Source organism: Protomyctophum bolini (genome assembly GCF_963924005.1).
Source record: "Protomyctophum bolini genome assembly, chromosome: 22".
NCBI classification, from domain to species: domain Eukaryota; kingdom Metazoa; phylum Chordata; class Actinopteri; order Myctophiformes; family Myctophidae; genus Protomyctophum; species Protomyctophum bolini.
Genome location: NC_137883.1, coordinates 35,240,926 through 35,355,546, shown reverse-complemented (window position 1 = coordinate 35,355,546; position 114,621 = coordinate 35,240,926). Strand labels below are relative to the sequence as shown.

Genomic DNA, 114,621 nt, shown 5'->3' with positions numbered 1-114,621 from the left:
TGTCAAATTTTATTTGATTAATGAATTGTTGAACCGTATTTAGGAACACTCCAAAAGTAAGTGTATTTGTGGGTTTTTAGGTGTCAATGCGTGCACTGGGCTTTGAAGTGAAGAAAGTGGATGTTTTGAAGATACTGAAGGACTATGATAGAGAAGGAAATGGAAAAATATCATTTGAAGACTTCAGTGAAGTTGGTAAGTGAAGTTCTGCGTCGATTAATTTAGTTTGTATTACTACTAACTAGGCTATCTGGGCTACCCAGCGTTGTCTGGTTTGTTGCGTGTGGACTGGAGGGGAGGCAGACTTTTACACTTGCAAAAAAGAAAATGACAACTATCGCCCACTCGTATACTGTCACAATTGGCCTGTCTATTCATTTGGACAGTTTTTACATAATATGCAATTGTGTGTGACTGTGAGTTTGGGTCTGCAATAAAGACATTCATCCAATATCACCATATCATCCAACCTTAATTTCCTTAAATGGGCATATTGGTCCACAGTACAGACACACAATGACACAAGACAGACCCACAGAAAGGCAACCTCAGCTTTGTTATTACTTGCGCAGTGTAATCGGCTGTGTTGTGAGCGGCTGGTATGTTGTATGTATGTCGGGGTAAGAATGGTGGTCCCTTATTGGCTATTGATGGTGACGTAACTAAGGTATTGGTATGAGGTCAGCAGTTGTAATAGACATTAATTAGTAGCAGTACTTGCGCGCTCTGCTTGCTGTATGGCCTACTTATGCGCAAGTTGGCACCTCGACAAAGTGCATTTCTAGTTATTAATTTTGTATGTTTTACAAAACTTTACGCGCTGGTTTGGGGTCACACAGTCACAGATCGCATCCTGGAGCGGGACCCCAAGGAGGAGGTGCTGAAGGCCTTCAAGCTGTTTGACGACGACGAGTCTGGGAAGATCAGCGTCAGGAACCTGAGACGGGTGGCCCGGGAGCTGGGAGAGAACATCACGGACGAGGAGCTGCGCAGCATGATAGACGAGTTCGACACGGACGGAGACGGAGAGAGTAGGTTCACCACCACTGTGTCACGCTGTTCACGTCCAGTTCAATACCTGACGGAGAGAGTAGGTTCACCACCACTGTGTCACGCTGTTCACGTCCAGTTCAATACCTGACGGAGAGAGTAGGTTCACCACCACTGTGTCACGCTGTTCACGTCCAGTTCAATACCTGACGGAGAGAGTAGGTTCACCACCACTGTGTCACGCTGTTCACGTCCAGTTCAATACCTGACGGAGAGAGTAGGTTCACCACCACTGTGTCACGCTGTTCACGTCCAGTTCAATACCTGACGGAGAGAGTAGGTTCACCACCACTGTGTCACGCTGTTCACGTCCAGTTCAATACCTGACGGAGAGAGTAGGTTCACCACCACTGTGTCACGCTGTTCACATCCAGTTCAATACCGACGGAGAGAGTAGGTTCACCACCACTGTGTCACGCTGTTCACATCCAGTTCAATACCGACGGAGAGAGTAGGTTCACCACCACTGTGTCACGCTGTTCACATCCAGTTCAATACCGACGGAGAGAGTAGGTTCACCACCACTGTGTCACGCTGTTCACGTCCAGTTCAATACCTGACGGAGAGAGTAGGTTCACCACCACTGTGTCACGCTGTTCACATCCAGTTCAATACCGACGGAGAGAGTAGGTTCACCACCACTGTGTCACGCTGTTCACATCCAGTTCAATACCGACGGAGAGAGTAGGTTCACCACCACTGTGTCACGCTGTTCACATCCAGTTCAATACCGACGGAGAGAGTAGGTTCACCACCACTGTGTCACGCTGTTCACGTCCAGTTCAATACCTGACGGAGAGAGTAGGTTCACCACCACTGTGTCACGCTGTTCACATCCAGTTCAATACCTGACGGAGAGAGTAGGTTCACCACCACTGTGTCACGCTGTTCACGTCCAGTTCAATACCTGACGGAGAGAGTAGGTTCACCACCACTGTGTCACGCTGTTCACGTCCAGTTCAATACCGACGGAGAGAGTAGGTTCACCACCACTGTGTCACGCTGTTCACGTCCAGTTCAATACCGACGGAGAGAGTAGGTTCACCACCACTGTGTCACGCTGTTCACGTCCAGTTCAATACCTGACGGAGAGAGTAGGTTCACCACCACTGTGTCACGCTGTTCACGTCCAGTTCAATACCGACGGAGAGAGTAGGTTCACCACCACTGTGTCACGCTGTTCACGTCCAGTTCAATACCTGACGGAGAGAGTAGGTTCACCACCACTGTGTCACGCTGTTCACGTCCAGTTCAATACCGACGGAGAGAGTAGGTTCACCACCACTGTGTCACGCTGTTCACGTCCAGTTCAATACCTGACGGAGAGAGTAGGTTCACCACCACTGTGTCACGCTGTTCACGTCCAGTTCAATACCGACGGAGAGAGTAGGTTCACCACCACTGTGTCACGCTGTTCACGTCCAGTTCAATACCTGACGGAGAGAGTAGGTTCACCACCACTGTGTCACGCTGTTCACGTCCAGTTCAATACCTGACGGAGAGAGTAGGTTCACCACCACTGTGTCACGCTGTTCACGTCCAGTTCAATACCTGACGGAGAGAGTAGGTTCACCACCACTGTGTCACGCTGTTCACGTCCAGTTCAATACCTGACGGAGAGAGTAGGTTCACCACCACTGTGTCACGCTGTTCACGTCCAGCCATTGCCGACCTTTATGACAGAGTACCGAAGTCCTGACTGATGTACTGTAAGGTCGTCGAGGCTAGGGCAAGTGCTACGGCTACTGTTAAAAGGCAAACACACGCACGCAGGCATGCACGTGCACACGAGTGAGAGGGAGGAATGCTGCCGCACACATAGCAGTCTTATCCCCCATTTGACTATTTCATGCGGAAAAACTGTGGGAAAATTATGGGCAAAAATTACGAAACTCGCAATTATGGCCAAGTAATTGCGAGTTTGAAGTGGATGGGTTGCACGCTTCTTGAGATATACAAGTCGTACGCACTCAGAGATTTGTGGAATTTATAGATGGATTAGAGTCTTGTGATTGTGAAATCCTAGAGGCGCTCTCACTGTTGCATTCTCACATAGCAGAAAACCACCATGGTCTATTAATACACACACACACACACACACGCACACACACACGCACACACGCACACACACGCAGGCAGCTAGCTTGCTGCTGAAACATTAGTTATACTGCACTTTTGTATTAAATAATGGCATTAACCCATTCTGACCTGAGATCAGATTCTAAAAATGTCTTCTACATCCTGACAGTTTTCATTCTGACCTGAGATCAGATTAAAAAAATGTCAGTCGCTCTTCAATTTTTCAAAAATAGCAGACCTACAAGCTCGTAGCGCGCCACTCGGTGGCGCGCTATGAGCTTGTAGGTCTGCTATTTTTCAATAGCTAAAGCATAACATGATGCTAACACCAAAATGGGTGCCCGGTCAGAATGGGTTAATGTGGCGCAAAATTTCAAAAGTGTGTGTGTGTGTGTGTGTGTGTGTGTGTGTGTGTGTGTGTGTGTGTGTGTGTGTGTGTGTGTGTGTGTGTGTGTGTGTGTGTGTGTCAGCATCCTTTGTATATTTCATGGATTGAACTGAACCTTTTTCACAATGTGAATTAAATGTTAAATCCTCGTTTCTACTCGGTCATCATGAAGTGTTGGATCATGACCGCAAGTGGCCGAAATGAGTTGTCTCAGACGGGTGGCTGGCCTCTCCTCTCCCATGGAGATAAACTGTGAAATCTTTGAATTTGTAAATAATTCTATTTCCCAAAAAAAAAACAGCTGATCTATAGTCTCTCACACATTTCGCACATTTGACTGGCACTGGCCTCACGATCCCGCCTAGTGTAACGAGAGGGACTGGGTTATGATTTGGGGGGGGGGGGGACCTTGACCTTGACGGTGACATGAGAACATAATTATGTGAGAGACACAACATTAACTCACATGTGTGTTGCTTGCTGTGTGTGTTGCAGTAAACCAGGAGGAGTTTCTGTCCATCATGACCGGAGACTCTTGATGGCGCTGAGACTGGACCGCTGTGAGACTGGACTGGACCGCTGTGAGACTGGACTGGACTGGACTGCTGTGAGACTGGACTGGACCGCTGCGCTGGAGTGGAGTCTGTCCACGTGTGGGAGATCCTTTAGGGTCATTTGACGATGGAGGGCTCGTCTCAGGACGACCTAGAGAGAGAACCATTCCAGTCACTCAGCGATTCCCAGTCTAAACGGTCCAATTCCTTTAGCGCTTACGTTTTAACTTATTTCCTAGAGGGGAGTTCTGAACGGACCATTACAGGCCTGTAACTCTGAGACTGTACAAATGTACATTTGTACACTGTAAAGGTGGTTGCACACTGGATTCGTTTTTCGGGTTTTTAGCTGTGTTTTTTTCGTCATTTTTTCCGAAAAACCCCTCCAGTGTGCAACCACCTTTTACGATGGTCTTTGAAATGTAAAAGTTTATTGTATTTGTATATCGCGACGCGAAGTCCACAACACATACAGTACATACTAGCTCTGACAGTCAGTGTGACAAAACCAGGTTCCTGGTTCGTCCTCGACGTTGGATCGGGTTTCCAACTTTGTCCTCAGTGGTAAAACATTTTCCATGGACAGAAATTACCTGGAGGTTGGATTTACAGTATTTGCCTGATTTTATACATAACACGTACGTGGATTTTCTTTAAAAAAGAAAAAGGCAGACCTAGAAAGGTCCCAGTTTTCAGGGTTAAAGGGGTTGGGTGCTATAAAGTGATAGGTTTTCATGTTTTAAACAGCACATGTTTTGTTATAAAGTTAAAGGTTCAGTAACGGGGATTTGTCTCTCCAGCTCTTTTAATACAAAATAAAATCAATATTCAGGACCGGATACCAATTTTATCAGGTCAGGAGAGAGAACGCCACAAAGATCATTTCATCAGCTTCACTTTTATATTTTCCGTTTCCAATAGAGCGTCGCAGTCGCGCCCCCTTTCATGACAACGCCAGGCCCAGGAAATAATTCCCAATGCATTTTTCCCATAGACATTTCAAAAAGTATTTATTTAAAGATCTTTTTAAAGCGTCGTACAAAGCCAACTGGAGTTGTGACAAATCATGACGACAAACAATATTTGGGACCGAACAAATAATGACTGTTTTTTTTCCTTCTTTCTAATTATTTGTTCGGCCCAAAAAATTGTGTTTGTTGTCATGATTTGTCACAACTAGAGTTGGCTTTGTACGAGGCTTAAAAGGTCTTTAAATAAATACTTTCTGAAAAGTCTATGAGGAAAATGAACAGGGAGTTATTTTCCGGGTCTCTCGAGGGGGCGGGACTGCGACGCTCTATTGTGACTGGTCTTTTTACTTTTATGCTCGGCCTAACCTGATTGGATCAAATGTATATTTTATATATTTTTTAAAATATACATTATTTTCTGGTTAATACAGAGCTGGAGAGACGGGAAGACCCGTGTTACTGAACAACCACTATAACGATGATTATTACTCTTTATACTGATTTATATTTGCACTCGTACTTGAACAAAAGAGATATCAAAGAGATATCACCCACAGCCCCACCCCTCCTTTAAGAGAGAACAATACTTGAGAACTTCAGTGGAAGATCAAATGTGTCTGTAGAGGGGGTAGTATTTCTTATGTGGTTGTTGAAGTTGTCTATAGAGTATTATATTTTAACAGAGAGTTGCATTGTGCTCATTGTTGTGTTCATGTTTATTTTTCACTATAGATTAAAATGTGTTTTATATTGATGCTCTACAAGTTCAACTACATTGTTGGTGTAACATTTAACGTGATCCGTTTGTCAAATTGAAACAATTTATTTAATTACATTGTTGTGTGGGTGATTCTGCTTTGCATAATATTAAAGTTATATATTAAGAAAATAAATACAATGGTTTGCCATGGGATAAACCACATCTGTCATTAATTATACATTGTTTTTGTACTTTTCCAACTGATTAGCTATTAATAATTGTGTTCACAGACTTCACACCAGTGTTGATTTAGTTGACTGACAAAAACTAAATAAAAACTAGGCCATTATGACTAAAACTATGTCATAATCATGGTCACGCTGCAACGCGTTGTGGACTTCGGCTAATTTCAGAGTGCAAGCAAGTGTAAAATGTGCTATTAAAAATTCAATTTTGTCGACAAAAAAACAACTAGATTTAGTCAACTAAACAGTAAACAGTAAAACATTTCAGATGACAAAAATGTGACAATGTAAAAATAAATAAATTAAGTTTTATTCCAAAGGCTATGACTAAACTTAAAATCTAAATTTGCTGTTAAAAGCAACACTCATTCACACCCTTTGGTCCACCTGTTGATTTGTGCTGCACCTCATTTAGCCACTAGAGGGGGACATTGCCATTGCTATTATATTCAAAATCAGACACGCTGATATCCTGCTAACACTAAAACATTCCAGCCTTCCAGGTGATTAAAATGTGACCAAGACTGAATGAAAACTATTCAATAGACTATGACTAAAACTTAAATAACAAGTTTAAGCCTGCCTGAGACCTGCCCAGGCAGGCAGGGAGTCAGTGGAACCACTAGACTACACCATACATGGGCAACTGGCAGCCCCCACCTACATGTCCAAACATGCAAACATTTAATTAAAGCCTCTTTAATTACTTCAGTCTATATTTTGCTAGCTTTTTATAGTATTACAATGACTGTTAGCTTTTTTATGTCCAATGTATTTGTATTTAGTTCATAAAGTTAACATAACTTTTCAGCATTCCAATTCAAACATAGCTGATCTACAAAAGCTCAAAATGCATCTGCGCCAGTAATATGCAAATATGTGGCCCTCTGCCTCTGGTTGAGTGTGGAACTATAGTGGCCCTCATGGTGTGAGTGGAAATACAGTGGCCCTCTGGAGTGAGTGTGTGGAACTATAGTGGCCCTCTGGAGTGAGTATGGAACTATAGTGGCCCTCTGGAGTGAGTGTGGAACTATAGTGGCCCTCTGGAGTGAGTATGGAACTATAGTGGCCCTCATGGTGTGAGTGGAAATACAGTGGCCCTCCGGAGTGAGTATGGAACTATAGTGGCCCTCTGGAGTGAGTGTGGAACTATAGTGGCCCTCATGGTGTGAGTGGAAATACAGTGGCCCTCTGGAGTGAGTGTGTGGAACTATAGTGGCCCTCTGGAGTGAGTGTGTGGAACTATAGTGGCCCTCCGGAGTGAGTGTGGAACTATAGTGGCCCTCATGGTGTGAGTGTGGAAATATAGTGGCCCTCCGGAGTGAGTATGGAACTATAGTGGCCCTCTGGAGTGAGTGTGGAACTATAGTGGCCCTCTGGAGTGAGTGTGGAACTATAGTGGCCCTCTGGAGTGAGTGTGGAACTATAGTGGCCCTCTGGAGTGAGTGTGGAACTATAGTGGCCCTCTGGAGTGAGTGTGGAACTATAGTGGCCCTCTGGAGTGAGTGTGTGGAACTATAGTGGCCCTCCGGAGTGAGTGTGGAACTATAGTGGCCCTCTGGAGTGAGTGTGGAACTATAGTGGCCCTCATGGTGTGAGTGTGGAAATATAGTGGCCCTCCGGAGTGAGTATGGAACTATAGTGGCCCTCTGGAGTGAGTGTGGAACTATAGTGGCCCTCTGGAGTGAGTGTGGAACTATAGTGGCCCTCATGGTGTGAGTGTGGAAATATAGTGGCCCTCCGGAGTGAGTATGGAACTATAGTGGCCCTCTGGAGTGAGTATGGAACTATAGTGGCCCTCTGGAGTGAGTACTGGAACTATAGTGGCCCTCTGGAGTGAGTGTGGAACTATAGTGGCCCTCTGGAGTGAGTGTGGAACTATAGTGGCCCTCATAGTGTGAGTGTGGAAATATAGTGGCCCTCCGGAGTGAGTATGGAACTATAGTGGCCCTCTGGAGTGAGTGTGGAACTATAGTGGCCCTCTGGAGTGAGTATGGAACTATAGTGGCTCTCTGGAGTGAGTGTGGAACTATAGTGGCCCTCTGGAGTGAGTATGGAACTATAGTTGCCCTCTGGAGTGAGTATGGAACTATAGTGGCTCTCTGGAGTGAGTGTGGAACTATAGTGGCCCTCTGGAGTGAGTGTGGAACTATAGTGGCCCTCTGGAGTGAGTGTGGAACTATAGTGGCCCTCTGGAGTGAGTGTGGAACTATAGTGGCCCTCTGGAGTGAGTGTGGAACTATAGTGGCCCTCTGGAGTGAGTGTGGAACTATAGTGGCCCTCTGGAGTGAGTGTGGAACTATAGTGGCCCTCTGGAGTGAGTATGGAACTATAGTGGCCCTCTGGAGTGAGTGTGGAACTATAGTGGCCCTCTGGAGTGAGTGTGGAACTATAGTGGCCCTCTGGAGTGAGTATGGAACTATAGTGGCTCTCTGGAGTGAGTGTGGAACTATAGTGGCCCTCTGGAGTGAGTATGGAACTATAGTTGCCCTCTGGAGTGAGTATGGAACTATAGTGGCTCTCTGGAGTGAGTGTGGAACTATAGTGGCCCTCTGGAGTGAGTGTGGAACTATAGTGGCCCTCTGGAGTGAGTGTGGAACTATAGTGGCCCTCTGGAGTGAGTGTGGAACTATAGTGGCCCTCTGGAGTGAGTGTGGAACTATAGTGGCCCTCTGGAGTGAGTGTGGAACTATAGTGGCCCTCTGGAGTGAGTGTGGAACTATAGTGGCCCTCTGGAGTGAGTATGGAACTATAGTGGCCCTCTGGAGTGAGTGTGGAACTATAGTGGCCCTCTGGAGTGAGTATGGAACTATAGTGGCTCTCTGGAGTGAGTGTGGAACTATAGTGGCCCTCTGGAGTGAGTGTGGAACTATAGTGGCCCTCTGGAGTGAGTGTGGAACTATAGTGGCCCTCTGGAGTGAGTGTGGAACTATAGTGGCCCTCTGGAGTGAGTGTGGAACTATAGTGGCCCTCTGGAGTGAGTGTGGAACTATAGTGGCCCTCTGGAGTGAGTATGGAACTATAGTGGCCCTCTGGAGTGAGTATGGAACTATAGTGGCCCTCTGGAGTGAGTGTGGAACTATAGTGGCCCTCTGGAGTGAGTGTGGAACTATAGTGGCCCTCTGGAGTGAGTATGGAACTATAGTGGCCCTCTGGAGTGAGTGTGGAACTATAGTGGCCCTCTGGAGTGAGTGTGTGGAACTATAGTGGCTCTCTGGAGTGAGTATGGAACTATAGTGGAGTGTGGCTCTCTCCATTGTCAAAGTTGCCCATCCCTGCACTAGACCACAGCTGAGAGGTGGGGGGGGGGGGGGGGGGGTCCAGTCCAGCCCAGCCCAGCATAAAGCCCAGCTGAGACTACTTTAGGGGGAACCAACTGTAGGGGTCGACCGACACCAGCAGCCAGTGAGCGAGCAGCGAGTGTTTGTTGGCCTTGCACTGGACAGGAGCAACATGCTCAGCTGTCATTCTCTAGGTCCAGCATGCAGCAGCGCATCCCCCCCCCCCCCCCCACAGTCCACAAATAAAGATGCCCTACTTCCACCCCCCCCCCGCCCCCCCCCCACACACATCCACCCGCCCGGTTACAACCTTACCGTCGCCCCCGTGCGGTACACACATACACATAATCCACCATACTCTCTCTCTCTCTCTCTCTCTCTGTAATCATCTGTGTTGATGAGAACTATAAATACATGTGTCTGGCAACTCTCCCCCCCCCCCTCCCCCCCCCACCTCAGCTCCCATTGGTTGCTGGATGTAGGTATGCTATGGCATATGTTAGAGTCTTCATTTTGGGGGGGGGGGGGGGGGATGGGAATGAAGCAAGATTTCTTACTGATGTCTTTCTTTACGGTGTGTGTGTGTGTGTGTGTGTGTGTGTGTGTGTGTGTGTGTGTGTGTGTGTGTGTGTGTGTGTGTGTGGAGTCATTTGTATAGTTTAAATAAAGCAGTGGTTTGTTTTTCAACCCTTTTTGTATCAATTAAGGCCCCATTCTTTCTTTATTGGGCATTTGAGTCACTATACTATACGGACCACCGTTTGGTGACATTTAGCCTCTCAGACCCATTTGAGTCACTATACTATACGGACCACCGTTTGATGACATTTAGCCTCTCAGACCCATTTGAGTCACTATACTATACGGACCACCGTTTGATGACATTTAGCCTCTCAGACCCATTTGAGTCACTATACTATACGGACCACCGTTTGATGACATTTAGCCTCTCAGACCCATTTGAGTCACTATACTATACGGACCACCGTTTGATGACATTTAGCCTCTCAGACCCATTTGAGTCACTATACTATACGGACCACCGTTTGATGACATTTAGCCTCTCAGACCCCAACAAACTAAAGAATGTTTTGTTGGATGTGATTTTGTCCACAATTCCTCCATGCTGTATTGATGTTGGTACGATAGGATAGATAACAATTATACTAGGCCTATACATTCTCTAATTCTGTAGACTTCTTGTAAATTAATAAGACGTTTAACAATAATTTTACTCTTGAGACCGTATGAATGAAATGTTTCATTTTTACGCTCTCAAGAGTTAAAGATCTCTAAGGGTCCATTTGGTTACCAACTCTCCATCACCACTGACTGGAACCTCCTCAAGGACCAAACCCACTGTATTTACACATTCAGGACGGGAACCCCTTTTGGTGTTTTAAGCATTATGTTATGCTTTAGCTGTTGGGGAAAATATCAGATCTACAAGCTCATAGGGCGGCACTCTGTGCCTCAAATCGTTGAATATATATATTCTTTCTTTCAGAGCGAACGTTTTTAACTCTAATCTTTGCTTCTGGGGGGGTCCCTGGAACTACATATTTTTAAATGAGGGTCGGCGGCCAATTACATATAATTTTTGGGGTCCTTGACATGAAATATTTTGAAAACCACTGACATAGAAACATGAAGTTTTTCAGAAAACTGTCAGGATTTAGAAGACATTTAGTAGAATCGTCCTCAGGTCTAAATGGGTTCGATGCGGTTGTGGGATGCTACAGATACCGATTAGTTTGGTAGTAAAACCAAACAGGGCGACGCCAATAAAATTGTCGCTATAGTACAAACGTGCAGCTTCTACTGAAGAAGAGGTGAAATTAGGTTTGCGTCGCCGTGTGCTGATGTTGTGACAATAAAAAAACTAAATCGACTATAATTCGTTGATTTTCAGAACATAATATTGAAGAGTTGAGACCATTTAAATCCATAATGTGTTCGGACCCCTCCCCCCCAAAAGTCCCAATCTGTCCTAAGAAATGATAGCTCATTTATGGTATATAATAAATGGTTCTTTCGTCTCAACTCTTCATTGATATTTTAACATCCCATCTGAGCTCAGGAATCTGAGCTCCGTTAGCTGGCCATTCAAAGTTCCACGCACGCACGCACGCACGCACGCACACACGCATGCTGGGGGGTATGTGTGAAGACATAGGGTCACAGTTCAGGCTGTTGTGTCCACCTGTCAGTCATTAGGTGAGCTATGCCGATCATGTGACAACACTTAACCTTTGACCTTCAGAGCAACAAGGCAGTTTACTACTACTGACTGCATGGGAGGGTTGAACCGCCCGGTGGATCTCAAACATGTTTCACGCCAAGGACCCCCCAAATGCGTACACCGGCCGTAGACCCCCCATCTTAGACACATTAAGAGACATTAGAGACACACGTTAGAGTGTGCAGGGCACATAGACTGACTGTACGCACGTGACAAGAAGTGGCGAGGTGCCTCTATAAGAGCAGGCGTCACTTCCTGGGTTTTAAACAGCTGCTGGTGGATGGAAACAGGAAACCCACCAGTTGCGCGTGGCTGCAACTTGCAGCGTGGCCAAAATAAAAACGTTTCCTGGTTTTTCGCCGCCCACGTGTTAAGTTGCAGCCACGCGCAACTTACAATATGAATATACTGTACTGTAGGTAATATACACACACACACACACACACACACACACACACACACACACACACACACACACACACACACACACACACACACACACCGCATTAAATCCTAGTATCTGCAGTATGAAACCGGGCGTAAGTGGTTAATGTGATGTATGAATAAAAGGGCACTATATTTCCACACTCACTCCAGAGGGCCACTATAGTTCCACACTCACTCCAGAGGGCCACTATAGTCCCACACTCACTCCAGAGGGCCACTATAGTTCCACACTCACTCCAGAGGGCCACTATAGTTCCACACTCACTCCAGAGGGCCACTACATTTCTACACTCACTCCAGAGGGCCACTATAGTTCCACACTCACTCCAGAGGGCCACTATAGTTCCACACTCACTCCAGAGGGCCACTATATTTCCACACTCACTCCAGAGGGCCACTATAGTTCCACACTCACTCCAGAGGGCCACTATATTTCCACACTCACTCCAGAGGGCCACTATATTTCCACACTCACTCCAGAGGGCCACTATATTTCCACACTCACTCCAGAGGGCCACTATAGTTCCACACTCACTCCAGAGGGCCACTATATTTCCACACTCACTCCAGAGGGCCACTATAGTTCCACACTCACTCCAGAGGGCCACTATAGTTCCACACTCACTCCAGAGGGCCACTATATTTCCACACACTCACTCCAGAGGGCCACTATATTTCCACACTCACTCCAGAGGGCCACTATATTTCCACACTCACTCCAGAGGGCCACTATATTTCCACACTCACTCCAGAGGGCCACTATATTTCCACACTCACTCCAGAGGGCCACTATATTTCCACACTCACTCCAGAGGGCCACTATATTTCCACACTCACTCCAGAGGGACACTATAGTTCCACACTCACTCCAGAGGGCCACTATATTTCCACACTCACTCCAGAGGGACACTATAGTTCCACACTCACTCCAGAGGGCCACTATATATGGCCCCCGGGCCGCCAGTTATACTTACGAAAGCACAATACAAATAAAACACAAAACAAGTTAAAAGAGGTTTCTGCCTGCCTGACGGCAACGATAATGTAAGTCTTCCTCCGTGTATAACAAGCCTGTGCCGTTCATTGCGCTTCCCATCACAGACAGAGGTACATAGTTACGTACGTACGTAGTTAGTGGGTTTGGTGTGACAGGGACGGGCATGTCCAGGTGGAGGCCATGACACATGCATGGGACAATGACCTCCATCTGCATTCCACTGTGGAGTTGAGTATGAGCACACCGACTGGAACTCAGTCCAATGATCACACAGTGACAGGTGTCACCGTTAGGGGTTCAACGTCGTCACGCAGGCCCCTCCCACACGCCCCCAAAAGCCCTGAAGGCCCCTCCCACACCCCCCCCCAAAACCCTGCTGGGTTTTGGTATTTCATTACCAAATGTCCCAAGCAGTGCCGACCGACCCTATATAGAGGCAGAGCCCATTCTATCCGGTATCTTTGAGTGGTGCAACGGAACCACTCCAAGGAACAGCAATGTCCCTTACTACTATGGGACTATGTGACCATGTCCCGATGTTTAGAGTACCAGTAGGGGCAAAATTGGCGCTGTTGTGCCGGAAACAGAGAGAGAGAGAGATAGTGTTGCACTGCTGCCTGCTAATTACAGAGAGAGAGAGAGAGAGAGAGAGAGAGAGGCAGGGGGAGAGGGGAGTTGCACCACTCAGTTCACACGGGTGTGATTTTTCATTTTCCCGTCTGGATCTGGTTGGATGCATTTGGGTTCAACCCCCAAATGCAAAGTCACAGGAAACAGAGCAGCTTTTTAAAAGTATTTAATAAAGAATAGAGTCAAATGAGTTGCAGGAATTATAATCAGGATGTCGAAAAAGACAAAGTCTAGTCTGAACAGGAGCAGCAGGTACTGTAACACACAAGACTGAAAGTCCAGTTTTATAGGAGCTGGTTGATTGTAGAAGTGTTCACAGGTGGGCTGATGATGAGGGAGTTGAAGACAGGTGTGAAAAATGAGACTGCAGGGTGGTGGGGATGAATGTGGGAGTGGCCATAGTGGGGAGTGACACACGAGACGGTCTCATGTGGAGCATGTCTTCCATAGGGAGGACTGTAGGGTCAAAGGTGAGGTTGGCACCGTGCACTCTGATGGACAAATGTCCGACTCACTGCAACACGAGCAGCGTCATACAATTGGTCATGCATGGTTGACCAGTGCAACCAATCAGGCCCTGATTTACTTCATCCACCACTTATCTCTTCCTCTTGCGGACATTATTGCCACAATGCGACAGCCAAAGTCCATATAGGTCAGTAATGGTCATCCAACCCTGCACCCTCCAGGCACCAGGAACACCTCCCCAGGCATGGCATGTCCAAATAGAGCAAATTCTGCTCTGTGGTGTGCAGTTCGATGAGGTAATCTTCATCTTGTCCGTCTCACTAGTCTCAACGCAACTCAGGAGAAGAAAGGCGACAGGAATGCCTGCTCCCGATTGTATAATTATTAGTATTAGTATTGTATATCATACTTATGGACGTCACACACCCATATATGGTAAGTACGACCCCCCCCCCCCCCCACACTGTGATGTCACCCCCCCCCCCCCCCACACACACACACTTTGACTGGCTGTTTTTGTTGTTTCCGCTTGGATGTCCACGATGCGTTAATTATGCTCCCGCCGCAGTTAGAAAAGCCCCGCTGTGATTGGCCAACTCTGTTTCCCCCATGTGAAAGTCTATTGGCTGTTGATCGTGTTCAATTTATGTAAAAAAAAAAAAGATCAAACCGTATGAAGTGAGGGGCGCTCTTTTCATTATACATCATCATACATCATCTCAAGCTAACGACCTTGTAGATCTGCTATTTCGTCAACAGCTAAAGTTTAAAACAGCGGCGGTTTCAACGCTCTAAAGCGACACTACATACACTAGTACTTGAGTCCATGTACTCAGTTACCTTCCACCACTGGAGGAGGAGGAGGAAGGGGATATAGAGAGCAACCATGCAGGCAGACACAAACACTGGATGCCTGGAGGCTTGCTGTGGCCCGCGGGCTATGCGCAGCAACGGGGCGAGGAGAGATTGGTTTACACACACTCATGGCTTTCACAGTAACTCTATCCTCCTGTATGAGAGAGGGCCGTGAAGGCCGCCTGCACCCAATACCAAACACACACACCGACCGCAACCACACTGTATAAGAGAGGGACGTGAAGGCCCCCTCACCCAATACCAAACACACACACCGACCGCAACCACACTGTATAAGAGAGGGACGTGAAGGCCCCCTCACCCAATACCAAACACACACACCGACCGCAACCACACTGTATAAGAGAGGGACGTGAAGGCCCCCTCACCCAATACCAAACACACACACCGACCGCAACCACACTGTATAAGAGAGGGACGTGAAGGCCCCCTCACCCAATACCAATCACACACACCGACCACAACCACACTGGATAAGAGAGGGACGTGAAGGCCCCCTCACCCAATACCAAACACACACACCGACCGCAACCACACTGTATAAGAGAGGGACGTGAAGGCCCCCTCACCCAATACCAATCACACACACCGACCGCAACCACACTGGATAAGAGAGGGACGTGAAGGCCCCCTCACCCAATACCAAACACACACACCGACCACAACCACACTGGATAAGAGAGGGACGTGAAGGCCCCCTCACCCAATACCAATCACACACACCGACCGCAACCACACTGGATAAGAGAGGGACGTGAAGGCCCCCTCACCCAATACCAAACACACACACCGACCGCAACCACACTGTATAAGAGAGGGACGTGAAGGCCCCCTCACCCAATACCAAACACACACACCGACCACAACCACACTGGATAAGAGAGGGACGTGAAGGCCCCCTCACCCAATACCAAACACACACACCGACCACAACCACACTGGATAAGAGAGGGACGTGAAGGCCCCCTCACCCAATACCAAACACACACACCGACCACAACCATACTGTAGAGAGGGACGTGAAGGCCCCCTCACCCAATACCAAACACACACACCGACCACAACCACACTGGATAAGAGAGGGACGTGAAGGCCCCCTCACCCAATACCAAACACACACACCGACCGCAACCACACTGTATAAGAGAGGGACGTGAAGGCCCCCTCACCCAATACCAATCACACACACCGACCGCAACCACACTGGATAAGAGAGGGACGTGAAGGCCCCCTCACCCAATACCAAACACACACACCGACCGCAACCACACTGGATAAGAGAGGGACGTGAAGGCCCCCTCACCCAATACCAAACACACACACCGACCACAACCACACTGGATAAGAGAGGGACGTGAAGGCCCCCTCACCCAATACCAAACACACACACCGACCACAACCATACTGTAGAGAGGGACGTGAAGGCCCCCTCACCCAATACCAAACACACACACCGACCACAACCACACTGGATAAGAGAGGGACGTGAAGGCCCCCTCACCCAATACCAAACACACACACCGACCACAACCATACTGTAGAGAGGGACGTGAAGGCCCCCTCACCCAATACCAAACACACACACCGACCACAACCACACTGGATAAGAGAGGGACGTGAAGGCCCCCTCACCCAATACCAAACACACACACCGACCACAACCACACTGGATAAGAGAGGGACGTGAAGGCCCCCTCACCCAATACCAAACACACACACCGACCGCAACCACACTGGATAAGAGAGGGACGTGAAGGCCCCCTCACCCAATACCAAACACACACACCGACCACAACCACACTGGATAAGAGAGGGACGTGAAGGCCCCCTCACCCAATACCAAACACACACACCGACCGCAACCACACTGTATAAGAGAGGGACGTGCATAATGTGGTTCTCAAAAAGTGCAGGGGGTCCACAGACCTATACGTCCCCCCCAGGGGGGGTCAAAGTGCAGGGGGTCCACAGACCTATACGTCCCCCCCAGGGGGGGTCCTTGGGGGCGACACTCCCCGGGCAAAATGTGGTAATATTACTATTTGGGCATTCATACCTGTTCATGCTCTTCGTCCAGAGCAACTTACAGTAGAGGGAAACACATTGGCCTACACAGTATACAAATGCAGAGAGTATAGCAAATAGCAGATCTACAAGCTCATAGCGCGGCACTCGGTGCCGCACTATGAGGTTGTAGGTCTGCTATTTTTGAAAAATCGTGAAAATGTGGCACAGATCTTCGAATTCTTTCTTCTTTCAGAGCGAACATTTTTAACAAAGATCTTTGCTTCTAGGAACAACATATTTTTATATGGCGGTCGGCGACCAATTAGTATTTACATATAGTTTTTGGGGGTCCTTGACATGAAATATTGAGCACCACTGATACAGAAACATGAGGTATTTCAGAAAACTGTCTGTCAGGATTTAGAAGATTTCTTTTTTATTTCGACGTCAGGCCTAAATGGGTTAAGAAGCTACAGTATAATATCCAAAACTGTACATTGAAACTAATACAAACTATACATGCCAGGTTAACACATTAACGTTGCTGTTGGAATAAGTTCAAGCTCTATACAGTACGACACGTTGACTATTTCAAAATAGCACATCTACAGTATGAGCTCATACTGTACATAAAGCCGTCTGCAACTCGTGTGTGAGCTTGTGATTAAAACATTTCCTGAGTTGGCGCTGTACTGTACGTTGTACTGTATTCCAAATTTGGACATAACATTTTAATAACACATGGGGAACCCCCCCCCCACACACACACACACACACACACACACACACACACCACATTTAATGTGTGTGGGGGTCCCCCTGGTACACAGACGTTTCAAATGGGGGTCTATGTGACAAGTGACATGATGACAGTATAGGTCATGATGTCACATACTAATGTGGAGGATGTGTAGAAGGAACTGTCTGGTTAGTGGTTAGGGTGACTAGTCACACACATCAGGATGTGTAGAAGGAACTGTCTGGTTAGTGGTTAGGGTGACTAGTCACACACATCAGGATGTGTAGAAGGAACTGTCTGGTTAGTGGTTAGGGTGACTAGTCACACACATCAGGATGTGTAGAAGGAACTGTCTGGTTAGTGGTTAGGGTGACTAGTCACACACATCAGGATGTGTAGAAGGAACTGTCTGGTTAGTGGTTAGGGTGACTAGTCACACACATCAGGATGTGTAGAAGGAACTGTCTGGTTAGTGGTTAGGGTGACTAGTCACACACATCAGGATGTGTAGAAGGAACTGTCTGGTTAGTGGTTAGGGTGACTAGTCACACACAGACATCAGGATGTGTAGAAGGAACTGTCTGGTTAGTGGTTAGGGTGACTAGTCACACACAGACATCAGGATGTGTAGAAGGAACTGTCTGGTTAGTGGTTAGGGTGACTAGTCACACACAGACATCAGGATGTGTAGAAGGAACTGTCTGGTTAGTGGTTAGGGTGACTAGTCACACACAGACATCAGGATGTGTAGAAGGAACTGTCTGGTTAGTGGTTAGGGTGACTAGTCACACACAGACATCAGGATGTGTAGAAGGAACTGTCTGGTTAGTGGTTAGGGTGACTAGTCACACACATCATGATGTGTAGAAGGAACTGTCTGGTTAGTGGTTAGGGTGACTAGTCACACACATCAGGATGTGTAGAAGGAACTGTCTGGTTAGTGGTTAGGGTGACTAGTCACACACATCATGATGTGTAGAAGGAACTGTCTGGTTAGTGGTTAGGGTGACTAGTCACACACATCATGATGTGTAGAAGGAACTGTCTGGTTAGTGGTTAGGGTGACTAGTCACACATATCAGGATGTGTAGAAGGAACTGGTTAGTGGTTAGGGTGACTAGTCACACACATCAGGTCACACACAATCATTGAGACACACTACCTGTCACGGTGTGAATCAAGAAGGTAGGACCCAAACGCAGGACAGGGAGGTGCAGAGAAGTCTAAATGCTAGAGGTTTTATTCACCAAAATCCAGGATACAACCAACATCACACTTAAGACTTAACATCCAACAATGAACTCTAAAAAAACAGAGCTATAAATACACACAGGGAAAACAGGGCCCAGGTGAACACAACTCAAAATCAAGACAGTGATTGGCTAAAGAGACCAACAGAACACAGGTGGAGCAAAGGAATAATCACAGGCGGCGAGACAACACAGGTAACACAAGCAACAGAGGAAACCAAGGGACCAAAAACACTACAAAATAAAAGTACAACAGAAGACGCCACGGATCGTGCCACTACCACAGGAGAGTATGATCGTGTCACACCTCACCTGTGAACAGTGAACACACAGGGGGATATACTGTATATATACACTGTATATTATATATGCAAGATCGTGGTGGTATCATTTCTTTAACCCATTTTGGACTGATGTCGATTAACCCATTCTGACCTGAGATCAGATTCATACAAGGTTTCCACCGGACACACACTGGTCTGATTAACCCATTCTGACCCGAGATCAGATTCTAAAAATGTCACAGTCGTTCTTCGATTTTTCAAAAATAGCAGACCTACAAGCTCGTATCGCGCCACTCGGTGGCGCGATATGAGCTTGTAGATCTGCTATTTTTCAATAGCTAAAGCATAACATGATGCCAACACCAAAATGGGTGCCCGGTCAGAATGGGTTAAAAAAAAGGCTTCTAAATCCTAATAGTTTTCTGAAAAACCCATGTTCCTATTATGTCAGTTGTGCTCAACCTTTTTCATGTCAAGGACCCCCATAATTATATCTATTGGGCCACGGACCCCCATCGCAAAGGGAGGTGGTTGCCGCCGGACCACTATAGGCTAGCAGTCCGGGCCATGTATGTGATTTACACAAAACTACAAGACAAATAATAATATAGAACAGCTACTGTATAGTCAGTTGATTTCAGAATGCAATGGGCGCAGGGCTCAGTCTCTGTTTTGAGGGAACACTCAGGACAGCCATGTTATCCTATCCCCACTAATGTTTATTATAACTGCATTTAATAATACACTTTATTGTCCTGAAGGATATTTGTCTTCACAGTCTGTTCAAACACCCACATCAAAAACAGCACAGAGCACATTAACACCAAGACGATACAAAAACAAAAACAAAACATGAGGTCCCCACTGTATACAGAAACCATCCTATCGGCGGGGCAGTTTGTTTAATGCCGCGATGGCTGAGGGGACAAAACTCCTGCTAAAACGGACCTTTTTCCATATGGTGAGGTTCTGTATCTTTGTCCAGATGGCATGAGGTTATGTATTAGTCCTCGTGCTCTATAGCTCTATAGCTCTATACTTTAACCTAGAAGGTGTTTTTTGGGGGGGGGGTTGGATGAGGACGAGGGGAAAGCACAGAGATGGAAGAGATGGTTCAGAGAACATCTGCACCTGATGATGATTGGCCCCCGAGCGCTCGCCAAGGTGAGTTTAACCTGAAGTCACATGGGACCGTTCTAAACCAGGTATAGAGTTGATGTGTGGTGCCTGTGTGTGTGCGTGCGCGTGCAACTGTGCGTGTGTGTGTTGTCTGTGTCCCACCACCCCCACTGTTTGTGTGTGTGTGTGTGCGTGTGTGTGTGTGTGTGTGTGTGTGTGTGTGTGTGTGCGTGTGTGTGTGTGTGTGTGTGTGTGTGTGTGTGTGTGTGTGTGTGTGTGTGTGTGTGTGTGTGTGTCCATTTATCAAATTGCCACTGGGCACTGCACGTCCCCGGGTCACATGGGACACACCACTGCACACACCATGTTCGAGGCCGTTCTGTTCGAGGGGCACCCAAAGTTATGCCCGACACACACACACACACACACACACACACACACACACACACACACACACACACACACACACACACACACACACAGACACAGACACAGACACACACACACACACACACACACACACACACACACACACACACACACACACACACAGACACAGACACACACACACACACACACACACACACACACACACACAGACACACACACACACACACACACACAGACACACACACACACACACACACAGACACACACACACACACACACAGACACACACACACACACACACACACACACACACACACACACACACACACACACACACACACACACACACACACACACACACACACACACACAGACACACACACACACACACACACACACACACACACACACACACACACAGGTTTTGTGAAATCATATAGATTGAAGATTGGTAAATGAATCCATTTATAGTGAAAACTACTGTCACACTGTATGATAATATGTGAATATATCATGCGTGGGGGTTACATACTGTAGCAATCATTGAAGAACCAAAACGATCCACAAGTTGAACTGCTCTCTCTCTCTCTCTCTCTCTCCCTCTCTCTCTGTGTCTCTGTCTCTCTCTGTCTCTCTCTCTCTCTCTGTCTCCCTATCCCTCCCTCTCCATATTACTAGTAGCTGTTGTACTGGTCTCTGCCGTTCTGACCTTGAGAGGTTGACCTCTGTGTGAGCTGGCTGAAAGTGACCGTCTCAACAGGGGCGGGGATGACGTTACAGTACTGTTAACTCTGAGAGTGTTACTGTTAACTCTGAGAGGATGACGTTACAGTACTGTTAACTCTGAGAGTGTGCAAATGGGACCAAATTCCATTTGCACACTCAGGGCTCCACCCTTATCCTTATTTGCCATTTTTTACTATTTTGAAAAACCTTTTAAGATAGTCGAACTAGCACTGTGAGCTTGTAGATCATCTATTTGAACTATTTTGAAAGGTTTTTTAAAATAGTAAAAAAAAAAAAAAGGCAAAATTAGTTTAGGGATAAGGGTTAAGGGGTGCATGGCGCAAGATATAGCCCTCAGAGTTAAACACCTTGTTTTATACCACCAAGTACCACCGCAGAAGACTTCTGTCTCTTATCTCCAAGTACCACCGCAGAAGACTTCTGTCTCTTATCTCCAAGTACCACCACAGAAGACTTCTGTCTCTGATCTCCAAGTACCACCACAGAAGACTTCTGTCTCTGATCTCCAAGTACCACCACAGAAGACTTCTGTCTCTGATCTCCAAGTACCACCACAGAAGACTTCTGTCTCTTATCTCCAAGTACCACCACAGAAGACTTCTGTCTCTTATCTCCAAGTACCACCACAGAAGACTTCTGTCTCTTATCTCCAAGTACCACCATAATAACTAATAAAAATACGGGAGACCGGTCTGCTCCATCATATTCAGCTACGTATTAACACAGCAGGGAAATGTATTCATTCTTTGAATTGTTTTGTTTGCCGCTGCTCTGACGAAACTGTCTAATCAGCACAACAGTAAACTCTGTCTAATCGGCACAACCGATAATAATATGTTGAATGTGATTCCGTCCTCAACTCTTCTATTAACGGCTATATAGGTGTGCCGTCATGCACATTTCAGCACGGCCGGAGAGGCTATTTCGACCAATTGCTTGGTCAGAAGAAATGACGCGTATAGTCTGAAGAGTTATAGTTCAGTCAGACATACTCGAGGGCCGAGGGTGCTCAAAGGCGCATACTACCATGTATATGTGGGCGTATTCAGTGTGCGCAAGACCCCACGCGTCATTCGGCATGCCTGACACAGAACTCCATATATAGGAATAAAGGGACACAGACAGACGGATACAGACATCTCCATATATGGGCATAAAAGGGACACAGACAGATGGGTGGAACGGGGTACAACTGGGTGGGGCATGGATCTCCAACTTCCATCGTTACCGACTTAATGTCAATATTTAATTCCACTTTTTTTTCTTCTTTTTTTGGGCGACTCCATGTGGGTGGGTCTGGTACCAGTGGTTGGGAACCTCTGCTTTAACCCATTCTGACCTGAGATCAGATTCTAAAAATGTCTTCTACGTCAGTCGTTCGATTTTTCAAAAATAGCAGACCTACAAGCTCATAGCGCGCCACTCGGTGGCGCGCTATGAGCTTGTAGATCTGCTATTTTTCAATAGCTAAAGCATAACGAAATGCAAAATGGGTTAAAGGAAAAACCAATAGTTGGCAAGAAAAATATTTAAATAGACAAAGGGTCAGTATATCTGTTATCTAAGAGCCTACTACTGTTTTTTTATGAAGCCGTTTTTGATAGTTTTCCTTGTGCCATATAAACATTATTGCTGTGGCTCAAACATGTTTGAACTTTTGTTTAAAAGAAATGGCAAGCACAGAGATTACACTGTTATAATTATAACGTCACTTGATTCATGTTTACATAAATGAGCTCAAACAACATTCTTTGTTCGTGCTAGCTGCAGGCTACAGAGAATTGAAACACACACACACACACACATTTCTTTAGGAAAATGGTTAAACAAACAGACATCTAATGCAGCAGGTGGCCACAGCGCAGTGGCATCTCTGCAAACAGAATATATATGTGTTTGTGTGTGTGTGTGTGTGTGTGTGTGTGTGTGTGTGTGTGTGTGTGTGTGTGTGTGCGTGTGTGTGTGTGTGTGTGTGTGTGTGTGTGTGTGTGTGTGTGTGTGTGTGCGTGTGTGCGTGTGCGGGCATGTGTGCGTGTGCGGGCATGTGTGCGTGTGCGGGCATGTGTGCGTGTGCGGGCATGTGTGCGTGTGCGGGCATGTGTGTGTGCGTGCGTGCGTGTGCGAGAGAAAGAGAGAGAGAGAGGGCGGGAGGACCTGTCGAGGACCTGAAAATGTTATATGTATGTATTTAGCCAGCCCCCATTTGAAAAATAATTGCCATTTGTCAAGATGTTTTTTGGACTATATAGACTAGGGTATGTGTGCATGCATAATGTGAGTGGCAAAGTGAGTTTAACGTCATTTAATGCGATCATAATATTGGACTATTTCTGTGTGGATGTCTGGGCTGGATGGGTTGGATGTATGGGTTGGATGTCTGGGCTGTCGAGGCCAGAACGTCATTCCTTCGCCACTCAGTATGGGCGTTCCCGTATAACTTCCTGGTTTGATGATGATGTCACGCATATACCCTCTATATAGCAGATGTACATTGTGACACCCACGTTGTGTGCTTCTAGATCTGCTCCCCCCCCCCCCCCCCCCCCCCCACACACACACACCCTGGAACCCGCCTCAAGGACCCCCGGGGGCCCTGTGGGGCGGTCCCCCCCCCCGCTGCATGGACCCCCAACGTTGAGAAGCAGAGTTCTTCTATAGATTCATTAAACCATTTTGGTCGGGAACCCATATTGGTGTTAGCACTAATATGTTATGCAGAGCAGATCTACAAGCTCGTAGCGCGCCACCGAGTGGCGCGCTACGAGCTTGTAGGTCTGCTATTTTTTTGAAAAATCGAAGAGCGACTGACATTTTTTTAGAATCTGATCTCGGGTCAGAATGGGTTATAATCAGACCCAGTGTGTGTCCTAGTAGTGGAAACCTGGTATGAATCTGATCTCAGGTCAGAATGGGTTAAAGTTGATGTAAGGCAGACTCTGGGCGCTGACGGCGGAGGACAGGTGAGGCTAATCCGACGCCCAGCAGATGCTCCTGTGAGAGCAGAGAGAGCGCTGAGATCTGGGACATGGTCACAGGTTTGATCTCTCTCTCTCCCTCTGTCTCTCTGTCTCTCTCTCTCAATCCCAAACACTCCCACTCGGGCCTGGAGTGTCAGCAACCCCCCCCCCCCCCCCCCCCCCCCCACACACACACACACACACACACACAGACCACACACGCACGCACACACACACACACACACACACACACACAGACACACACGCACGCACACACACACACACACACACACACACACACACACACACACACAGACAGACAGACGTGCGCGTGCATCATCATCATCGACACCTCCGAGCTAAATATACCGGGAGTGACAGGAACAGGTGCCCGGGACCTTTTCACAGACATGCACTCACAGCCCGCAAGCGCGCACGGACTCAGAGGGTCACAGGTTATGAAGTGTGCGTGTGTGTGTGCGTGCGTCCGTGTGTGCGTGTGCGTGCGTGTGTGTGAGAGAGAGAGAGAGAGAGAGAGAGAGAGAGAGAGAGAGAGACGCACAACACACTCACCAGCAGTTGCGAGTATACAGAGTTTAATTGGTTAAATCTAAACTCAAATTTCCCTGAGAAACATTGCAATGTGTCTTTGAGCAACTGTGTGCGTGTACATGTGTATGGGTGTGTGTGTCTGTGTGACTGTGTGTGTGCGTGCAATGCATGCCTGTGGTGGGTCGAGGGGGTGGGGTGCGGGTGCGGTGGTGGGGAGGGGTGGGGTGGGGGTGGGGGTCTGGGGTCTGTGAGGACTGAGTGAATCCCACCACCCCTCAGTGTAGCCACAGACCCCAGTGTCAAACACAGCCCAGTCTCTGGGTTCTCCCCTCCTTTAAGCCAGCTGGTCTGGCTTTATTATACCTTATTATACTTTATCTTTTCTCCTGTTTTTATTGTTATTATTACCTCCTTCTTTTCTTTTGTTTGAAACAAAAAAAAAAAGGATTTGAACTTTTTAATCAAGACGACCCACAGCTGGAGCTGCTGGGGGAAACCGAAGCGAAGCCTTCCAGGTGAAGAACAACACTTTTACAAAGCACTGGTGAGTGGATTCTGGGGGCCGGGAACCCCTTTTGGTGTTTTAAAGCATTATGTTATGGTTTAGCTTTTGAAAAATAGCAGAACTACGAGCTCGTAGCGCGGCACTCGGTGCCGCGCTACGAGCTTGTAGGTCTGCTATTTTTGAGTGAGTGGATGTTGACTAGGGTTGTCCAGAATACGATCACGTGATCAGACATCGGGGGCCCCGATCAGACATCGGGGGCCCTGATCAGACATCGGGGGCCCTGATCAGGTCATTGATCAGGTCATTTTCAAACGATCGGAATCGGATGAGGAGCAAAAAGAAGGAAAAAAAAACCCTGATCACGACTTATTATCCATATCATGATATTAGACTGGATGTTGTCTGTGATTTCTGGATACTGTATGTATACTATTGTGATATGATGACATAAAGTGTTCTATATATAAAAATATAAATATTTAATATCGGGGAACAATCGGTATATCGGCTCAGATATACTCAAAATCGAATGAACGGAATATGGGATCGGGAGCAAATAAACAACGTGATCCCTATTCTACACTGTCTGTGTGCGTTTTAACCAGGGCAGGGAGAGAGCTCAAAATGGATGCCACTGTTGCACAAGGGGTGGCACAGCCAGGGCAGAGTGGGCACCTAGTGAGAGTGGGCACCTCAATGTTAAATTGTCCTTTTTTTAATGTACAAAAATTAAGATTTACATCATTGTTGTTGTTGTTGTTGTTGTAACTATAGCCGATACATGATTTACCCTCATGGCAACTTCTTGTTTATGTCCAAAATGACTGGTTTTGTAGCAATTTGTAGGCCTATAGCAATTGTGGCCTTAATAGTAGGCCTTAATTTGTCAAATGTTCAAGCATGTTAACTTCTAATTACTTGAGAGTAATTAGAGAGACCATATTGCATTTTGGAAATATTCCCACTACACCAATCATACTATTGGATGAATTATACAACCTTTATGACAGAACAAGGTATGGATTTATAGACAGACAGACAGACAGACACACACAGAACGATTGATTAAATAAACTAATTGATCATATCATGGTACACTTTGTACAGTAAATAAACCAACTATAACCTATAAAGGAAAGTATAAATCTATAGAAGACATGATGCCAGAATACCTTGATGGTTTGGTGGGGAGAACGTCTGCTAGAGGGCAGTGTTGTGTCCTTCTCATGCACAAGTCATTATGTTCTTTGTTAACCCATTCTGACCTGAGATCAGATTCATACGAGGTTTCCACTGGACACACACAACTGGTCTGATTAACCCATTCTGACCTGAGATCAGATTCTAAAAATGTCAGTCGTTCTTCGATTATTTTCAAAAATAGCAGACCTACAAGCTCGTAGCGCGCCACTCGGTGGCGCGCTATGAGCTTGTAGGTCTGCTATTTTTCAATAGCTAAAGCATAACATGATGCTGACACCAAAACGGGTTCCCGTTCAGAATGGGTTAACTCCTCTTCATACATTCAAATGGTCACATTGACGTTGGTTACACATTAAAATCTAGTGTTGATGAAAGTCAGAGCAGTGTATAAATGGAAACTAATTAAATAGGATGGACCTGTCCTGTATACAAGACAAGTCCCTTTGGTTTCCATTTGTCATTTTGGAGGCTATCTTCAGAGTTATATAGGCCTATACTGTACTGTACTGTACTGTACTGTACTGTACTGTACTGTACTGTACTGTACTGTACATCATGAATACAGTGATAAGCTACAGCTGTATAGGAGTCAATCAGTGCACATTAAGTGAATTCTACTCAGCACAGTCAGCTCGTTAAAAAAACACAAAACAATTCAGAAAAACGCATGGCGGTTCTGTCTGTATATATGCTCAATTAAATATTGGAGTCATTCCATCGTTTTTGACTGAAAAACAACCGAACGCACTGTTTGATGTTGTCATAGTAACTTAAACTGTTTGTCATGTAAACTGTAAACTGTCACTTTCTTTCTGTTAACCTTTTGTCTAAATAGACTGCTGCTTTGTGCTTTAATGCCAAGGTCAGATTGACAGCACCGAGGTCTTAATCATAAAGAACAGGCCACCTCCATATATGGAGATCTATCAGGTGTGATCAATAATCGGCTAATTTGGGCCCTCTCCAGGGTCTGGGCAGAGAGAGGCCCTGTCCAGGAAATCACACTTGTGTGAAGAGAGGGGCTGCTGCCCCACAGGACGTCAGTGCTTAAGGCAAACATTAAAAGTCCATAGACTTTTTTTGTGTTCCATTTTTTTGAGGAGTGCATAGTGAACCCATGGTGATGAATTGATTGGCTGAGGGCTTAAAACGTGAAGATAAAAATCACACCCATGTGAAGTGAGGGGGGCGCTCTTATCATCATATACATCACCTCATTCTGGCCAATCACAATTTGCCTGCTCACCTTCGTCATCAATGTTTGTGTTACGGCAATGTTTGTGTTTACATGACGTAAAATCCCCCAACCACTGCTCTAACACGCTGGCCATGTGAACAGACAGACTACTGGCCATTCTGGAGGAGCCATGCACAACACCATATTTGGGCATGTGGAGCTGATTTGGGGGGACATGTCATATTGATGTCAGTCAGAAACTTGGACATTTGGACAGAAACACTCACCACACTCACCACACTCACCTGTAGAATGTATAGATACCATGATTAATAGGTTAGTGGTCATCGGCTTCCCTGATTGGCCAACCCAACACATCGACCACACTGATTGGCCTAGCTTCTCTTGTCATTTGTGCCACTGAATATAAGTTATAGTAGAGTATATATGTAGAGAGGGCAATAATACTCACTCGTGTACTAATGCACACTTTATTACAGAGTGAAGATATCTTGTTGCTGGATAAAATGTACCGATGGACAGTGCATTTCAAAAGAGCCCCCCAAAAAAGCCCATTTGGTGCTGAAGTGGCAGTTGGACAAGAAGTGTACTACTTTGAAGGGACCTGCAACAATATGAATGTGCATGTGTTCAACACAGTGTCTTTGCGCTGGAGGAAGTTGCACACAGGGACAACTGAAAGAGACGGTGGAGCCCTGGATTTCCCCCCCAGGCTCGCTGGCCACAAAGCTGTGCTGATAGAAGGTGTGATCTACCTCTGGGGCGGGTATCGTGAAAAGCAGCAGAAAGTTCTTTATGCGTTTGACGTTGATGCCCACAGATGGTTCAGGCCCGAGATTTCTGGCACTGTTCCAGATCCGTTGCAGAACAGCTTATAGCCTGTGTCTTGGGGAAGGTGATGTTTATCTTTGGAGGGGTCAGCCTGCACAAGTTGGACACCACCACGATGGTCTGGACTTTGATTAACACCAGAGCCACTCCGTTGTCCGTTTTCTCTTCTGCCACTATGATCGGGACAAAGATGTTTGTATTCAAGGGCCCGGACGACCTGAGCGTGTTTGACACAGAGACCAACCTCTGGCTGAGCTCTCCTTCTGGATCGCAGCCTCCAGAAGACCGCAGCAGTCGTTCGGCCTCTGTCCACAATGGAGAGCTGTTTGGTGGTGGCGAAAACTATAACTTCAATTATTATCATTATAATTATAATAATTGTGGTCTGTGGAAAATCAATCCAGAGACCTTCTCCTGGAAGAAGGTTGAGCCCAAGGGGAAAGGTCCGCCTTGGGTGTATGACCGCGGTGGTTCCGTGGCCATGCAGGTGGGAGATCGTATCGTTGTCTTTGGAGGGTACAACGGATCCTTGACAAAATGCGCTGATGGCCTGTATATCTTAGACCTAAATCCTAGTCTCAAGACGTTATGCAAGCTGGCGGTTACTAAGCAGTGAGCACCGTCTGGAGCAGTCAGAACTCCCACACGACGTCAGGTGGGAACTGGCAGCCATGACTGGTGACTATACCAACGAACTGGCAGAAATTACTAGTGACACGGAGTCACGGTGGCACAGTTGGTAGCCTGGCTCCACCCCAATGGTAGCCTGGCTCCACTCCTTGGCTCCACCCCCATTGTAGCCTGGCTCCTCCCCCATGGTGGTAGCCAGGCTCCACCACCATGGTAGCCTGGCTCCTCCCCCATGGTAGTAGCATGGCTCCACCCCCATTGTAGCCTGGCTCCACCCCCAAACACTCAAAACTGGCCATTCACTATCAATGGCATTTAATGTGTTAGGGCAACGTTTGTGTTTACAAACACACAAGCCCTGCATGGACATATGAATGAATGAATATTTTGATTTTTTTTTTTCCTTTTTCAGAGATAAATTACAAATTAAACAGTTATTTTAAGGTGATCGAAAAGGCATATAGGCGGAAGCACTAATATATAGACATAGGAGGGGCTAATATCGTCTCTTAAAAACAAGAAGGGGTCTTCTATGCCCTTTGCGGGCATTGACCCCTAAACAATAAGGGTCGTCTACATACATGTCACACAGTATATCATTTGCAGATGGGATGGGATTTGCAGGTTTTCATTCAGCATTGTTGATGGTTCAACCTGTCTGTCTGTCTGTCTGTCAGTCAGTCATACTATTACTAATGAGTCCCCTTTTTCCCCTCACTGTATACGTTTCTTTTCCCTTTTTACCTCCTTTATGATGAAATCCTGTTCTGTTCTTTATATAGAAGTGTCTATTTGTACGTCTCTAAATGTTTTCATGAATCGAACGAGGCGGACCCTCTTGTAAACTGTAAACAAGTGTAATAATGCTTAATTGGGTCGTCCACTCACTGCAGTTAACAGTCTTTGTATTGAGTTTGTGCTTGAAATGTATACTGTAATTCTGTTGTTAATAAATATTTCAATCAATCAATCAATGGATCCATATCTCCTCCAGGTGCTTCATGAAGTAACAGCTATAATCTGACAGCCTGCAGTCGGGAACTGAACCGCTGGACGGAGCTATAAGACATCAATACACGGATTACATGTGCTGCAAGACGTATATCTGACTGAGAGGTGAGTTACTGTAAGACTGGACACAATACATGTGTTTCATTTCACTGTACAAGTTACAACCATGATGACCATGACCATTATTATATAGGGAATATATATAGGGTCCATTTGGTTCCATTTTGTACCCTAGCTATTTCTCTCAGAGTTACAGAACCCAAATAATGAGTCCATTTAATATGGAGATAATATATGTCTTCTAGGCTATATAGCTTTCCATATTTCACCTTTACTCGTCTCATCATCATACAACAAGAGTGTCGCTGTCGTACAAAAGTATAGTGAGAATAGCTCCGTGGTACGAGTCGTAGGCTACGACGCATATTCTTTTAGAGCTTAATTGTATAGCCTAATATAAATGTATAGAACAGTTTTCCCCTTTTCAATAATAAAGTAACGGTTTTTATTTTACGCACAGCGCCTGTTTCCACCCGCCCTAGTCCTACCGACGGCGACCGCATTGTTTTAAAACCAATGCATGCATGAAAGTTGTCTCTCCGTGTGTGTGTGTGTGTGTGTGTGTGTGTGTGTGTGTGCGTGTGTGCGTGTGTGCGTGTGTGTGTGTGTGTGTGTGTGTGTGTGTGTGTGTGTGTGTGTGTGTGTGTGTGTGTGTGTCTGTGCGCGACGTACTTGACCAAGACAAGTTAAGAGTCGGGAGGGGAAAAGGAGGTGTGTTCTTGTGGGTGTTACGCGCACCATTCTCAGACAGTGGTGAATCGATTATACTTGATTTTAGCCCCCCCCCTCATGCCTGCCCTGCTGGGAAGGGAGATCCACCGAACTCGTGAGTCACTCAGAAATCAATTCGGATTCTTCTATATCGTCCGTCCATCTATTTCTATTCTCTATACGATCTGTGTCGAGTTAGTTTTAGTAAAGCGGAACTCTCCAGTGTTTCTTTCGGGGGCTGTGGTGTGGGCGATGGACCTGCTGCTGTTGCTGCAGACATGTGAGTGTGAACGGGCTCGCTGCGCTGCACAGGCTGCTCGTGTGGATTCATGTGGACTGATCCGCGTGCCGTGGAAACGCGTTTATTTATGATTGATTATTATTATTGATCATCAATCATCACAGACAGCCGGTCGTCTTTAATATAAGAGCCACATGTGGAGTAAACGCAGGTGCCCCGCTAGCTACTTCTTCTGAACAAGCTGGTAAGTTTAAACTAAAGAACAGTCTAATAGACTATATTTATAATATAACCGTCAATGGATTCGTTTTTTTAAACTTTGTTTTAGGGAGACTATATTCATTGTTGGCATTGTTTGGTCAGCTGGTCGACTTGTGTTATATCTTTGAGTGATGATATGCCATATCGCTGATCTTGTGGTGTGTGTGTGTGTGTGTGTGTGTGTGAGACGTGTGTGTGAGACGTGTGTGTGTGTGTGTGTGTGTGTGTGTGTGCGTGCGTGCGCGCGTCCTATACTGTTAAAAAGTTGGAAGTGATTTTTTTTCAACTATTCAATCAAAATTGCACCCAGCATTGCCAGCCAGTGTTTTATTTTATTTTCTTTTAAATATTTTTTTAACAGACAATAATGGCTACAATATGGCTATACAATATAATATACTCTTATAGTTCATATATAGACCTATTTAATTTAACATTAGGACCAACTTTACAAATAGGACTAAAACATAATGGAGATCAAGTGTATGGTCTTTACAGTCAGCATCTGTTACACTGATATGATATATGATATGATACAGTACTACTTTATTGTCAGTTTGCACTGAAATTTGTTTTGCGACCACCCAGCGGCCTTGTATGCAACACATTTGACATAACACAGGACAAAAAAAGGAAAATAAAATACAGTTTTTGATTGATTGATTGATTGAAATATGTATTAACAGTTTGCAGAATTACAGTATACATTTCAAGCACAAACTCAACACAAAGACTGTTTTAACTGTGAGTGGACCTACCCAATTAAGCATTATACACTTGTTTACAAGAGGGTCCACCATGTTCAATTCATCAAAACATTTAGAGACAGTTATAGTACTAGTACATACATATAAACATAAGGGCAGAGAGCAACAATGTCCACAGCTCTGTCTTAAAGTCCTGCACGCCAAAATCCTGATTAAGCCTCAGAGTCGACTGATGGACAAAAGACCTCTTCAGTCTGACCATATTGTATGCTGGAACACCACCATATCTCCTTCCTGAAGGCAGCTATACATATATTCTCCATACAAGACATGGCTATATATAGTATTATAGGTGATATTCCGTGCTATTACCGACCGTAGGATGCTGTTATCATGGCCTTAGCTATAGCTCTGGTCTGGTCCATATAGCGTTTATAGAGAGCCTTAATTAATGGTTAATGTGCCTACATTGATTGTGGTGCTATATTAATTAACCCTTTTTGGGTGGGAACCCGTGTTGGTGTCAGCATTATGTTGTGCTTTAGCTGTTGAAAAATAGCAGATCTACAAGCTCATAGCGCGCCACCGAGTGGCGCGCTACGAGCTTGTATAGGTCTGCTATTTTTGAAAAATCAAAGAACGACTGACATATAGAAACATAGCCTTTTCAGAAAACTGTCATTTTCAAACAGGCATTTTTAGAATCTGATCTCAGGTCAGAATGGGGCATTTTGCTGCTGACCACCCAGACGTCCTCTGCAGTCCCCCCAGACTCCACTTTGAGAACCTCTGGTGTTTGTGTCTGCATGAGTCTGACGTATATAAATAGGGCATAGAGTATCTCTATATAGGATAGTGCAGTGCATGGTTCCTGAACCTTTTCATGTCAAGGACCCCCGGCCCAAATTGACACTAATTAGCCCGCGGACCCCCCCCCCCCCCCAGTTGAAGAGATATGCCAGGAAAGAGAAGATCTTTACTGCTCTATAGCAGTGATTCTCAACCAGGACCCCCAGTTTGACACCCATTTAATGGCATTTCTATATAATACATATTGTGGAATCAATGTTAATTTAACTCAGAGCGTGTACAAGTATATACACACATTTTCAACCCTTTTCATATATCAAGGCCCATTATGTATCGGCATTTGAGCCACGGGCCTTCATGCACCATCTGATGACATTTAGCCTCTCTGACCAAAAAAACGTTTAATAGTTTCTTGTCGTTGGATTAAGATCTTGTCCACAATTCCATGCTGTATATTAATGCTGGTATACACTAGGAGAGATTAAGTAGGATTAATGCAGATGTTTGTTTAACAATCATGTAACTCTTGAAAGCGTAAACTGAAACCAAATGGACCCGTATGGGTCAATTTGGTTTCATTTTGTACGCTCTCAAGAGTTAAAGATCACATTTTGTCCATTTTGTTACCAACTCTTCATCATTATGGGGACCTCCTGGGAACCCTCTCAACGACCACTGGTGGTCCCTGGACCACTGGTTGAAAACCCACTGTATTATCATCATATTAGTCTCAACGGTCCCCGGACCACTGGTTGAAAACACACTGTATTATCATCATATTAGTCTCAACGGTCCCCGGACCACTGGTTGAAAACACACTGTATTATCATCATATTAGTCTCAACGGTCCCCGGACCACTGGTTGAAAACACACTGTATTATCATCATATTAGTCTCAACGGTCCCCGGACCACTGGTTGAAAACACACTGTATTATCATCATATTAGTCTCAACGGTCCCCGGACCACTGGTTGAAAACCCACTGTATTATCATCATATTAGTCTCAACGGTCCCCGGACCACTGGTTGAAAACCCACTGTATTATCATCATATTAGTCTCAACGGTCCCTGGACCACTGGTTGAAAACACACTGTATTATCATCATATTAGTCTCAGCGGTCCTCGGACCACTGGTTGAAAACACACTGTATTATCATCATATTAGTCTCAACGGTCCCCGGACCACTGGTTGAAAACCCACTGTATTATCATCATATTAGTCTCAACGGTCCCCGGACCACTGGTTGAAAACCCACTGTATTATCATCATATTAGTCTCAACGGTCCCTGGACCACTGGTTGAAAACCCACTGTATTATCATCATATTAGTCTCAACGGTCCCCGGACCACTGGTTGAAAACCCACTGTATTATCATCATATTAGTCTCAACGGTCCCTGGACCACTGGTTGAAAACACACTGTATTATCATCATATTAGTCTCAACGGTCCCCGGACCACTGGTTGAAAACCCACTGTATTATCATCATATTAGTCTCAACGGTCCCCGGACCACTGGTTGAAAACACACTGTATTATCATCATATTAGTCTCAACGGTCCCCGGACCACTGGTTGAAAACACACTGTATTATCATCATATTAGTCTCAACGGTCCCTGGACCACTGGTTGAAAACACACTGTATTATCATCATATTAGTCTCAACGGTCCCCGGACCACTGGTTGAAAACACACTGTATTATCATCATATTAGTCTCAACGGTCCCCGGACCACTGGTTGAAAACCCACTGTATTATCATACTAGTCTCAACGGTCCCCGGACCACTGGTTGAAAACCCACTGTATTATCATCATATTAGTCTCAACGGTCCCCGGACCACTGGTTGAAAACACACTGTATTATCATCATATTAGTCTCAACGGTCCCCGGACCACTGGTTGAAAACACACTGTATTATCATACTAGTCTCAACGGTCCCCGGACCACTGGTTGAAAACCCACTGTATTATCATCATATTAGTCTCAACGGTCCCCGGACCACTGGTTGAAAACACACTGTATTATCATCATATTAGTCTCAACGGTCCCCGGACCACTGGTTGAAAACACACTGTATTATCATCATATTAGTCTCAACGGTCCCCGGACCACTGGTTGAAAACACACTGTATTATCATCATATTAGTCTCAGCGGTCCTCGGACCACTGGTTGAAAACACACTGTATTATCATACTAGTCGTAACGGTCCCCGGACCACTGGTTGAAAACACACTGTATTATCATATTAGTCTCAACGGTCCCCGGACCACTGGTTGAAAACACACTGTATTATCATCATATTAGTCTCAGCGGTCCTCGGACCACTGGTTGAAAACACACTGTATTATCATCATATTAGTCTCAGCGGTCCTCGGACCACTGGTTGAAAACCCACTGTATTATCATCATATTAGTCTCAGCGGTCCTCGGACCACTGGTTGAAAACACACTGTATTATCATCATATTAGTCTTAACGGTCCCCGGACCACTGGTTGAAAACACACTGTATTATCATCATATTAGTCTCAACGGTCCCTGGACCACTGGTTGAAAACACACTGTATTATCATCATATTAGTCTCAACGGTCCCCGGACCACTGGTTGAAAACACACTGTATTATCATCATATTAGTCTCAACGGTCCCCGGACCACTGGTTGAAAACCCACTGTATTATCATCATATTAGTCTCAACGGTCCCTGGACCACTGGTTGAAAACACACTGTATTATCATCATATTAGTCTCAACGGTCCCCGGACCACTGGTTGAAAACACACTGTATTATCATCATATTAGTCTCAACGGTCCCCGGACCACTGGTTGAAAACACACTGTATTATCATCATATTAGTCTCAGCGGTCCTCGGACCACTGGTTGAAAACACACTGTATTATCATCATATTAGTCTCAGCGGTCCTCGGACCACTGGTTGAAAACACACTGTATTATCATCATATTAGTCTCAACGGTCCTCACACCCATGGCTGTCCATTCACACCAGTGTGATGTGCACTTTGAGAAGACCTGCAAAGTCAAAGTCGTACGATTGGTCACACACGTTACGGCAGTGACATTTGTTCTCCGCAATTGGCCCATCTCTCTTGGAGCGCTGCAGCCGCGGGGAATCATTGGTTGATTTGACCCCCCTAATCCAACCCATTGATGCAGAGTGTCAAGCAGGGAGGCATTATTATTGGGTCCCATTTTTACAGTTTACTACCATACGATACTTTGGTATGGTATATATGACCCGGCTGGGGATCGAACCCCGACCTCCCCGTTTCAGGGTCGGACACTCTAACCGCAAGGCCATACTGTCTGGTGTTCTTATAACAAGACTCCAGTGTGTAGAACTGTGCCACAATCTATCTATAAATGCAACTCTCTGTCTGTCTGTCTGTCTGTCTGTCTGTCTGTCTGTCTGTCTGTCTGTCTGTCTGTCTGTCTGTCTGTCTGTCTGTCTGTCTGTCTGTCTGTCTGTCTGTCTGTGTAATCCACGTAACTCGAGAACCGTTCGCCTCACCAACTTCAAATTCGACACACGCGTTCCACACGCCTGTTCTGACATCATTCTGACATCTGCATAGACTCCATATTTGGGCATGCCTGACAAAGAACTCCATATATGGCCGTAAAAGAGACACAGACATAATATCTGGGTGCAGGGGCATGGATAAGTCCATGAGATCCATGGGGGTCTTTATGTGTGTAATGTGTGGTTTTAGCTATTTTAGATTGTAGCAGTGAGCACAGTGTCTCTGATGTCATGGACACTGGGCTCACTTCCTTCCTGGACTACAATTCCCATAATACTTTGGTGCACTGCTCCTCCTTGTGGATAAGCTGTCTTACTGAGACAACATGTAGTCCAGGAAGGAAGTGAGCCCAGTGTCCATGACATCAGAGACACTGGGCTCACTGCTACAATCTAAAATATCTTAAACCACATATTACACACATAAAGATCCCCAGGAAAGTGTTCTAAAGCTTCTAAACTTCATTAACATATATATTTTTGCATAAAGGGTGAAGTGTCCCTTTAATATCATGTGGACCAACCATGCTGGGGGATGTCCGCAGAAGGTCACATTTATCTGCTTTTTACTGTGGGGATTTTTGGTTCCCGTGAGGATAGTAGGCTACACACGCACGCACGCACGCCACACGCTTTTCAAACTAAACTCTGTATATTGACCAGCCTACTATCGAAAAATAGTAAAAAATAAAAAAAAATTTTAGGGATAAGGGGTTTAGCGGTGACGAAAATGGAGCCCTATGTTTTTTTTCAATGGAAATATAACCTAAAAAAACGGGTCGTATTATAAACGGGGTGTCGTCTTACAGTATAATCAGATTCGTGTTATATTTGGCACAATACGGTAATTACCCGCGACCCATAAACGCAGTCTGCGTGACCCCAAAAAGAAACCAAAAATGGGACTCCCGAGACCCAGAGTGACCCATTCATTATGGGCCGGGCCGGGGGGGGGGGGGGGGGGGAACCACACCACCACTAAATGCTGTCATCTTTGTCACCGGGGTGATAAACAGGGCTGACAGGATGCCGTTGTTGTTGTATCCTGCAGTACTAGATGGAGAGGAACTCTCACACAGAGAGGGTCTTTGTGTGTGCGCGGGGTCCGTGTGTGTGCCGCGGCTAGGCTATATACTGCATGTAGCCGCTAATCAACAGAATGCCCCCATGCCACAGTCTGTATGTTAACCCTTTCTGAACGGGAACCCATTTTGGTATTAGCATCATGCTATGCTTTAGCTATTGAAAAATAGCAGACCTACAAGCTCATAGCGCGCCACCGAGTGGCGCGCTACGAGCTTGTAGGTCTGCTGTTTTTGAAAAATCGAAGAGCGACTGACATAGAAGACATTTTTTTAATCTGATCTCAGGTCAGAATGGAAAACTGTCAGGATGTAGAAGACATTTTTAGAATCTGATCTCAGGTCAGAATGGGTTAACCCCCGGCTATTTTTAGACCGTCATGTGCGCGCATATATACGCCACGCAGGGCCAGGCCCAACAGGGACTGTCCCGACTGGGCCAGGGAGGGACGACGAGGAGGGTGACCAGACCAGATCCAAACTGTTCATTTGAGGGACAGAAGTATCTCTTGTGTGTGAGACAAGTGGGACAGGGGGGGACGAGGGGGGACGGACGGACGAGACAGGGTTATCAACTTATTACTTAACCCATTCTCTAGGCGGGAACCCCTTTTGGTGTTTTATAAGCATTGTGTTATACTTTAGATATTGAAAAATAGCAGATCCATACAAGCTCGTATAGCGCGGCTGCACTCGGTGCCTGCTATTTTTTTTAAATCGTGAAAATGTGGCTCAAATCTTTGAATATATATTCTTCCAGAGTGAACTTTTTTAACTCAAATCTTTGCTTCTGGGGGGTCCCTGGGGATCGGCAGCCAATTACATATAATCTTGGGGGGGTCCTTGACATGAAACAATTTGAGAACCACTAACAGAATAGAAAAATGGGGTTTTTCAGAGAACTGTCATGGTTTATATTAGAAGACATTTGTAGAATCGTTATGGGTTAAGTTGCTAATTAATGCGTTGATGTCATATTTGACCATTATAGGCCTAATATTGCCTATCATTTTGTTATTAAAGCACTCTTCTCGCGTCTCAACATTTTTGCTTTAGAATGCAAATTTTGGTCATGGGTGTTATGGCCGACTTGGTTCTGTGTATAGCCTATAAGGGACATTTTATCATGTTATTTTAACAGGCTTAAAAACACATATTATCGCAGGAAAAACTGCGCCAACTATTTGGGAACTATACGTGCATTTGAACACTGATGCCTGTCAGTCACAATGTGGGACGACAGACAGGGTCTCAATTTGGGGGACGCCTGAAAAGTCTTGGAAAATGAGGGACTGTCCCACGCAAAGGCACGGGGACATCTGGTCACTTCGTCCCTCGTTGGTTTGGAGATGGGGCGGGGGGGATAAAAGAAAAAATAACTTAATTAATGTTTAATTCTGCACGGTGTCGGTTCATTAAGTTGAGGACACGCCACACACACACACACACACACACACACACACACACACACACACACAGGGGTATAATTACATTTTCGTTGTCATCCTTATAGTGTGTGTTGGTCCGTTGTCCGACTCTCGGATAGTTTTATAACTCACTAAGACACTATTTTAACCCATTTACACCTGAGAACTGATTCTACAATTTTTTCAGAAAAACCTATGATTCTATATTCAGTGGTTCTCAAATTATTTCATGTCAAGGACCCCCAGAATTGTAATGATTGGCCCCAGACCCCAATCTCAAAACATGTTGTTCCAGGGACCCCCCCTCCTCCCCCCCCTCCAGAAGCAAAGATTTGAGTTAAAAACTTTCGCTGTGTGTGAAAGAATATATATTCAAAGATTTGCGCACATTTTCACGAAAAAAAAAAAAGATAAATCAGATCTACAAGCTCGTAGTGCAGCACTCGGTGCCACGCTACAAGCTTGTATAGATCTGCTAAAGTTTAAAATACTGGTTAAAAGTGGTTAATTAATGCTGAAGCGACGCATGTCTGCGTTCCCGTCTAAAATGGGTTAAGCGTGTTATGGTACAATGCACGCACGTCCAGCGGGCACAGCTGTTGATTTGCCTCCTCTCTGTGAACTGTCTGACTGAGGGGGGGGGGGGGGGGTAAACCACCCGACCCGACCCTCCCCCCCCCTAAAACCCCCCTCCCCCCCCCCCTCTCTCTCCCTGTGGAGTGTCCTGCCAAGGAACACAAGGACACACACTGTGTCACATGATGCCACTACGTACGTAGTGTTGTGTTGGTCAGTGATTCTCAAACTGTATTTTAATTTCATTTCAAGGTTGCTCAGTCTCTCTCTAAACTGCCTCCCCCTGGCCAGCCGGGGGCGCCTGATGGAGGGGAAAAGAACTGGTCTCTATAAACTGCCTCCCCCTGGCCAGCCGGGGGCGCCTGATGGAGGGGAAAATAACTGGTCTCTATAAACTGCCTCCCCCTGGCCAGCCGGGGCGCCTGATGGAGGGGAAAGGAACTGGTTGGAATAACGTGTTCCTTCCACGCGCTACAACGTCCAACCAGGGAAACTCCCCCCCTGTCAGGTGTAAAGGAGCAACTTGGACACTCAGGCATGAAGGAAGCATGAGTTCAAGTCCGTTGCTCTCCCCAGGTTGGCGGAGGGTGTGTAGAGCCCAGGATCACAGTAGATAATTGACACGGGGGTGAAAAATGGGTTACAAAATCGTGGGATAAAAAGAAAAGGTGGCTCAGTTTGATATGCATTAGGCTACGGTATGGTATTGACCCCCATTTGATACTTTTACTGTATTACTTTATGTTTTGAGGGGCGCTATAGCCCCTCCCATGTCTGGCCTTCAGAAATCTACGCCATAATAATATGGCGTATAGATTATGGCAGCCGACTCTATGGACTTTTAAAGACTTTTTTAACAAAAAAACAGGACCCCAGCCAAGTCTCTAGGGCCTTTTAATGTTTGTTTAGAGTATACGTTGTGTTATGTATCTGTAAAGAAAAGTTTTTTTGAACTTGTGTGCTTGTACAAATGGAACAAAAAGTGCGTACGTGCATTAATTAAGGGTCCATAATAGTTCCCCTGCCTGGACCCCTACTCAAGGACCCCTGGGGGTCCCTCAAGGACCTCTGGGGGTCCCTGCTGGACCCCACTTTGATAACCGCTGCGCTGGTGTTGGTAACCCGGAGAGAAAACAACAATTGGGCACTTGAGAGTTGGGAGAAGTGAACTGGGCAGTGTTTGGGGGGGCAAGGGCCAAGGGGGGGGGGGGGCCCATTCTGCATTTTACATTTCAGAATCCATTTCTACTCCCTCACAATGAGGAGCAGTGTTAGAATGTGACTGAACAACATGTACATTGACGGCTATATATACAGTATGTCCTCCATAATGGTTCACAATATGCTGTGTTATAACCCGTTTGGGGCGGGAACCACCCCTACAACGTTATACTGTAGCTATTGAAAAATAGCAGATCTACAAGCTCAGGTGCCGTCATGCTACAAGCTTGTGGGTCTGCTATTTCTGAAAGAAATCGTGAAAATGTGGCGGCACAAATCTTTGAATATTAATATTCTTTCAGGGTGAACGATGGGCCCAATTAAAACGTTTTGGGTTTCCTTGACATGAAATAGTTTGAGAACCACTGACATTAGAAACATGGGGGTTTTCATAAAACTGTCAGGATGTAGAAGACATCAGTAGTGTCAGGTTGAGATGGGTCAAGACACTGAAGACAGAGATACATGTAGGAGATACGATGCCGATATACTTGCCTTGTTGTTCACTGCAAGTTGTCCATCGACAAATAAGATAACAATAACATTCACTGACGTCTATATCTTTTGTTTCGTGAATATATGAGTGAATTTGTGCTTGTTAAAAGATTCCGTGAAGAAGGGCTGAGATACTTTAAAGGCACTATATGTAACTTTGCCCTTCCTGTGTTGTTTGCATAACAAAAAAACAAGTTATCTGTTTTTTACCTATCATTTCCCTCTTGACCAGCAGTCAGTGTGTGTGTGTGTGTGTGTGTGTGTGTGTGTGTGTGTGTGTGTGTGTGTGTGTGTGTGTGTGTGTGTGTGTGTGTGTGTGTGTGTGTGTGTGTGTGTGTGTGTGTGTGTGTGTGCGTTTACTTTCAGAAACACTTTGTCCAGTAAAGTTACACAATATGTTTGAGTGGTGCAACCACTCCTACTGTATGTGTGTCTCTGGCTGGCTGGCTGTGTCCCTGGCTGTGTCCCTGGGTGTGTCCAAGCACGAAAATAGCTTTTGGTTGGTTTTCACAACCAAGTGTCACTGTTGCAGCAGCCTAAAACACACGCGCACGCACACACAGTATGATGATTTAGTACAGTACAGTACAGTACAGTACAGTACAGTACTTGTAGGTCTGCTATTTTTTTTTAATCGAAGAACTATACTGACATAGAAACATAGCTTTTTCAGAAAACTGTCAGAATGTATAAAGACATTTTTAGAATCTGATCTCAGATCTAAATGGAACAAAGAGGACAACTGGACAGAATGAATGGCTGAGGAGGAGGAGGAGGACAGAGATGGACTCCTCCCCATCATGGTCTCCAAACCGTGGCTTCTTCTCTCTCTGTTTCTCTGTTCTGTGAACCAGACACAGATACAAGCCCTCTTGTTGTTTGGGGTAAAAAGTTCACGCATTCATTTTTGGAATGCTATTGGTTTACACGGGGGGTTCTATTAATAGTAACGGGGAGGCTTGTGTACTGTACACGGGGCAACAGGGTATAATTGGGGTGGAGAATTGAGAAGATGCAGGGCTTAGACACAGATCTACAAGCTGCAGAAGATGCAGGGCTTAGACACAGATCTTCAAGCTCAGGACGTGTCGCTGTCGCGACACATCCTGAGCTTGAAGATCTGCTTTTTCTTTCTCCCCCGGGGCCCACTGACGTATGACAACGTTTAGATCAAGCGACGCTTTGTACCACACGCCACACAGAGAGAGTTTTGGCGGGTTTCGAAACGCACACACTTCCCCTCAAAGTATATAGACATCATGCCATGGCCTATAATTCTGTGTCCACAATGTTGCTGAGCTTGCTATAACCCATTCTGGGCGGGAACCCCTTTTGGGGTGTTTTATTAAGCATTATGTTGTACTTTAGCTGTTGAAAAATAAGCAGATCTACAAGCTCATAGCACGGCACCGAGTGTAGTGTAGGTGTAGGTCTGCTACAGTATTTTTGAAAGAATCGTGAAGAAATGTGGCCCCTGGAACAACATATTTTCAGATGGGGATCGGTGGTCAATTACAATTTGTTTGGGGGGGGGGGGGGGAGAAAGACTGAAGAGTTTTTCAGAAAACTGTCAATATTTTAGAAGGCATTTGTGAGCTTTACGAGCTTGTAGGTCTGCTATTTTTGAAACATCGTGATAATGTGGCCCCTGGAACAACATATTTATAATGTGGTCCCTGGAACAACATATTTTCAGGCTCGTGGGCAATTACATATTTGTTTGGGGGGGTCCTTCGTCCTTGACATCAAAATGTTTGAGAACGACTGACATACAAACATGGGTTTTTCAGAAAACTGTTAATATTTTAGAAGGCATAATTTTGTGGAATTGTCCTGAGGTCAGAATGGGATACCGCGCGAGTCCGAGCGGCTTTATGTCGAGGCGGTGCTGCTGGGTCTTTGTCCTCAGAACTAAATCACAGAGTCAGAGACTGGATATGCAGACATGAAATGTCTGTCTGTCTGCCGGGCTGGGCCGGGCTTTGGCATGTTGTTTCTTCTGGCTATAATTAGATATTCTCTTCATTATCTCATCCCCAACACGAGTCCACGAATATTTTGGGCATGTCTTCTTTACTCTAAAAGTATGGCTGATGATGTGGGCACGTTGTTGTGGTGCAAATCACCCCGTCTAAAAAAAAAAACCCCGAATCTGCCTCTGCCTTGATTCAATCATCCAACTAATGAAAAGATACGTTGGAGGAGGAGATGATGGAGGCTCTGATTGGATAGGAAAGGACTTGTGTTGGAGGAGGAGATGATGGAGGCTATGATTGGATAGGAAAGGACTTGTGTTGGAGGAGGAGATGATGGAGGCTGTGATTGGATAGGAAAGGACTTGTGTTGGAGGCTATGATTGGATAGGAAAGGCCTTGTGTTGGAGGCTATGATTGGATAGGAAAGGACTTGTGTTGGAGGAGGAGATGATGGAGGCTATGATTGGATAGGAAAGGACTTGTGTTGAGATGATGGAGGCTATGATTGGATAGGAAAGGACTTGTGTTGAGATGATGGAGGCTATGATTGGATAGGAAAGGACTTGTGTTGGAGGAGGAGATGATGGAGGCTCTGATTGGATAGGAAAGGACTTGTGTTGCTGAAACGAAGGCTATGATTGGATAGGAAAGGACTTGTGTTGAGATGATGGAGGCTATGATTGGATAGGAAAGGACTTGTGTTGGAGGAGGAGATGATGGAGGCTCTGATTGGATAGGAAAGGACTTGTGTTGCTGAAACGAAGGCTATGATTGGATAGGAAAGGACGTGTGTTGCTGAAACGAAGTGACGACAAGCAAGTAGTCACCGTGAAACAATGGAAACCTTTTCCCTTATTGTTTATAGTTTACGTCATTCTTATGATTTGTTTTGTTCTCCATTCCTCTGTGCATTGTTCGCCCATCGTTCATAGCAGTGCTGATGCAATTATGCATTGCTTTGTGGTAATAACAAGCTGCCTGCCTGTCTGTCTGTCTGTCTGTCTGTCTGTCTGTCTGTCTGTCTGTCTGTCTGTCTGTCTGTCTGTCTGTCTGTCTGTCTTGTCTGTCTGTCTGTCTTGTCTGTCTGTCTGTCTGTCTGTCTGTCTGTCTGTCTGTCTGTCTGTCTGTCTGTCTGTCTCTGTGTCAGTCAGTCAGTCAGTGTTTATGTGCTGTTTTTATACCATATTTGGGTTTGGTTTATATCAGAGGTTTATATCAGAGGTTGGTTTGGTTTATATCAGAGGTTCAGAGTCTTGCTCAAGGACACTAACTCTGGGGGCGCCCGGGTTCGAACTGGGAGCCTTGCGCTTCCCAAGTGGCCGCTATTTATTATGATTATTATTTATATGGACATCACAATCACATTTCTCATTGTAACAAGTACAATTCGTATAGGCATTACTTACAGTGAGTTAGTACAAGTGATAATTTTCCACAGGGGACTTTTCTAAAAAATACGTTGTAACACTTGTAACGAGTACAAAAAAACAAGGAATATATAGTAATAATATAACAAAATGACAATACCCCTTACATTTACATGTAAAACAAACTATACCACCCCACTACATGCACTATTGATAAAAGTAATTACTGTGAAATCACTCTGAGATCAGATTCATACGAGGTTTCCACTGGACACACACTGGTCTGATCAACCCATTCTGACCTGAGATCAGATTCTAAAAATGTCAGTCGTTCTTCGAATTTTTCAAAAATAGCAGACCTACAAGCTCGTATCGCGCCACTCGGTGGCGCGATATGAGCTTGTAGATCTGCTATTTTTCAATAGGTAAAGCATAACATTTACAGTTTGTAGCAATGCTAATGGGAACCCATGTGGTGTCACACCTAGACCAGTTCACCCATGTTATGTGTGATGTAAAAAAAAGTATTCACTGAAGTTTCACTTTAGTGGAAACTTAAGTCATAAAAGAGCAGTTGTCACTTTGTCTGGCGGCCATCTTTCGAAACGCTGTACAGTATATACAGTATTTGTGTATTGGGGATGACGGTATAAAATATATATAGCCTACAGTGTTCCAAAAGTGGTTAAATGTCTTGCTATCATACTCCCACGCACGCATGCACCAGCGATACGCACGCCCCACACACACACACACACACACACACACACACACACACACACACACACACACACACACACACACACACACACACACTAACATTATACAGAGTGCTGTGTCAGCTGATCTAAAAATGTACAGTCAAAATAATCTAGCTAGTATCTATAGTGTTGTTCTCTCTAGCATCACATACTACTACGTAGTCTATTGTAAAGGAATTCATGGCTAGTAGACTCTTTAATCACAATTAAGGTCAAATAAAGGAACGTTGTTTACTTTATTGTCTTTCGGTGTACAAAAGACCTGTCATGAGACCTGGCTCTGATAGACTTGAGACGTGAAGCTGGTCTTATTTGTTGTGATTTACTCATGAAATGTACATTAAAAAAAAATTGCAAGTACTTGAAGACAAGCTTGTGCCTGCGTGGCCCTCTGAGTCTGACATAGTATAACTAGTTAACCCATTCTGACCGGGCACCCATTTTGGTGTTAGCATCATGTTATGCTTTACCTATTGAAAAATAGCAGATCTACAAGCTCATATCGCGCCACCGAGTGGCGCGATACGAGCTTGTAGGTCTGCTATTTTTGAAAAATTCGAAGAACGACTGACATTTTTAGAATCTGATCTCAGGTCAGAATGGGTTGATCAGACCAGTGTGTGTCCCGTGGAAACCTCGTATGAATCTGATCTCAGGTCAGAATGGGTTACGTTTTTCAATATCCCTTTCATGCAGTTGAAAGCAGAGACTCAGTGGTGGAACGTTACTGCCCTGCCCATCTATGCACCACAACCACAATGGAAAGCTGGGCATTGTAATTTAGTTTGTTTGTGCGTTTTTTATTTAGCGAGTAAATAAAAACAAACAAAACGGAGGACCAGCTGGAAGTGATCCAGATGGAGGGTCTCCTCGAGGAGATTACCGGTACTTTATTCACTTCTGGGTCGAAAGGGGTCAAAGGTGAAATGTCACAATGGAGAGACAGAATGACAGGACGTCGGGCGTGGGGCGGGCTTTACGCCTCCGGGGGCTTTTCTACCATTTATCACCATTTAGACCCGAGGACGATTCTACAAAATGTCTTTTTGTTTTCTTAAAACCCCATGTTTCTAATGTCAGTGGTTCTCAAACATTTTCATGTCAAGGACCCCAAAGATATCTGTAATTGACCGCCGACCCCCCCCCCATCTGAAAATATGTTGTTCCAGGGACCTTGAAAAAGTATGAAAACCACTGATGTATCTGATTACAATCCAATCACCCAGTATGTGAGGGGGACCAATCTTGATCTACCCATTTATTTCATACTTTGTCATACAATGTGCCGCAATTTCTTTAGACCATGCTGAGCTTGTCGACCGTTTGGTTTTTTGCTATCATATACTGATACCAAGTGGGACGGTTATCGGCTGTTTGTTAACCCATTCTGACCTGAGATCAGATTCATACGAGGTTTCCACTGGACAACACACTGGTCTGATTAACCCATTCTGACCTGAGATCAGATTCTAAAAAATGTCAAGTCGTTCTTCGATTTTTCAAAAATAGCAGACCTACAAGCTCGTATCGCGCCACTCGGTGGCGCGATATGAGCTTGTAGATCTGCTATTTTTCAATACATAAAGCGTAACATGATGCTAACACCAAAATGGGTGCCCGGTCAGAATGGGTTAATGGAAACGACAGATGACAGACTGGACAGGAACGTTTTGAATGTGTTCCAGGCCTGGATAACATCATTGGAAAACTGGACAACTAAAGAAAGTACAACTGAAACAAACAAATAAATTAAACAGAGAGGCTCGAGGTGTCAACCTATTCCCATGGCATGGCAGCCCACTCTGAACTGAACCATACTGACTCCACCCCTGGCCAAGTAATGAGCGAATCACAATGTATACTAGCTATAGCAATCCACCCAAGATGCTCCCCATAATGCAACCAATCAGCTCTCCAGGCACCACACCCCACACCAGGCTTCAACCAATCAGCTCTCCAGGCACCACACCCCACACCAGGCTTCAACCAATCAGCTCTCCAGGCACCACACCCCACACCAGGCTTCAACCAATCAGCTCTCCAGGCACCACACCCCACACCAGGCTTCAACCAATCAGCTCTCCAGGCACCACACCCCACACCAGGCTTCAACCAATCAGCTCTCCAGGCACCACACCCCACACCAGGCTTCAACCAATCAGCTCTCCAGGCACCACACCCCACACCAGGCTTCAACCAATCAGCTCTCCAGGCACCACACCCCACACCAGGCTTCAACCAATCAGCTCTCCAGGCACCACACCCCACACCAGGCTTCAACCAATCAGCTCTCCAGGCACCACACCCCACACCAGGCTTCAACCAATCAGCTCTCCAGGCACCACACCCCACACCAGGCTTCAACCAATCAGCTCTCCAGGCACCACACCCCACACCAGGCTTCAACCAAGGCAGCTCCAGATAAACACAAGCATTTTATCACAACATACAATGCAGCATCAGCATGAATACCATAACTGTATTGTTGGACATGAACACAATGAATGTGTATTGTTGAACATCATAAATAAATAACGTCACCGCCGGCCGTACCCGTGTGTTCTGAATATACACGGACAACGGACACCCAGGACATCGCACTACGACACACACCCGTACCCGTGTGTTCTGAATATACACGGACAACGGACACCCAGGACATCGCACTGCGACACACACACACACGCGTGGCACGGAGAAACATCAACAACAACAAGACCGCGTGGCGTTAGGACTCCAGCACGCCAGAGGCGCACGAGATTCTAGTTTCTGTCGCCTATAATGACATAATTTAGGGATGCCCGGTTGAACGTGGTTATTGACAACAACAAAAAAGAAAAGAAAAGATTGAAACCTAAACCCTGCTAATTTAGTGTGTATACCAGTACTGTAGACATTTGCGTGCATATTCTGAAACTACTCTGGTGTCGTGTGTGTGTGTGTGTGTGTGTGTGTGTGTGTGTGTGTGTGTGTGTGTGTGTGTGTGTGTTGCTGTCAGACGCTGGGGAGAGAAAGCAGAGACTGCTGTGAGCATCTGGACGTGAATCAAAGGAAAAAGAAGGAAACAAGTTTGTGAATCAGACTGAGAGAGACGACCACCGAAGATGGGGAGGAAAAAGATACAGATAGCCAGGATCATGGACGAACGCAACAGACAGGTATAAACACACGCACGCACACACGCGCACGCACACACACACACACACACACACACACACACACACACACACACACTATGACGATTATGGATATGATTACGTGTTACTGTAACTATATACATGTCTTAATCTTTGTCGTAAAACAAACCGTGACAATCGTTTGAGAATTCAGCGAGTTATGGTGGTTTTAATTGTGGAGAGACCTGCTGCTTCGGTGTACAGTACAGTACAGTAAAGTACAGTACAGTACAGTACAGTACAGTCATTAGGGCTTACCCCAATGCCCATATTATGACCACAGCGGTCAAGGGTACAGGCTTTAGTTCTGACATACTATTGGTGGGACTGTACTTAGGCCGACGCCCTATACCCCAAAACCCTGACCTAACCCTAGCCGCAAGCACGGAGCATATTCACAGATATTAATAATAATGTGACCGTCAACGGCTCTGTCGCTTTTATTTTGTGTATTTTCTAATGTTTGAACTTTGAAGGCAGCGCAATCCGTATAATATCGGAGTCGGCAGATATATGACCCTGCAAATTATCGGAGATCGGATACCGGTCATGATTTCATAATCATAAACCCTGGCCAGCCGGAGCGCCTGATGGAGGGGAAAGGAACTGGTTGGAATAACGTGTTCCTTCCATCCACGCGCTACAACGTCCAACCAGGGAAACTCCCCCCTGTCAGGTGTAAAGGAGCAACTTGGACACTCAGGCATGAAGGAAGCATGAGTTCAAGTCTGTTGCTCTCCCCTTGTCCCCCATATATGGGGACTAGGTTGGTGGAGGGTGTGTAGAGCCCAGGATCACAGTAGATGATTGACACAGGGGTGAAAAATGGGTTACAAAATCGTGGGATTAAAAAATATATTTTAGAGATGATTTCATAATCGTGAACCCCTATTTTTATATGATCTAGGTGCATGTGATACTGCGATGTCTTTTCTTTCTTGCTACTTTTTAACATATTCATGAGATTTTAACGTTTAATTTGTGACAATTATGTGAACCTACCTATGGCTATGACATGCCCACACTAAGGACACCAGGTCGAAAGGGCTTAATATGAGAAGAAGAACGTTGTGTCTTTTAGATGTGATGATTGGCATTCACTGCACACTGTATGGTCAGAACAATGCTTGTTTATTGTTATGCATGGCAAACAGTTAGCCTATGTACTGTAAGCACGCACGCACGCATGCTACACACACACACGCACGCACGCATGCACACACGCACGCACCAGCAGGTCAGGGGAGTGGTTGAGCTCTTCCTGTTATGAGAGGAAATGCACGGACATATGTTTCCTGACCCCTGCCGCACCGCAGGGCAGGACTGACCCTGGCCCGGCCAGTCAGTCTTAATGGCACAGTGTGTGTGTGTGTGTGTGTGTGCGTGTGTGTGTTTGTGTGTGTGTTTGTGTGTGTGTGTGGCTATGTGTGTTGTTACCTGTGTTTTGAGGCTTATCTGTAAACCAGAAGAGTTAGTTTATCCTACGACATTAATCCACAATCTACAATAAAATAAGCCAGAATAAACGAGTCTTGTATGACACATAGCTTTATGCAGTTTCCTTCTGCATTAAATTTCTGATGTACATAACAGATCAAAACAGCAACGTTCACACATTACATACATTACGTACATATCGTGAACCATCCTCTTTCCCCAAAACGTAAATTGAATGTGGGGACGCAGCATTTAGTTTGAATTCACCACCACACAGAAAACGTGCAGGTCTTATATTTTGTCATAAGTCATGTTGAAAAAAAAGCTGAAATAGTTGATCTACATTCTACAACTTACAAGTGGCACGTTGTAATCTTGTAGATCTGCTATTTCCACTATCTTTATTTAACCCATTCTGACCTGAGATCAGATTCATACGAGGTTTCCACTGGACACACACTGGTCTGATTAACCCATTCTGACCTGAGATCAGATTCTAAAAAATGTCAGTCGTTCTTCGATTTTTCAAAAATAGCAGACCTACAAGCTCGTAGCGCGCCACTCGGTGGCGCGCTATGAGCTTGTAGATCTGCTATTTTTCAATAGATAAAGCATAACATGATGCTAACACCAAAATGGGTGCCCGGTCAGAATGGGTTAAGTATAAAAAATGAATGTCAGTAATTTCTTTGTACATTTCAGATATTTGTCATCAACCAGGCAAACAGAAATGTATTATTTAATTCTAATTGTCAATGCTAAAAAAAAAACAGGCCTTTTAAATGTGGTAACGGTGACATGACAGCCCCCCTAACCCATTCTGACCGGGCACCCATTTTGGTGTTAGCATCATGTTATGCTTTAGCTATTGAAAAATAGCAGATCTACAAGCTCATATCGCGCCACCGAGTGGCGCGATACGAGCTTGTAGGTCTGCTATTTTTGAAAAATTCGAAGAACGACTGACATTTTTAGAATCTGATCTCAGGTCAGAATGGGTTCATCAGACCAGTGTGTGTCCAGTGGAAACCTGGTATGAATCTGATCTCAGGTCAGAATGGGCTAATACTCTTCCCTCTACCTCTCCTCCGTTCTCCGAAGGTCACGTTCACCAAGCGTAAGTTCGGCCTGATGAAGAAGGCGTACGAGCTGAGCGTGCTGTGTGACTGTGAGATCGCCCTGATCATCTTCAACAGCACCAACAAGCTGTTCCAGTACGCGTCCACGGACATGGACAAGGTCCTCCTGAAGTACACCGAGTACAATGAACCGCACGAGAGCAGGACCAACTCTGACATCGTTGACGTGAGTAGTACGCCGACGCACGCAACGCAACGCGCCCACGAACACGTGCACACGCACACGCACATTCATCCATCTTCAACCGCTTATCCGTAGTCGGTTCGCGGGGGGCAACAGCTCCACCAGAGAGCTCCAGATATGATATGACTTTCTCACCCTCTCATCATCATGAGACGACGCAGTATAGCCTCTCTCTCTCTCCATCCACTATACCTAACGCACGCAACGCAACGCACCCACGAACACGTGCGCACGTCGGTTCGCGGGGGGCAACAGCTCCACCAGAGAGCCAGATATGATATGACTTTCTCACCCTCTCATCATCATGAGACGACGCAGTATAGCCTGACAGACATCCTCTCAGGCAGAGCACTGTACTGTACTGTATAATATGATGCTCATCCCCAAAGCCAAATTCCAATAATCTAAATCTCTAGCCACTATATAACTCACTCGGTCGCCCCAGCATCATGGTGGTGAAATTGGTGACCTGCCGAAATATGTGACAATTAACCCATTCTGGGCGGGAACCCGTTTTGGTGTTATAGCATTACGTTATGCTTTATAGCTATTGAAAAATAGCAGATCTACAAGGTAGATCTGCTGTAGGTCTGCTATTCTGCTAGGGATCTCCATCCCTGATGCTGTCACGTGATGTCACGAGGCATGACTGACTGACGGTAAATGCACAATTTCATAGTAAATGCGACCTGCAGTCGCAATAACTCGCACATCTGTATAGTAGAGTATGTTGTTACAATACAATATAATTAGTACATCTATATGGTAATGTTAACGAGTATACATCTTAGAGTACGTTAACCCATTCTGACCGGGAACCCGTTTTGGTGTTCAGCATCATGTTATGCTTTAGCTATTGAAAAATAGCAGATCTACAAGCTCATAGCGCGCCACCGAGTGGCGCGCTACGAGCTTGTAGGTCTGCTATTTTTGAAAAATCGAAGAACGACTAGACATTTTTATAATCTGATCTCAGGTCAGAATGGGTTAATCAGACCAGTGTGTGTCCAGTGGAAACCTTGCATGAATCTGATCTCAGGTCAGAATGGGTTAATACAATTGAACTAGTGCATGTCATGTGCGGTGCAGGTTGGAGGGTACACACACAGACACACACACTCTTCTTTTGAGGTTTATTCTTCTGAGATTCAGACATTACTCGGTTGCCTATTAATATCTGGCCAGGCCATGCGGGGATTCCCTCATGTGTGAGAGCGCTACAGCAGATGCCTGGCTCTTTCCCACGCAGGAGACCTGCACGGGTTCGAATGCAATTACCTCTGTCCGTTGGGAGAGGACATACATTAACCCATTTAGACCTGAGTGAGAACCGATTCTATAAAATGTCAGTTTTCTGAAAAGAAAAACCCATGTTTCTCTAGTCAGTGGTTCTCAAACTAAAGAAAAACCCATGTTTCTCTAGTCAGTGGTTCTCTAGTCAGTGGTTTCTCTAGTCAGTGGTTCTCAAACTATATTTCATGTCAAGGACCCCCAGAAATTATACATGAAATTGGCCGCCCTCGGTGCCGTGCTATGAGCTTGTAGAATCTGCTATTTTTCAACAGCTATAAGGTTTAAAATGTGGTCAATAAAATGTGGTTATAAAAGCTATATACATCACGGACGCGTCCTCGGGTCTGAATGGGTTAAATCCCCCTGCTTGGCCCAGCAGCCAGATATGATATGACTTTCTCACCCTCTCATCATCATGAGACGACGCAGTATAGCCTGACAGACATGCTCTCAGGCAGAGCACTGTACTGTACTGTATAATATGATGCTCATCCCCAAAGCCAAATTCCAATAATCTAAATCTCTAGCCACTATATAACTCACTCGGTCGCCCCAGCATCATGGTGGTGAAATTGGTGACCTGCCGAAATATGTGACAATTAACCCATTCTGGGCGGGAACCCGTTTTGGTGTTATAGCATTACGTTATGCTTTATAGCTATTGACCCCTTTGAGAATTCACCCTTTGTCAAGTCCCGCCCGTGTCTGTGCCCCCCCTTCGCACCCATTGGTTGCCGTTTCATTTCGTGGTTGGACAAAAATCCTCTCTCTCTCTCTCTCTCTCTCCATCCACTATACCATTGAAATAACATGTTTTTCAGTTGCTATTATAGTTGATATTTTGTGCATTCAATTCTTATTTTAAACGTGGTGTCAGTAAAAAGGGAACCTCACAGATGCAGCATGGTGACTGCAGGGCATATCATTATGTTTGTTTTTAAGTTTTTTTCCCCAAAAATATGTTTTAGCAAATTGAACATAAACAAGGCGGAACCAGGGGGGCGGAACAAGGCAGAAAGAGCCTGCTGGTTCAGGGCTCGAAATAGCGACCATTTTGGTCGCAAATGCGCCTGAATTTTAATCTGTGCGATCTCAAAATATAACTGGGAGCACCAGTGCTACTGCATATAATTACTGTAGTGCGACCAAAACGATCGCGACCGAAAGTGTCGCGGGCCGGTTCCGTCCCGCGAGATGATTTAAACTTGTAGAGCATAAAGATCTGAGCATGTCCAAAAAAAAAGTAAGTTCCTAGTCCATTCCTGTCCAGAGTTATGATTTTTTAAAGAAATATCTCCTTACTGATTGGGTGATCAACATCAGCTGGACCTGAGGTCCTCAGCTGTGAGAGACAACAAAAGGGCTCAGTTGAATGGAATGTGTGGAGGCAACACACTCACTCACACACACACACACTCACTCACACACACACACACACACACACACACACACACTCACACACACACACACACACACACACACACACTAGACATTTTCCTAGACATGAAAATTAACGATGTTATGAAAATAACTAATAAATATATACAGTATATATATATATATATATATATATATTGTTTTTTTTACTTCAATCAAAAAGCAGGCCTACATAAAACAAAGGGTTTTGTAGCCATTTACAAATCCAGAAATTATAGCAGTAGACAGTATTTCGAATTTAATTATATTTTCAACTGGTTTATTGCCACAAAAATAGCATCTCATACCAACTGGCTTGTAGGCCAGTGGTTCCCAAAGTGGGGTCCGGCGACCCCTCGGTTAAATGATAGTTGGGAACCAAATGGACCCTTATGGGTCTGAAACTCTGAGAGTGTACTACATACTATGGGTAAACCAATTTCACTGTACATTTGTACACTCAGTTAAATTAACTTTGATTTTGCAATATACAGTGGGGTCCCAGAGATAGAAATGGGGAACGGTAGCCTAATTCAGGTCAAACTGGGGGTCCTTGAAATGTAAATTACTGAAAATCACTGCTAGAGCCGTAAAAATCTTCTCATATGGGGGTCCCTGGCATATATTTTCAAATGGGGGTCCGTGGGCTAATGAGTGTCAATTTGAGGGTCCTTGACATGAAAAAAATTGGGAACCACTGTTGTAGGCTACAAGTGTAATAATAATGAATGTAAAAAATCGATTACATATTGGTGCTCGTAAAACTTTGGTGGGTGCTCCTAATTTTTCTCTGGTGCTCCTTCATTCTGAATTTGGGAGCACCAGTGCTACCAAGTAAAAAAGTTAATTTCGAGCCCTGCTGGTTGGTCAGTCAGGGACCAATCAGAAGGCTGACAAAAGGGTGAATTGTGTCACATGTCCGAACGTAAATAGTTTATTTATTAGCCGCGCTATGAAGTTGTATAGGTCTGCTATTTTGTGTCACTTACAAACAAAAAGGAGACCGACGGGCCTTTGGCGATCCGAGCTCAGACACTTTGGAATGCCCTACGAGGAAAACCGTCTCGGTTTGATATACCGGCAAATCATCAAACCCGGAAGTTATGCAGGAATGCCTACCGAGTAGCAAAAAGAACTATACTTTCTGCCTGGCCTCGACAGCCCAGACATCCACACAGAAAAGTCCTGTCTGATTGCATTAAACAACATTAAACAATGTTAAACTCACTTTGCCTGTTGCTTTGCCACTCACTTTAAGCATGCGCATGCCCTCTATTGGTACTCAGCGTCAAGGGTTGGATCGGCAGTAAACCCCTGCGTACTATTAAGTACATCATGTCGAGGGGGTTGTTGTACTGTACATGTACAGTACATGATGGCTGGGGGATGTACAGTAATTGTACATCACGCTGCCTCACGCTACAGAAACAGGAGATATGGTTCCTGCCCTATATATTGGGCCACATTGGCTCGGGTATACCTGAGGAGACTGCGTCCGTCCGTGCCTCGTTTAAAATCTCTTGTGCAAAAACCTCAACCTTCACGAAGGTGCGTTGAGCCCACAACCCTCTCCATCGTCATTTAGCTCATACTCCTGTTTGATCTGTCATTGTTGTGTTGTCCTTTTGGTTTATTTCTTGTGTTGTGAGTTCTTCTGTTCAGGCATTTTTTGTGACGTTGCTCTTGAAAGGTGCACTAGAAATACAGCTTATTATTAACCCATTTAGACCCGAGGCTGGTTCTTTAAAAAGAACAAAAAAAGGCTTCTACTGTAAATCCTAACCGTTTTCTGAAAAACCTATGTTTCTATGTCAGTGGTTCTCAAACGTTTTTTTTTCACGTGAAGGACCCCAAAAATGTACAGTATTTTGCCACTGACCCACATCTGAAAATATGTCGTTCTAAGGGACGACACCCCAGAAGTGAAGATATTACAAAAAACTACATTCAAAGAATTGCACCACATTTTCACGACTTTTCAAAAATGCCAGAGCTACTGTAGTGTCGCGCTACGATGAGCTTGTTTAGATCTGCTATTTTTCAACGGCTAAAATAGTTTAAAAATATAATGGTAAAAGCTATAAGGTGACCGATGCGGTCCGGTCCCAAATGGATTAAAATGTCCCTGCTTTGAGGTATAAGAAGTGAAGTGTTGGGGCGGGGGGGATGACGTGGGCACGGTGTGTGTGTGTGTGTGTGTGTGTGTGTGTGTGTGTGTGTGTGTGTGTGTGTGTGTGTGTGTGTGTGTAGCATCTGCCAGACAGTCTCAGAAGAGAGGACTCTTTGTCTGCCTCACAACGTTCGGCCGTGCCAGACAGAAAACGCTTCTATCTCCGTATATTTCTTTTTTTTTCTCTCTTTCCCTTCTTCTCTCTCTTTCAGTTTTTTCGTCTTTTTGTCCATAAATTACTGCCATGCCTCCATCGTCGTACAAGAGTGTCGGAACAAACAAAAGTAGCACAAAAGAAATACCAGATCTTTTGTTTATTTGCATTTTCTTTTCTCCTTTCTCCGAAATATTGAAAGTGAAGGTTGTTTAACAACTTGAACACCAACAAACATACGTCCCCATTCCGGAGGGAGCATTTGGCCAAAATAGCAGATCTACAAGCTCAACACCGAGTGCAGTGCCAACAACACCAGGTCCGTTTTAACTGGGTCTATAGTCAGTGGTTCTCAAAGTGGGGTCTGGGGACCCCCAGGGGTCCTTGAGGGAGTTCCAAGGGGGTCCCCAGCTAAATTATACTTTGGAACCAAATCGACCCTTATGGGTCTCTATAACTCAGAGAGTGTACAAACTCTCAGAGTTAAATTAACATTGATTTTACAATATAAATTGAGGGTCCCAGAGATAGAAATGCCATTAAATGGGGGTCCGCATAGCCTATAATGCATGTCAAATCAGGGGTCGTTGAAATTAAAATGCTTGAGAATCACTGCTGGGGGGGCGTACAAATGTTCTCTTATGGGGGTCCCTGGTGGCATATCTTTACATATCTTGGTCCGAGAACCAGTGAAAAGGTTTGAGAACCACTGGTCTAAGTGTGTCCTGAACAGAACCACTGGTCTAAGTGTGTCCTGAACAGAACCACTGGTCTAAGTGTGTCCTGAACAGAACCACTGGTCTAAGTGTGTCCTGAACAGAACCACTGGTGTGTCCTGAACAGAACCACTGGTCTAAGTGTGTCCTGAACAGAACCACTGGTCTAAGTGTGTCCTGAACAGAACCACTGGTGTGTCCTGAACAGAACCACTGGTCTAAGTGTGTCCTGAACAGAACCACTGGTCTAAGTGTGTCCTGAACAGAACCACTGGTCTAAGTGTGTCCTGAACAGAACCACTGGTGTGTCCTGAACAGAACCACTGGTCTAAGTGTGTCCTGAACAGAACCACTGGTCTAAGTGTGTTCTGAACAGAACCACTGGTCTAAGTGTGTCCTGAACAGAACCACTGGTCTAAGTGTGTCCTGAACAGAACCACTGGTCTAAGTGTGTCCTGAACAGAACCACTGGTCTAAGTGTGTCCTGAACAGAACTCACCAGAGCTTATGAGTTCTTACATAATAACTACGTTGGATTCACTGGAACAGTTTTTTTTCCATTTTCCTGAAAAGTAAAGTTTTTATGCAAGGTTTTCTACCCTATATAAACGATATTATCCACGGTGCCGGAGTGTGTGTGTGCGCGTGCGTGTGTGTGTGTCCGTGTTTGCATGTGCGTCCACATGTCTGTGTGCGTGTCTGTGTGTGTCCGTGTGTGTGTGTGTATGTGTGTGTGTGTGTGTGTGTGAAGTTTATTGGCCGGTTAGAGCAACAGCTTGTAGTATTTTGTTCACGTGGCTCAGAGGGCCGGGCGTCTTTGTAGCTATTTATAAAGTCCAAGAACGTCGACATTCCTTTCCCTCTTCCTCTCCTAACCCCATTCTGCTCCGTTCCACGGGGTGTGTGTGCGCGCGTGCGTCCGTCCGTCCGTGCGCGTGCGTCCGTGTGTGTGTGAGTGCGTGTGTGTGTGTGTGTGTGTGTGTGTGTGTGCGTGCACGATTACGTGCGTGCGCTCCCACAGTGCTCCAGCAGCTTTCCTTTGTGTTATTCTCTCCTCCCTGTTAAACATCCGGAAACCAGTAGTGGGCTAAGAATAGCACCGAGTACAACTAAAAATAGCTTTCTCAGGCTGTACGTGTGCGTGCGGGCGCGTGACTGTGTGTGTGTGTGTGTGTGTGTGTGTGTGTGTGTGTGTGTGTGTGTGTGTGTGTGTGTGCGTGCGTGCGCCAGAGGAGGAAGATAAAGCATGTAAAAGAGAACAGAGTTTAAACAAGCAGCGCTATGACCTCCTCCCGTTGCATTCTCTGGTGTTTTCTTGTTTTCCTCGTCCGTCCGTGAATCACTCATCGTCGTGCTTTGAAGTCACACACGTTTAAAACTGACATACGGGGATATTTTTAGGCCTGCCGTTTGTTTTTCTTGTTTAAAAAAAAAAAACTATTTCATGTCAAGGACCCCCAGAATTATATTCAATTGGCCGCCGACCCCCCCCCCCCCCCCCCATCTGAAAATATGTTGCTCCAGTGACCCTCCCAGGAGCAAAGATTTGAGTTAAAAACATTCGCTCTGAAAGAATATATTATTCACGAGATTATTCAAAGATCTGCGCCACATTTTCACAATAAAAAAAAAAAATAGCAGACCTACTAGCTCGTATAAGCGTGGCACTCAGTGCTGCGTTATACGAGCTTGTAGATCTTTTCATCGAGCTTGTAGATCTTCTCAACAGTATAACATATAACGCTTAATATCCTCCTATACTATGTAGTTGTTTTTTATAACTTATAGTATAGTTGGATTATATATAATAATATATATAATAATAATATTATACCGTTTTGTTTAGATTGTTGTTAAATGAACACTTCACCCCAGTCTTCTAATTTTGTGGGATTTGTTTTTTTGTTTTTGTCGCATTCCTGGATGCTATAATCCAATATAAAACAGGAGAGCACTCAGTCCTAATTCCTAACAAGAGCTAAAAAAAAAAACTATATTTAGAACGTTTGTCTTTGAACCTGGAATGGAAGCTGGAACGTCAGCCGGCTCCAACTCTGTGAGAGAGTCGTTTGGGAGGAGTATTCCTGTTAATGATCTTGTCGTCACTGTCGTCAGCTTGATTTGATAAAACGTTGCTTTTTAGTGGATATAGCACCAGTGTTGTTTTTGGCAGCACATTTAGATTTTTAAGTTTTAGTCACAGTCTCTTGAATAGTTTATTTAGTTTTAGTCACAGTCTCTTGAATAGTTTATTTAGTTTTAGTCACAGTCTCTTGAATAGTTTATTTAGTTTTAGTCACAGTCTCTTGAATAGTTTATTTAGTTTTAGTCACAGTCTCTTGAATAGTTTATTTAGTTTTAGTCACAGTCTCTTGAATAGTTTTCATGTAGTTTTAGTCACAGTCTCTTGAATAGTTTATTTAGTTTTAGTCACAGTCTCTTGAATAGTTTATTTAGTTTTAGTCACAGTCTCTTGAATAGTTTATTTAGTTTTAGTCACCCGTCGTACCCATACAGGTCCATTTGGTTTCATTTTGCATTCACAAGAGTTCAATTATTGTTAAACATCTGCATTACTTCAGTTCATTTACAAGATTTACACATTTCTGACCATAAAGTTGTATGGTAAACATCTGGAGGAGGAGGAGAGACCCGGACACCGCCACCTGGTTCAAGAAGTGTATTTAATTAAGTCATTAATTAGTCATATAGCAACGTTTCGGCCTTCTTCAGGCATATAGATCATGAGAACATTTGTCAAAAGCATGGAATTGTAGACCAAATCTTATCCAATGACCACAAAATATTAACCTATATTAATATTGACCTATAAGTCTTGGGTCTGAGAGGCCATTCAGGCAAAAGGCAGAGTAAATACTGGGCCTGGATATGAAGAGGGGCTGAAACCCACGGTCCTAAAACATGACAGGAATGATATGAAGAGGGGCTGAAACCCACGGTCCTAAAACATGACAGGAATGATATGAAGAGGGGCTGAAACCCACGGTCCTAAAACATGACAGGAATGATATGAAGAGGGGCTGAAACCCACGGTCCTAAAACATGACAGGAATGATATGAAGAGGGGCTGAAACCCACGGTCCTAAAACATGACAGGAATGATATGAAGAGGGGCTGAAACCCACGGTCCTAAAACATGACAGGAATGATATGAAGAGGGGCTGAAACCCACGGTCCTAAAACATGACAGGAATGATATGAAGAGGGGCTGAAACCCACGGTCCTAAAACATGACAGGAATGATATGAAGAGGGGCTGAAACCCACGGTCCTAAAACATGACAGGAATGATATGAAGAGGGGCTGAAACCCACGGTCCTAAAACATGACAGGAATGATATGAAGAGGGGCTGAAACCCACGGTCCTAAAACATGACAGGAATGATATGAAGAGGGGCTGAAACCCACGGTCCTAAAACATGACAGGAATGATATGAAGAGGGGCTGAAACCCACGGTCCTAAAACATGACAGGAATGATATGAAGAGGGGCTGAAACCCACGGTCCTAAAACATGACAGGAATGATATGAAGAGGGGCTGAAAGCCACTGTCCTAAAACATGACAGGAATGATATGAAGAGGGGCTGAAACCCACGGTCCTAAAACATGACAGGAATGAGGGGCTGAAAGCCACTGTCCTAAAACATGACAGGAATGAGGGGCTGAAAGCCACTGTCCTAAAACATGACAGGAATGATATGAAGAGGGGCTGAAACCCACGGTCCTAAAACATGACAGGATATGAAGAGGGGCTGAAAGCCACTGTCCTAAAACATGACAGGAATGACCTCGATATGAAGAGGGGCTGAAAGCCACTGTCCTAAAACATGACAGGAATGACGCAAAGGCTCATTCCTGTCATTTCAGGGCTCCCCGCGAGCCCTGAAATGGATACCGATGACCCGGTTAAGCCTCTTGACCCTCGACCCCCGGCCGGCATCCCCTCAGGGCTATGAATGAGCCCCTCTCTCTCCTGCACGGCAAGGTGATGGAGCTGGGCAGGGATTCAGTGGAGCTGGGCAGGGATTCAGTTCAGTGGAGCTGGGCAGGGATTCAGTTCAGTGGAGCTGGGCAGGGATTCAGTTCAGTGGAGCTGGGCAGGGATTCAGTTCAGTGGAGCTGGGCAGGGGTTCAGTTCAGTGGAGCTGGGCAGGGATTCCAAGCTCCTCGGCATAATACTAACATATCGCTGAGGACCTGCATAGTCCCGCCCCCTTTCATGACGACGCCAGGCCTATAGGAAATTATTCCCAATGCATTTTTCCCATAGACATTTAAAAACGTATTTATTTAAAGACCTTATTATAAGCGTCGTACGAAGCCAACTCGAGTTGTGACAAATCATGACAACAAACACAACATTGTAGCCTACTTTCACTCCACTACAATTATTTGAAGTTACTTTAGCTACTATAGTTACTTTGTAGATTTAGATTATCATTACAAAAACATGCATTATAGCCACTTCAATCCTATACTGTATATACATTTCAGCCATTTGAAAAAAGCTCACAATGCAATTTGAAATAAACATTTGAGTATACTTTCTTCCACCACTGTGTCTCAGACGTACAGTAGGAGCTGAGCTTCCCTCCCTCCAGGATATACAGTACAAGAAGCACGCTTAATGTGCTTACATTATATTAGCCAAAGCTGAGAGGATTATCAAGGACACTCGCCACCTCCGGCCAAACAAACCTGTTCATGGTGGCCACGGCCAGCCCAAGGCAAGCCATACCTAATATGTATTCAAAAGCCCGTTCCACTACTGGACTATATGGAGCGGTCTCTCCACCTGTCAGCCGTCACGCTGTCCAACAAGCGCTAAGCCCTGTCGCCATGTCGCTCTCATCGTGGACGGCACAACAGCGGTGTTGTTTTCGTCGACTATTAAACTAAGACGAAAAATGTCTGTCGACTACCTTTTTCCCCTGATGAAAACTAAATGGAAACTACATAAAAAAATAAGCTATGATGAGTAAAACTTAGACTAAATATACTGACGATTTCGTCAACAAATACAAACTAGACTAAAATGTCAGGAAGGGACTAGAGGACAAGAGATCCAATATACTGTAAGTCATTTTACACTTGGTTGAACATAGCAGATCTACAAGCTCACAACGCGTCGCGCTGCGACACGTTGTGGGCTTGTAGATTGGCTATTTTCAGCAAGTGAAAAGAACTGTCATTACGACGGCATTAAAGGCGCAGTGAAATGAAAAATACGTTTTTCACACTTTTAGACCATATCCGTGGTCATCATATGGGCATACCTAACAATGGATGCCAAAAAAATGGGAAAATTCTCATTTCTGTGTGTTTTTATATCAAAGGTCCATAAAAACGATTGTATTAGAATCGTTTGCTTAGAATTGGACGGAACGATTTTAGATCAAAAGTCATTCACGTTTTACAACCGTAGTGGTTCTAAAGATAGATACATTATGACTTGGACCCCTTTCATAGAGTTTGTAGAAAGTATACCTTTCACTTAAACCCATATTCCCCTGTACAATCTGATACCTCACACCAAACCTGACATTGGGCGACCTCTGGTTAGAGGCCCTCAGTAAGTAGACAGTTGGATATAGAACAATTTACTATCTAAACTGAAAGATGGATACAATGTATGTAACCTAGATACCATACCCTGATGGAAAATGCTGTTTATTTTATTTTATTATTATTTTTATTTATTTTTCTTCTTACTATGTTCATTAGTACTTTCAAAACTAGTTTACTGATTACTTTTACTGTCTTGTACTGTCTGTCTTTGTTGTATTGGTCTTGTTCTGACCTTGATTGGGGGGGAGGGGGGGTATTTACATGTCGGATACAACAAAATGTACAAAAAAAAAGTCATTCACGTTTTAAGATTTTCGATCTGATCGGCAAAACTGGAACATTTTCGATGACGTCCCAACTGGGGAATAACATTGAGTGTTGCACAGCCTGACTGGGAGCTCAATGACCGCTATATTGACACACACGGGAATAACATGCAAATTACTGCAACATAATCCACTACAACACGTCACTAACTCCTAAAGAAAATACAATGAAACTACCGCCCTTGGTGCCACGCACCATTATGTCATACTTTGCAATAGCTGAAGTATGACGTGTTCCCGTCCAGAATGAAACGCATGTGTGATAATTGAAAAAACGAAACAAAAGCAGATCTACAAGCTTGTACATGAATAGAAAACAAGCTTATAATAATAATAATAATAAGCAGACTTGGCAAACACTGGATACAATTAAGACACAGCTGAGGGTTCTAAGTATATCGTCTTCTCACAGTAACCGTATATCGTATCAACGATAGAGTCCCTCGTCTCACCATGCGTCCCGAGCTTTAACCCATTCTGACCTGAGATCAGATTCATACGAGGTTTCCACTGGACACACACTGGTCTGATTAACCCATTCTGACCTGAGATCAGATTCTAAAAATGTCAGTCGTTCTTCGAATTTTTCAAAAATAGCAGACCTACAAGCTCGTATCGCGCCACTCGGTGGCGCGCTATGAGCTTGTAGATCTGCTATTTTTCAATAGCTAAAGCATAACATGATGCCAACACCAAAATGGGTGCCCGGTCAGAATGGGTTAACGTTCCCTGGCATCGTCACGCACGTCGGGGACATTTCATTCTGTATCTGTCACTCATGCATTACTGCTATGTTCCCATAGCCTGCGGGGATGCCTTTCCAAAGTCACAGAGGTGGTAATGTAATGGTCCCCGGATGGCACTCAACACTTAATCCATGTTAGTGTATATGGAAAATATGTCCTTCTTCCCATACCTGAAAAGGACTGTTGCTAATAGAAACGGCTCAATCAATAACCCACAGTTTGGAGGGATAACTAATTTTATCTGTAGAGACTATAACTCAACACAAGTGACATTGGAAGTGATGACACAAAGAAGCCAGCTGACAGAATAGGAACTGGAACACTGCAACATGTGACCTGACAGTTTTCTGAAAAACCCTATGTTTCTATTTAAGTGGTTTTCACACTATTTCATGTCAATGGATGTTAATCCAGGGACCCCTCCCCCCCACACCCAGAAGCCAAGATTTTAGTTAAAAACGTTCACTGTGAAAGAAGATATATTCAAAGATTTGCGCCACATTTTCACAAATTTTCAAAAATAGCAAATCTTCAAGCTCTTAGTGCGGCACTCGGTGCCGCGCTACGAGCGTGTAGATCTGCTATTTTTCAAAAGCATTACATAATGCTTAAAACACCAAAAGGGGTTCCCGCCCAGAATGGGTTAAAGACACGGAGAGACTCCTGATCCTGAACAAACACTTTATAGCAATGATTATTGATTATCAGAATATTTTATAGCATTATGTTATACTATATTTGTAACTTTAGCTATTTTAGAAGAATCGTGAAATGTGTCGCAAATCTTGGAATATAATTTATATTCTTTCACAGTGAACGTTTTTAACCCATTCTGACCGGGCAACCATTTTGGTGTTAGCATCATGTTATGCTTTAGCTATTGAAAAATAGCAGATCTACAAGCTCATATCGCGCCACCGAGTGGCGCGATAAGAGCTTGTAGGTCTGCTATTTTTGAAAAATCGAAGAACGACTGTCATTTTTTTAAATCTGATCTCAGGTCAGAATGGGTTCATCAGACCAGTGTGTGTCCCGTGGAAACCTCGTATGAATCTGATCTCAGGTCAGAATGGGTTAACTCATATCTTTGCTTCTGGGTGGATATTTTCAGACGGAGGTTTGGTTGGTCCTCGACGTGACATTCTTTTGAGAACCACTGACACGTACAGTAGAAACAGGATTCTTTTTCCAGAAAACTGTCGTGATTTTAGAAGAAGATTTTTTTTTTAGACCAGTCTCAGGTCTTAATTGGTTAACAAACAAAAAACTAAAACTAAAAATTAGTGTCGTGTCGCGTTAGCGGTTTTATTGGACGAGGCCAGACTGGACAGTGTGAGGGTGGGGTGGTGGGGTGGGAGTAGCGGGTTTGTGGGGGTGATGGGGCATTGGAGGGGGGGAGGGGGGGGGGGGGAATGGTAGGGCAGTAAAAAATAGCCTTCTACGGTTATCCCCTCAGACCCCCGGCCGGCGGCCTCGGCCCCGCCCACAGGAAGACAGGTGGAAATTGCTGGAACGAGTGGGATAGTTGCACTGCACCAGCCGCTGCTGTGCTCCGTGCGCACGGGTGTGTGTGTGTGTGTGTGCGTGTTTGTGTGTGTGTGCGTGTTTGTGTGCATGTGCGTGTTTGTGTGCATGTGCGTGTTTGTGTGTGTGTGTGTGTGTGTGTGTGTGTGTGTGTGTGCATGTGCGTGTTTGTGTGTGTGTGTGTGTGTGTGTGTGTGTGTGCATGTGCGTGTTTGTGTGTGTGTGTGCGTGTGAGAGATAGAGCAGTGGAGTAATGGGCTGTAGAGTGGCTCATGAGAGCCAGACAGACTATGCATTCTGTACATGCTGTACACACGCACGCACACACGCACCGTGACGCGCACGCACGCACACACGTCACACACACACACACACACACACAATGATGATCATTTATTACCATTCTGAGTCAAGTGGACATCAGTGTTCAACAGCACCAACTATAACAAATTGCTTTGGGTGGAAACATCGTTTGGAAATATATAGTATCAGATCGACAAGCTGAAAAACGTCTCGCTTTGATGCTTCTGTGTGACGCTGTATTGTAGTGTGTAGTGTGGTGTGTTCAAGTAGTCTACGGGGATTCATGTGACGCTGTATTGTAGTGTGTAGTGTGGTGTGTTCAAGTAGTCTACGGGGATTCATGTGACGCTGTATTGTAGTGTGTAGTGTGGTGTGTTCAAGTAGTCTACGGGGATTCATGTGACGCTGTATTGTAGTGTGTAGTGTGGTGTGTTCAAGTAGTCTACGGGGATTCATGTGACGCTGTATTGTAGTGTGTAGTGTGGTGTGTTCAAGTAGTCTACGGGGATTCATGTGACGCTGTATTGTAGTGTGTAGTGTGGTGTGTTCAAGTAGTCTACGGGGATTCATGTGACGCTGTATTGTAGTGTGTAGTGTGGTGTGTTCAAGTAGTCTACGGGGATTCATGTGACGCTGTATTGTAGTGTGTAGTGTGGTGTGTTCAAGTAGTCTACGGGGATTCATGTGACGCTGTATTGTAGTGTGTAGTGTGGTGTGTTCAAGTAGTCTACGGGGATTCATGTGACGCTGTATTGTAGTGTGTAGTGTGGTGTGTTCAAGTAGTCTACGGGGATTCATGTGACGCTGTATTGTAGTGTGTAGTGTGGTGTGTTCAAGTAGTCTACGGGGATTCATGTGACGCTGTATTGTAGTGTGTAGTGTGGTGTGTTCAAGTAGTCTACGGGGATTCATGTGACGCTGTATTGTAGTGTGTAGTGTGGTGTGTTCAAGTAGTCTACGGGGATTCATGTGACGCTGTATTGTAGTGTGTAGTGTGGTGTGTTCAAGTAGTCTACGGGGATTCATGTGACGCTGTATTGTAGTGTGTAGTGTGGTGTGTTCAAGTAGTCTACGGGGATTCATGTGACGCTGTATTGTAGTGTGTAGTGTGGTGTGTTCAAGTAGTCTACGGGGATTCATGTGACGCTGTATTGTAGTGTGTAGTGTGGTGTGTTCAAGTAGTCTACGGGGATTCATGTGACGCTGTATTGTAGTGTGTAGTGTGGTGTGTTCAAGTAGTCTACGGGGATTCATGTGACGCTGTATTGTAGTGTGTAGTGTGGTGTGTTCAAGTAGTCTACGGGGATTCATGTGACGCTGTATTGTAGTGTGTAGTGTGGTGTGTTCAAGTAGTCTACGGGGATTCATGTGACGCTGTATTGTAGTGTGTAGTGTGGTGTGTTCAAGTAGTCTACGGGGATTCATGTGACGCTGTATTGTAGTGTGTAGTGTGGTGTGTTCAAGTAGTCTACGGGGATTCATGTGACGCTGTATTGTAGTGTGTAGTGTGGTGTGTTCAAGTAGTCTACGGGGATTCATGTGACGCTGTATTGTAGTGTGTAGTGTGGTGTGTTCAAGTAGTCTACGGGGATTCATGTGACGCTGTATTGTAGTGTGTAGTGTGGTGTGTTCAAGTAGTCTACGGGGATTCATGTGACGCTGTATTGTAGTGTGTAGTGTGGTGTGTTCAAGTAGTCTACGGGGATTCATGTGACGCTGTATTGTAGTGTGTAGTGTGGTGTGTTCAAGTAGTCTACGGGGATTCATGTGACGCTGTATTGTAGTGTGTAGTGTGGTGTGTTCAAGTAGTCTACGGGGATTCATGTGACGCTGTATTGTAGTGTGTAGTGTGGTGTGTTCAAGTAGTCTACGGGGATTCATGTGACGCTGTATTGTAGTGTGTAGTGTGGTGTGTTCAAGTAGTATACGGGGATTCATGTGACGCTGTATTGTAGTGTGTAGTGTGGTGTGTTCAAGTAGTCTACGGGGATTCATGTGACGCTGTATTGTAGTGTGTAGTGTGGTGTGTTCAAGTAGTCTACGGGGATTCATGTGACGCTGTATTGTAGTGTGTAGTGTGGTGTGTTCAAGTAGTCTACGGGGATTCATGTGACGCTGTATTGTAGTGTGTAGTGTGGTGTGTTCAAGTAGTCTACGGGGATTCATGTGACGCTGTATTGTAGTGTGTAGTGTGGTGTGTTCAAGTAGTATACGGGGATTCATGTGACGCTGTATTGTAGTGTGTAGTGTGGTGTGTTCAAGTAGTCTACGGGGATTCATGTGACGCTGTATTGTAGTGTGTAGTGTGGTGTGTTCAAGTAGTCTACGGGGATTCATGTGACGCTGTATTGTAGTGTGTAGTGTGGTGTGTTCAAGTAGTCTACGGGGATTCATGTGACGCTGTATTGTAGTGTGTAGTGTGGTGTGTTCAAGTAGTCTACGGGGATTCATGTGACGCTGTATTGTAGTGTGTAGTGTGGTGTGTTCAAGTAGTCTACGGGGATTCATGTGACGCTGTATTGTAGTGTGTAGTGTGGTGTGTTCAAGTAGTCTACGGGGATTCATGTGACGCTGTATTGTAGTGTGTAGTGTGGTGTGTTCAAGTAGTATACGGGGATTCATGTGACGCTGTATTGTAGTGTGTAGTGTGGTGTGTTCAAGTAGTCTACGGGGATTCATGTGACGCTGTATTGTAGTGTGTAGTGTGGTGTGTTCAAGTAGTCTACGGGGATTCATGTGACGCTGTATTGTAGTGTGTAGTGTGGTGTGTTCAAGTAGTCTACGGGGATTCATGTGACGCTGTATTGTAGTGTGTAGTGTGGTGTGTTCAAGTAGTCTACGGGGATTCATGTGACGCTGTATTGTAGTGTGTAGTGTGGTGTGTTCAAGTAGTCTACGGACATTCATACGCTGTATTGTAGTGTGTAGTGTGGTGTGTTCAAGTAGTCTACGGGGATTCATGTGACGCTGTATTGTAGTGTGTAGTGTGGTGTGTTCAAGTAGTCTACGGGGATTCATGTGACGCTGTATTGTAGTGTGTAGTGTGGTGTGTTCAAGTAGTCTACGGGGATTCATGTGACGCTGTATTGTAGTGTGTAGTGTGGTGTGTTCAAGTAGTCTACGGGGATTCATGTGACGCTGTATTGTAGTGTGTAGTGTGGTGTGTTCAAGTAGTCTACGGGGATTCATGTGACGCTGTATTGTAGTGTGTAGTGTGGTGTGTTCAAGTAGTCTACGGGGATTCATGTGACGCTGTATTGTAGTGTGTAGTGTGGTGTGTTCAAGTAGTCTACGGGGATTCATGTGACGCTGTATTGTAGTGTGTAGTGTGGTGTGTTCAAGTAGTCTACGGGGATTCATGTGACGCTGTATTGTAGTGTGTAGTGTGGTGTGTTCAAGTAGTCTACGGGGATTCATGTGACGCTGTATTGTAGTGTGTAGTGTGGTGTGTTCAAGTAGTATACGGGGATTCATGTGACGCTGTATTGTAGTGTGTAGTGTGGTGTGTTCAAGTAGTCTACGGGGATTCATGTGACGCTGTATTGTAGTGTGTAGTGTGGTGTGTTCAAGTAGTCTACGGGGATTCATGTGACGCTGTATTGTAGTGTGTAGTGTGGTGTGTTCAAGTAGTCTACGGGGATTCATGTGACGCTGTATTGTAGTGTGTAGTGTGGTGTGTTCAAGTAGTCTACGGGGATTCATGTGACGCTGTATTGTAGTGTGTAGTGTGGTGTGTTCAAGTAGTCTACGGGGATTCATGTGACGCTGTATTGTAGTGTGTAGTGTGGTGTGTTCAAGTAGTATACGGGGATTCATGTGACGCTGTATTGTAGTGTGTAGTGTGGTGTGTTCAAGTAGTCTACGGGGATTCATGTGACGCTGTATTGTAGTGTGTAGTGTGGTGTGTTCAAGTAGTCTACGGGGATTCATGTGACGCTGTATTGTAGTGTGTAGTGTGGTGTGTTCAAGTAGTCTACGGGGATTCATGTGACGCTGTATTGTAGTGTGTAGTGTGGTGTGTTCAAGTAGTATACGGGGATTCATGTGACGCTGTATTGTAGTGTGTAGTGTGGTGTGTTCAAGTAGTCTACGGGGATTCATGTGACGCTGTATTGTAGTGTGTAGTGTGGTGTGTTCAAGTAGTCTACGGGGATTCATGTGACGCTGTATTGTAGTGTGTAGTGTGGTGTGTTCAAGTAGTCTACGGGGATTCATGTGACGCTGTATTGTAGTGTGTAGTGTGGTGTGTTCAAGTAGTCTACGGGGATTCATGTGACGCTGTATTGTAGTGTGTAGTGTGGTGTGTTCAAGTAGTATACGGGGATTCATGTGACGCTGTATTGTAGTGTGTAGTGTGGTGTGTTCAAGTAGTATACGGACATTCATGTGACGCTGTATTGTAGTGTGTAGTGTGGTGTGTTCAAGTAGTATACGGACATTCATTTACCAACAATTCTGACCTCAGATCAGATTCTAAAAATGTCCTCTAAATACTGACAGTTTTCTGAAAAAGCTATGTTTCCATGTCAGTCGTTCTTCGATTTAAAAAAAATAGCAGACCTGTAGGTCTGCTATTTGTCAATAGCTAAAGCATAACATAATGCTAACACCAAAAGGGGTCCCCTCCCAAAATGGGTTAATGAACAACAAGTTAGTTTATGCGGTACCAATGAAATACAATGGTGAACCATTATGGTTATTGTGAGCCTTTTATACCTGACGTAACCTGAGGACGCCTCTGTGTCACCTTATAGCTTTTAACCGCTTTAAACCATTATTTTAAAATGTAGCTGTTGACAAATAGCAGATCTACATGAAAGACTTGACATGAAAAACTACTGGCACTGGCATATAGAAACACTTAGAATTTAGAAGACATTTTGTAGAATGAATGGTTAACACAAGTTACATGAATGTTCAACCAACACCTGTTTAGTCCAATTATTCTTGTAATAATGCTCTAGTCAGTTAATGAACTAGATGTTTCCACTCATTTCAACATATAGGCCTATGTTTAGGTACATTTGGTAGTCCCTATTCTCTTTGGTTTTAGCTTGTTTTGTTTGAGTATACCTAGAAAAGTAGGTAGCTATTATAATAAGTCAGATGTAGTATTATTTTTCAGCTAATGATAATATTTTCTTTTTAATTTGCATAACTTTGGGTCCTGTGTGATTGTATTTAAATGTAGCATGAGGTCAGGTGGCGCCCTCTTGTGTTAGAGAGGGATGCTTATATTCCATTTATATCATTATGTCATGCTTATTATTTGAAAAAGAAATCACATTCCAAAATCATATTTTAAAATAAAGAGACCCCTTTTCTTTAGCTAAAAAAACCCGAATCTATTCTATTTTATAATTATACCACGTGACACTGTAGTACACCTAGATCTATCTTCCATACAATTACAGTTTACAATTTAGGCATTTAGCAGACGCTAAACGTAATCCAGAGCAATTTACACTAAGCAAGAACAACACGTGAGTGACTCATCATTCATGATCATCGTGATAAAAATGCACCCCTCACTTTACACAAGTGTGATTTTTACAAGGGGTGCACGATTATGACTTTATGATATCCGATCTCCGATTATTTGCAGGGTCATATGCCGATTCCGATATTATACAGAGGACCACAATGGAAACAAGCCTATAGGCCCTCCTAGGGCCTTATTGGCCCAAAGCCTGTTAATAAAGTATTCAATCAATCAATCAATAGCAGACTCTTTTCCAAGTCTGAAGTCTTTTTGCTGGTGAAAACCGATTGAATAATCTATATTATTTTGAGACTGTTCCGATACCGATATGGTATTTTTATGGCCTGTTCCGATTATGCTACAGATTAATCGTGCATCCCTAATTTTTACTATTTTGAAATAAATAAATAAGAAGAAAAAAAGTCAGTGGACAGGTGCGTCGGATAACTGGAACTGGAGAAGTAGAGATTTAGATTTAGGTTTAGAAGTAATTATTGAGCAACGTTTGGGTCGTTCAGACCCAAACTTGTTAAACATTGCATAACTTAATTTACAAGACGTCTACACAATTAGGGAATGTAGAAGAATTTCCATCTACCCCACAGACTCTGCGTAAGAAGGGGCTCCTAAACGCTGTGTGTGTCTCTGCCCCACAGACGCTGCGTAAGAAGGGCCTCCTAAACGCTGTGTGTGTCTCTGCCCCACAGACTCTGCGTAAGAAGGGCCTCCTAAACGCTGTGTGTGTCTCTGCCCCACAGACTCTGCGTAAGAAGGGCCTCCTAAACGCTGTGTGTGTCTCTGCCCCACAGACTCTGCGTAAGAAGGGGCTCCTAAACGCTGTGTGTGTCTCTGCCCCACAGACTCTCCGTAAGAAGGGCCTCCTAAACGCTGTGTGTGTCTCTGCCCCACAGACGCTGCGTAAGAAGGGGCTCCTAAACGCTGTGTGTGTCTCTGCCCCACAGACGCTGCGTAAGAAGGGGCTCCTAAACGCTGTGTGTGTCTCTGCCCCACAGACTCTCCGTAAGAAGGGCCTCCTAAACGCTGTGTGTGTCTCTGCCCCACAGACGCTGCGTAAGAAGGGGCTCCTAAACGCTGTGTGTGTCTCTGCCCCACAGACTCTGCGTAAGAAGGGGCTCCTAAACGCTGTGTGTGTCTCTGCCCCACAGACTCTCCGTAAGAAGGGCCTCCTAAACGCTGTGTGTGTCTCTGCCCCACAGACTCTGCGTAAGAAGGGGCTCCTAAACGCTGTGTGTGTCTCTGCCCCACAGACGCTGCGTAAGAAGGGGCTAAACGGCTGCGACAGCCCCGACATCGAAGCCGACGACTCTGCCGGCCAGAGCCCGGAGTCAGAGGAGAAATACCGCAAGATTAACGAGGACATCGACCTGATGATCAGCAGACAGAGACTGTGTGTAAGTTGTTTGTCATTTGGTGTGTTCAACTTCAACAGGGTTCACCCTACAATGTACCGTACTGCATGTCAATTCAATTGATAAAAAAAAAAGCTTCTAATATATTATTTATGCCCCAAAATCTATAAATCTCACACTATTAAGGCAACCGGCCGGTTCCACACGGTGCAGCTCGTGGAGCACGGCACGGGCCTGCCCATCTAAATGTCTGTGCACGCCACTCACTGCCTGGGCATGCGGTCCCAGTTGGTTCCTATAACGCCAAATCAAAATGCGTTCAGATCCGAGCCAATTAAGTCTCTATGAGGAGAAGCGTCTGGAAGCCTGTCCTTTTCAATCCCACAGCATTTGGAGGTCCGCAGCCAAATACATACAGTATTAATTTAGGGGTCCATGACACGGGGAAAAAAAGTGTTGAAAACCACTGATAATTGCCATGTTTGTCTGTCTGTCTGTGCGCGCGCGTGTGTCTGTCTGTCTGTCTGTCTCTCTGTCTGTGTGTGTGTGTGTGTGTGTGTGTGTGTCCTCCAGCAGGCCCTGCCGCCCTCCAACTACGACATGGGAGTGTCCATTGCGGGCAGCAACTCCAGCGGCCTGCTGTACTCTCACCCCGCCATAGGGGGCGCCCTGTCCAACCACAACCTGCTGCCCCTCAGCCACAGCCACCCGTCTCTGCAGCGCAGCAGCATGTCTCCTCACCGCTCCCCCAGCACTGGGAACGCTGGTAGGACAATCACTGTTGTTTTTCTCACCGCTCCCCCAGCACTGGGAACGCTGGTAGGACAATCACTGTTGTTTTTCTCACCGCTCCCCCAGCACTGGGAACGCTGGTAGGACAATCACTGTTGTTTTTCTCACCGCTCCCCCAGCACTGGGAACGCTGGTAGGACAATCACTGTTGTTTTTCTCATCGCTCCCCCAGCACTGGGAACGCTGGTAGGACAATCACTGTTGTTTTGGGGATTTTTAAGTTTTAGTCATAAGTCTTTGGAATAAAACTTAATTTTGTTTGGTTTGAGTCACATTTTAGTCACCATGAAATGTTTTGGTGTTTAGTCTAGTTTTATAGTTGACTAAATGTCATAAGATTTTAGTCGACTAAATCTACAGTTGATCTTACTTACTTACTTATGCCTATCGCTCCTTTTCATGGAGCATAGGCCGTTGACTACAGTTCGCCAGAGTCCTCTATCCTGGGCCTTCTTTTCCAGCCGTTTCCATGTCAGTCTGTTTGACAGTTGATCTATAGTCGAGTAAAGTGTATTTTGACGGGCCTTGATGCCGTCGTAACGGCTGATTTTACAATTGCTGAAAATAGTCGAACTACAAGCTTGCAACGCGTCGCAGTGCGGCGCGATTCAATGATTTGAAATCAATACGATTCAATGATTTGAAATCAATACGATTCAATGATTTGAAATCAATACGATTCAATGATTTGAAATCAATACGATTCAATGATTTGAAATCAATACGATTCAATGCTTTGAAATCAATACGATTCAATGATTTGAAATCAATACGATTCAATGATTTGAAATCAATACGATTCAATGATTTGAAATCAATACGATTCAATGATTTGAAATCAATACGATTCAATGATTTGAAATCAATACGATTCAATGTTTTGAAATCAATACGATTCAATGATTTGAAATCAATACGATTCAATGATTTGAAATCGATACGATTCAATGTTTTGAAATCGATACGATTCAATGATTTGAAATCAATACGATTCAATGATTTGAAATCAATACGATTCAATGAGATTTGAAATCAATACGATTCAATGATTTGAAATCGATACAGTAACTATTTAAAATACATCGACATTATTTTAAATTAAGTAATTAAACCCCTCTTTTAAAATTTTCTTATAACCGTTAAATAACGTCTGTGTGTCTCCTTCTGTAACTTCCCAACAGGACTGATGGGGTCAGAGCTGCCCAACGTGGTGGTCTCCAGTGTCGGTAAGACTTTAACCCATTCTGGGCGGGAACCCTTTTGGTGTTTTAAGCATTAAGTTATGCTTTAGCTATTGAAAAATCAAGAAATGCCCTGCATTTGATAGTGTGAAGTGTCAGAGTTTGGAAGTGCTTGTTTTCAATAACACAACATTTTGCTGCCTCCTGCATCATGTGACATTTAGAACCAGGTGGTACGCAGGACGGTTGAGTGATTTACAACGAGCGCTTCGAAACTCCCAACAACACTCCAACATGCTGCTCAATGTTTTGCCACTCAGTCTAGATGAGGGGGGGCGTGTCCTGCATGTGCATACTCTCTATTGTACCGTGTAAAACAATCTGTCATTGTTCCATCAGGAAATGGCAGCTACAGCAACCACTGCAACTCTCCAGGGATCATGTCTCAGGTGGGCGTGTCTAAGAACATGCACGCCAAGAGCCCGCCCTCCCTCAACATGAACCGCAAGCCTGACCTGCGCACACTGCTGCCCCCTACCGGCAGCAACAAGAACAACATGCCAAACATTGTGAGTTTCTCACTGGCCCAACAAGATAAGCATAGAGACCGAACTGGAGCGTTAGCCTCCGTTTAAAAAAACTGTCATTTGTAGAATCGTCCTCAGGTCGAAATGGGTTTTTAGGTATAAGTGAAATAAGTTAACCCGTTCGTTCTCTTTCCTACAGAATCAGAGAATAAACCACTCCCAGAATGCTCAGACGCTGGCGACACCCGTGGTTTCCATATCCCAAACTCTCCCTGGACAAGCGATGGGCGGGTATCCCTCAACGCTGACCACGTCCTACGGGACAGGTGGGTGCAACACTGACGCAGGGCTTTACTGCAGCAGTTACATTCCTCAACTAAAAAACTATGGCGAAAAATGTTCGTCGGCTACCTTTTTTTCCCCACCTGCCCAAAAAGGAAATTAAACTAAGCTATGGTGACTAAAACTATGACAATTTACTATCATTTATTTACGATTTGTGACCAGTAAAAAAAACTAAACAAATGTGTCTAGTGCTTGGTTGTGCGAGTGTCGCACATGAAAATAGCTCACAACACGTCGCAGTTGTGTTGATAGAATTTGTGAATAGAAGCGAAATAGTCAATCTTTCTTCAAAAGATTGACTAAAACTGCGTCATAATTTGCTGTCAAAATGACCACCGGGAGTGACTTTGTTGGTAGTGTTTGGTATGAAGTCCATGTGTGGTGTGTGTGTGTGTTTGTCTACAGAGTGTTGGTAGTGTTTGGTATGAAGTCCATGTGTGGTGTGTGTGTGTGTTTGTCTACAGAGTAGTTGCGAACGCAGTGATTGCGAACACACTGAGCAGCACTAACTATGAGACCTAGCAGAACATGCCCCGCCACCAGCTGTATCACACACAAAAAACTTAACTTAAAAAATAAATCTTAAAGAAAACTAGATTTACGAGCTGCGTTCGCTTCCCGCGTTCGCGCATCTTACTTGTACTATCAGGGTGACATGTTTTATTGTGGTGTGTGTGTGTGTGTGTGTGTCTCTACAGAGTACTCTCTGGGAGGAGACATGTCCTCTCTGTCTGGCTTTGGGACCTCTGGACTGGGATCAGCGACGCACTGGCAGCAGCAACACTTACACACTTTACAGCACTCAGCACTAGGACACATGGGGTAAGATATGCACGTGTGTGTGTGTGTGTGTGTGCGTGTGCGTGTGCGTGTGTGTGTGTGTGTGTGTGTGTGGGTGTGCGTGTGCGCGCTGTGCGTGCGTGCCCTTATAGTTTGTCTTATTATTTGTCAGTACAGTACTGTAGTTCATGTAGATTTGGGTCTTGTTGTCTTGAGTCTAGATGTATGTAAAGCTTGATTTAAAAAATAATAGCTTTGTTGTACAAACCCATGTGTCAAATTAATAGCAAAACATTGCCGATCTACAAGCTCAAAATGAGCCACAATGTGATGCATTGTGAGCTTGTAGATCTGCCGTCTTTTTGCAGAATTCTTCGCCTATAGTATTTTCTATTAGGGACATGCCCAGAGTATGGGATGCCAGGGTTCATAAGCAGCGTTAAGAGACGTTCTCCTCTCCTCTCCTCTCCTCTCCTCTCCTCTCCTCTCCTCTCCTCTCCTCTCCTCTCCTCTCCTCTCCTTCTCCCACCCCACAGGAACCTGTGCCAGAACTCCAACCTCAACGTTCCCTCCGGACACCAGAACCTCCACATCAAATCGGAGCCGGCGTCCCCGCCCAGGGACCGCAGCGGCAGCATGACCAACAGCATGCTGGGAGGAGGAGGCGGAGGCACCACGGTGGTGGGAGGCGGCTACCCGACCGGTCGGGGGCCCGAGGCGGGGCGCTCGCCGGGCGACAGCGCCTCCAGCTGCGGCAGCTCCTACGACGGCAACGAGGAGCGCGAGGAGCACCAACAGCAGCACCACCAGCAGCAGCAGCACCACCAGCACCACCAACAGCAGCAGCACCGGGCCAACGTGGACAACCTGCTGCTGCAGCCTCTGGCCAGCCAGGAGGAGCAGCACAGTCCCTCCGTGAAGCGCATGCGTCTGTCGGAGGGCTGGGCCACATAGTGAGACAAAGACCAGTAGTAAAATAAATAGGCCTACTGCAATGCACAGTAAAATCCTTAGGGGTGGCTGATGGCCACGAGAGAGAGGGGCGCCTTTTGAGCTGGCAGCGCAAGTCTTCCATGTATTTCTGTGGTAAAGACACACAGTCTTCCATGTATTTCTGTGGTAAAGACACACAGTCAGTCTTCCATGTATTTCTGTGGTAAAGACACACAGTCTTCCATGTATTTCTGTGGTAAAGACACACAGTCAGTCTTCCATGTATTTCTATGGTAAAGACCAAGGACTGTCTAAAGAGGACAAGACGCGAAGACTGTACAGGCGACGCCATGTTGCTCCATGGTGCTCCATGGAAGGAAAGTTGAGACCCAGGAAGCTGAACACGGAAGTGTTGGCTGCATAAAGCCCACTGCGCATGTTTCTGTCCTTCCATGGAGCACCATGGCGTCGCCCGTACGGTCTTCGCGTCTCGTCCTCTTTAGACAGTCCTTGGTAAAGACGTGCTGGTGCGCTCCTCTTCCCAGCGCCCTGACCATCGCGCTTCAGCGCTCCCGACGGCCAGCGTTTTTCTTCTTTTTTTTTTTGCAGAGCCCCGGGCGCTCCATAAAGCTGGGGCGCCATCTAAAGAATGAGGCGTCTCTTTAGAATATTCGACGTTTACAGAACCGTCAAAATCAGCACAACAACAAACTTCTCTATGCCTCTCTCTTGTCCTCCCGCTCGCTCACTCGCTCGCTAGCTAGCTAGCTAGCTAGACAGAGGAACTTTTCAGTCTCACACTGGAAAGTTCCACTTTTGGAAAGGCTCGCTGGTCGTTTGATCCTCGATGCCGACATGTGACAACAGCGATAATCTACAACCCGACTGTGAATCGTTCCACGAGAATTCCACGTTTACGTCGTTTCAGCTAAACGTTTTTCTTTTGCTATAATAACGCAGATGACAGGATGTTTGAGCAGTGGTTGATAGGTTGGGCATCACGCTGTGTGTGTGTGTGTGTGTGTGTGTGTGTGTGAACGCTATGGACACTCCTCAGCTGCAAACCGGAACTTATTTTAATGAATAAAATCTTTGTATCTGTAAATGGTACATTTATATACAGAGGTGCCTTTATCCAAAGTGCATAGTTTGTTCTCTCAGAGCGCAGCAGACTCGGTGGCGAGGCTAGCTAGTTTCTTGGGACATTTGTGGTCGTAGTGACTACATCTGTCATTGAAGAAGTATTATGTTTCAGCGATTCTCTTAGTTTTAAGCGCAACTGTTGTATAGTTGCAATATTACACGAGAGGGTGTTCTTTAACATCATTAATGCACGCCTGCGGTACCGTAGGAACTCACCCGCAGTGTAATATTGCTTCGTTTTCAGGGGACGTCGGTTATGTCCAGTATGTGATATTGTGACACCTGTTAAAGCATGACAGAGATGCTCGCGCCCCGTGCCTTCTCGCGTCGGAGCCTGCAACAGCTGTCCGTTGAGCAGAGACACATTTAGAAAGCCAGGAAGCGGTGGGTTCATAGCCATTCTTACAGGCCGAGAGGTATTTGAACAATATTCTATGTGCAATAAAGTGTAGGCCACAAATCTTTCCCCTCTATCCTCACTGCTTGTTTCTGTACAAATTTTAAAAAAACTCACCCGATGCAATAGGTTTTGTGGATAATGAGGACTAGATGATTGGTTATTTTTCCTCTCAGAAACGTCATCTTCCATGTTGAATAACATGAACGTTGCGTTGGATTCGGGGCAGGTTTTCATTGCGAGTAGAGCGCTGTGCGTCGTGAATCGACCGTTAAAACACATTCTGTACAAAACACGTCTGGAAACGTCATAAGGATCAGAAACGAGTAATACCTTAGACGTCTGTGGACGTCCTAGCGACGTCCAAACGACGCGGGGCGAGATAATAATAATCAGAATTATTCCTATTTTTTTTTTTGGCATTTCGCTTTTCGCTTGCCGTATGCTAACGCTCTGTGCAAGTATTAGCTTGTCATTGACTCCCATGTTAGCGCGGCGGAAAGAATGACTCGTATCTCCTCATCCAGGGCGCTCTCCGTGGTGATGAATGGATCGATATGCTGGCGCTGCATTTCTGCTCCTCATCCGTCTCTCCCGCAAAATATGAACGCTTTTTGGAGTTTATATAAATATATTAAGATGATCGGGGATTATGAGCTCACTTTGTCAAGTCAACTTTTTTAAGAAAGTATTTCCGGTTCTTGGCTTTCAGAGTAAATGCGATCAGACTACTCTGGCACTATAGCGGCCTTTATTTTGATGCACGTTGGCGTACTCAATGTGTTAAGCGTGCGTTTTCCCACAGCTGTGGATTTAAGACCAGCTCAGGGCTGGTGGTCTAAAGAGTTTTTTTTAATGAATCACTTCACGACTTTTCTCACTGTACCTAAAATTTACGATGCCCTAAAGTACATTTGGTAATCGGGCGCTGAAAGTGGGCACTGAAAATGACAACTGCGTTGGTTGTTGGAAACTTGCGATGACACCTGACGTTCCAGTTTTTTTGTTTTTTTTTTGCACTGCTTTGCGCTGGTTGCAAGATAGGTGTGCCCTAAGGATTTTACTGTGTCAAACCATAGTTTGGGGACGGGTGGTCGGTTTTGGGAGTTTCCCCTACTGTGTTTCGTTGTTATGATCATATTCTTCTTGTGCTGAGTGGGAGTGCTACTGTATACATATAATGCTGACATGTATTTGAATTGGAGTAAAACAAAAAAAAACCCTGTGTGAGTCTCTAATGATATATTTTAGTTAGTCAGTATTTTAGACTACGTTGACATCAGGATGTCATTATACTGGGAAGGATATATAGGATGCTTGTTTTTTTGTGTGCGTGTGTGTGTGTGTGTGTGTGTGCAAGGGCTATGGTATACGTACAATAAAGTTAAATGCACATTCGTATGCAGCGTGCACATATATAAAAAATAAACAAACCTAAAAAGAAAATAAGTAATCCTGGTGGTACTATGTAAGATTGAGCTACAGTAATAGCTTAGTAGAACTAAGGTTAAATCACTCAAGTAGAGAAAGCCTGCAATTCTGATCGACTTTTACAAACGGGTGGAACGTTGTTGGTTCACCCTTAAAAGGCCTGTCTTATACTGGGTCGTATACGACCGAGTTATAAATTAGACGTTGCCATGTCATGTTGCAGGTTCAACATATCTGTGTTACAAAAAAAAAAAAAAAAAAAATGCATTGTGGATGGACGGGGTTCTGGGGGCAAAAAACGTAAGACTAAAGAGAGAGAGAGCGTAAGAGAAGGAGTATACGAGAGAGACGAGGTAAAAAGGTTTGACCGAGGAAAGACAGAGTGAAAGAGAAAGTATTGGTGAGGGATGAGGAAATGAAAGCCATTCGCAACGGGTTGCACTGACAAGTAGCAAAAAACAAAAGGACAAATCAAAGAGTTTCACTTGACGTGAATCGTTTTAGCAAAATGTATGATGAAGGTGCCGGCAATCATTATAATTATACGATGTTTGAAATGTTGTTGACTTTATTTTCATATGACAAAAAAAAGAAGTATTTGTGTGGCTTTATTATATAGAATAAGCCAGTGTATGTTGTGGATATAACTTTGCGAGTCATCGGCAGAGTTTTTGGATCAAGAGAAATATATAATACTGACAGGACAATGATGCGTTTTGTTTCGTTTTGTTTATAATGTAATGTTTTGAAACCTTATCTCTATTTAGTTGAACCAATTTGATGAACATTTTAAGAAATATCTGTGAGATTAAGAATGTGTTTATTTCTATTTAATACATTTCTGGCAATTATTAAAAGGCAGACAAGGCAAGTGCAGGCGCACGTAATTTTCTATTAAATGTACGTATTATGTTTTAGTCAGATTTAATGTATGTAAACTAATTTAAGTTACAAAAGTTCCCCAAAAGCAACCAACCATGTGCCTACAGATATCAGCACTCTCTGGAGTCTGATTCATATCGTTGTGACATGTTTCTGTATTAACTTTGTGATGATTATTAAAGTGGTATATAATGTTTCTTTTGTGTCAAATTACATTTATGACCATCTGCACATGCATCAGCATAACTACGTCTACACCAGTGGTTCTCAAAGGGGGGTCCGTGGACCCCCAGGGGCAGGGGCGTGCACACACAGAGGGCTGGCGGTGGCTCAGCTGGTAGAGTTAGAGTCGAAGTGTCCTTGAGCAAGACACTGAACCCCCAATTGCTCCTGATGTGCTGGTTGGTGCCTTGCACATGGTTTCCGCTGCCATATGTAAAGCGCCTTAGATAAAGCAAGGCGCTATTATAAATGCACCATTTGCCATTTATAGACATCAAAGGGGGCTTCAGCCCCTGCCTTTTTACCCGTCTGTAAAACAACTGCCCTTTCCAGACCACGAATGCAGCATTTACTGCATTTATACATCCACGTATGATAACAGCATCCTAAGGTTAGCAAGGAATATCACCTCTAATACTAAGCATGTGTTGTATGGAGAATATAGGTTGCTGCCTTCAGGAAGGAGATATGGTGTATACCAGCATACAATAAGGTCAGACTAAAGAGGTCCTTTGTCCACCAGTCGACCTTGAGGCTTAATCAGGAGATGTAGTAGCCACAGGATAATCTAAGCGGTGGATATTGCTCATGTCTTTATGCATGTACATTGTCTTGTTCTTTGTGTTATGTCAAATGTGTGTATGTGTGTTCTGCATACTTGGCTGCTGTGTCACAAGACACATTTCAGTGTGAACTGACAATAAAGTACTATATCATATATCATATCATTGCAACTCTAGATTCATCGCATTGTAAAAAAAAATCTAGAATTGCAAATTGCAGCTAATAAATACTGTTCCCAGTGACAACTCACTATACCTTCAAACTGCAGAAACAACACAACTCACACAATTCCAGAGCCAGAAAAAGCAACAAGCTTGCATGCAGCCATGCAGCCATGCAGCCATGCAGCCATGCATCACATTAGTAAAAACACACTATGAATGAAGCAATAACAGCTTGAATCACATTACCGGTATTCACAACATACAACACAATTGACATCATCATCAAACCAGGAGGTTATGCAGGAACGCCTACAGAGTGGCAAAAAACTACTTTCTGGCCTTGACAGCCCATCCATAAATCCACACAGAAAAGTCATATCTGATTGCATTAAACAACATTAAACAATGTTAAACTCACTTTGCCTGTTGCTTTGCCACTCGATGTGCCATTCACTTTAAGCATGCGCATACCCTCTATGTATACACATTACACACACAGCATACAACACAAGCATGAGTTACGCAAGGCAATCAAAAAACAAGTTTCCAGGAAGAAAGAAAGAAAGAAAGAAAGAAAGAAAGGGCCTTCTATACCAAGCCAGTCATGAACCAATAAGGCCACCATGTCACAATCAGTATCTTCAACACCACCCACAGGCCACAACACAGACTGCAGATTCCACAACAGTCTTCAATCCCAGAGCCAGAAACAGTCACTAGAACATGAATGTTTCATTCATTGCCACCAAATCGGGGTCCCAAAATGACCGCAAAAGTACCAGTAACAGCTTGAAGTGTATACACAGCTTAAAACACAAGCAGCAGCAGCAGCAAGAGAGAGAGAGAGAGAGAGAGAGAGAGAGAGAGAGAAGAAAAAAAAGGTTGCTACCTTGAGTTGTCTTGACTTCATCAGTTGTGTAAATGACGACCACGGTCAAAGTTTGGAACCCACCCTGGATAGAGATCGAGCCTTCCTCTCTCTAGTTCAGAAGTCATGTGGCTCATGTGGCCCTCTCCCGTGGCTCCCAGTTGGCTCATGTGGCTCTCTCCCGTGGCTCCCAGTTGCTACGGCCCTCATGTGGCCCTCATGTGGCTCTCTCCCGTGGCTCCCAGTTGCTACGGCCCTCATGTGGCCCTCATGTGGCTCTCTCCCGTGGCTCCCAGTTGCTACGGCCCTCATGTGGCCCTCATGTGGCTCTCTCCCGTGGCTCCCAGTTGCTACGGCCCTCATGTGGCCCTCATGTGGCTCTCTCCCGTGGCTCCCAGTTGCTACGGCCCTCATGTGGCCCTCATGTGGCTCTCTCCCGTGGCTCCCAGTTGCTACGGCCCTCATGTGGCCCTCATGTGGCTCTCTCCCGTGGCTCCCAGTTGCTACGGCCCTCATGTGGCCCTCATGTGGCTCTCTCCCGTGGCTCCCAGTTGCTACGGCAAAGAAGTATGAAAAGGAATAAGAGGTTTTCTTTTGCTTTTCTTTTCTTTTCTTTTTCTTTTTACATTTAATCATAATTTATTATTGAATTTGTAGTAGCCTAGGCATAAAGTTATTCTTTCATTTTGATATTGCAAAACAATGTTGCCTATACACCAGATAAAAATAAGAATCAAATTTAATGAAGGAAAATAGAATAGAAGAATGTATTCATGATACATCTACGTATTGTTTTCACCACCAATGCTGCTGGCTTACTGCTACAGTATACTTGACAAGTTGACATGCTTTGAGAAATTAGCACTCAAATAATTAAAGTTTTCTTTATTAAAGCAAACATATTTTGCGGCTCCAGATAGAATTGTAATACGTTTTTGGGACAAAAATGGCTCTTCTGTTAATAAAGGTTGCCTACCCCTGCTCTAGTTCATCCTTGCATGAGCCCTCCAGTCCAGTGGCGTCTGAGCGTCTCCAGTCATCATCGCCATCCTCCATACACCTGGCCAGCTCTCCACTGCTTTCCTGTCCTGTCCTGTTGGGAGCTCCCGGTGTCGACGGCAGTGACCGACCGACCAGCCTCATTCTCCCAGGCGGCTGCCATCTTCTCACCCAGCCTGCCCTTGGTGGCCCCCCATCCATCCATCCATCCCCTGCAGATGGATGCTTTTGGGTTGGTAACACGTCATGTATGTTCATCTTGGTTGATGTTCAGTATAGCGCGCTGCACACCCTGTAGCATTCTGGTGTAGCACAGTGGACTTCTGTAGGTCAGGCTTTAGGGACCAGCATTCACAGCATGTACAGGAGAACGGACTCCACAGGAACGAGAAGAAGCTGAGCTTGGTATGGTGTGTGTTTGTGTGTGTGTGGGTGGGTGTGTGTGTGTGTGTGTGTGTGTGTGTGTGTCTGTGGCCATCCCATTCAGAGCCCTCCATGCAAGCGAGGTGTCCCCCCTGCAGAGAGAGAAAGAAAGAAAGAAAGACATTTATAATGTACAGCTGTGGTTCTCAAAGTGGGCCCCCTTGACGAGGTTCCAGGGGGTCTCAGGCAGCACAATGTGTAATATAGCATTAAACGTGGGCGGGAAGCCCTTTTGGTGTTAGCATTATGTTATGCTTTTTAGCTATTGAAAAATAGCAGATCTACAAGCTCATAGCGCGCCACCGAGTGGCGCGCTACGAGCTTGTACGTCTGCTATTTTTGCTCACAAGTCACAACGTGCCACATAGTGATATATGTTGTGGTGAACTTGTAGCTCTGCAATATCACAAATGTATATCATAATGAAATGTGATTTATTTTATGTTCTTAACACAAATCTTGCGTGGGGGGTCTCCGGCACAAACCCTTTTCAGATGGGGTTCTTTCTGCTGCATGGCTATAGGGTCGGCAGCCAAACACACATGAACGCGGGGGTCCTTGACATGAAAACTATGCTTTTCATTTCAACAAACAAATACAATAAATAGTAGAATAATAAACATGTTTATTTTCCCTACACACCTAAACAGCAGCACCTATAATTCTGGGTATGGGATAGGGGAACATGGTTACCCAATACCGCCCCCAGCTGGCAGAGTCAGGTTAATAGGGTATGCCTTGAAATAAATATTGATGACCAAGTCCTCAAAGAAAAACAAAATGAACCCCCATAGCTGCAATTTGCAACACTAGAGTATATATAATGTTTATTTGTTTCATAAAAATCCACTGTAGATATGTGACATGTTATGAGCTAGGCTTTCTGTCAAGAAATTCTGTGCAGGCGATTATTTTTAGTTAGTTATTATTTTTGAGGAAGCTATAAGCGCAGTGTTGCTGCCTCTTTGCATCATGTGCAAATTCAAACAGGTGGTACACGTGAAAAATAATCACTTGGCCTGCACAGAATGTCTTAACAAAAGTAGCTCATAACATTTGTTTTTTGTGAAACAAACACTTTGCAGATAGAAAGAGGATAATTCAAGCTTTCCCTACAGCTGCAATTGGATGAGTTTAATGTCGTTAAATACAAGCACATTGGACTTTTCCATTTGGATAAATGGCGGGCTGCCTGTCAATGGAGGGTGTTGCAACTATCAAATTGAGGCTAGCCTACTGTAGGCTACTTTATCCTGACTAGTTTTTGTTTTACCAAGTAAAAATGATAAAAGCAACACTAGGCCTACACCACACCCATTCAGCTGAGCTCCAGGTAAATATTAAAGCTATATTTAAATTAAAGAAGCTAACTGTAGGCTAGCAGGCAACAGCTAACTCACCTGTGGAGAATTATCCGCAGTTTGTCCTGAAGGTTAAAACATCTCCTTCAACGTCGACAACATGTCACTCAGCACTGGTTTCACTCCCTGGAAATACATGGCAACTCTACTCGACGTCCATGATGTGTAACGTGACATTATAAGATGTTTATTTCACACTTTTTACTGCCAAATAATACTGGAGCGTGTCTGTCTGTCTGTGTGTGTGTGTGTGTGTGTCTGTGTGTGTGTGTGTGTGTGTGGGAGGGGGAGGCGCGAGCGCCGCGCGGAGACACCGGAGGTTTTAAACTTTAAAGAGCCCGCGGTGTGACTGTGACGTAGGTCACGTGGGTCTAGCTTCTAGGGAGTGTCTGACAATAAAACGTCCATGATTTTGTCACTCACTGTTTTTGCATTTAATATTATTTTGTTTTGAAGATGATGCGCCCCCCGGAACGGGACAGTAAACAAATAAGAAAACACACGTTCGTTTAATATTATTATTAACAACTATTGGTTGTTATTAATAATATTAAACGAACGTGTGTTTTCTTATTTTTTTTTAGAGACACAGCTCCTTCTCTTTAAAAGAGAAGGAGCTATCTCTAAAAAAAAAAATCACACCCGTGTGATTTTTGTGAAGGGGCGCTAATATATTAAAGTCTAACTCATGTTAATTTAGGTGATGGTGATGTAAAACAAACGGTGCCAACACAAACCTAAATCCTAATAGCAACCTAATAGTCCTACTTAAGTTGCTATTAAATGCCCTGAGGTCATATTTGACCGGACTCTGCACCGGAAGGCCTAAGATTTCCTATTATTTTGTTATTAAACCCCTCTGGCGTCTCACATTTTGTTTTAAAACACCAAACACCAGACCAACAATGGAACATACATGTGCTTATGGCTGATGATGGTCAAAAACAACAAGACTACATGACATGCAACCGAGTAAAGTAAACAACTTTTAATAGACAAGTAGTATAGAGTACAATGAACAACTACATGTCATGTCAGTTCAAGGTTGCACTTCAAGCACTTTGAACGCCGGCGGTGTCCCTATTTTGGTCATTACAGGTGAAAATAAAGAGTTCAAAAACATTTTGCAACATTTGAAAATGTGCTCAGAGCTTTTAGATCCGTTACTTTCATTATTTTTGATACTGTGATTAATCACTTAATATCTAAATGAACATCTACTTAAAGCAAATTATCCCCCCCCCTTGAAATAGTAGGCATTTCTTTAGCTTCTTATAGTTATTTAAGATTTTCACCTATAATGCCGTGCCCAGAACAGGGACACTACATTGAAAAAGTGTTAAGATTTGCAAAATGGTTAAGCATTACTGGACTTCAGCATAAATAGGGCACCCCCTTGTGGAGCTCAGAGGGTACAACAATATATCCCATGCTAGTATCAAGTACTATCCTACAGTACACCCTGCCAGAGAGCAAAAAGACAGTTAACCAAATGGACTCAGCTACATCAGTATAAAAACTGGACGTTCAGACTAGGGCTGGGGGATCCGGATCCAGAAGCGGATCCGACATTGAGTAAACAGAATCTGTTTCCGTTACACTTGGTTGGAACCGCTTCCGGAACCGGGTTTTTAAATCACACTTTTTAGCCAAATTCCAATACCCCAAAATCTCGGCCACTTGCTCACTCACACTCGCTCACTCAGGCATGGCGGTGTTACAGTCAAGTTGGTGAGCTGCCAAAATATGTGACCATGCATCTTCTGGACTTCACATAACATACAAACAATGGAGGTCTTTAAATATGTGTCCTGATAATACCACTAAGTTGAACTCTGCTTAATAAAACAAACTGCAATGATTTACGTTCGTACACTGACATTATGTGATTGTCTACACGATTGTCACACATTTCATCAAGTCACCGATTTAACCGTAACACCGCCATGCTGGAGTGAGTGAGCGAGTGTGAGTGAACGAGTTGTGAGTGAGCGAGTATGAGTGAACGAGTTGTGAGTGAGCGAGTGGCCCGAGATTTAGGGTATTTGAATTTGGCTTTGGAGAGCTGGTATGTGGACTTCACGTCTGCTATTACAATTACAATACAAGTGGTTCTTCAACTTTTTAATTTCAAGGACCACCATAATTCTGAGTATACAACATGGAACCAAATGGACCCGTACACTCACTGAGTTACATACTGTAACTGTAAGGGTCCATTTGGAACCCCCTCAAGTCACCCAGAGAGGGTCGACTAGACCTCACTTTGTGAACTGTGTTTTAAAGCATTGTTATACTTTAAGCTATTGAAAAATAGCAGATCTACAAGCACATAGTGCGGCACCGAGTGCCACGCTACGAGCTTGAGTAGGTCTGCTATTTTTGAAAAATCTTGAAAATGTGTTGCAAATCTTTGAATATATATATTCTTTCAGAGCGAACGTTTTTAACTCATATCTTTGCTTCTGAGGGGTTCCTGGAATAACACATTTTACATAATACGTTTTGGGGTCCTTGACATGAAAAAAGTTGAGCACCACTGATATAGAAACATTTCCCAGAAAACCGTCATGAATTTAGAAGACATTTTGTAGAATTGTCCCTCCGGTCTCAACGGGTTAATGCAATACTATACTGTATGATTGAATGTGTATATTGGAAATCATATAATGAAGGCCAAAATTATATAGTTTTTGTTTTATATATAGGAATTGTTAATATTGGAGTCATTAAGGAAGTGAAATCGTTAACCCATTCTGACCGGGCACCCATTTTGGTGTTAGCATCATGTTATGCTTTAGCTATTGAAAAATAGCAGATCTACAAGCTCATATCGCGCCACCGAGTGGCGCGATACGAGCTTGTAGGTCTGCTATTTTTTTTTAATTCGAAGAACGACTGACATTTTTAGAATCTGATCTCAGGTCAGAATGGGTTCATCAGACCAGTGTGTGTCCAGTGGAAACCTCGTATGAATCTGATCTCAGGTCAGAATGGGATAATAAACAACAGGAGCGAGGGAGCTGGATTTGAATCAATTTGCAGGATTTAATTTGCTTTTTTTTTGTTTTAGAGCAACTTTGAGCCAAGATGGCAGTCAGTCCTTATACGTTTTAGGCCACATGATTATAAACAGCAACAGTGGTTTATCTTTACCGGCATTTAACCACCGAAACTATAGACCGATTCACAGAGGGGTGCCCTGGGCGCGGCCATTACTGAGGTGTAATCCATGGAGCGGGTGCTCCGTATAGGCCAGGTGTAGCTAATCAGTGCTGTTGCGCTTAATGGTACACCTCAGTATAATAGCCGCACCCAGGAAACCCCTCTGTGAATCGGTCTATAGCGAAACATATTCCTTTAGCACTCATCACCTTTGTCCAATACAAGCTAACCAATCAACTGAAAATAATAATAATAATTTAAAGTCATACCATGTAACTTTTTCTTTAAATATATATATTCCACACAAAAAAAAAACCATTCCACAGAAATGCATTGTTGATCACTTCTCTCAACACCACTACGTTAGGAGCGTAAGGCCTGCCGGTGTCTCTGTCCCCCCAACACTCGGGTCAGAACGGCGCAGGCACTTGGAGGAAAACCAGTGCTTCGGGACGAACCGTAAATGTTCTCATTTATATACATAGACATAGTTAATACATAAGTTAATACATGACAGTTTGTTCCGTTATACTTTCCAGACTATTCTTATTCCCCCAACTTCAAAGTGTCACTAAACAAGGTTAACACGTGCAGAAACAAAGTGGGTAGTAAAATCTCGTGGGTCGTTTACAAGCTCCCGTCAGTTTTCAAGAAAAAGGGGAAAAGAATAGAGGTAGAGCTCGTTTTGGGGGGTGGTTGGGCGGCACTTCCGCACAAAACTAGTTTTTTATACGATATTTTTGGGGCCGTTTTGCCTTCATTAATAGATATACAGTAGCCTGACGGGGGGGTGGGGGGTGGGAGGGAAGACAACACGCAGCAAAGGTCGTCAGGATCGGTATCTCGAACCCGCGACCGCTAGGCCAGCCCGGGCCACTAGTTTCGTTTTTTTAACAGACTTCTGGGAATCGTAGCTTCGACCGGACGCCGTTATGACCCCTCTCGCTATCGGAGGGGTCGCCAAAAAGACTACAAAAACCAAAAAGTTACACAGTATGACTTTTTAATGACATAAACATCAACAGTGACTTTTTTTAAAACTGTGGCGACAGTTTTAAAAAAAAAACTAAAAAGGGGGAGAGAGAAAAAAACAAAATCACTCTCTTCAGGTTTGGAATGGTATTCTCTACAGTAGCAAAAGAAATAATAATAATAATAATAATAATAATTATAATAATCACCTCAATTCGATGATATCATACAAGGATTTTGTAGGCCAGACGAGCGATATTAAACCGTTGAGTGGTGTAGAGTCGAGCATAGCATGGCCTATGTTAAGAGAACTAGCAGGCAGTCCACTGTATTTATCACATGCCCACCGAGACACCCTGTCAGCCCGCTGTATGTCAATGGGTTGGATTGTGTTTGATGACTGTGTGTGTGTGTGTGTGTGTGTGTGTGTGTTGGGAGGGAGGGCATCAGGGAGTGGCTTATGGAGAAAAAGGAGGTGGCAGATGAAAGCAAACGATTTATTTATACTTAAATCATACAGTGGTCTCCAGCGCCTCCCAAAAATAGCTGATCTACAAGCTCACGACAACGCGGCAAACGTGGGCAGTGATAAAAAGTAAAAATCGGGACCATTCTTACAACGAATGAGATCCTCTCCTTAGAGGCAACATCTTCAAACTATTCCATTTGATAGTTCCAAACACCTTTATAGAAGGAGTTAAGGTCCCTGCACACTGCACTTTCCCGAAATAACGCGTCCAGCCTGCAAGGAACTTTACGGCGGTCTCGTTACGCTCTCCATGCGACGTTACTGTGGTGTTGCTGAAACATCTACATTCGCCGTGAGCTTGTAGATCGGCGAATCTTTCGGCGAGGAGCCAAATTAGTAGTAGTACGACTGAGTATACGTGTTCAAGGCATAACGAAAGAGGGGGTGACATATAAAAATGTGTGTGTGTGTGTGTGTGTGTGTGTGTGTGTGTGTGTGTGTGTGTGTGTGTGTGTGTGTGTGTGTGCGTGTGTGTGTGTGTGTGTGTGGAGCAGAAGCAGGTGATGGCATAAAGTGGTACATGGTGGTGATGATCGATCGGTGGGGTTTCTCCAACATGACATGTAGGGGGGTTTGGGGGCATTCTGAGGGCAGTTCTGGGGGGACATCCTTCCCCCCGGTTTAGAAGGTCTTCCTGTGGATGGCCCGCGCTCTGTCCTCCTCGTATTCTCTCTTCGACACCCACATCTTCTTGAAGGTGTCCAGCGACGCCAGGATGGAGCCGCTGGACGTGAGACGAACATGGAGGAGGAAAGAGGAGAGAGATGAAGTCATGATGAGTCCTGGATGGAGCTATTAGCATTTTATTTTATCAAGTACTGACCTATTTAAACACATTTTGACCTTAGATCAGATTACAAAAAATGTCTTCTATACATCCTGACGGTTTTCTGAAAAAGCTATGTTTCTATGTGTCAGTCGTTCTTCGATTTTTCAAAAATAGCAAGACCTACAAGCTCATAGCGCGCCACCGAGTGGCGCGCTATGAGCTTGTAGATCTGCTATTTTTCAATAGCTAAAGCATAACATAATGCTAACACCAAAAGGGGTTCCCGCCCCAAAATGGGTTTAAAAAAATAGAACCCGACCCAAATGTATATCGGTTTAGCTGAGATATATCAGGCATTATCTGACCATTTTGATGACATCGATATCAGCGATTATACAGCTGATGTGTCCACATTTTTAAATAAGTAAGTATAATAAAACACACTAAAAAGAGGACACTTTTTCAAACAGTATGTTGGCAGCTAGCTAACCAAACAGACACAAGTTTGGTGTCTGAACAGCTAAAGCTAACCAAACAAACAAAAGTTTGGTGTCTGAACAGCTAAAATGGCAGTTTAGTTGTAAAAAGGTCCGTTCATTTTAGATGTACTTGTTCAGTGTTTACTTCAGGTAAAGTGTTCTTTTTATATTGAAGTTTAATGTACTGTGTATATATACCTTTCTTAATCTACCGGTATTTGTTGATTAGTGTTTATAGTACTATGCATTTGTTTCCTTATAAGTTGTCAAAATAGAAACTTTAATCAAATGTACATGTTTTTATTTATTTATCTATTAGAACCCTTCGCAATCTTTGACAAAATGCTGGTCAAAACATCGGTACACACAGACTCTCTGAAATCGGCATCATGGCTTCTAAATAAATAAAAAACAATGAAATCCACTAATTGTCAGTGAAAGGCAGAAATGCCATCTTACCCGATCCAAGTGGAATACAGCCTCTCCTGAGGAGCAGAGATCTGGACACAGACACACAGCACAGGTCAAAGGTCACACACACATAACATACAGTAGTGTTGAACGGTACCAATACTAAAATAACACTAGCATACAAAATTGTTATTTGTAGATCAGATTACAAATTTAAAAAATGCTGTTTTTTTTCTTCTTCTTTCTAATTACTTGTTCGGCCAAAAAATTGTGTTTGTTGTCATGATTTCTCACAACGCGAGTTGGCTTTGGCTTTAAATAAATACTTTTTGAAATATCTATGAGGAAAATGAACGGGGAATCATTTCCTGGGCCCTGGTAGGGGGCGGGCTCTATTGTATTAAAGACAAGTCAAGGTGGAATTTATCCCCTACTTTTCGTTATAGCTCAACAGTTGACATTTCGGTGCTTGGGTGTGGTGCATTAAAAGGTGATAACATGAACGGTTCGTTCTAGTAAATCTGTGTCCACATTACCTTGATCTTCACGTCTTTGGGTGCCAGCTTCTTCACTTCAGTGAGCAGTCTTTCTCCAAAGCCTGCCAAAGACCAATACCAGTTGTGCTTTTAGGAGATGCTCCGTTACTTACAAAGCTCACGGTCAGAGTAAATGCTAACAACAACAACAACAACAACAACAACAACAACAGGTCAAGTATAAGCTATAGACCAGTGGTTTTCAATTGTGACGACACAAAGACAACTCCCTGACAATATCGCTGAGACAGTTTATTAGTGTGGTTGCCCTAACTACTTGGAACACTTTGTTATTCTTTCTAGAGTAACCTCTTTTTGGAAACGCTACTTCATCGGTGTGCTTGTATGTTGCTAAGAGAAATGTTGTAGAGTTTAATTGATCACTCATTCTTGACATTATTCTGGTAGAATTCTACTGGATTCAATGGCCAATAGTCCCTTCCTAACATTTTAGTGTAGTTTGTATTTGTCTATTTGTCTTAGTTTTAGTCACCATAGCTTAGTTTCCATTTAGTTTTAGTCTTAGTTTTTAGTCGATGAAAACAACAACTGACCAACCAGTGACCCCCCCACCCACCTTTGATGAGCGTGGAGCCGCCGCAGAGCACGATGGTGGAGAAGAGCGTGCGTCGCAGGTCCATGTCGGACTTCTGGATGGCGTAGGCCAGGACCTCATGGATGCCCGGGCTCTCGTCTCCTATCAGGTCGGGCCTGAACAGCAGCTCTGGAGCACGGAACCGGGCTGGACCGATCTGAGGCAGAACAGGGCTTGTGTTCTTATTACAGATAATATATGGGTTTCTAACCTTTTTTTTGTGTGGTTTTTATTTCATTTATCTTAATCTTAATTACAGTAATTAAGTATAATCCATGCATCCCCCCCCCCCCCTTTTTTCAATTCATGCCCAATTTAGTAATTATGCCATTTCCCAATTCTAGTTGTACCCCTAGCCCCGCCCCCTAGTCAATTCAAACCTTTACTGGCATGAGAAAACGTAAATAAACACAAAACAATGTATTTACAGTTAAATATAAATAGGAATAAAATAAATGTGTAAACAGAGCTGTTGTGTGTTACATTGCAACTTTGAGGGAAGACTATCTTAATAAAACTATATAAATTGTGCATTTTCTGTCACAAATAGTTTTATAAATACATTTAGTCTAGACTCTGCTGACCCCTACTGGTTGGTTTTGTTAAGGAGGGAGCAGGCTCCTCTAATGCCCACCCCACACTTCTTTTCACCTGACGGAACTTTACCACTGCGACACCCCCGGCTCACCGCTCCAAGAAATGGGTCAAATGCGGAGAACAAATTTCACTGCGGTAACGTGTGTGACTGACAAATCTTATAACTTTGACTTTGTATGATTCTTGATGATTTTTATGATTTATTTGATGTATTACCATGTGTTGTTCTTGCTTAGTGTAAATCGCTCTGGATTAAGAGCATCTGCAAAAATGCCTAAATTGCAGGCATGTACTGTAACGATATCTCGTATATCGATATTTTCAAATATATATTTTTTAGGGGGCTAGTGAATTATGGTGTGTGTGATGTGAAATGTGAGCTTTAGTCTAGTCAAATTCTATCATATTCAAGTGCTTTCAGTAGATGGTCGTTGATGCTCATCAAGGAAGGCAATTGTATTTCTGCACTGTCAAAAGTAATGCTACTTCTTTTGCAATGTAGGGGGGGAAGATAAATTATATAAAAAAATAATGTAATTTTTCTGGAAAATGTTGTTTGTTTAAAATATTGTGAAAACTCATATCGTGAACCTCGTCTCATGATACGAATCGTATCGTGAGTTGAGTGAATCGTTACATGCCTACTTAAATTGTAAAATCCCAAGGCAATGATCTTGTGCGTTACTTACATTTAATGTGCTTCCATCGGGGAGAATGTACTGAGCCTTCTCTGTTTCTAGAGTCTCATCCTTCTGGGGGTTAAGGGACAGATAGCAGGCCCTCTGCAAACATGGACACACAACCAACGCTTTGTGAGCAAATGTTGTTCAAGACCAGAGAATGTGATTTTATTATCACACGCACGCACAGTGATGTAAATAGGTTTTCAATGTAATGAGTCCCACAACAACGACGTTAGGAGTCATATTTTGCAGCATTTAACTCCGATTTAAGTCGCGTATGTTCTGAGGGGCGTGGCTACCGTTACAGTCTATGAACGGGAGCCACCCCCCGTTCAGTCAAAATAAAAACCAACGAAGAGTAAGGGGGGCAAGTCCCGCCTCGTTGTCTGGGCCAGCCAATGGCCAGCTGGGCCCAAACGGATCTAGAAATATGGCGACTTACAGTGCAAGGAATTACAGGCTTCATTTTACGTCCATGTTAAACCCGGGAAACGCTTTGTCCATATTTTTTAACATGGATGTCTATGGATGTAACAGAATTGCTGGAGTAAAAGGAAATTGGGCGGCTTTTGGTGAAACATCGCCCTTTTTAAAAGTCTATCACAGGTTGACAGAAAACGCAGACAAACAACAACAACGTACCACCTCTGGCCCCTTCCATTTCTCACCTCTTTGATGGTGCGGACTACCTCGAACTCTGCCGAGGTGTTGAAGTTGTAGCCCTCCTTGCGTAATAGCAGACGGAGGTAGCGCGACACGTCTCTGCCGGCGATGTCCACGCGCATGATGGAGTGGGGGATGGCGAAGCCCTCGTAGATGGGCACCACGTGGGTCACGCCGTCACCGGAATCCAGGACCACGCCGGTGGTACGGCCTGTGGCGTATCTAAGGAGACATACATACTATGATTATTATTATTATTATTATTACAGTACGACACCGGTGGTACGGCCTGTGGTGTATCTAAGGAGACATACATACTATGATTATTATTATTATTACAGTAAAAAAAAGAGAGATAATGCTTGTTCTGTGACATTTTTGTTTTATTGTCCTAAATATGATGACATAAGAGAAAGTCTGGCTAACAAGATGTTTTCTATTTGTGGGGGACTTCCTAGAGTTAAATGATTATGATTTTTTTTTAAATGTTTTTTTGCCAAAGGGACTTTTGTTGTGGCAGATATTATTTGTCAAGCGTGGGAAGAAAAGACAGAGTACTCTATATGGGCTGTGATGCAATGGATTATGAATATAATGTATGTAACATAGCCCCCCCCCTCAAGGACCACTGGTGGTCCCCGCCCGGACCACTGGTTGGAAACCACTGCGTCATACAACAGACCAGTGACAGCAAAATTCTCATTTAGCTTTGGTCACAGTTTAGTCATCTGAACCTTTAGTCTAGTTTAAGTTGACTAAATATAAGATTTAAATCAATCAATTAGTCGGTTTGATGGGGCGTCGTAATGCCTGATTTATACTTTGAGCAGGCCTTTCACGTGTGAAGTTTGAAAGAGTTAAGGAAAGATTTGAATTGGAAAAAAAAGGAATAGAAAATAAGCATTACAGAAGTCTAAAAAAAAAGTCTGAAAATCCCATTGTGCATCAGCATGGCATGGTGCACGTCGATAAGCACAGGCGACAGACTTGGGCTTTTGTTCCTAGCTTGGATTGGCATTACTAATTTTAGAATGAATCATTCTAGTAGTTACAAAAATAAACTGGCAATACATGAAAGGAAGGATATACAGGAATACAGATGCTTCTATACAGGTGCACTGTTCTCATGCTCTGTGGTGTGAGTAAATATGCTGAGCAGGCTCAGTTTATGATCTCGATTTTGGATCAAGATGGCAAAGAGATATTGAAGTTGCACACGGGTGGCGCAGCGGAAAAGTGCCTGCCCACCCTCTGCCGAGGCTGTGGGCTCGAATCTACAGCGGTGGAGCTTCGTTGAGCGTCTCTATACGAACACAACATAGAAGGAGCTAGTGCCTCTTGAAAAAAGATGGCACCTTTCTGTGTGGAGTTTGCATGTTCTCCCCGTGTCCCCTATAGGGTAGGTACCCTCACAAAAAGCATGCAGTAATCCTGGTCCGGGGAAACTCTCCCTGTAGGTGAAAAGAAGCGGCTTGGACTCCTCATGCATAGAAGGAAGCATGAGGTCAGTCCGCTGCCAACCCCAGGTTGGCAGAGGAAGTGTAGCGCCCAGGATTACATTAGATAATTGACACTGATGAAAAAAATGAGTTACAAAATCGTGAGATAAAAATTATTAAAAAGATTATAAAAAGAAAAAATATCAAAAAAGTGACCACACAGGCCCGGGCGGCTGGTGTAGCCGTCCAGGCACCTTGGATGGTAATCCAGTCTGACAGTGTGCCGCGGGTTCGACTCCCGATCCCGACGGCCTTTACTGCATGTCACCCCCCCCCCCCCCCCCCATCTCTCTCCCCATTTCCTGTCAGCCTACTGTATACCTATCCCTCTAATTTACAAAAAATATCTTGTTACTGGGGCAGCCACGGATGTCAGGACATTCACTCTGCTCGGCTGGCTAGTGTTTCACTAGGAACAGCGAGGATCTGCATTTAAATCTATGGGAAAGACATCAGCAAATGATAGGGTTGGAAATAATTGTCGTAGAGACAGAGAGCTCACATTTAACGACATAGAGAGAGAGAGAGAGAGAGAGAGAGAGAACGGGAATGTCAACGCAGGACATGATCAGACTGTGTCAGCAAGAACAGGCCGTCCACGACAGCAGAGAGAGAGACATTGTAGTAGGTAGGGTTACTTACAGTGCATGAACCCCTCATCAATACAAACCACGCACGCACACAATTACTTGCGGTGGATATTGTATCCATATGGAAAACTCACAGGCTAAGAACGGCCTGCATCGAGATGAAGAGAGCAGGAACGTTGAAGGTCTCGAAAAACACCTCGGCAGCTTTCTCCCGGTTTTTACTGGGGTTGAGCGGAGCTTCAGTTAGCAGCACAGGATGCTAGAGAGAGAGAGAGAGAGAGAGAATTGAATGCTTTGATAATAAGCCGATATTGTGATGCAAGATTGTGCCTGTCTGTCTGTCTGTCTGTCTGTCTGTCTGTGTGCGTGCGTGCGTGCGTGCAGTCCAACTAGAAGGGTGCGCCCGACAGTGCAAAGCATGTATCCATCATGTCTATGTGAGTCATCTATTACATATAATGTAATATATACAGTACATATAATATCTGTGAATGCATATTTAGACATGGTATCATCGTTAGTTAAGTTATTCTGACCTGAGATCAGATTCATACGAGGTTTCCACGGGACACACAGCTGGTCTGATTAACCCATTCTGACCTGAGATCAGATTCTAAAAATGTCAGTCGTTCTTCGAATTTTTCAAAAATAGCAGACCTACAAGCTCGTATCGCGCCACTCGGTGGCGCGATATGAGCTTGTAGATCTGCTATTTTTCAATAGCTAAAGCATAACATGATGCCAACACCAAAATGGGTGCCCGGTCAGAATGGGTTAAGTTAGTATGGGTGTGTCACAGATATTGTGTTATGTCATTTTGATTTGATTTACTGTATACGCTGAAATCTTGAATAAACAACACTGTGAAAAAAGGAAGAACTAAATAAGTTAATATTTGAAGAAATAAGCAGCAACACGAGACGAGACACGTGGTGGAGCGATTTGTGTGATTAACTACAGACAGACAGACAGACAGACCGACAGACAGACAGACAGCTATTTTTTAAAAATTGAAGAACGACTGACATAGAAACGTAGCTTTTTCAGAAAACTGTCAGGATGTACAAGACATTTTTAGAATCTGATCTCAGGTCAAATTAAGAGACTGGGGCCAGTCTCCGCTAATGGCTACAAGTCAACATTAGAGCGCTCATGGACGGACGTGTAAGTATATCAGCAGCAGATCGAACAATAATAATAATAATGGATGAGGACCAACCTCTTCCGAGAAGGTCTGCAGCTGCTCCTTGGAGTAGACGTACTGCCAGATCCTCTCCATGTCGTTCCAGTCGTTCACTATTCCATGTTCCATGGGATACCGCACCGACAGCAGGCCGCGGTGCTCCTGGAGGGACAGACAAGGGAAGGACAGAGAGGACGGTCAACCAGGTAAAAAGGCCTATTCATAGTCTGGAGGTGAGGTGGTGACCACCGCTCCGGTGGTGAGGTGACCACCGCTCCGGTGGTGAGGTGACCACCGCTCCGGTGGTGAGGTGACCACCGCTCCGGTGGTGAGGTGACCACCGCTCCGGTGGTGAGGTGACCACCGGAGCTGAAATAACGTGGAGCGGTGGTGAGGAAAAACAGAGAGAAAGGCTGGGGAGAGCGCCGGTTTTGTCATGTTCGTAGTTGCGGTGGTCACCTCACCACCGATAAATAGCAGTAACACCAACACCGACTAATAAATGATTAGAATAATTGTATGTTAAGAATAATCACCTGCATGGATTTTATTGACAGAAAGTAGCTCATAACACGTCTATGGTGGATTTTCATGAAACAAAAGCTTTAGAAATAGAGATAATTCAATCTTTCTGACGGCTGTAATGTTGGCGAGTTTGACATGGTTTATACAATCAGATACTATAGGACTTTTCTGTTTGGATGTACATTATGTGCTGTCAAGGCCAGAAAGTAGTTTTTTGTTTCTTCTGGGTACGATGATTTGTCACACACAAAGCCTCTATAGAGCGACCAGCTAGGGTTAACCCATTTAGACCCGAGGCTGATTCTAACAAAAATGTCTTCCAAATCCTAATCCTTCTGAAAAACCTATTTCTATGTCAGTGGTGCTCAAACCTTTTAATGTCAAGGACCCCCAGAATTATCTGTATTTGGCTGCCCAATGTATTCCCCCCCCCCCCCCTCCTCCTCCCCCAGAAGCAAAGATTTTAGTTAAAGACAGTCGCTCTTAAAGAATATATATTCAAAGATTTGCGTCGCATTTTCAAGGTTTTTCAAAAACAGGTCAAGCTTGTACATCTGCTATTTGTCAATAGCTAAAGTATAACAAAATGCTTAGAACACCAAAAGGGGTTCCCGTCCTGAATGGGTTGTTAAAAGGCATACAAATGACACTTTTTCCCCTTCACAACCACAGACCCTGCACAGTGCACAGGTCCGTGTGTGTGTGTGTGTGTGTGTGTGTGTGTGTGTGTGTGTGTGTGTGTGTGTGTGTGTCAAAACCGGTGGATAATTGAGTTAGGTGATGTTTCCCACGAGTCTGGCCAGCAAGCTGTCCTGGACATACAATGAAAACAGAGGACGGAACTATTCTTCATGCTGGGCTAAAAACATCATGTAATGGGTTTGGGTCATCATGAGAGGAACAGATTTTGTGCAGTAGTCACTGTAGTTTGATGCCTAAAATGTTGTTTTTCAGACTAAGATGTGTGAAATTAATGCATTAAAAAATTAAGCCTGGGCAGCATTCCTTTTCGGGTTTATGTCTTTTTTTATGAGCTTTTATTGTTATTCTTCCGGTTTGAGGGAAAAGGAAGTTCCGATTGATTGTTCCTGCCTACAAAACAATGACTACAACATGACGTAGTGATATCATCCGCTCCAGACCGGTTCACACAGCGATTTTGGAACAGAGACCAGGCTTTCCTCCGAGGTGGAAAGCTTGGTGAGGCGAGGTTATTAAAAAAACTCTAATTCAGTATTGCAGGTTGAAATTGTTGTCAGAACAACCAATTGCTGTGAAACTGCATACATCAAAAACCAACTGGGCTTTCGGAGAGGTGTAGTTCCAGAATCCAGACTTTATATAGCATCAAGAGATTGTGGAATAGTTCCAGAACAGTTCCAGAATCCAGAATAGTTCCAGAATCCAGACTTTATATAGCATCAAGAGATTGTGGAATAGATGTCTGGTCTGGTCTACACAAGACCAGCAGAATGTGCTGTGTGCACTTGTGTGCCAATGCTAAAATAATGACTTTGAAGACCTGTGTGTGTCATTGACTGTACAATGTAAGTCAACTGAGGAGTCTATTTTGGTTTATTGCTTTTTTTTTCACCCTCGGGGGCCGGGGCGCCTGATGGAGGGGAAAGGAACTGGTTGGAATAACGTGTTCCTTCCATCCACGCGCTACGTCCAACCAGGGAAACTCCCCCCTGTCAGGTGTAAAGGAGCAACTTGGACACTCAGGCATGAAGGAAGCATGAGTTCAAGTCCGTTGCTCTCCCCAGGTTGGCGGAGGGTGTGTAGAGCCCAGGATCACATTAGATAACTGACACAGGGGTGAAAAATGGGTTACAAAATTGTGGGAAAAAATTAAAATTAAAAAAATAATAATAATTAACTTTGTCAGCCTTCTGGTTGGTTCCTGACTGACCAACCAGCAGGCCTTGTTCCGCCCCCTGGTTCTGCCTTGTTTATGTTGAATTTGCTAAAACATATTTTTTGGAAAAAACTAAAAACAAACATGATATATATGCCCTGCAGTCACCATGCTGCGCCTGTGATGTCCCTTTTTCACTGACACAAAGTTTAAAATAACAAATTGAGTGCACAGAATATCAATACGAAGCAACTGAAAAACATGTTATTTCAATGGTAGTGGACGGAGAGAGAGAGAGAGAGGATTTTTGTCCAACCACAAAACGGCAACCAATGGGTGAGAAGACCACAACCACAACCACGGGCAGGACTTGACAAAGGGTGAATTAGAAGACCAGAGGCTTGGAAAGAGAGACAGTGGGTGGGTGGGTGGGTGTGTGTGTGTGTGTGTGTGTGTGTGTGTGTGTGTGTGTGTGTGTGTGTGTGTGTGTGTGTGTGTGTGTGTGTGTGTGTGGGGGTGTGGTACCTCTGCTTTGGGTCCAATAAATAGATCCCCTTCCAGGGCTCCTGCCATCACGCGCACATGCTTGGGACGTCCCACACTGAGGAAGAACAACATGACATTATAATTATTGATTTCCATCATTACAGATAAAAATCACACCCGTGTGAAGAGAGGGGCGCTCTTATCATCGTACATCATCATTACGTAACATGTCTATTTGCTCAGATATGACGTAAATTCTCCATTCATTGTCAATGGGAATTTAATGTTTGTGTTCGACACTACAGCTGAATGTAGGAGGGGCTCAAAACAGAAGAAGGTAAACCACAGTGATATGAAGGCTCATTGACAACTTACTAGTTGGGGAAGCAATATTTGGGGATCTGGTCACCTGCAAAGCCAGCCTTGATAACCCCCGAGCCCTGAGAAAGACAAGACAGAGGGAATGATTCAAGGTCACACATTCATTCAGGTACGAGCAGCGAAATTCAGATGTGCCGTGTTCTGCAAGACTAAATATACTGACAATTTCGTCAACAAATAGAAACTAGACTAAAATGTTAGGAAGGGACTAGTGGACAAGGGATCCAGTATAACTCATTTTACACTTGGTTGCATGCTGAAAATAGGAGATCTACAAGCTCACAGCTTGTGTAAAATCAGCCATTACGACGGCATCCATGCCCGCCAAAATACATTTTAGTCGACTAAATCAACTGTAGATTTAGTCGACTAAAATCCTATGATATTTAGTCAACTAAAACTAGACGAACACTAAGACATTCCAGGTGACTAAAATGTGACTAAGCAAATTAGATAATTGACAACTGGGTGAAAACAATGGGTTGCAGAATGGTGGGATAAAAGTAAAGTTAATTGTAAACGCAGGGGAAAGTTACATGCCTTTAGCAGCAATGGGGAGTGTGCAGAATATGGGGTACAGCGGACGGGACAATAATTTTGTACGGGTGAGGAGGATGAATGAGCGCCATAGTGTAAGTAAGCATAGTAAGCTTATTAGTCTGATCGAACAGTGAAAGTGTGTGTGTGTGTGTGTGTGTGTGTGTGTGTGTGTGTGTGTGTGTGTGTGTGTGTGTGTGTCATGAGACTCAGCTTGAGGCAAGGAGTCATCAGTTCGCACCATGTATATTGGACCAGCAATATTCTGTGTGAGGGTGATGGACGGATCTAAGGCTCCACCCTTAGATCTCAGCAGGTATTACAGTAGTAGGTATTAATAACCAGAAACCGGGCACTTGACAATAATTGTGCCCGTTTTGAGGGGAAGTCTTTAATGGAAAAATGTGGCACAATTATTTTTCAGGGGAAGGCAAGCATGCAGGGACATTATTTGGGGACAACTATAGGTGCACTATTTTGGGCATATTCTGTGCCATTTCTTATCACTTCTGAATACTATAGTGAGGTTGTGCAAAAAATGAACAGTCATTGTACTACAACATTTACAGCAGAGAGATGCAGTTTTTCCCTCCCTAAAACACAAGATGCTGTGTCAACAGACTCAACAATACACCATAGCCTATACATAGAGACTGCCAGACAGACTGTGACAGGACAGACAGACACATTTTACACAATTCCACAGCCCCAAATACATATTTTTGGGGCATACCAATGCTTGATGTGTGACTGACGCACATATATTTGTGTTTTAAACATGCACCACATAGATAGATATTAAGTGAAACGTTTCCCACTGACACAATAGACTAGAAGACATGCTAGCATTAGCTGTGTTATTATTAGCACGATTAGCTTTATCGCTAAAGCAGCACCTCGAATGAATGCTGCCACGGCAAGCTATAGTAGTTGTCATTATGCTATTGTAGCATTAGCTTCTTCTGACACAAAACACTATGCACTCGTTAAATTAAAAGCGTAATAAGCCCTGTATTACTTGACGGTGAATATCGGAAGAAAAATAAATAGCAGATCTCCAAGCTCACAACGCGTCGCGCCAGCGACGCGTTGTGATCTTGGAGATCTGCTATTTTTTCGCCGCTTGGCCCTTTTTTAGGGTGTGGATCCATGTCTCTCTCTCTATGCATGATATCATCATAACAGTTCAAGACTTACATTATCAATCACAACGGGCTGGTTGGCTAAGATGTCATAGGACTCCATGACGAGCTTATCCTTCCTTTGTGTTGTTGGATCAGAGTCGCTCTTATATGTATAAAGTTATGTTATTATTATTTATTATATATCTTTTTAAATCATGTGAATATAACAAGCTCCGGGTAATAAAACACAGACACACACACAAGCCCCGTCACCGCCGGTCCTTTCTCTCCAACCTCATCTTCTGTCGCGATGTCTGATGACCAACCAACTGACGTGAGCCGCCGTCCAATCATTGGCCCCGTTCTCTATGGAGTTAGCGACGCATATCCGTTCTTTTAGAGCGGATACGGAAACGACATTGGCGAGTCTTTGCGAGTTTGGCGGATGCAGTAGGCGGGGCTTTAGACCGGATGTGAGCACTGAGCAGCAAGTAGACACCAGAGGCTTTTTTTTTGTAAAGTGAGAAGTGGTAGGATTGGATTAGATTTACCAAACTGACAGGCAGACAAAACAAATAAACAAAAACAATATTATTTAATTATTATCTATCTCTAATTTATTGATCTATTTTGTTTGCTTTTCGTTACCTTATTGTTACGAACAAAAAAAACCCAAATATTAAATAAATATAATAAACGTTTGAATCTTTTTTTTCTCTCTGTTTTATTTTGAAGGCCAACACTAAGCGGAATTGCACAGATCGGTTGACTTCACAATATGTTGACAACCAGATAATAACTGCCGTTTTCAGCTGCTCGATGGAAACTACACTGACAGCACATATTTATCACTTATTCTAAAAGGTACTTATTATTATTATTGAGTGGGATAAAGTGTAACTAATAATCCTAATATGTATACAGTCAGCTGATGTGTGTTGGAACTGAACCTCTCAGTGAATCACAGACAGTCAGTCAGGTTAAACTATATTAGGAGGAGGAGACCATTATGGTAGTAAAACCTGCCTGTTTTTAAGGAATAACTTTCATTTAGGTAGATTAGAAACCTGTAAGGGGTCATAATTATGATCGCTGCCTAAAGTCATTCTATGTTTCTAAATACCCTTAGTGTTAGTACTGTTGACATTATTCATATTATCATTAATCTGTGGTGAAATCCTGATTGTATAAAACCACAACTTCAGCCTATTTATATTAAGTCGTACGACGGTGTCGCGTGGCGAAAATACAATACAATCTACAATCTCACAACAACACACCACCAGCACGGTTTTTGATGAATTGAACAATTGGTGGACACTCTTGTAAACAAGTGTAATGCTTTATTGGGTCGTCCACTCACAGTTAAAAGTCTTTGTATTGAGTTGTGCTTGAAATGTAATGTAATTCTGCAAACTGGTTAATAAATATTTCAATCAATCAAAAAACCATGTACTGGAATTACGAATGGACAAATTAAACACTTTGACCTCCTGTTTGTTGATCTGTCTTAATGTCTGTGTTCAGTTTGGTGGCTTCAGCCTTTCCACCTGTTCTGACCTCGATGGCTTCCTGTGCAGATGACACACCTGAGAAGTAAGAGAACCTCAATTAATTCTACCTGTGTTGTTATTAACATGTCACATATGTGTAATTCACCTCTGTGGGTTTGACATACTATACTGATGAAGACAGCATGTTAGCATAACGATGAAGACATTGAAACATGTTTCTCTCCACGTTTCGCTGCGGCGAGTTGGTAAACCGGCGAGTTCTCCGGTATTCGGAATCGTTAAAGGGAACCATTAACGAATCGGACAGTTAAGAGGGAATCGTTAAGTAACCGCAATGCGCAATCGTTAAAAAAATCCGGAGGATCCGCCACCCCGACCCTAGATTTGCCATGTGACGTTCAGGTGTTTACACTCGAGATGTCCCGATACTGTATCGGTATCGGGAAAAGTATCGGATCGGCCCTTATGTGTCATATCGGGTCATATCGGTATCGGCGAACATACCAGTCTAACCACAGATCCCACACAGGGGTAAGGGGTTGACACTATGGCAGGTAAATATAATGTTGGGGCATGTGGAGTTTGCTTTGGAGTCTGGACTAGTTGCCCAAACTGCAAGTGCACATTTGAGTGAGGAGTCTGCTATAAACACAACACCAGATATAGCTATAAACACAACATGAGATCACTACACTGGAATCGGTATTCGGTATCGGCCGCTAACACATAAATTGAGGTATCGGGATTGGATCGGAAGCAAAAAAAGGGACATCCCTAAAGTTTACACTTTGCCATGGTTGTTTTTCTCAGACACTGCTGGGTGTGTTTTGCCACGGAGAGAGAAGACCACTGTGCAGAATGGGTCAGTCCCTGCAGGTGTAAAGGCTGCACCAAATGGATCCACCAGAACTGTCTGCAGCGCTGGCTGGACGAGAAGCAGAAAGGAGGCCCAGGGGCTATCTGCTGCCCTCAGTGTGGCACCGAGTACCGCATCGTCTTCCCCAAGATGGGTGAGTTAGTAGTGAACCTGTAGAGGGGCTATCTGCTGCCCTCAGTGTGGGACTGAGTACCGCATCGTCTTCCCCAAGATGGGTGAGTTTAGTGAACCTGTAGAGGGGCTATCTGCTGCCCACAGTGTGGCACCGAGTACCGCATCGTCTTCCCCAAGATGGGTGAGTTTAGTGAACCTGTAGAGGGGCTATCTGCTGCCCACAGTGTGGCACTGAGTACCGCATCGTCTTCCCCAAGATGGGTGAGTTTAGTGAACCTGTAGAGGGGCTATCTGCTGCCCTCAGTGTGGCACCGAGTACCGCATCGTCTTCCCCAAGATGGGTGAGTTAGTAGTGAACCTGTAGAGGGGCTATCTGCTGCCCACAGTGTGGGACTGAGTACCGCATCGTCTTCCCCAAGATGGGTGAGTTTAGTGAACCTGTAGAGGGGCTATCTGCTGCCCACAGTGTGGCACTGAGTACCGCATCGTCTTCCCCAAGATGGGTGAGTTTAGTGAACCTGTAGAGGGGCTATCTGCTGCCCACAGTGTGGCACTGAGTACCGCATCGTCTTCCCCAAGATGGGTGAGTTTAGTGAACCTGTAGAGGGGCTATCTGCTGCCCACAGTGTGGCACCGAGTACCGCGTCGTCTTCCCTTGCTCAAATATGAGACTCAGACGTTATAGGAGGAGGAGCAGTCAATGGTAGAGTTTGACAACAGAAGGGGAAAAAAAACCTGACATGGACGGCTCACAAATTCACAATGTGCTCATAATGGAACATATTGTCTGGCAACAAACAACATTGTCATGCATTGCAAGCCATCGTGAAAATGTGGGGCGCAAATCTTTGAATATATTCTTTCACAGTGAACGTTTTTAACTGAAATATTTGCTTCTGGGGGGGGGGGGGTGCCTCTGGAACAACATATTTTTAAATGGGGGGTTCTGCGTCCAAATAGAGATAATTCTGCGGGTCCTTGACATGAAAAAGTTTGAGAACCACTGACTGACAATAGAAGAAAAGAAAAGAAATTCAGCAAACTGTCATGATTTAGAAGTAATTTGTAGAATCTGTTGTAGGTCAGGTCTGTTGTAGGTCTGCTATTTCTTTTAAATCGGGAAAATGTGGTGCAAGAATGAATACATTATATTCTTTCAGAGCGAACATTTTTAACTCAAATGTTTGCTTCTGGAAGGTCCCTGGAACAACGTGTTTTCAGATGGAGGTCCGCACGCAGCCAAATACAGATAATTCTGGGGGTCCTTGACATGAAAAAGTTGGAGAACCACTGACTGACATAGAAAGCTGTCAGCAAACTGTCATGATTTAGAAGTCATTTGTAGAATCTTTTGTCAGGTTGTTGTTGTTGTTCTGTATGTATGTATCGGTGTTTAATAACTGTGTTCTGTTGTTCAGGTCCGTTGGTGTACTTCCTTCAGCAGGCAGACCGGGCCCTGTCACGGGTCAGTCCATTTGCTGCCGTAGGGGTGGTGGTCGGAACCATTTACTGGTCAGCGGTCACGTATGGAGCTGTCACTGTCATGCAGGTGATGCAATGATTACAAACACAAACATATCCTAGTTGTCCATTAGAAACCTTATGCCCAAAAACCTTCCTTTTTATTATTATTTTCGTGAAAATAGTTCCTCAGGTTCGTATTTTCACACCTTTTCTGCGACACTCTTCAATACATTCACACATTCACATGCGCCAAAAATAACAGATCTACAAGCCCAGAACGTGATGCTTTGGTGTAGCTGGAGAAGAAAAAAAAAAACAGTCCAAGAGGCAACGCCCCTTTCGCCCTGCACGATGCAACGTTGTGCTTGTTGTGCCAAGTCGTGTCTTTGTATTATTGACTTTGTTACAAATATTCCATCTTGCGGTGGTAATGCACAATTTACAATTTAACCCATTCTGACCGGGCACCCATTTTGGTGTTAGCATCATGTTATGCTTTACCTATTGAAAAATAGCAGATCTACAAGCTCATATCGCGCCACCGAGTGGCGCGATACGAGCTTGTAGGTCTGCTATTTTTGAAAAATTCGAAGAACGACTGACATTTTTAGAATCTGATCTCAGGTCAGAATGGGTTAATCAGACCAGTGTGTGTCCCGTGGAAACCTCGTATGAATCTGATCTCAGGTCAGAATGGGTTAAGCATCATCAGACACTCTTAATCCAATGGCAACAAAAACATAGTAATACATCATATACATAAGAAAGAGTCATCATGAATCATACATAAGCTAAGAACCTAACAGTGGAATATCTATATAATGAAACTATGCATATAGTGCTACTGTATGTCTATGCACCTTCAGAGCAGAGGGTTGGAGTGGTTGAAGTGTGTTCTATTGTCGTTGCCAGGTGGTGGGCCATAAGAAAGGCCTCTATGCCATGGAGCGGGCCGACCCTCTGTTCCTGCTGATGGGTCTGCCCACCATCCCGGTTCTGCTGGTTCTGGGCCGGATGATCCGCTGGGAGGACCTGGTTCTGAGGCTGTGGCACAAACACTGTTTAAAGAGACAGTCGCTGGCGCCAGGTATTACTGAGGAAAATAAAAGAAAATAAACTTTATCTCCAACAGGGACGTGCACACATAGACATCAAAGAAGGGGGCGTTCAGACGCCCACTGCCCTTTTACCCGTCTGTAAAACAACTGCCCTTTCCAGACCACCACGAATGCAGCATTTACTACATGGTGGAAGAAATGCAAATGCCATGCTGGAAGGCAGCATGCAGAAGAATGACTCCTGAACTTGAACGCAGCATTTTTGCGTTGAACAAATTTGTTTCGAAATCCATGTCGTTACACTGCTAGTTACACCACTAGCTAAAGAGTGCTGGGTTGCGCCCCAAAAATAGCTGATTTACAAGCTCATTGAAAGCTTGTAGATCTGCTATTTTTGTCCAAAAGTGCCCTTTTTACGGGATTTCAGCCCCTGCCTCTCTAACACTCTCTGCTCGTCCCTACCCTCTGAAGTGTTGGTGTTCATTTCCAAAGGGTGAATTGTTACTACTACTCGGTCCAAGTGTTCTGTCTGGACACTGCTTGGATCCTCGAGACTCACTAAAACGTAATTAATTTAAACTTTTCATCTCCTGAACACAGGACGCCACTTACCACGCCAGCCTGCGGAGGGCGCCAACGCGGGAGATCACCTGTCTGTGTCCCGCACGCTGTGCGGGGCTCTCATCTTCCCCTCCATTGCCAGCCTGGTGGGACGGCTGCTGTTTCGGCGAGTACCCTCCAACCTACAGCGCACTGTCCTGGTGGGTGTACACTGTACACTGTACTGTATGTTTGTTAGTACAGTGGTTTTCAACCATTGTCATATCAAGGCCCGTTATTTATTGGCCATTTGAGCTAGTACGGACCACCATTTGATGAGATTTACTGTAGCTTCTCACTCAGACCCAAAACCCAGAGAATATTACATAGAAACATAGGGTTTTTCAGAAAAACTGATTTAGGAGACATTTGTAGTAGAATCTGGTCTCGGATCGAAATGGGTTAATATTAATTATGCTTAACTATGTTGTGTACGTACGGCGGCCCTGTGATCGTTTTCATCGGTGTGTAATTGAGCGCTCTCTTCCCCTCTTGGTCTCCTCCTTCTCTCCTCTTCATCTCCTTCTCTCTCCTCTTCGTCTCCTCCTTCTCTCCTCTTCATCTCCTTCTCTCTCCTCTTGGTCTCCTTCTCTCCCCTCTTGGTCTCCTTCTCCAGGGCGGCATCGCCTTCGTGGTGTTGAAGGGAGTTCTGAAGGTCTATTTCAAACAGCAGCAGTATTTCATTCAGGCCAACCGGGTCATACTGGACTACCCTGAGAAGGACGGCCACAGGCAGGGCGAGGAGGGCCAGGAGGAGGACACTGAGGACAGTGGAAATGAATAATTCATACTTTTGTTTTGTTTTCTTCTTTTTTTTCATAAATTTAAAATATATATATATATATATTTTAATACATTTTCAGAAATAGCAAAAATAAATATTACTATTTTTGGAAATAGGGCTTAAGTGGTTTTAAGTGATCAAGCAAGAAACTTAAGTGTGGGGCATGACTATATCAAACTGAAGTGTGCAAAGGAAATCTTGGAATTGTATTTGAATAGCTATTGAAAAATAGAGAATTCAATAGTTGGACAGGGAGACCACCCCTGTTTACATTCAAGATATAGAACACAGTACAATTATTTGTTTTTGGTACCTCAGCTTAATTGTAGCTAGACTAAACGAAGATTTTGTTATATATTGTTTTAGAAAATTCAAAATTTTCACTTTTCGAATTGAACTCAGGCAAAAGCTGAACATTTCAACTTCTGAACATTTCAGTGTTTTATTGCAGTGACATTTGGTGCATGCTTAGTGTATTTTTAATTCACACACCAGTCATGTAGATGTGCTCCTAATTCCATTTTTGTTTGTTTGTAAAACATGACTCTCTAAACAAGCATTTAGCAAGAGGTACATCAAACACAACATCCATCTGATCATGTGGTTATTACACTATGTACAGCCTCGGAGACCACAGGCGTTTACAGTATGTATAGATTTGATTTGATTTCATGTCAATGAATGAATGATTGAATGGAATAAAGCTTGTCAAACTGATTGTAATGTGCAATCTCCTTTTATTCTTCACGAGAGCCGTGGATGATGTGAAATACTGTATACCTGCTGTCTACAAATTGAAATTTAAAGCCATCACATTTAATTAATAGTTGTATTATAGAGTGGATGCTTTCTCTGCTTATTCCGATCTCACACTTATAAGTCAGTCTGGATATGGGCGTCTGCTAAATGCCTACATTGTAATTTGTAAATTGTAATTATATATTCTCTACAGAACATTGACATACTTGTGTTGACAGGCCACTTTATTGACATGCTCGACTGCATTGTGGTGGCTTGGGTCCCCCGGAAGAGAAAGCCATAAATGCTGTAGGTTGGAATAACAAAATACCATTCTCAGAGTACCTGGATGCAGTCTACACTACAGTATGACATCAATACTATGATGTCAGTCATTTCCATATTTGAGCATATTTATGTCAGCCATATTATGTCATTTCACGTCAGCCATATCATGTCAGCCACAGGCAAATGGCCACACAGATGCATGTCTGTGTGTTTGTGTGATTTACACTCACATAATGACGTACAGACAGGCAGAGATTCCGGCCTGTATTCTATATCTATACGATGTATAGATCGATAAAGGGAGAGGTGCCTGGAATAGCGTTTGTGTGTCCATCCGTGTGTCTGTCCAATCCGTGGCTAATCACAGTTCATGTGTTCTACCGGTCTGGACAACTACCGTAAAGCCTGTGTCAACACAGTACTGGGACTGTAGTGACCTGTTTGAGTGCTTTATGTAAAGGTGAACACTCACATCTAAGAAAATCGCTCAAATCAGCTCAAGTGAACTGGCTGGCTGATATTTGGGGAAATGGCCGTGTACAGGTGCCGTTACCTGGCTCTACTGTTCACTATTTGTCATTTATCTTTGCTTATTGTCGCAAATATTCAAAAAAACAACCCCGTTGCAGAGTCTGGCATCTTTGTGGAGAATATTTTACAAAGAGAGCTTGCAATAGCCACTGAAACAAGGCAGCAGACTACTGCAAGCAAGGATGAGGAACCGACTATAACCGACGATGCTCCAAGCGACAAGGCCACTCCTGAACCACCTAAAGTTGCTCACATGCCATCCCCACCACCACCACCTAAAGATGAATTTCAGGAAGAATTAGTTATCAGACCGCTTCATTCGGGGGATATTTATGCTAGCTTCCAGTTCCGCACGCTATGGGACACGGACTTCACGGGAAGAGGAAACAAAGTCTCCCACTACCGTCTGTTCCCCAAGTCGCTGGGCCAGGTGATCTCCAAGTTCTCTGTTAGAGAGCTCCACATCTCCTTCACCCAGGGCTACTGGAGGACTATGCAGTGGGGGCATCCCTTCCTGCCCTCACCTCCTGGGGCCGAAGTCTGGGTCTGGTTCCAGGACACGGTCAGTGACGTGGACGGTGCATGGAAGGAGCTGACCAATGCCCTCTCTGGGATCTTCTGTGCCTCTCTCAGCTTAATTGACTCGACGTCCACCATTCAGCCTAGCGCCTCCTTCAAGCCATTGGGTGTGGTGGTGGGCAACGTCACAGACCACAGCTTCCTTCGCTACGCCACCCTGCCACGTGAGACCGTCTGCTCTGAAAATCTGACCCCTTGGAAGAAACTCCTGCCATGTGGCTCCAACACTGGTCTCGCTGGCCTGTTGAAGGCAGAGAAGCTCTTCCACAGTAGCTTCTACTCCCAGGCGGTGCACATCAGGCCTGTGTGTCAGGACCGGCCATGCAAAACGTTATCCTGGGAGCTCCGGCAGACACTGGACGTGGTGTTTGATCTGCACACCTCGGGACAGGGCGAGCGAGAATGGTCTCTGGTCAAGATGTTCTCTCGCAACCTGACAGACGCCTGCCCACTGGCCTCCTCCAGTAAAGTCTACATCGACATCACTGACCACCAGCGGTTTGAGCTGACCCCGGCCGCTCCCTTGCTCAGCCAGGCTGTAGTGCTGGGCGACAGGAGGACCTACTCTGTCTACGACCTGACCCAGGCGTCCACCTTTGACTCCCTGCGCTCACTCGACGCGCTGCTGCGTTGCAAGTCCACCGGCGGTGACATGCCGCGGCCCTTCCTCCATGGTGAACGTTACGTGGCCGGCTCTGGGCTGCAGGCGGGAGAGATCCACACCCGGATGTACAACCACCACCCTGACAGGGCCTTCCCCGTGCTGCTGCTAGACACGGTGCCCTGGTACCTCCGCCTCTACATCCATACGCTGTCTGTCACCAGCGAGGGGAAAGCCGTCAAGCCCAGCTACATCCATTACCAGCCGTCTAAGGACCGTCTGAGACCACACCTCCTGGAGATGTTGATACGGCTGCCTCCCAAGTCTGTCACCGAGGTCACTGTGGGCTTTGAAAGGTCTCTGCTGAAACGTACTGAATACGACCAGGTGTTCTGCGTGGGGTCCTCCGTCATCAGCGCTCTGGTGCCCAGCGATGTTGCCGTGGATGCAAACGGCACTCAGGACCGCCCGCTCTTCAGCAGCGTCTTCCCGCGTAAGGAAGGAGAGTCCGGCTACTTCATGCGAGTCTACACTGAGCCTCTATCGGTCAGCCTTCCCTATCCGGACCTGACCATGCCTTTCAATGTCATCTGCTTCACGTGCATCGTGCTCGCCTTGGGCTACCTCTCACTTTATGATCTGCTGACTCGCACGTTCCATGATGCAGGAGAGTCCCGGCCAGGTCTGGCCAAACAAATATACAGCCTAGTCCACATGCTGGTCAATTTCATCCAAGGGATGAGGAGGGGCGTGCCACCAACCAGAAACTGACCTTTCACCTGAGATCAGCCATAATGCACTGGTATAATGTGACATTCAAGGAAGTACTGGGTGGGATGTTCCAACCGTGTGGCTTTGTGTGTTTGTGTGTCTATGCATTTTTATTCAAGGTTGTATTTTATTGTTACATCTTGGGCTATATCTTGCACCAGCCCTTAACCCTTATCCCTAAAAAGTATTTTGGAATATATTGTGATAAGGATAGGCACCTATAAGCTATAAGCTTCCACCTATGCCTTTTCGATCACCTTAAAATAACTGTTTAATTTGTAATGTCTCTCTGAAAAAGGAAAAGATCGAAATAAACTATTCATTCATTCAAGAATTGTGGACAAATTCCTATCCAACGATAACAAAATCCTTTCGTTTTTTTGTCAGCAAGTCTAAATGTCATCAAATGGTGGTCCGTGGCTCAAATGCTGAAAAAATAGTGGGCCTTGATATGAAAAGGGTCGAAAACCACTGCACTACATCATCGGACAGCAGATCAACTCATCAAAGGCACCGCTCACTTCACATGGGGTGTGATTTTTAGAACAATAGGCTAAACCGTTGGAGTTGAATGTTTTATAATGGGGACCAGGTTGGTGGAGGGTGTGTAGAGCCCAGGATCACATTAGATAATTGACACAGGGGTGAAAAATGGTTACAAAATCGTGGGATAAAAATATATATAAAAATAAATAAAAAGAGTTGAATGTTTTTGTTTGTTTGTTTGTTTACTTTTGTCATCAATATTGAATTATGCTTTTGATGCCATAACTCGGTCATGATTTCCTTGATGACATTGCTTTGCTAAAGAACTTTGTGCCATTTATTTTGTGCTATACAAACAAAGGAACAATACATAAGTCAGTATTAAGTAAAGACATGAAAATTCTATATAAGCTGCCTGTGCTTCTCTACCTGAATTGTTTGTAATATATTTGTTTAAAAAAAAAAGAAAACATACATAATAATAATAATAAGAATAAGGGTAAACATAAGGGTAATAATAATAAGTGTAACAATAATAATAATAACAAAAATATTAATAAACTCAATGGTTCCTCTTAGGCCTCCGTAGCTGTTGGGGGAGGGAGGGAGGGGGGGGGGGGGCGTTTCTTCATTGAGCGCTTTTTGAAACTGCACCAACCCACCAGCGTCAAGTTAGACATGAAGACAAATGTGACTTCCAGTCTTTGTCTTCAAAATAAGACCCATGTTCCTGAAATACACACGCACGCACGCTTGCGTGCACGCACTCAGAATCAGTTTAATCAGTTTAATCAGAACCAGATATGAATGAAATTTGTGCAATTTCCAGCTCACAATGTGTCAAGAAATTCAATGGCTATTTTCTATACAGCCAGTGTTAATTTAACTCTGAGAGTGTATACTATAGCCTATAACTATGGTAAATGCATGGTGCATACATTTAATATTGTGTAGGTCAGATTTAGAAGCAGGTGGTTGGTGATTTGAGGATGCTGACAATTT

General features: G+C 44.5%; 5 protein-coding genes across 7 annotated transcripts in view; 4 read left to right on the top strand and 1 right to left on the bottom strand.

Annotated features, from left to right (window-relative positions):
- Nucleotides 1-5,925, top strand: part of cetn3 (centrin 3) — a 7,922-nt gene extending 1,997 nt beyond the window's left edge. The window contains exons 3-5 of the mRNA XM_080755734.1: nucleotides 81-195; nucleotides 840-1,031; nucleotides 4,013-5,925. Coding sequence (XP_080611860.1) covers nucleotides 81-195; nucleotides 840-1,031; nucleotides 4,013-4,056 — 351 coding nt within the window. The 3' untranslated portion in view covers nucleotides 4,057-5,925. The remainder of the gene's footprint in view (nucleotides 1-80; nucleotides 196-839; nucleotides 1,032-4,012) is intronic.
- Nucleotides 5,926-25,266: 19,341 nt separating this feature from the next.
- Nucleotides 25,267-81,227, top strand: mef2ca (myocyte enhancer factor 2ca). 3 transcript variants are annotated; one of them, XM_080756247.1, is made up of 11 exons: nucleotides 25,267-25,517; nucleotides 30,338-30,459; nucleotides 48,594-48,753; nucleotides 51,310-51,513; nucleotides 72,519-72,662; nucleotides 73,194-73,386; nucleotides 74,594-74,638; nucleotides 74,993-75,162; nucleotides 75,320-75,446; nucleotides 76,164-76,287; nucleotides 76,782-81,227. In XM_080756247.1, exons 3-11 carry the CDS (start codon nucleotides 48,700-48,702, stop codon nucleotides 77,197-77,199), a joined length of 1,479 nt encoding a protein of 492 aa, XP_080612373.1. In that variant the 5' UTR covers nucleotides 25,267-25,517; nucleotides 30,338-30,459; nucleotides 48,594-48,699; the 3' UTR covers nucleotides 77,200-81,227. The 3 variants fall into 3 exon arrangements, with proteins under 3 accessions (XP_080612373.1, XP_080612374.1, XP_080612375.1); XM_080756248.1 differs by having other exon boundaries at nucleotides 30,338-30,463; XM_080756249.1 differs by lacking the exons at nucleotides 25,267-25,517; nucleotides 30,338-30,459 and adding an exon at nucleotides 31,362-31,610.
- A 5,378-nt stretch (nucleotides 81,228-86,605) lies between these two features.
- Nucleotides 86,606-103,502, bottom strand: actr1b (actin related protein 1B). The gene is made up of 11 exons (XM_080756250.1): nucleotides 103,288-103,502; nucleotides 101,548-101,612; nucleotides 101,212-101,287; nucleotides 98,340-98,465; nucleotides 97,255-97,379; nucleotides 95,037-95,253; nucleotides 94,375-94,467; nucleotides 93,071-93,245; nucleotides 92,494-92,555; nucleotides 92,006-92,046; nucleotides 86,606-91,022 (listed from the first exon to the last, which is right to left on the bottom strand). Exons 1-11 carry the CDS (start codon nucleotides 103,333-103,335, stop codon nucleotides 90,920-90,922), a joined length of 1,131 nt encoding a protein of 376 aa, XP_080612376.1. The 5' UTR covers nucleotides 103,336-103,502; the 3' UTR covers nucleotides 86,606-90,919.
- Nucleotides 103,503-103,978: 476 nt separating this feature from the next.
- Nucleotides 103,979-110,342, top strand: marchf5l (membrane-associated ring finger (C3HC4) 5, like). The gene is made up of 7 exons (XM_080756834.1): nucleotides 103,979-104,078; nucleotides 104,742-104,810; nucleotides 105,539-105,738; nucleotides 107,138-107,268; nucleotides 108,096-108,270; nucleotides 108,842-109,002; nucleotides 109,458-110,342. Exons 2-7 carry the CDS (start codon nucleotides 104,779-104,781, stop codon nucleotides 109,623-109,625), a joined length of 867 nt encoding a protein of 288 aa, XP_080612960.1. The 5' UTR covers nucleotides 103,979-104,078; nucleotides 104,742-104,778; the 3' UTR covers nucleotides 109,626-110,342.
- A 1,093-nt stretch (nucleotides 110,343-111,435) lies between these two features.
- Nucleotides 111,436-113,133, top strand: LOC308309796 (GPI transamidase component PIG-T-like; the record flags this gene model as incomplete). Its single annotated transcript, XM_080755713.1, has 1 exon — nucleotides 111,436-113,133. The coding sequence occupies one exon, from the start codon at nucleotides 111,436-111,438 to the stop codon at nucleotides 113,131-113,133; it is 1,698 nt and encodes a 565-aa protein (XP_080611839.1).
- Between the last annotated feature and the right edge of the window lie 1,488 nt (nucleotides 113,134-114,621).

Bases quoted from the DNA above. Each gene is read 5' to 3' on its own strand.
- mef2ca (XM_080756247.1), top strand. From the start codon at position 48,700: ATGGGGAGGAAAAAGATACAGATAGCCAGGATCATGGACGAACGCAAC. The intron at 48,754-51,309 runs GTATAAACACAC...CGTTCTCCGAAG, and splicing joins TGGACGAACGCAACAGACAG to GTCACGTTCACCAAGCGTAA. The intron at 51,514-72,518 runs GTGAGTAGTACG...TCTGCCCCACAG, and splicing joins CCAACTCTGACATCGTTGAC to ACGCTGCGTAAGAAGGGGCT.
- actr1b (XM_080756250.1), bottom strand. From the start codon at position 103,335: ATGGAGTCCTATGACATCTTAGCCAACCAGCCCGTTGTGATTGATAAT. The intron at 98,466-101,211 runs GTACCACACCCC...CTGTCCCTCCAG, and splicing joins TTATTGGACCCAAAGCAGAG to GAGCACCGCGGCCTGCTGTC. The intron at 97,380-98,339 runs GTTGGTCCTCAT...CTCTCTCTCTAG, and splicing joins TGCAGACCTTCTCGGAAGAG to CATCCTGTGCTGCTAACTGA.
- marchf5l (XM_080756834.1), top strand. From the start codon at position 104,779: ATGGCTTCCTGTGCAGATGACACACCTGAGAA. The intron at 105,739-107,137 runs GTGAGTTAGTAG...TCTGTTGTTCAG, and splicing joins CATCGTCTTCCCCAAGATGG to GTCCGTTGGTGTACTTCCTT. The intron at 107,269-108,095 runs GTGATGCAATGA...TGTCGTTGCCAG, and splicing joins GAGCTGTCACTGTCATGCAG to GTGGTGGGCCATAAGAAAGG.